We start from the raw sequence: 129,370 nt of genomic DNA on the forward strand, positions 1-129,370 counted from the left end.
GACATATGGATAAATGATAACTGTGTACGTCTATCTGGCCAGGTTGTTAAAATCAGTCGGACACACTGTCTATTTACTTTCTGGGCAGGGAGGGTGTATAACTATTTTAGTGTAAAGATATATCTATGAACATGCTTGACTAGCCACGCCAGTGTGTTATTTTCTTGTCTGACCTCTCCACATTAAGCAAACACTATTGCTTAATGCAAGGTAGTCTTACAGTATTATCGACTACACACGTACAATACACTAGGCCTACATGTGGTCATGTGTATGTCTAGCTGACCAGGTTGTTCAAATCAGTTGGACACAGTCTATTTACTTTATGGTCAGAGAGGGTGTGGATTAAGTTTTTTTTTTCTAGAGTTGGTTACCCTAATGCTTTTAGATCTATATAGGCCTAGCTGTTGATTTAGACTTAATAATAAGTCTTAAAATAAGTCAATAATAAGTCTTAAGACTATAAAAGGGTGTACTTGATGTTCCTGCAGTTAAAAAAATATTGTTTGCCGCAAATGAATTGATTAAAACCACTAAATATTGACCTAACTCACTAATCAGATTCCCACTAGAAACAGAAATTAAACACATCCACGTGGCTCACAAAAAAAATTCGGAACAACCTCATTCATAATACTGCATAGAAGCTTTTGGCAAAAAATGTTTAACATTTTATAATACTGCTACTTTCAAGTGCAAATATTTACTCCCATAACTTCTACCAGGATCTTACTTTACCCTCTTCAAATGCAGACTGTCTAAATAGTTGTTAACTGCATCATTTTTTTTTAAAAATCAAAGTTATAGATATCACATGACCAGAAAACAGGGAGTGCGTTTCAACCCTGACCACATGTTGAAAAGTTTTACAAATTTTAATTTAACTTTTTAGTTAGTAACTAAAAAAATTAATTAAACTACGATCTTAACTCTTTTTTCTAGTTAAACAATGGCCTTAACTAATTTTTTTTAGTTTAACTAAAAGTTTAACTTTTTAGTTAACTTTTGCCCATCACTAGTTGAGGGGTCCCAAACAGAGGGTGCATATTCTATGTATTGCGTGGCATTGAGACAAGACCAAAACCACTGATTCTTAGTAGGCCTATTACTTAACTCTGCACACTTCTTGTAATGTCAAGACCAAAACCACTGATTCTTAGTAGGCCTATTACTTAACCAACTCTGCACACTTCTTGTAATGTCAAGACCAAAACCACTGATTTTTAGTCGGCCTATTACTTAACCAACTCTGCACACTTCTTGTAATGTCAAGACCAAAACCACTGATTCTTAGTAGGCCTATTACTTAACCAACTCAGCACACTTTTTGTAACGTCAAGAGTCAAAATCCCAGAAAAATACTCTCTTTTACCATTTAGTTGGGAGGTGCAGTGGACGAGTTGTAAAGCGCTTGTCTTATGAACCGAAGGGTCCCAGATTCAAATCCTGGGATTTCTATTTCAGGATCTTGAGGGCGCCTCTGAGTCTACCCAGCTCTAATGGGTATTCAACATTAGTTGGGGAAAAGTAAAGGCGGTTGGTGTTGTGCTGACCACATGACATTCTCGTTAACTGTAGGCCACAGAAACAGACGACCTTATAGATCACAAGGTCTGAAAGAATACTCTTTACTATTTAGTTGGGTACTTCATCAATATAGACCATGAAACAATAGCAGAAAAAGATGCTAATGTAGTTAATTTTTTGCCAACTAATATAGAGAAGAGTTCCATTGGATCCGCTACTACATTGTTCAACAGGTCTAGGGCATCATTTTGGGACAATGTAAGTGGTCTGCACTATTTGTTATTGTTTACAAATCTCCTCCAACTCTAAGATCTTATAATGAGAAATCAAATGTATCACAGCTAAGATATTTCCTATATTACTCATGTCACCTTAATTTTAAACATCATGATTGTGGCTAAATAAACAATTTTGGTATCATACTTATACATGGATTTATTGTTTGTTGGCCAGAAATTTAGCACAATAACAAACAGAAAGCTAAGAACAAATATACATTTAAAACATTTAAATTCTTTTGTTTTCGATATTTTAAAGTTCCTGCCTGGGTCCCTATTTTTAGTCATGGGCCCAGGTTGGACTTGGTACCATGGTCTCTACATTATTGATGCTACTGGAAAATAATGGACCCTTGATAGCAGTTTTTTGTCACACATCCCACCGAGTTCAGATGTTGAATCAACAACACAGTGACACAATTTGACTCAAGTTTGCTCAGTTTTATTACATATTACATCATTCTGGTTACACTGTAAGATGTGATTTCATATAAAAGATACAATGAGATCAAATAATTTGTTTTTAAATTATAAAACTGAGGTGACTTAATATGATTGTTTCAACTGCAGAGAAAAGGAAGGGTATATTACAAAACACTAGGCTACATCCTTTTGAAATAGTCACTGGGTTTTATTCAGACCTTTACAACATGAACATATATATGAAAAAAAAAATTAACTTTTTTACATGACAAAATACTGCCAACAAGCAAGAAGTTAACATCGAAAAAAAAAAATTATGATTGAAAAAAAAAGGCATCTTCATTGTCACAATCTATAAAATAATGCAATAGTTTTTAAAGACAAACAGATCATTTCAATTATAAAATAATTTGATAAGAAACTTTAAGTAAAAAGCTTTAAAAGTGTTTATTTTACTTTCTTTTAAATACCGGTAGATAACAAAAATGTTAGTAAATTTTTAATTGATGTACAACTGTTGATAAAATAAACTGTGCCCTTTAAGATAAAAAGTAAAAACTATACAAGTAAAAAAAAAGATAAAATTAACTGTACACAATTATATAAAATAAAAGAAAACAAAATAGCTGCTAAACAACCAACACATTTTTCAACAATCCTTGCATCTTTTATCAGCAACACTGAATGTGCCAAGATATACAAGTTTGTTGTAAGAAAATATGGAAACTTTTCAGGGAGCAGAGAGATAAGTACATACCATTGACATTCATCATCAATTTGTAGAAGTCAAATTAATTCACATGATCTTGATATTGGGTTTGAAAACTCCCATGGTCTTGATATTGGGGCCCTAGATTTATATCACCATAAACAGCTGGATTTGTTTCACTCTCATTCTCTCAGACACATTTTGAATGCGCACAAGTTTAGCATTGGAACTTCCAGCTCCAAACACCCTGTAGATTTCGTACTGATCTTTCTGCACTAAAGCAAACTCCATTTGTTTGGAGGAAATGTGAAACACTTCTTTGTCCCAACTGAGTGTAGTCTTGACCTAAATGTAAGAGAAACATTTATTTCATTCATAACAAAAATTAACATTGAGGATTATGATACTAAAGATGGTGATAAGATTTTCACCTTCATCTATGATAAGATAAAATAATAAAGTTGTTTTTTTAAGCACAATTTTCCTTCTTTACATTAGTAATGAGTTCTCTCCCCCTTTTATTCACCAGTAACTTTTAAACCTTCTTTCAGGGAACAAAACCAGAAAAAAAAAGAGGCAAACAGAGGAAGCAATGAGAAGACAACATTAAAAATGGACAGTCCTGTCAGTGAAAGAGATTCTAATCAAGGCAAAAAACAGAGACAAATGGAAAAAGACAAATCATTTATGTGGTGCCCCAATGGGTCAACAGACTAAGGGATAAGGTAAAGGTAACCTAAAGATTATTAAAAAAAAAAGATTTATAAACAATTATACTAGTTTCAGAGTCAAACAAACCTCGACAAAAATGCTTGAGGTTTTGTCAGCATCAGATGTCTTCAATACAATCTCAAAATCAAATGGTAGCCCCTTTTCACCATCAGCATTAGCCCAGATCACAGACTCTATACTGGCATTCTCTTCTTTTTGTCTCCGCAGGTAGTCAAAGACAAGGTGTTCTCCCCAAAGGCCAATGCTTTTGTCTTGATCCTGTGGATCCAGTTGAAACTGAGGCAAGCTTAATGTGTTTCCATGGGCAAGCTCTGTGTAGACAAGGTCTTCATTGCTGACATTCCAGTTTGGTATAGCTGCAATGGAAGTTCAGAGAGAAGTTCATTTAATGAGATTCTTGTTCACTTTTAAGTTTCAAGAAAAGCTAATGATTGCCTTTCTTATACCAAGTAGCCTTAAAGACGTGTGGTGTACTCTGTAAATCTAATGATTGCCTATCTTATACCAAGTAGCCTTAAAGACGCGTGGTGCACTCTGTAAATCTAAAGATTGCCTTTATAATACAAAGTAATACTTAAAGATGTGTGGTGTAATCTGTAAATCTAATGATTATGTAATGTCAGTACCAAATAATACATACAATGGTATACAACTTAATAATTAAAACCTTACAAACAAACTTAGAATGGAAATATTGAGTTTATTATCCAATGTTACCCCATCAGAAAAAGCAAAATTTGAAATAAAAGCTTATTTAAGCACCCAGCTTCACGGGTGAAAGGGGAAAAAAATCTGGATGATTAACAATTCAAGATTCAACTATTCAAGATTAAATTTTAATCAATTAAAACATATTTAGGACAAATTTAACATATTTAAAGCATCACTGATAGCATCATCAATCCAACAGAAATGGACATTTCAAATTGACGATTAGAACATCGTAATGTAGTGAGAGTTAAGCGTCATTTAAATTTTAAAAGCTAGTTTACCCATATGGTAATGAATAAAAAAAAAGAAATGAAATCTAGATGGTTTACAAGAAAAGTATAACAATAAAATGTTCTTACTAAAATGCAACATTCCTTTGTCTCTGCCAGATTTTCTTCCCTCTAGACTGGTACTAGATGAGGAGGGAGTTGCCTCTCTGCTAGTGTTTTGGAAAGGGATGAAATCACCAGATGCAACCATGTCTTGATCCTCCTATGAAAATGTGCATTTTTATTTTTTTATAAAAAGAATTTGTCAAATATTTACCTAATTTTGTAAACAGTCTGGGATTTCTACCCTAAAATGTCTCCAGCTTCAGATTACTAGTATTCTAGCTAGCTCAACACCATTCCTAATACTCATTAAGGAACTTTTTTTTTTTCTGTACTACAAGCACATACCAGCTGTACTGGATCCCCAGATTAAATAAATAACATTGGAATATAGAATTTGGGTCATTGAGTAGTCACATAACTTTCTCTGAAACATTAGACTAGAAATGCTGGAATTCTGCATACCAAAAGTATCATTTAAACATTATGTTCCTGTCTCATTATAGGTGGCTTGAGGTGAAGTTTTTTTTTAGGAATTCCACTAATTTCGATCATTATAGTACTTTATTTAGAAAAAAAGGGGAGTGCTATTTATATTATAAAAGTTGAGAATGCCAGATATTATGCTAGACTTGAGAGGATAGTAATTGAGGTGGTCAAGTCAATTGTGATCATCTCAGTTTTAAATTCAGACAAATTTTAATTGGAACGTCTAACAAATAGCATTGAGACTTCTCAAATTTCCTTCCCCCTGGGAATGCAATGTGGATCTTTTGAGAGAACCAAGTATGTGAAAACTGATGATAACATGAGAAATGTTTATACAAAACATCATAAACATGAGAAATGTTTATACAAAACATCATAAACATGAGAAATGTTTATACAAAACATCATAAACATTTTTTACTTCCACTATCTCAACTAGAATGTCATTGTTTTTTTGTGATTCAAACAAAAAAACACTAACCATGACTCACCTGTTTTGCTGTTTCATTTGGAGTAGGCTCTTCTTGTGAGTTCATTCTTTTGAAAGCTACACCATCATCCTCTTTGGAACCTTCCGTCAGCTTTCTCTTACCTACACGGATAAAGTAAGGACAATTACTTTGTGATACAGAGTGGACAGCAGCTTCTGTTATAAGCATCAAAACAAAAGGTGGGCAAACTATGGCAAGGTTTCTACAACTGCACTGACATGGCAAGGAGTGTCATAAAAAGTTCCCTTTTTTTTTCCATTTAGTTGGGCAACTATATTTTAAGATTGAATCTGTCAGTAGTATGCCCACCTTCAACTGAAGACAATATGCATTCTAATATATTAAGCACAAATTCTGTACATTGTTTTCTTACAAGCAACTATTTACTTACGAACAAAATCTATCCAATATTGTTATTAAAACTTGTTATATTTAATGTTCAGTTAAAATTGGAAGTATAAAAACATTGCATCAGTTCAGAGCGTAAATTATCAGATTAACATTGAGATACAGGCTAAATTATAAATTTAAACAAAAATGCTAACATTTAAGTACGGGCAACAAAAAAAAGGCAAAGTATAAATTCATTTTGTCATAAGCTGAAATACACATTGCACTTGAAGGTTTCCAATGATTTATTGAGGAAAAAAAAGCAACAAAAAAATGTATATAAAGATTTGTAGCAGCCAAATAATGTTTAATATTTTATAAATAAATATAGATAGATAGATATAAATATATATTTTTTGACATTTATATTCTTGTATGCAATCTAATTAGAACAAAACAAAATGTAAGCATCACATCTAAACAAGGCAGAGATGATTTCATCAAGTCAATTGTGGTTATATTATTAAGTGTCTGATTATCATGTTGAATAGAGTTTGATTGTTTCAACTAATTTTCAACCTAAAAGGTTTGCTTGAAAGTGTGTTAAATAAAAATATTGGTAATTGCTGCTGAGGTGAAGTTGAAAATGTTTAATAAATAAGAGAAAATATGCAAATACTACAAAGTCACTTACTACATCGATAGCTGGGGTTAAATTTTTAACTTTCTTTAAAAAAAAATTAATTTTCAACAGTCATAAAATTTTAATTTGAAACATTTCAGTTCATTTGTTTATGTTCTTAGAACTATTTTTTTGTTATATTAAGGTTAATTCTATAAAGATATTTGGTAGATTAATATATGAAAAATAAACATATATTGTAGAGAAAATAAAAACACAGAAATCTTAACAGTTAAAATGGAGGGAAGAAACCTGTGCGTAAAGTATTAAAGCAGTGAACATCCAAAGACAATGGTATTGTATAGATTTGTAAAAGTTAAAACTAAGACCTGTTTTCTTTATAGCTCACATAACAGATGACATTGACTAAGTTGGAATTCACTTGTCTTTGTATGCTGAGTAAAATGAGAAAATAAGCAACAAGCTGGAACACCTACGTTTTTCACCTGATATGCCAGTTTCCTTCTGCCTATCATTACCAGAAGGTGAAATGTCACCTGACTGAGACTGCTGTTGGGTCACATCACCACCAGAGAGCTCAGAGTCTTTCTTGGACCCTGGAAGAGAATCCTGGTGTTGGCCTTGAGATTGACCTTTGCCCTTGTGCTGCCCCTGAGAGTGACCAGTGCCCTTGTGCACAGAACTGCCATCCCCTTGGTGACCCTGTCTGGGCTGGTCATTCTGGTGCGCATGATCTGATTTAAAGGCTCTGTTGCTTTCACTATCTGACGAGACCTGCCTGTTAAATGTACGTCCTGACTCGCCTTCAGGTCTATGAATGGAATGTTTTTGAGTTGTTCTGACTTCATCAGGAACATCTTCGTCCATCTTAGTTTGTTCTTCACCTACTGAAGATTCATCTTCAGGTGTATTATCAAATTTAATACTGCTTGGTAGTTTATAAATATTTGTGTTTCCAGAGGCTGCTTGAGGAGGTGGCCATATTCCTGGAGCTTTGTTTGGATCTGAAGCAAAAAAATCTGAAATTCTCATTTATACTTGGGTGAATTATTTGAAATTAAAAGCAAAACAAAAATGTGTTATTTCTTTTTTGTGAACAAATCATATACTTCATTAACATAAAAAAACAATGCAGAATTTCTAAGCAAATGAACATTTGAAGTTTCTATTTCTTAAAAGGTAATCACAAAAGATATTAACTCTTTTTTACCAATTTGAAAATAGTGGAATGATGTAAAAGTAACCATTAAAATAGTTTATTGTATAAAACACATTCCTAGGTTACCTTTTTTGATTCGACTCATACTTTCTTTGTCAACAGCACTTCTTGGTGGCCAGGACTTCAAACCCTGATTCTCATTTTCATCTCTTTGTAGTTCACTACCTTCTGAAGAGAACTGTGCTTGACGCTCTGTATGCAGACATTTGTACAAAATGTTTCATTCCGAATTGTCAACTGACTTTTAAACAGAATTTGGTATTAACTAAATCTAATGAGAATAAGCATAATTTAATCAACTTCAAATGAATTTTGATTTCATACCATAAACCATAAATGTAGGTTCTGGTTCAGGTGCCAATGGAATTACAGGAAGTGGAATTTCCCAAACCTCTTCCTCAGAAGGCAAAGTACATTTCCCTGTCCCCTGACGTTCTAAAAGCTCCTCAAAAGTTTCCTCAACCTTTTTTTCTAAGATTGAAATCACTTGAGGCAAAAAATTTCTGAAAGTATTAAAAATGATCTTTAAATAACGAAATGTTAATAAAGAATTAATGCTTAAACTTGAATCTTTTCTTTTTTACAAAAGAGTTCCCCCTTGTATTATTTATTCATTTTAAACTAATTTTCTGTAATTATTTATATATTTATTTGTTAATATATTGACATTTCTCCATGTTTGTTGATATAAAAATTATTTTCCATAGTAATTGTAATTAGACCATGAACCCAAAAAACCTTTAAGTTTCATTAAATTGTAGCTTCAACATTATAAAAATAAAAGCCAACAGTATAAGCTTTCATTGCTGAAACTTTTTTCCCCAACAGACTAAGAAGAAGGTGAGTGCTATATGGGTAAACAGTCAACAGTAGTGATTTTAGACTATTGTTTTAAATGGGCACATGAATGTTTTTGCTTGTTTCTTATACCTCATCAAAAATGCTACGTCAGTCTTTTGCATTAATTTTTTCTTAAAAGAATAGTTTAGTCACTTTTTAAACAAGATGTACCCAAAAGTGAGGCAACTTGGTGGTTGGTTGATATGTGTCTAGAGTTTGTACTTGTTTATTAACACAAGTATTTGTGGTCATATTGCCTTGCACTGTTCTTGTAAATAACTGTTAGAAATGGGCTTTAAAAAAGGTTCTATTATTTCCTTATCTACATGAACTAGTTTAATATTGTTTAAGAAACCAATGTCTGTACTAGTTATGCAAGTGCTAATCGAATATTTTTTTTACCATATCATTTCAATTTTTTAAAATTCATACACACATTAATTTCAGATTTTATGCTATAATTCATGTAAGTAATTGCATTATTTTATGTGTGAGTCCGTATGCTTGTTGTTCTGAGAGGTATGAACCTAAAGACATAATAAAGTATAGCAATATTTGTGATATTCCATATAATCAAATTCAAGTAATTGCAATCAAGTAATAATATAATAATAAGAACCTAACAGATTGTATGTAGCATACCTTAATTCTCTGAAACAATCTTCATCGCCATCAGAGAAATATTTGGCCAATTCCTTGTTGATCTCCACATGGCTGTCAATGTACTTCTCGTGGAAATAGAAGCATTTCTCAGTTACAACACATTTCTCCTCTCGAATAACAAAAATGTCTGGCTTGCCAATCAGCTCATATTTAACCTCAAGTTGATTGACCTGACAGCAAAAGTGTGAACAAAATGTATGAAATAATACAATTAGATTTGATTAAGGTGTGATAAATGATGTCATAGATACAGCAGAACAATGGTTGTTATAGTTGATAATTTGTTATGAAGTGACTTCCGGTTTGAACTTCACTTAACTACATCAAATAGACTAACTATATTTTGTTTAAAAAGAGGCAACTGATAAGTATATTAAATAGGATGACAACCAAATCAAAGCTTAGTCTGCTGACCTGAATGAAGTTAAGATCTTTCAGTGTTGAAGCTTTCTTGGCTTTAAACTGCTTGTATACCTCCCGAAACCTGAAGTACATGAATCTCTGCACCAGGCCCACAATGTTATGAAGGTAGGTCTGACCTTTGTTGCATGGCTTGAAACCACATGTGACCTCTTCAGTTTTGATGCATTTACTTAAAGGTTTTATCTCCTCATATAAACTGATAAAAAACTCTACCCCTTTTGGATCAATGAAACCTACAAATGTAAATGTAAGAATTTAATGCTTCTTTTAATGCAGTAAGGAATATATTTTTCTTTGAAACCAAAATGTTAAGTCGATAAAATAACTGCAATTCAAGTCATAAACAGAGATAAATATTATTTAGGATCGATAATTTGCACGCAGGGACCTTCTAACAAATTTATACAAAATATTTATGTTTTTACACTACAAGTATAAATTATCATTTGATTCAGACTGCCTGACTGACAAATAATTAAATTTATTTGTACCTGCTGATGCAGAACTATGTGATCGCAACAGAGTTGTCTTTCCTTTAGCATCCAGGTGCAGAAGATGTACTCCTGGATGATTGCCAAACATTTCTTCAAATTCTTTAGAGTCTGCTATCATAGGAGAATCTGAGAGACTGACCCACTGACCTGACTTTGTTGGAAACACTGCAGCTTTAGACAAGAGCTCTTTGACCTTGGGCAAATTAATTTCTGCTTTCATAGCCTCAATGGTTTTCACTTCTAAAATAGAAATGTTAGAACTAGTTGTATAAAATTAGGTTTATTCTTTATTATGCATGGCATTGTATTAGTTAAGTTGCTGTGTGCATTAGAAATCTAACAAGTAAAATATAAACAAGCAAAATAGAAAAAAATACTTTAAAAAAACAACAAAGCTTTTATTAAGTGTATCAACTAGTTTGGATCAGTCATGTAATCAAAGTTATAATAGATCTAGACTAACAATAATAAATTTGCAATTAGAAATATTTTTAAAAATTGTAGTTGTTTAGCACAATTTCATGCTTTTAGCTTTCTCATTACAATATGATCCTATCACTTGTCAGGACCAGTTGGAAAAGGGAGAGAAAGAATGGGGTATCTGGGTAAAAGTTTTTTAAGTATATATTTTTTTAAAAGTGAGCGACTTAAATTTGAACTTGTGGGCTAAAGTCTTCTGAGGCTTCTCAAGCCAACATGGTAACCCCTCTGCTAGCGAAGAGTGTATGAACATGGAAGATTAATTAGTTATCTATTGTTTCTATTTCATGTTTGTGTTTACTAAGCCTCAGATGACGACCTATAAAGGGGACTAATTCAGCTTATACCATCACTTCAGTAAAGTAAAATTTCTTTCCCTTGTTCGAGATACCATACAAAATAATTAATTATCAATACTTAATTGGTTAATATTTTTTATTGATTTCTTTGTTGTCAAGTAAAAGAAATAATTGTGTAAAATTTCAGCTTGACCCGAGATGGATATGGGAGAAATAACATGTACAAACTTTTTACCAAACAGAGCGAGTCTGTGAAGCTTTGTAAAAATTCTTTTAAAAACAAAATCAACGTTTTTATTGAAGGAAATTGTATCAATTATTTTGAATTTATCATGTAATTTATTTTTAATAGATATAGTCTGACAATAATAAGATAGGATAAGATAATTTTTATTGATCCAATCAAATGGAAATTTAGATTGACTACAATAAATTTGTACAATTGAAAATATTTATGTTAATTGTTATTGTATAGCGTAACTTTCTTGCTTATAGCATGCTTAGCGCTTTATAATCCAATTAATCAGAAAAGAAAAGCTAGAGTCTGAATTCCAACTCACACCTCCATGAGCTATTCATGTACTTATAAAAATTGGTTTTCATAGTCTTTTGTTAGTTTAAAATTTTAGCAAATGACCTAATTCTCTACACAAGGCTTATCTCCTTTAAGCTTAGTACATTTAAACATAGCAATTAATTACAACTAATTGGTTAATTTTTTTAATGATTCAAATGTTTTCATCGATAATGAATGAATAATTGAGAAATGTATCAGCTTAATCCAAGAATGGAAAGTGGAAGAAATAATGTGTAAAAAATTCCCCCCAGGCAGATGGAGTAAGTTTGTATGAGACCTGGGTGCTATTGAAGGCATTTAAGGCTCTGTGAATGCTTACATCAAAGGTGCCTTAGTAACCACATTTGAGACCCAAAGAAAAGCCCTTATTAAAGACAGGTGCAGAAGACAAAAATAAAACTTAAATAGACCACCGGGGGACAACAGCTTCATCTGCACAAGATACATAAAAATATGCAGGTCGCAACTGGGTTTGTGTAGTTATGTGAGATACCACACTCATCCTTAAACTTTGGAATCAAACAAATTGCCATTATTATTATAAACTTCAGCACAAAATAGTAATCTAAATTTGCAATAAGAAATTCAAAAGATAAAACACTTTACTATCACATACTGATGTTTATACATATTGTTGTTTTTTTTAAACATACATTTCACCAGCCTATTAATCTTCCAAAGTTAGAAAAATATCATGGGACATGGAGCCATAGTGGTAGATCATTTAGCTATTGATCCAAGGTTCCTGATTGAGTCCTGGATTTTAATTAAAGAATTTTTCTAGTGCTAAATAATACAAGTACCTGACATTTGAGTGGGAAAATGCTGGCCACATAAAAACCTCATAACAGTTTGTCCACAATAGGCAGTATTTATACAATAGCCCTTTTGGTATTTAAGTTAACTTTTATTTTTACTGTGATATAACAGTTATGTCTATTGTAATTTAGAGAACCAATTTCATTTTCTTTTAGCTACATTTAATACTCAGAGTAAAACAGTTACATGGAAGTCACATTTACTAATCAAAAAGGAAAAAAAAAAAAGAAACTGACCTCCTACTTTGGTAGAAATTTTACTCAAGTCTTGTCCAATTTTGGAGATTAAAAACAAAGAATCAAATAAGACTCCATCTTCTGAGAGACCACAGACTGATGCAATGTGCTTCAAAAGTTGAGCATAATGTAATGTGTTTGGACCTTTTTCTACTCTCACAAAGCTATAAAAAAAATCCTCCAGGTGACGATAAAACTCTTGCAACTTAAAAAAAACAACAATATGAGCCAATTAAAGTTTGAAAATAAAAAGTTTTTAGCAATACATACATAAAATAGGTATAAGCTTTTTTTCTTCTGTAATACAAATACTTTTTAACATTCTGTTGTAATTAAAATTTAAGTGGAAATAAATGTTTCAATGTAGGACAAGTGACATTTGATGTGTGTGACAAGTGACATTTGATGTGTGTGACAAGTGACATTTGGACACTGCACTACAGATACTGTTTTAGTACTTGGGACTTGATAATTTAGAGAAACATGCACCATAAACATATTTGTAAAATATTAGAGTGTTCAATTAACTTCACAACTCTTTTCACTCAAATGTAGGTGAGAAAAAACAAATAAGAGTATTACTCTTAGAAGTTCAAATAGAAGATAAGATAATGTTTATTAATCCAAACAAATGGAAATTCAGAGACTACAATTGACCACCTCAGCGTAACTACTGTAACAATAACAATATAGATGCAAATACAAACAACATTCACACACGAAAAACATACACACTCACAACCAGCGCTTTATGAATTAGATTTCTATGTACTTCTCGGTGAAGACAGACGTCCTTGTAATACTCTGACTGAAAGTGGGATGAAGGAATTTTTAAATCTTTCTGTTTTAGTCCTAATTGAAAGGAAACGACCACTTCATCCAGATCTGATGTAACAGCGATTTAATGGGTGCAGATGGTTTTTAAGGCAAGTTCTACAAGAGATGGTAGCTGTGTTTGAATAATATACAATGCTTTCTTAATTAGTCTATTTCTTTGTGCCAGTGAAGTATTACCATACTAGCAGGTGATGCCTAAGTTAATTAAACTACAGATGGTTGTTGTATAGAAAAGTTTAATTATTTTGTCAATTTTAAATTTTCTTAGCTTTCTAAGAATCGTTGATGAATTTTAGTGTAAAGGTTTGACCGTGTTTACTCCATTTCAGTTTGTTGTTGATAGTTGTACCAATGTATTTACATTCTTGCACTTGATCTATGGTTTGGTTGTTTATCTGCAAGATGACTTTTATTTCCTAAAATCTATTATCATTTCTTTAGTTTTCTGACGATATAAAATTAGAAACTTGTGATTACACCATTGTTAAAAAGTGTTAATAGTAGATTGATACAGATTTTTGTCACCTGAAATAAGGCCAATGATTGCTGTGTCATCAGCAAATTTTATGATGGGAGTATCAGCTGATTGGCTCCGAATGTCATTGGTGTAGATGGTATACAATACTGGTGAAAGAACACACCCCTGTGGTGATCTAGTGCTAATCTCATGCCTGACACATACCCATTCGCTTCTACATATTGTAGGCATTAAAACAGAAGGTTTAGAACCCAAGCTTACATGTGTTTGCTAATGTTCAAGTCAGACAGTTTTTGTATCATGAGATGTGGTTGGATGGTGTTGAAGGCAAATGAGAAGTCAACTAATAATACTCTGGCATAATGCTTCTGCGTATCAAGATGATGGTATAGACAATCCATCATGAATAGTATTGCATCTTCTGTACTTCTTGACAGTTTGTAAGCAAACTGGTGCGGGTCAAGATGTGTTTCGACTTCTTTCTCCAAGCACTTCATAGGAATTGATGTAAGTGCTATGGGTTGTAGGTCATTGTTAAAAGCAATGATCTTTTTGGGTGCTGGAATTATTTCTGATGTCTTCCAAATGGTAGGTACTTTGTGTGTTTGCAAGGACTTGTATATAGCACAGAAGATTCTAGCCAGTTGTTACGCACATATCTTTACAAGTTTTCCACTTCATTTGTCAGGTCCCATGGCTTTATCTGTGTTTACTTGTTTGAACATTTTAGTCACTTCTAGTTTATTAAACAGTTCTTGAGATTGGTCTAGATTGCTGTTGCTAAATGATGCCAATAAATCATGTTGTGGCAATCAAAACAACTATAAAAATCATTTAATTCATTGACAAATTTGTTATTATCAGCAACACACATTGGTTCGCACTTAGCTACATAGCCAGTAATTTGTTTCAACAAGCTTTAGAGTTATTTTCTTGAAAAAGCTTTCAAGTTTTTCCTTGAATCTCTCTTTTCCTTCAAATAATGTCTTTTAAAGGGCTTTTTTGGCTGATGTGAATTCAGAAGGACTGCTCTTGAACATTCTTTTCTTGTATAGAATCGCTTCCTTTATTACTTTCTGTTACATCTCTCAGTTTTTTGTAGCTTGGTGTAAACAAAAAGCCACAACTAACTCAAAAGAACTCGAAAAAAATATAAAAAATAAATGAAGACTGTACAATGGCATCATCAAAACTCTTACAATTACTGAACTGAATTTTACAATTCAAATCTATCTTTATATAGGTTAAACAAAAGATTCTAAAGACTCATAGAAACAAGAAGTTCACTTAGTCATATCTTGCTCTGTATGCACACTATGTATTTATAACAGGATGTTTCCTTGCCATGTTTGATGTCCTTTAGTAAACTGAGTACAATCACACCACTCCTACCCACACCATAAGTTCATTTATTATAACCACACATTTGAAATACATTGTTTTCATTTAAAGAACTTACTATTTTAAACTTGCTAAGTGGAGAACTATATGTTTCCAATGACTTCATGTACTTCATGAAGAGTTCTGTTGGGTCAGACCACCAGACTTCCTCTCGACGCATCATCCAGCCAGCTTTGTTACTAGCACCTTGAACATTTTGGTTGGGTATTGGAACAAATATCACAGGCTTGTCATGAAATAAATCCTGACATTCTTTGGGCCTCATCTCTTCACTCAAATATGTATACAACTGTAAATGATTTAGGTAATTATTCAAGGAAAATAATGAAGAAATTGGAAAGAGTTTTATTTTAAAAATCATACACTAAATAGTTTGTTTTTTTAATGTGTTACAGCTGAGAATTTTTTTCTTCACTATTTGGTAATAAAATCAATTATAAATCAACACAATTGTGAAGTTATTTTTTTTTATGTTTAATTTGATATTTTTATAAATTCATGCATCTATTATGTTGGATTGGAATGGCCTACTTTATACATTTTTCCCCATATACACAATTTTGGCTAGTGAATTCTGGCATCCCTTCTATTGAATTGGAATGACATGCTTAATAAATCCACGCACAATAACACATACATACAATCACTGACTACTCTTCAGGTTTTCAGTTTTATATCGAAATAATTGATAGGTGCTTGTTACTTTTTGGATGAAAAATTGTTTTATTCTGCTCATTGTAATGCTCTCACATATAAAATTTCTCTTTGCATCCTGTGCATATCTTAATGCTTATCAACTTATAATTTTAGCCTGTGAATTCTAGTATCTCATAAAAAGAATAGTTCAACGTACATTTCATTTTGCTTTTATAACTTTACACAAAAACACAAACATTTATGTTGCTATTTCATATTTAGGGTTGGAGTAAAAAGGTAATAGATTGATTTTACAAAGAATCTAAAATGTCGAGGTATGCAGCAGTGCTTTAAAAAGAAAGGAAGAAATTTTGAGGCAAAGTAAGGATTTATATAAATATTTTGAAGAAATTATATTACAGCAATTTTGAGGAAATACTGATACATAAACACAATGGTTTAATAGAAAGATAGTGGCTTATCTTGAACTTTATTTGTGAATCTATCAAAACCATTTCTTAGAGCACTTGTGTACAAATTACATATGCTCAGAGATTTTGTGATAGATGAATCAATCAATGATTGATATTTTCCATGATAGAGACTGTCCAAATGTTTTTGCTGTTCACAAGTATATTTGGTGCCATTTGCAATTATGGTAACTGATATTGTATAAGCTATTCATTTTTAAACTTAGACTTTTAAAGAATTGTATAGACTTGGGTTTAAACTAATATTTTATCCTCAAAGAAAATGAAAGCAAGAAGAATAAGGAATTTACTAACTTCTGACATATGCCATATGGCAGTACAAAACACTGCTGGTTTGTCAGGTGAATCTTCTGGCCTTTCACCCCATTTTATTAGAGCTTGTTTGAGTGTTTCTGGAGAAATATTGACTTTAATCTGTGAATATACAAAAATAATTAAATCCAATCAAATTTCTTTTTTATAAAGCAAAATTATTCCATTATTATTATCTTATTAACAAAAATATTTGAGGAAAGCTGGGGTATTTATGGCTCAGTGGTATGAACCTGCTGCACCAAACTATGCAGTCTCCTTTACATGACTGTAAAAGAGAAAGAGCATGGCGAAAAACAAATTAAAGCTTTTATTGTAAAGTTGTTCATAAGATACAAGTATTTTAATCCAACTGAGAGACAGAAAAGATAAGTGAAACTTATCAAGCCCACAGACATGAACTTCTTTAATTGTATATTTTATACAGAAATCAATTATGTTTTCAATTGTATGTAATTCATTCAATCATTAAATTTACTTACTTTGAGAAAGACAATGAAAGAACTATTCTTCTGAGGTGCCACATTGAGATACTTGACTGTATGATGGAGCAGACGCTGAATGGCTTGATCTTGTAAGTAAAGTTCTGCAGGAAGGTCAAGGCTCTCTTTGACTTTTAAATCCACTGTGTGATTGTCTTCATTGTACTGTAGGGAAGAACTGACTGATGGAATCCAGGACAGGGTTTGCAGATGAACAGCAAATGAGCTCTGTAAAAAAAATGTCACAATTAGTTAAATTATCCTTAGAGGGAAAAATAAATAAAATGTTATTAACAGGATGGTAAAGAAATATTTTACTATCCTCAAGCTATACAATCTGAGTTTAAAATTCAACATCACTAGGGGAAAAAAAAACTTGAAATAAAAGCAAGAACAACCACCATTAAGATTTATTAAAGACTTTTTTTTACATTGAAACAGCCATAGATTTACTTAATTTTGTTTTCATTAAAGGGAAACTCCGATGGTTTTGACAATTTTTGATATAATATGTGTTTTGATTTACAGATAATGAATATATTCTTCTTTTTTTTTTATTTGCAATAATAACTTAGTAATTGATGTTTTTCCGACGTAATTTTCCTGCGCATCCAAAACAGTCAGACTTTCACCGGGTTTCTATGTGACGTCACAAAGGTGTTTTAATCTATTGACTTATTGTATAACAGGAGACCATACAGCAAAGTTTACATTCTCGTAAAAGAAATATATCTTTGTCTATGCAGTTAGATCTAGGATCTTGTAAGCAAAGAAAAAATGCGTATTAAAAGTAGATTTACATGCTTGACTAATCACGGCAGTGTGTATTTTCTTGCCAGACCACTCAACACACAACAAACACTATCGCTTGGTTGTCTTGTCATGACCGACTACACGTAGTTTCGACTAGCCTTACACTGACCAGCTTGTTCGAATCATTCAGACACACGATCTATTTACTTCTAGGGATAGGGAGTAGCTTAGATGAAAATGTTACTTTTTTTTCTCAAGTTGGTTATCCTAATGCTTTTGGATCTATCTATACATGTTTATATATATAACTGTATCATAGCCCTGGACTAGGCCGTCACTAAGCCTAACAGCCTAACAGCTACTGTAAGAATGAAGCGATACGATTGGTTAAATCAAGTTTCTCTTTCAGTATTGTTTAGGGAAGTGACGCATGAAATAACTTAAAACAAAATCTCGCAGAACCACGTTTTTTGGGGGGCGTGAAGAATTTTCTGTCTAATTTATTAAATATAAAATTTTCTGGGCATTTAAATAAAAAATGATATAATGTTTACTATTACAACTTTTTACGCAGAATTTAAATAAGTCAATAACTAAAATTTGAAAAACTATCGGAGTTTCCCTTTAAGACTGACTGTACCATCTCTTTGAGATTTTTATTTTACTATTTAATTTTTTCTATAAAGAATATTGTTGGGGTAAAATTTTATTTGATTTTTTACTTTTTATTTCACATAAATATAATCTTTGACATGTTTCTTTGGTGGCTTAGAAAGTTTTTGCCCACAGATTTATACTTACATTTCTGATGTTAAGGTTTGTTTTAATAAAAGGTCACATAATTATTGAAACCTAAATTTCAGATCTAAATTAAAAATATTTTGTTGTACCCTAAAATTGTTGCATCCATGTAAATACATTTAGCATTTTTTAAAATGTAAAAACAGTGTACACAATGAGTGTCATAAAAATTATATTCAAGTAATTGGGAAAGCCTGAACTTAATATTAAAATTACCACACAAAGAGCTTTACAATATAGTTATCTCACCGGAATAATATCTTTAAGAACTTGTCCTGAGCCTGATTTAAGCTGCGTGTCCAAACAAAGTTTGTACTTTAAATTCCAGTGGATATCTATGTACTCATAAAGTTTGGCCATCTGTGGAATCAATTCATCAGGTTTTACATTGGCTGTTACAAGCTTGTGGAACTCTTCACACTGGAGATCTGTAATGCTGTAGCCATCAGCAGAATCTGGCCATATTTCTTTCATTGCAGACCAGGCAGTTTCATGCTAATATAGTGAAACAACAAATTTTTAATGATTTTTTAAATGTTAAAAAAGTTGCATTTGAAATCAAATTAAAAATTGCATTGTAATAGCTATAGTCAAACTGCAAACACAACTTACTATATTACTCTTGTCAAATGACTTTTCAACTTTACTGACTTTCAAAAAGTCAGTTACTCCCAATTCACTAAGAAACTTGTGCCATGACTGTCTGTCTGGTTGAGTTGGATTACTTGGAAGATAACTAGTGTCCACCAATATCCAATCCAGCACTTAATAAAAATAGTATAGATTACAATTCAACTGGTCATGGATTATATAGTGCCAACATATAGAAAATAAAACTGGACATTAATTTATATCAAACGTTTTGTATATACAAGTTAAATACACTTAAGAGATCAAGTGATCTTTAATGTAGATTAAAACTTGACCTTATGTCCAAAAGTTAAAACGTTTTGTATATACAAGTTAAATACACTTAAGAGATCAAGCGATCTTTAATGTAGATTAAAACTTGACCTTGTGTACAAAAGTTAATGACTACTTTCACTTTTCCCAACAAATATGAAGTATTAGATATATAAATACAAACAGCTAGTCATTTCTTAAACTTAAATTCTGACAAAAGTAGCCTTGTAATTTGACCAAAAATAAAATAGAGCATAACATTAATATAGTTTAATAAGTTAAGTTTGATTTAAAGGACTACATTGGGGCATAACCAATTTGGTTTTAATAAACAACTTGGCTGAATATGAGCTTATTCTATCTCAGAAGACAATAAATGTGTGATGTACAGTATTGAAATGACTTTTGTAAAACAAGAAACAAGTATTGCTTGTGAACTTTATTCCTTTGTATGATACATTTACAAGACAGTGTCTTTCAGACCTTTTTAAACATTACCCAAGGAAAGATAATACATTCTAAAAAGTAAAAAAAAATTAGTCTTTTTTAAAGATTTTATCCAGTTTGCTCTGACATATTCTTTTGAAAGGAATGCACACAAAAAAAACTGTTACAAAATTGCAGCAAAGGGACCTTCATTTCCCTCTACATGAGGCATTGCTACATTTCTTGGCAACTTGCTTTGCACCAGATTATTGGTGGGCAGCATCTTCATTTTAGTCTTCCAATGCTGTCATGTTTCACTACAAGTGAGCAAGAAATGCAGCTTTGTAATCTTCATGTTCATTATAGCATGCGAAGATCATTATTGATGGATACAAATTGTTCTTTATTTTCTACTAATTCAAATTCATTATTAGCATAAGAAGAGAACATTTTTTTTCTTATTATTAGCTCTCATGTCCTTTAATCAGTTAATATGAAATTTTGCAGTTTGCAGGTGTTGAGTTTTTCCTGCAAATTAGAATCAAGTGGAAGAGCAGGTGTTTTTCTTGAAATAAAATGAACTACTAACCTGGAAAAGTTTTTATTAAGTCAATGCTATTTCCGTACAGTGTAGGAAAGTGGACATCATCAGCTGGTGACTTGATCCCATGGTTGGTGACCAGCTTGACCACAGACAGCTCACTTCTGTCTACAACAGATGAGTTTTTCTCTAGTTCAGTCTTAATGTAGACTAAATAGCTGACTAGAACATCTTTCCTTTTGTCCTTTATAATGAAACAAACAGAACTGAGTAAAAATACATTTTTTTAATAAATATAAATAAACATTTTATAAATAAATAGCATTCATCACATGTATTTTATAGTAAATAAGTAACAACCACACAAATATTATAACAAATATTGTGACATATCTCAAAGAAAACCTTCCTTAGCTTCTGAGATCACTTTATAAATCGTGCTAGGAGATTTATTCACCATCACCAACAGGATGTAGATCCTCAGACATCTTGGCAAGTGAAGAACTTGCTTTTAGTAATCCTTTTTTTATTAAGCAACATTTACTTACTTTGAAAAATTTTAATTCAAAAAAATTCAAAGTGGAAAACTTTTAGTTGAAAGGCTCCAATGTTTTCAGCTACTAAACAATCAGTATAAGAAATACAACTTTTACAAATTGAACTGACCTTCCAGGCATCAGATTTAAAGACTGGCAGAATGTGGCTGTGAATCAAGTCATGAGCAGTCAGCTGCTTGATTCCCAGTTTCAACAACAGCTTGACCACCTGTGAGTTGACCTCATTATCCCCAGTGCTGATCAGGTCACCATGTACAAGGTTCAAATCTTTCTTTAAGTTCAGTAAAGGATCTGGTCCAAATGTAAGCACACATAATACAATGAGAGATTGGGATCAATAGTAAGACCTAATGTTGCAGTATTCTTGCTGCCCAATCTTTAACTCTAACCTTAACATGCTCTTGTTATGGCAAGAGTATGAATTAGTTATTTGTTTCATAGAAAAAGAATGTTTTGACTTAGAGACAATGATGCGACTAGTAAAAACAAGACGGGGATTTCAGGAAGAGTGACAAAATGCAAACAGAATATTTCTGAAAGACTGTTTTTATGGACATAGAGATTTAGCTTGACGACATTCTATGGTTTCCTTTGTTATTATTAAACTTCTTGTTCAAGATTCACTATCAGTGTCTATCAACTTGTATTGTTGGCTTTTTGCCTGTCTTATTTGATTTCGTTATTTGAGTCCCACCTCTGTCTGGTTTTATCTGCATAAGACTCAGAGTGGGATTGCCTAACAACCTTCACTTTTGATATTTTAAAGAATTCCTTAGCTCATACTTATTACAAAACTTAGCATATTAGAACAACCACTATTTTCTATTGAACAAATAAAAGCAATACATAAGATGTTCAAAATACAGCTCTTTGGCCAGATCCAGTACATAACCAGCCCTTCCAAACGTCTGCCCAATGTATAAGGAAGCTATAAAGGATCAGATTCTACAATTTTGTTTGCCCTGATGTGGCCCTATGACATGTTGGAAATGTATCTGGTCCCAGACTGAAAAAGGTTGGTTGCCACTGACATATATATTATATAACTCAAAAGATTTAGTAAGAAAAAAAATGTTATCTTCCTCACATTAGATTGAGAACTTATAATACAGGCTCCATCAAGAAGCAGGACCTCAAGTGTTAAATAGTCTATTTTCCCCATTTCCAAGCAAGTTATAGCAAGAATATTTAAACATTTTTTGTGCATGAAACGAATTAGTAACTACCTAGTATATGTCCACCAGACCCTAAATATTCTAAAAACATTGACTTTCTATGTAAGAAACACTGACCACCTTTGTTGTTTTCTGTTTTTTTACTCTTGACTGATTGTTGTGGTTGTGTCCCTTGTGTATCTAACAGCATAAAGACTGTCATATCTGACAATGACACTAAGCTGCCATTGGAGAGCGGAATAATTCTGAAATAAAAAAATGCACATTGAAACAATATGCATCATTGATTAAACAAACAGTTTTATTTCTACAACAAAAGAATGCAAGCCCGTGTATTCTATCTGAACAGTCTGCCAAAGACGGCAAGATGCCCTCCTTTTGTTGTCTGTGCTTCTATTGAAAGATCGAAGAGAGTCTTTGACAAACATTTGTCCTGCTGAGTTATTATCTCTGAGATTTTAAAAGTAGACTATTTTTTGACATCAGGAAAAATAAAAAGATGGATTGAAAAATAATTATTTCATTGACCTCATTTTCTGGAGTTCTTGTAATGTCTCTGTGTTTTCTTGGAAGTCATCCAAACTGCGATACACACAGGCCAACCATTTGGCAATTTCAGTCACATGATCTTCAAGGATAAAAGACAATGTTATATAAATGAAATTAATTAAAATGACAAAACAGACATAACAGAGTAGTAAAGATAAAATAATAATTTTTTTAAATGTCCCATTCCTAGAACTAGAGAATTACGATTCAAGTGCAGATAGCTTATAGTTTAAGCATAATAAATCTTGAAATTTGAAATACCCTTGTGAACAGAAAAAAAAAAAAAAAAAAAGGAGTTTGATCCCAGATAGTCACTTTCCAGTCACTTCCTGTTTAGTTCAAAGTAGATTGAGATTAAAAAAGAAGCTTGGTTCCAACCATATTTCTAAAACATAGCCACAAATGTGTTGGCTTATACATTGTAAAACTTACCTGCACCATCCCAATACTGTGCTAGAGAACTACCAATGTGTAGAAGATGTTCAGTGGTCACAGACTCTATACCCAGAGCTTTGGTCAGTGGTTCATTTAACTTAAGGAAAGCTGCAATATCTGGGTGAAGGTAGTTCAGGTCTAAGTATTGATGCAAGACTTGTGGACTGACAATGTCAAGTACCAGAGTGTCATGACATATCACAGTCTTTGATGGCATCTTCCACTCAACAGCTGAAATAAATCAGAAATATTGATTGTTTTTAAATTGTTCAATGTTTTCAAAATTAGAAAAAAAAAAAACATTTCTCAGACACTCAACTTTTGACACTAAAAAAAGGAGAAATGTGACATAATAAGTTTTTTTAAATTTTCACTTAATGTTTTTATTTCCTTTTTAGAATAATGACTTATTTTATTACTTTTTTTGTCAGCTGTTAAAACTGGCATGCATTCTTTAGCTCTCAGTTGATCTAAAATCTGTGATGCTACTGGTTTAAAAAAAGCCATGACCTCTCCTTCAAGTGGAATGAACTGCAAATACTGAATTAGAGCTTCCACTGGTGTCAGATCCTCTCTGGTCTAATGGTAAAAATAAAAATGTAACATTTGTAAGGCAATGTATGTATATCAGAGAACAAAAAAAAATTATTTCTTTTTAATATCAATATTCAGCACAATGCCCAAATGATTCATTATTTTTTACGTTTGCAGTTAAGGTTTGATAAGCTAATTTCCATCTTAATGTCTATTTTCTAAACAATTTTTTTTGTTTTTTTTTCTTACTAGTTTAGTATAAAATAAATTTTTCTAATATTAAAACTGAAAGGCTTTCTTTTTTTGTGTGTGTGAAAAGTGAACCGCAATGAAATAAAAAAAAAATTGAGGCACAGACATAAAAAGCTGAAACCAATAGCTGCCTGTCAAATATGATTGGAGTCTTTCTGATGCTGGTTTTACTTTTGTTTAAGATATAGATTACAAAACCTTAGCATTTATATTAGAAAATGTACGTTACATTTAACAAAAAAAAAATTCAAACGCATACAAAAAAAAAAAAAGAAACTAAAAAAACTAAAACTAAACTAAAAAATTAACAACCTTAAAAGCCTGAAGAGCCTCAATGAACAGAACATGGATTTCATTTCTCAGCCATTGGTTCCAGAAACTGTCTCTGTCCACATCTTCTCTGCTAGATGGTACATCAAAGTCTCCTAGAAAACAGATGACTACATGAAAGATCTATAGGACTTAAGGATGTTAAATGTTTTGTACACTACAGCAGGAAGTAAGGAAGTATGTTGCGATTCTAAAGTATATTGCATTCAACACTAAAATTTAACTAAAATGTAATTCAAATATGCAAATAATGTATCAAAAATATAATTTGCTTTCACTAAAAAATGTTAAAACCATTAATGTCTTTGCTGCTGATGTTTCTCTACTTATTTATTGAGTTTTATTTATAATATGCCTTTCCAAAACATAAATTCCTTAAACACAATTTGCACCCATCAAACCACAGTTACATCAGATCTTGACAAAATGTTTTGCTCCTCTCCATTAAGGCTAGAACAGATTTATATTTCCACTTTCAGAGTGTTTCAAGGTCTTATTTCATCTCCCAAGAAATACATACAGGGCCAGATTTGGGAGGGTAGACTGAGCAACTACCCTGGGGACTAAAGAAATGGGCCCCTACAATAAAGATTTTTTAAATATCCATATTTTGACAGGTCAAAATCTTTTACTCTTTTTTTTTTTTTTTTTTGAAAAAAAAATTTTTATAGACAGAACTTTAAATGTTATGGTTGACAACACTGTCACGGTTAAGAAGTATCTGCTTGCAGCATGCTCATAATATATCAATGCAGCTACAGATGTATGGCAGTGCATCAAACCAGAGCCTTACCCTCCATAAACTCAAAAATATCCTTTTTTTTTTTTAATAATATTTGCATATTAAAAAAAACAACATGAAAACAAGATTAAATTTACAAGTACTTTCTTTCTTTCTTCCAAAATATGGCAAAAGTGAAAAGGCCTCCACAAAAAATGATGCCTAGGGCCTCCACTAACTTAAATCTGGCCCTGAGTATATAGAACAATTCATCAAGCCCTGGTTGTCTGTGTATGATTTTAATTTTATTTTTGAGAATGTTGTTTGTATTTACATTCATATACTTATTCTCCTAGTAGTAATGCTGACGTTGACAAATGAAGTCAAACTGAATTTCCATTTATTTGGAACAATAAAAATATATTTTCTTAAAAAAAAAATAAAGTACACAGTTAAGACCTCGCAATCTCTGGGGCAGATGATGTAAAGGCCATCAGTTCGTGTGGCCCTTGGTTAATGAGGCTGTCATGTGGCCAGCACCACAACCGACCGCCTTTACTTTACCCCAACCAATGACAGGTACCCATTAGAGTTGATTGGACTTATTTAATATTAATTATAATGTTAATTGAATATTAGTTTTCAAAACAAGTCAGTTTTTATAAAACAATGGAATTTACCTTGAACAATAAATCGGAATCCGTAGGACCTCAGAGGTAAGAAAGCAAACACTGGAAGCTTTTCTAGTTTCATCTGGAATGACAATAATTGAAAGGATTGTTACATCTTTAACTACCAAATGTTGATTAACACAGACATATAATAATAATAAAAAGCAGAATAAAAGATGCTGTTATTTTAAATGGTGTTCATGAATATTCATATTAAATCATACATTTTATTACAAAAATTAGATTTTTTTTTCTAAAAGCAACAAAGGCCAATAAAAATTATCATAAAAAAACTTTTTTTCTTCTAAAATATCTTTAGTAGTTTTTTTTTAAATTATGGTTTGAAATAAACGAGCCTACTGAACATGCAGAGATTATGCCAGCAGACCTGAGTATTCATAAGTTTTTTACTCTTCAAAGGAAAAGCCAAGGCTATTTCTGTAGACTCCACTTCAACACCAGACTTGGCCTGAGACAAATAGAATAAATATGAATTGTAAAATACATTAGCAATGTACTTACTACATAGAACCATGTATATTTATCTAACTAAATAAAGTTTAATGGTAGGGACTAAACAATTATTATATAATTGATAAACATTGAAATGCATACAGTAATAAATTGGGATGGCTTAAGATGGCATTGGAGTTTCTTCAATAAAAAAAAGACATTTAAATGTAAACCCAAGGAAAAGACAACCTGTAAGGAGATGTTTGTAGCATCAAGAATCTTGCGCAGTACCAGCCACTTGTCTGTACCATGGCTGTGTGTTATCTGAATCTCTCCATTTTCAAAATCTTGTCTAGACATGAATATCCTGGAGCCTTCAACCTACCACCAATGAAAACAAAAAAAGTATTATGCTTAAAGATGATTTATGATTCAAGTATCCCAATTCAAATGAAATATCTTTGTCCTGTTTATAGATTCACCCTCCAGTGGTGTAGCTACCAATGTGCGGGTGGTGCGGGCTGCACAGGGCACCAAGTGGAGAGGGGCACCAAAATTCCCCCAGTATGTATTAATTTCCTATTTCCCAGAGCGTTTCAGTAAAAACGACTAATTTTATGGACACGAGCAAACATAAACTACTGTATTTTAAACATGACCTAACGATTTATAAACTAGTCAAGTCATTTTGTTTCATCTCCTTGACTATTTCTTCCATACAATGTAAGCTATAGAACAGTTTGAATCTAATTTACTAGATTTATTTCGGACACACGGTACATGTTGTTATTACACTGATCAATGCTCTGTAATATAAAGAAGAATATAGGCCAACCTTTTTTTTACTTCATTATCCACTGGTTTAATCTAGATATAGAGTTTACAAATAAATTACTAAACTCTAGTTCTAAACAACTGCCTTAGTTTATTCATTTCCTTATGATTCTTTATAGTTTAATTTTGGAAATAATTCTATTGTAATGTCAATATTTTTAAATAAGCTAACCTTTGTTTTCTAGGATTTTTTTTAACTAACTAGTTAATTGTAATACTGTAACGTAAACAAAATGATGAACAGTGCTCATGACTGACTAGTCTGGCTGACGCCTCAAAACCATTTTAAGCTCAGACGGAGAAATCTCTGATTGAAACGGCTGACGGCATGGATCAAAGAGTCTAGAGGGTGAAAATCTGTTACATATCAAAAATCAGCAAAAGGAAAGGCTAGAAAGCTTTCAAAGGCTTGGTTTTTCCGGCAAATGTCAAACGGCGAGGAAGTTCTTAGAAAGTGGATGTGTTATTCGCCAAAAAAAGAATCCTTATTTTGCTTCCCCTGCATACTCTTCTGAACAAGAAGATCAAGTACCAAATCTTCATTTAAATCCAAAGATGGATTCAATGATTGGTGGAGGTTATCCCCGAAAAAGAAAGACATGAGACCAGCAGATCTCACATTCAGTCATCGCTTGCTTGGAGGAAACTTGAAGTTCACCTGAGAGTAGGGAACAGTATTGACAACACGGCCCAAGATCTATTATACAAGAGACGAAAACCTGGAGAGACTACCTGAAGAGAATCTTGGACATCATTTGTTTTCTCTAAAGCAAAATCTGGTACTACGGGGGCATCGCAAGCGAGCTGAAGAAGTGTTGGAAGGGCAAAATCAAGGCAATTTCATGGAGTTAGTAAAATTACTATCAAAGTACGGTTCACTCTTGAGGGAGCATGTGCTTCGAACTAAGCTTTGTTCCAGACCGAATACATACATATCTCCACAAATACTAAATGAATTTATTACAATATTGGGGGATCACGTTAAAAAACAAATCATACAGCAAGTAAATCAAGCCAAATATTTCTCTATTATTTTTGACAGCACACCTGACATCACAAAATTGGATCAAACTTTCCAAATTTTACGGTACGTTGTCATGGATAATGACGGGGTGCTGGTTCGTGAGTCTTTTATTAACTTCATCGACACAAAGGACAAGTATGCTGCTGGAATCGCCAAGATGATTATAGAGAAACTGCATTGGGATGGCTTCAACATAATGGACTGCAGGGGTCAAGGCTGTGATAATGCTGCGGTCATAAAAGGTTAAAACTACGGTGTCCAATAACGTACTCTAGAAGTCAATCCCAAAGCACTATTCATTGCCTGCTCAAACATTCTCTTAATTTAGCAGGAATTCGAGCTGCTGAAGCTGAAGTCAATTCGGTAACATATTTTGGTACACTGGACCGTTTACACGCCTTTTTCTCAACTTCAACACACCACTGGGATATCCTCTTCAAAATAAACGGAACTAGCCTTAAACGTTTAGTTGAGACCCGCTGGAGCGCCAGAGGAGAAGCCGTCTAGATGGTTAGGGATACATTTTCTATAATTATAGAAACTCTGGAGATATTAAATAGCAGAGAGAAAAATTCATCGACTATATCTGAAGCAGGTGGATTATTAGTTGCTATTCAGTCTTTTAGTTTTCTCACCTATCTTGGATTTTGGGCTCCTGTATTAACTGAAATTAATGATGCGCAAGTCTACCTTCAAAAACAAGGATTGTCTATTCGAGACTGCTCACTCAAACTAAAAACATTAGACACATTTTTAAGTAGTAATCGAGAGGACATCGCTAAAGCCAGCATTACCTTTGCCGAAAGCGTGTGCTCAGATCTGAGAATCAGTACAGAACCTCAAAAACGTGTAAGCCATAAGTAAAAGATGCCTGGTGAGAAAAGTGACTACTCTGTACTTACACACAAAGAAGAGCTACGAAGGGAAATTTATTCTACCTTGGACAGGATTGTTCAAGAAATAATCACCCGATTCGATCAACTTCATGTTGTAGCAGATAGATATGAATTTTTGTCGCCTTCCCAGCTATTAGATCCTCAGGTCGAAATCAATCTCGATAGTACTCCTAGCGACATTGATAAAAAGACGAATTTCTGCTGGAGCGAAAGAGGCTTCAACGGTTTGTCACAGTTTCATCAGAAGCCTCCGAACTTCCAAAACAAGGACCTGTGAGCTCTTGAATTTTATAAAAAAAATAGCTAGATGATTCAGTCCCAAATATCGTCATCATGATTCGCATATTTTTTATTATTGCGATAAGCGTCGCTACATGCGAGAGAAGTTTTTCCAAACTTAAACTGATCAAGAATTACTTGCAATCAACGATGACAAATTTACGTCTCACTAATTTGGCCATTTTGTTCATTGAACAAGAGCTGGTGGAAAAAATTGATTTCGATAAAATAATTGATACTTTTGCGGGCAAGAAAGCGTGTAAAATTCACTTGTAGTATGTTTATGTAAAGTGATTTTTTGAATTAACAATATTTGATTAATGAATACATATTATTTTGAAAAAAAACGTAAGGTTTTGTAATGTTATTATTTAGTTAGCTTTTTTTTTTTTTTGGGGGGGGGGGGGGGGGGGGGCATCAAGATGAGGTACCGCACCAGGCATCATATACTCTAGCTACGCCACTGTCACCCTCTATTATAAAATTTCATTTTTCAGAGAGAATTCATTTCAAATTTTACAGCCTGGATCAAAAGTATACATTGTGTAAATTAATTATAAAACATGTTCCTATCAGCAATGTGGAAACAATTCATTTATAACACAAGCAACTTTTTGTTTGGTTCATTTAACAACATATGTAAATGTAAATATTTATATACTTATCAGACTCAACTTGATGGTTTGTAATGGCTGTAATGTTTGAATCCTACTTCTCTTTATTCAGAGTTTTGAACTACTACAAATTTTTTCTGAAGAAACTTTACAAAAAAAGATCAAAAAGCATTTACCTTATTCTCTATGGTGATTTCTTTCAGCCTGTGTAGAAACAACAAAAGTGATGGCTGAATGTCATTGAAACGTGCAGCGTGAGTGTGAACTTGTTGTCTGATGTCTTCTGTCCAGGGTAAAATAATCTGAGTTTGCCAGCTGGAGTAACAAACAAGTAAGTAGAAAGTGACAAATTAATCAGTAAAAATAACAAGTTCTGATAGTAATTACATTACTTTATATTGCAATATGTCTAAACAAGTACTTACTTTTCATCCAATTCAAAGTTTTCTTTCCAATGTGGTAAGATGTATCCCATAGGCCCACTGTTTACATCAAAATAAATATGGAAACCATTGGAATGCACTTCAGGACAACCAGTCATACGAAAAACTGATTTGAAGCCAATCCCCTTTTGACCTGAAATTGAAATTAATTACTTTAAGAACCATAAAAAAAATTCATGTAAATTTTAATTAAACTTAAAATCTTGTATAGACAGAAGTTGTTAAATAAGAAGGAGTACTAGCATTAAAATAAAAACAAATGTTTTTATAATAGCATTAGATTCAACAAAAATGTTTGCTTAACATACTAACCAATGTATCCCAAATTGTGTTTAGATTTTGTACTTTTGCCCACATCACAGATAGCTCGTATATTTTTCTCTTCAAAACCAAGTTCATTGTTGAGTACCTTAACACCTGGATCAGTAATTCGGTAATGTGTAAAGTTCATGTAAAGATATTTACAGAATTTGCATATTCTAGCTTTATTAAATCTCTTACGTAAGAATCAGTATTTTATAAAACTTAACGTAATTAAAAACAAGCATTTATTTGAAGGAAACTTTAAAAATTCAGAAATTAGTGCATATAGTTTCATAATACAGCACATTGAATTTATCAATGCAGAGAAAATATAGTCACTGATACATCTATTTTCAAACTTATATACTGTATAATTAAATTACGACTTCTGTTTGAAAACATACTTAAAAATAACTAAAAAAATTTGTTGCATTAAAAAAAATCGAAATATTAATTTTATCCTTAATATTGCACTAATGTGACTCAATGAAAAGACAAAATTTCCTTCCCTTAGTAATTAAATTATTCCATTAAAGTCAGTATGTCAAATTTTGAAATGTTTAAACTACCGGTATAATTGTTATTTTTATTGTACAGCATTTATATATTTCAAATTTCATTTTATGTATAGACTATTGTGGAACTATTATGCAGATGGAGCAATAGTTAAAAAATTTTCTGGACATCTAAGCTTTCAATTATTATCATAAAAGGATTTTAATACATATTTACTGTTTTTTCAAAAGAATTTATTCTTTAAAGTTACTAGAAAAAGAGTCAAGAACATTTGTTTCAACTAAGTTTTCAATTATTTCTACATTGCTAAAGTACTAGAACAATAGTACTAATACTTTTTTTTCTCTCACTTTAAAAAAAAAAAGCAAATGTAACAGAACTTTTCAGGAATTATTTGTAAGTGAAAATATAAATAAAAGCCAACCTGTGTGATCAATGACAAATTTTATAGAAGGAAACACATCATCATTGTAACTGTTATCATCAGCATTCTGTATGAGCTCCAGAACAAAATGTGTTTCTTTACTGTACAAGTCTTTGGACAACCTCTGAAGACTTCTCCCTTGACGTTCTTGTTGTTTCTAAACAAATTTAAAAGAACACATCAGTGTATGAAACTAAATAAAACAGATTTCAAACATGTGTATAGGAAAGTAACCAGATTCATTCTACTTCTTTAGGACCTGAGAACAAATCTACAAAGCTCTATTAAGGTGAAAAACAAACTTATTTAGATGCAATGACATGAATCTTTAATAACTGAACCGTAACATTGTCTCTAGCTCAGCAAGTTTTATAATACTATGATGTGTGGCTTTGGAATGAGTGCTAGGAATCAAATCAGATTTAGGGCTAGTATAATTGAGAGTTGTATTGTTGAATTTATCAGCTGGCCACTCAATTACAGGAAACTCTGGTAACAATTTTGTAGCACTTTAAGTTCCTCTCAGTAGAGAGATTCTATGTAGAACTTTTAACCTGAACTAAGCTTAATTTCAGTGTGGCATAATCTAAATTTGTCTACCAGAGAGTGTTGGAATTGAATAGCTAGCACCAACATAAGCATCTGCCTGAAACACTAGACTTCAGTGCGAGTACTTTCTCAGCACAAACCCTGTGAGAGTCATACTTTTCCTTGTGTATTGTTTCGCGAGCCTTATATTCTTTCATTACTGCTGCAGCACACTAAACTTTTAACTTCTACATAGAACAAATGTTCACTTTAACTTCCAATAAACTTTCTTCCTCTTCTATAACTTAATGGTTCCATTTACTCATCTTATTTCCTTAGAAAACTTTACCTTTCAAACTGTTCATAACCATTCCCAGCAAAGACTTATTTTAATAGTGGATGTTAACATTTTCAGGTATTGTGTCATACTGTTGTACATTAAGTTTACTGAGTATATTCAAGCAAATTTTAAATAATATTACAACTATACCTGCATAAGCTTCTGTCCAGTTTCATCAAGTTTAATACCAACCCCAAACTCTTCTCTGCGAATATCATCAACAACCAAGCGGCATCTATCTTCATGAGTTAATTCTCTTTCCTGTATGGGCTCCTCTGCTTGTTCAAGCTTATTCAATGGTTCCTCTTTAGTCTCCTTGCATTCTTGCATTTCAACATCTGAATTGCTCTCTTCACTTGTAACTAGTATTGAGAAAATAATTTAAAATTTCATAAAATAATTGAAACTTATCAAAAAGTACTAATATATACAAGTAATTGCTAATAAATGTTAGCAAAGTGAAACAATATTGAACCTGTGTCAGATTATCATATTTCCAAAGTTTTAAACTTTTGCATTTTTAAAAAATCAAGACTAAGTAAATGAAATTAAAATTTACCATTAGTAATTTCATCCGTGTTACTATTTATTAGTTGATCTTTTATGTCCACCTCTGAGTCATCATTAGAAACTTCAGCTGCTACTGCTACAACCCCTTGTTCTGACTGGACACTTGACTCCTCTGAGTTGTCATGTTCTTGAACCTGATTGGCGGCTTCTTGTTCAGCTTCCTCCAACATCTCATCAATATCAGAGCTTGACTCCTCCTCCTCTGACTCCTCCTCCTCAGACGAATCCTGAAAATAAAGATAAACAATTGAATTTGAACACTACCAATCAAAGCCAGAAAGTAATAGAGTTTTCTCTGTGTGTGTCAAAAACATTTTACATTATAAAGGAGCATTCTGTTCCAGCTAAAGGTTTTTCAACAGTAGAAAACAGTATTTCAATAATACTTTTAAGTTGAAAGTAAATAATGACTATCTTTTAATAAGCACTGACGTCATCATCATCTACAGCAATGGGTGATCCCAGCAGTTCATCCTGAACAGTTTCTTCGATGCAGTGTGCTGGAAAGACAAATCTTCTCTGTATGGTGGATGCCCACTCCTGTATACCCAGTAGACAACCAAGCCGTTCAAGGTGTTGTTCCTGGCGTGTGAGTAGACACACCTGTATGATCTGTTGTTTGGATTTAGCAGAGCCAACCACTTGACTTAATGGTTCCAGCAGCACCTGGAAATAGAGTTAATACAGGCATGAAGTAAGACTACATGAGAAAGATTTAAGCTCTGGTCTATGACGGTACAAGGCAATGACTGTATGAGAGCATTCATTCAGCAAGGGTGTTATGGTGCATATGTGTATATTTGTATTGGAAAAACTGATTCTGATATAACCATGAGTGAGACCGTCTCAGATGATATTAGAAATAGGGGGAACAGCTAATGAAGCTCAAATGAATTTAGGGTTTGAGTTCGAGTATGGAGACAGAGATAGAATGACGTTTATTTAGTATTCAAATGAGTTGTTTGAATTATTAAACATTATTATACTTTTTTTTAACATAATATCTATAGTATAGTTTGTCTATTGTGGTTTAATGATGACCACTTTTGTCATCCAGGGGGCTGAGGGCTTTGTAGTGCGGTTTTGTACCTCCTTGTATGGCTGGTGAGACCGGAATGTTCGGCTGCACACTGGGTAGGTTATTCCAGCTGGAGCTAGTGTATTTTGGGGGGATGACAGTGACTTACACTTGAAAATTTTGATTAAAGTGAGGAGGATTCGCGCAAACACCTAAACATCACGTAATATCTACATCTAAATCAAAAGCTTTGTATCTGCTAAAAGTTTGTATTAATAAAATAAAATGCCTACAATGATTTAGTTGGATTAGCTATCTGGAGCTGCAAACCAACAACAACCTGTAACCAATATAGGGGATGACTGGTTGCAAATGGCAATCTTTTTCATTGACATAGTTCAAGGAAATCATAACACAGATGTTTCCAAATATAGTGAACAGCTCATTTCTTCTACTGGAATTGACAAACAGTAAGCGATTGCATAACAAGAGCACTACACAACAGCTAGATACTTTGAAGAGTTTATTTAAAAAAAAAGCATGTGTAGAGAGATGCAGATGATAAAAAGTTATATTGACCAGCAATAGTCAGATGTGGCAAAAGTTTGGAAAGATTTTAATTTTGCCATCTTCTTTAAACTTTAAAATCAAATATATTATTTTTAATCTTTATTATAAAACCTGTTTTCAAATTCTAGAGAGTAGTAGTGATATTGCAGCTTTTCTGATCACAAGATTTCAAATTTATGAAATTTTCCAGCATCTTATCTTGCTTGAAGGCAACTAAAAATATATTTGAGGGTACGTTTTGTTTCAAAGTACTCTCTTGAAAACAAGGATTTTGTCTGCTCTTGGTCCAAATCAATTATAGCCTTTATGGAGTGATACAAGTTCAGATTATACATCAGCCTTTTAACCTACTGAGCGATTTGTTTTATAACAACTGAACATTACTACAGAAACTAGCTAAAGAAATATTAGGATTTTATTCTAAGTTTTAGTAAGGAAACATGATATATAGCTCATGGCATTTTCTTCACCTGATTAGCAATGGCCACACAAATTCTGATGGGAAGTTTCAACAACATGGATGTAATGAACTGAACAGCTCGGTCTACAGTACCAGACACAGGTGGTCCACCTAGGAAACAGTGAACATTGCATGCAATTTAAGATTTGTATTTATAAATTCTTTTAAGTTTAAAGGTGAAATATACATGCAAACAAAAAAAAAAAAAAAGTATTTTAGTTACCAAGAAACCAAGTCTGTTACTCAAGTGTGTGTATAAAATAAATCACATTTACAAGAAATATTACTTCTAGTTTAACACCAAAACAAAACAAGCAAACTTCATTAACTTTTGTTTTTTTTAATTAGTTCTTTGATCAAAATATTTCAGTGAACTTCAATGTGTCAGTGACATTTAAATCATTCAAACAATGAAATTCTAAGGTAATTTTTCACACAAACTCCTGTTACTTTAAGTGGAGTGAACCAATGTTAAATGCAATCACTAGTTTCTGTCAGTACCTACCTGGAGTGATTGCAGCAGTACTGAGAGCATGCAGTGAGATCAACTTGGTTTTCAGGTGGTTGGTGACCAGTGCAAGAGGGGTATTCTCAATGCCTTTGTTTGCCACTATCAGAGAAACCAACTGACCAGCTGCTTCCAGGGGATCGTCTTTCTCTAATGCTTGAACAAAGCGTTCAACTGATGCACAAGCATTCACCTTGAGGAATTTTCCAGGCTCCACTTCCAAAGCTTTGAAGTCAGAAAGGGCAATCTTAGTACCACCTAGATGAAAAAGAGAAATGTGATTTACCACTCAGCCACTTATGGTTACACCCCCTAAGATCTGTACCTCTAAATGTTTCTCACAGTTTGGTGTTTTCTACTTAACTTGTGTCATGCCACTGTATTTTCAAGATATTTCTGCACATCTTTTGATCAAAATATGTACTTATTTGGTTGTTGCTTCAGTTTTTCTCCATGTTTCAGACTCATACAGTAGGACCATCTTTAGCATTACAGTTTTACATTACATTTTTTTTTTATATTCCAGGCATGAAATCAATACTTTTTAAATCCCTTACCTTCCAAGTCTATTCTTTTTAAGCCACCATGTTTCTTGATAAACTCTTTGAGTCTGCCATGCTGAGGCTGAAATACCATGGACCAATTACTCCATGTCTCTAAGTCTTCCAGTAGTGGACAAATAGTCAGACAAGCCATTGCAGCCTCTTTCGAAATAGAGCCACACAGACCTACTTGACCTTTACTCTGTGTTGTAGGGCTAGAAAAAAAAAAAGTATTGATATCATTCTAAAAACATTTCAATTTGTCTATCATGATGTGTTATCATTTCTACCTAAACATAATTTTTAAGCCATGCAGCAGTATTCTTAAAATGTAACAGAAAAAGTATGTAGAACTGGTAAGAAAAAATAACTAATTAACTTCTCTGACGTGTGGCTGAGAGGCCAAAACTGCTTGGCTACAGCTTGGCCACCTAACAAGGAGGCTTAAGTTCAAATCCCAACTCCAGCAGAATAGTAATTAACAAAATGCCTCAAGGCAGCATGGAAACCTTCTCCCAGATACCCCTTCCCTAATGGTCCACTAAAGAGATTGGACCTTAGCACACTGAGCATGCTGTAAGCATAAAAGATGCTCTATATAAAAAGCAAATATTTTTCTTATCATTAATACCAATGTGATGGCAGTAATCCAGCAAACAATCTAGATACTTTTAAGAAAAAAAAAATCACTTCCACACTTCTTTGTTTTTTTAACTTTTTGTTAAGCAATATGAACCAATGACACAAGTAATTGAATGGTTGATTAAATATTTAAAATAACATGCACACACACATTACTTTGGCCTAAAGTATATTTTTACAAAATTAAAGAGACAAAATTAGGCAACGGACTGCTTCAAAAGTTGTCATGCCTATATTTAAATATATATTAGCTAACATATGAACAAATCGAGACGTACATAGAAGTCTAATTCATAAAGCGCAGGTTGTGTTTCATGTGTGAATGTTGTTTGTATTTTCATCTATATTGTTATTGTACAGTAGTTACGCAGAGGTTGTCAATTGTAGTCAAACTGTATTTTCATTTGATTGGATCAATTAAAATTATCTTATCTTATCTTATATGTGCATGTTATAAAATATATTTCAAATCTTTTTTTAAACTCCATCTAGTTTCTTAACCTTCTTCAAATGAGCATTTGAATATTTTTTACAAGTTTTGTTAAAATGTTTAAATGTTTTCATATCAGTTAAAAGGCTACCTTTTGTTTTCTAGCAATATGTACTAGCTCTAAAATTCTATTTTTAAAAGATCTATTAAATAAATCAAGTGAAAAAGAAAATTGTAGTAATAGTTGAATAACAAATTGAAAGACTAGTAAAATACTTACCAAACTTTCCCACAGAGTGCTGCCTCAAAGTATGTGTTGTATTCTGAGGAGACATGCTTGCCAGGTTTGTCAGCTGTACTGCAGAGTCTGCTGATGTTACCATGACCTAGATGTCTGATATCACTCACATGATACTGCTCACACACAGAGCTTTCAGCAGATGAATTCTAAATAAACAGATTTTTACAATTATGTTGAATTACAAACACAATACTTATATTTTAAAGGGAACAGTCATACACATTATCATGTCATTAAAATCTACAAAAACCAAAATGGAGTATAAAATCCTTTTAAAGATTTTAAAGATCTATAAAGCAAACATTCTTTAACCAAGAATGTACCAAAAATTATTTTCTATAAATTCTGATGGATAAGATTTGAAACCAGGGCATTAAAGTTGCAGTAAAAATCCCTGTGCCACAAAAGAATCTTTTTTAAAATTTGGTACAGTATGATTGAAGTTATTCATTATCTTTAAAGTTTTAAAATGTATTTTCTAATTAAATATTTAAAAAATAATAATTTTGGAAGAATGATGTTGCTTTAAACAAACCATGGCTTAATTTTATAATTTCTTTTAGTAAAGTAGTCTTGTATGCACGAATATGATTGAAATGGCTTGATCAGTCTAAAAAATATTGGATCAGCTAGCTAAATAGCACTTGAAAAATCAAGCACATTTTTAATTTGTTATTTTTAATGCATAAAAAAAATAATAAAAAAAAAAACATTTTACAAATGTTAAGCTGAATAATGGCAGATGTGTTATTTTCTACTTGACAGGCCATTACAGTAGCCCTGTCATTTTTTTTTTTTTGGTTAAACTTAATAGCTAAATACACACATTTTTTTAGTTGATATTTTTAGGAGGCATCTAAACAAACCTTAAAACTAATGCTGGTGCTCATTCAACAAGTCAAATGAAATGCTGTTCTATGTGCTGTTACATACTCATTAAAAATGAAAAGTTGAAGCAAAAAAATTGTAGAGTTTTAGAATATATAATAAACTGCCCACTAATATAAAAAAAGAAAGTAATATTAAGAAAATTAACTCTGAACACAACATACTTTTAACTATCTTTTTTTCCCCCTTGAATTTCACAGCTTGTCATTTGCCAATCATGTACTTTTTTTTGCTGATTATGGAAAATATGTCTGCACACTTATTTATTTATTAAAATGTAAATAAAATAAAAATGTTGATACATGTTAAAATTAGTTGACCAATAACAAATATGAGAAAAGTAGAACAAACCTGCACTACACCAGCCAATTTGGCCTGACACACAAATTCAGACAACTCCAAAAGACTGGGTTTAAACACAGAGTCTTGTTCAGTACTTGAACCTAGAAGAGCTCCACCACACTCTTCTAAAACCTTCAACATAGCACATACAAAAACATAAATAAGGACATAATAGTATTGTAGTACATTAATTATTATTAGTAGCTAAATGGACTTGGAGAATCCAAAAGCTCCATTAAAGCCCACTTAAAATTAAACCAGATTTCATAAAGTTTACCCAAATAACAAACTGTACGCTTAGGAACTTTATAAAAATTGCTTTTACATAGCATAACTTTTATGCGAAATTAAAAATATATCATTTCTACTGATCAAGTTCTTGAAGTTATTTTTCATAAACTGTTCTAGGTATAAATAAGTAAACTGTTTATTTTTGTTCAAGCTCTGTAATGTTAACCTATTGTTAAGGCTTCCGCGCGGTGTTGATTCTTGGAAATATATCTAGTGTAGATCTACGTCTGACTAGAAGTAATGCGTAACTCAAACTACTTCAGTAACATCGGCGAAAGGCCGAAACAATCAAATTTGTAGTCGACGCTGATGTTGTTCTACAAATATATTTAATAATCAAGAAGGGAATCGTCCGATGTCAGCTATGTCCGTAAATCCGTATCTATTCTACTGCTCTACAAGAAGCGTCTTCTTTTTAGCGTCACTTACAGCGTTCTTGTTTTTTTAACCAACTTTACGTCATCGTCGCTAAGTAAAACTTTACCCTATTCCCGAAACAAATAACTAATTCCTTATCATGTCATAACACTATATAGGCAGCAGGGACTGTAGTCTAAGTAAGTATATCATTAATAAACATCAAATGTCAGATACAAAGGTATGCAAAACACATTTTTTTGTCATTTTATAAAATTCTTTAATGTCAAATACCTTTTTTATTTTCTGGTCAGAATGTATAAATTCCAGAAAAGTTCCATAGCCCATGTCTCGGAAAGACTCAAATTCATAATCTTCATTAGATACTTTGGTTTCAATCCTTTCAAGGTGAGACAACTTCAATGTCCCTTGTTCAAGGCATTTGTTAATATACTGAAGAACTTTTTCTGTCAGACTCACTGAGAAGTAAATTGAATGTACTTAAATTGAACTTGTAAAGTAAAATAGTAAAGTACACATTTCATGCCTAGCATTTTATGGAGCATATGATGTGAAGGTCATCTCTTTCTTGGCCACATTTGGCAAGAGTGTCTTGTGGACAGAACAACAATCAACTACCTTTACTTTTCCCCAACTAATGTCAGGTACCTAATAGTGTTATGTAAACTAAAAAAAAAATCCCAGAATTCAAATCTGAGACCCCTTGGATGGAAGCCAAGCATTTTCCCACTCAGCCACCATGCCCCTAAAGTAAAATAAATGAACACTAATTTTTTGTGTGAAAATAAATAGCTTAAAAATTATTTTTTTTTAATATCCTTTCTGTCAAGCCGTATGAATTATTGATTAAAATAAGCTCTCTATACAATTTTATTCCAATGAAGGAATTAGTCCTTTTCACAATGATTTTTTCTCGAAATGTTCCTTTAGAGTAACCACATATAAATCAATACATATGTATTGAAATCTAGATTGATAAGAATAGAATAATGATATCTTATAAAAACTTGTTCAATTTCATTACAATGATTATAAATACCAAAATTGTGTGTTCAGAAATTCTCCAAATGATTTCTAAATTATTTAATAAAGGTTACTAAACTAAGTTAACTATTTAAAGATGCAACAAAAAAAAGAAAGGATAGGAATTCAGAAAAAGAGAGCAAAAGATAAATAATGACAAATCTAAAAGTAGATTGATTTCAAAAGATGTTTAATTTTTATCGTTTCTTTGGTTAACTTTTTATTTTTTAAAAAAGCCTATGTTTAACAAAATGAAATGAAAAACAATTCTGTCACTAATAGTACTCAACAGCTTCAAAGAATGCAATAAAGATGCTGACCTTTAGTAGGAGGCACTTTTTTTGGTGTCTGCTGTTGCTGTGACTGTAAAGTCTCTTCCTTTAACTGCTGTTGCTTAGCCTCAGCTTCCAGGAACTCTGTGGCACATTCTTCCAGCTCAAGGTCAGACATGCAGACAGAAAGGTGAAACAGCTGCCTTGGGAGTTGGACCTCCAAGATACTCTGTAGGAATCAGTAACATTGATTACAAATTAGCATAATTTAAAATATTCATAAATATAATCTATAGAGAGAATCTTTTGTCACTGTCAGTTTATCGTACAAATATTCAGAGGTCCCTGACGCACTGCTAAGGTTGTCTCTGACATGGGTTCAATAACTGTTTTCATGACTGAAAATGCATTTTAAAATGCATTTACAGTGTAAAATGTATACATGCATACAATAAAAATGATGTTAAAAACAAAAGTGTTTACCATTGTGAAATCAATAGAGCTTTTAGATCTTAACAAGATGAAATAAGGGACAACTAGCACAAAAACAGAGGCAGCTTTTCCCTACCAATTTACATTCTTACTAAATCACTTATTGATATGAAGCAATTTTTTTTTTTAAATGTGGAATATGACCAATAAAAATCTCATCAAAATGTGTAGAAAAAATACATTTTAATGCTTGAAAAGTTTTTCACAATTACTTTCAGAAAATCAAATGAAACGTCCTCTTATTATAGTGCAATTAGCATCGTTGGCACACTTATTGGTGGGGACTTTTACATACAGACATTTGAACTAAATCAACGTCTCAATGTGGCCCTACAGCTTGTTGTCATTCAAAGCAGAAGAAAGTCAATGTATCATCATGAACAATTGAACTATGTGCAACACAAAAAGTATTTGCATAAAATCTAAGTGCTAACACATACTTTAATTAATAAATTCTAAATGCTAACACATACTTTAATTAATAAATTCTAAATGCTAACACATACTTTAATTAATAAAATCTAAATGCTAACACATACTTTAATTAATGAAATCTAAGTGCTAACACATACTTTAACAAACTGGTTGTAATGTTTCAGAAGTTTCTCCACCTTCTTAAACAAAGAGGGGTTAGAGTTGAAGACATGGGCCAGCAATTCAAACTTGGTGAATATTTCTCTGATAGCTTTTTCTGGAGTCAGGTTCATGTAATGGCGTCGCAGCTCAATGCTTTTGTCAGAACTCTACAATGTAAAATAATACCATCAGTAACATTGATTGATAGTCAACTCAAAACATAAACTTTTTGTATCCAAGTATGTATGTCAGTGAGGCGCGGGGGGTGAGCAGTAAAGCGCTTGGCTTCCGATTCGAGGAACGGGTTTGAATCCTGGTAAAGACTGGGTTTTTTAATTTTGGCATTTTCAAGAGCCTCTGTGACCACCCAGCTCTTATGTAAGCGGTTGGTCGATGTGCATGTCATATGACATCTTCGTTAACCATAGGCCACAGAAACAGATGACCTTTACATCATGTGCCCTATAGACAATAAGGTCTGAAAGGGAAAATTTACTTTACTATGTATGTCAGCCTTTAAAATGAAATGTTACAGTCCAATCAATAATAGTTGAGACAATTCATTGTCACTTACTGTAGTATGATGTACTAATACGAAATGTAATTTAAAGGATTTCTAATGTTCATTTATATCTGTCAACATGTTATGGATGATATACATGTTCATGTTTTTCTAATGTTCTTGGAAAACCTTGGTTTTGAGATCCACTTTAAATATTTTATTATATAAAATTTTTTTGCTAGTGAGCTTTATTTCAAAAGTAATTAGATAAAAAATGAGACATTAAAAACATAATTGGGGGGGGGGGGGGGGGCTTACAATGCAAGTATTTATCTTTACACATAAAAACATTATTTAATATGTAATCATTTGTAATGAGGTGCTGAAGTCAGAATTAAAAACTTCTGACAACTATTTTAGAATAGATGATGTAAACATGTGTGTGTCTTTATTATTAAAAAAAAAAAAAAACTGTTAAGATTTAGAATATGTTAAGCATTAATTAAATAAATTGACTTGATCTACAAAACAACACAAACCTGCAAGATACTGGCTCTGAAGCTTTCAAAGGCTTTTTGTATATCAGCTTGTAGAACTTCTTTCAGAGAATCTATTACTGACTTACGAGTAGATGCAGCATCTCTTTTAGATTTCTTTAACATCTAAAAAGTATATTACAAAATATTTCAGTAAAGTTTCTTCTATCAGAATATAAACAAATAAAAATAAGGACTATACTAAATGATCACTATACTAACTTGAATAGCCAAAGGCAAGCTTCGCAATCTGATGCCTAGAGAGTAACCATTGCTAACATGATATGCCTCCACCAGATATGTCATAAATTCTTCTATATTTGTCTGCTGTGTCCATTTATTGGTCCTATGACAGTAGACAAAATAAATATATAACATAATGCAAAAGTAAATTATAGTAAAAATGGCCATCAAAACAAAGTTAATTAATTTCAAACTTTCTAATGAGAATTCCTTAAAAGAAGTGACCATACCAGAAGGCTGAATTTAGAACAAAAGGAAAGCAGGATCTTTTTTTTTTTTAGATTTAATTAAAAATAAAAATTTTAAATTTTTGCAAATCAAAGTTGATGCTTATCTATTACTGGATTTTATTTTTTTAAATGGTAATATACATTTATGTAAATACACATTACATTACATATTTGATGTAAATACACAAAATAAAAATGTTTGTCTTACTTATCAAGGAAATTGTTGAGTTGTTCCATAAGATCAGGGGAAGTAATTTCAGGGATATATTCATCCATGGGAAATTTGAACAAGTCATATCTGCAAACATAATGAGCACATTTCTAGCAATTTAAATTCTGTACAAAGCATGGGTAAAGATTGTATTTCAACATTAATCTAATAACACTAACAGACCATTAGGTCTCTTTTTCACTATATTCCAAAATGACAGTTATGCCAGTGTACCTGTTTTTGGTACTTGTCTATTTCATGCAAAACAAAAATGAGAATCTAAAAATAACTGGCATTGCGCACTGAAACCACATGGTTCTACCATGTGTTTACAATGCATTGGTCTGGTTTAACGATTTAACAATCCAATTGAAAGATACTGTGAGAGATTGATTTTCATTAGATCTAGAACTTGAAAGAAAGCAAGGAAAGAAGAGCATAGCCATTTAGAGCTCAGGACACAGGGGACAGTTTGTTTCAGGGGCTTAGGGCTAGTTGGGTTAGTAATTCTAAAATATTTTTTTTGGGAGGGGGGCTTTTTATCTTTCATACGCAAATATCAGAAATTTCTCCCTTTTTGAAGAGAAACAGTTTTAAGAGCCATTACTAATCTTAACCTAAGGTTAACCAAGTTATTTATATTAGGATGTGATGATGAGATAAAGTATCTTTGAACCTTTGATTACCCACAAAAAAAAGATCATGTTTGAAAATTTAATTCTTGAGCACTTCAAATTTATAAAATTCATATAAAAAAGTAATGGGTAAACAACACTTTTATCCAAATGAAAAAGCTTCTACAATGGTCTCAGTTGGCGAATGTGCAACATTTGGTCTTATGAGACAATTACTTAAAGAAAGTGTGGACACCTTTTTAAAAGGAAATAAATTCAAGAGGTATAACCTTGAACAAAGTAACATGTAACCAACAATAAATCCCAAGCCTTGTTTTACCAGGGGCCTTGCAATCAATTCATATTAGTTAATTTAATTAGACAAAAGCATTCAGCTAAAAAAAAAGAAAATGTAACTAACAGAAAAGTTAAAAAGTCCATTATACAGTGATGGTTTTCAACCTTTTGAGACTAAGAGCCATGATAGAAATTTGTTCTTTTGGTGCAAATGTTTTAAAAATATAGTGAACCCTCATTTATGACCCCCAATTATTTTTCCCACCTGTTTCTTTGGTGACCGGTCACTTCATCCCCTGGTCATTTCATCCCCTGGTCATTTCATCCCCTGGTCACTTCATCCCCCGGTCACTTCATCCCCCAGTCATTTCATCCCCTGGTCACTTCATCCCCCGGTCACTTCATCCCCTGATATTTTCATCATCTGATAATTTTATCAAACAAATTGTAATTTTAAAAAGCATTAAATGAGCAATATTTAATGTATTCCTTTTTTATTTAAATGACAGAGAGAGAGAAAGAGATAGAGAGAATCACACCCTAAATATACATGCAAGATTATTTCCAATAAGCACTCAAACAATTAATTTTAAGGCTATAGGAACCTCATCATGACGGGTATGTTCACATAACTAGAGGCCCCCACCAGTTTCGATATCTAAAGTGAATATCAATAAACAAAATACATACTTACATATACATGTAGAAATGAAATATCGATAGAAATAAAGTCCTATAACACAATTTGTAGCTTTAATGTTTATAAGGAAGACCGCCTTTATTAGAAAAAAATAAAACCTTATTACAAGGCTAAAAATGACTCGCCCATTTTCAAGAAAGAGCGATTGAAAAATCAAATAAAGTGAAACATGGTCGTACTTTCACCACAGCTTGGCCTTTGATGATAAGTTATCAGCGGCACGGTCATAATTATTCTAATCGCACTTCTATCTATCAAAAGATTCCCACTACTTGCACTACACCTTGGCCTTTGATGATAAGTTATCAGCGGCACGGTCATAATTATTCTAATCGCACTTCTATCTATCAAAAGATTCCCACTACTTGCACTACACCTTGGCCTTTGATGATAAGTTATCAGCGGCACAGTCATAATTATTCTAATCACACTTCTATCTATCAAAAGATTCCCACTACTTGTACTACACCTTGGCCTTTAATCATTACGCTATAGATAAGTACACATCCAGATTTACCATATAATTTTAGATTTCTCATTAAGAATACAAAGTGGAAGAGGAAACACTATAAACGCATTAGTAATGTCATAAAATGTAAAAAAGAAAGCATTCTACATAATCATATTTATATATAAAATATTTAATTGGGGATGAAATGACCGGGGGATGAAGTGACCGGGGGATGAAGTGACCAGGGGATGAAGTGACCAGGGGATGAAATGACCGGGGATGAAGTGACCGGGGATGAAGTAACCGGGAACCTGTTTCTTTTATGTTTTTAAAAATTGCCTAAGAATAAAGCCCTGATAGTTAAAGTCACGAGGGATATATTTTCTTTGTGGACCACCAAGAGGATGGCTGCAGCTCCTTTCAAAGTCAACAGACTACAGGATGAGAACCACCAATTGAGGGACATAGATCTTACACCACAGGCATCTTTTGTAAAGGTCCCAGCTTCAGGTTTTCAAATGTTTCTCTGTTGGGGTGAAACTCTCTGCAACACTCTTGCAACTCAAACAATGTACACAGTGATCTGCTCCGAACAAAATTTTGTACATAAACATTGACCTTTCCTAGTAGGAGTGAATGTTCTTTGGCAGTTGGCATGAAGGAAATATTTTTGTACTGTAGGTTCAAGTCACTAAAATATCGAACCTGGTTGATAAAAAAAATTGAGAAAAAAAAATTCATTACGAAAAATGCTAGAGATATTTTAAACAAGATAAACAAAAAATTAATTGACTTAGATGCGGAGTTAATATCTCATTATTTCAACAAAAAAAACACTGTCATTGACTATTTTAAATATTTTTTTACAGTTAACAACATAATGAAAATTATATTAAATTGATAGTCGACCACTAGATAAACATGGGCCTCAGCTCTTGAAGAAAAGCATGATATACGAAAAAATGTCTGGCTCCTCTACCACCAATGCGATAGCCACATTGATCTGCAAGATATGTGGACGGGAGTGTCTCTCCAAAATAAGACTCCAAATGAAAAAGTGTTTGAGATGAACCATAATTGTTCCACGATTGAAGGAGGCCAATGAATGGGACTAAAAGTAACTGTCACAAATGATGACCTAGACCACACAAGCAAAGCTACAAATATAAAATGTAAGTGAAATTGGTGCTAGAATCCAAAGAAAGTTCTGAAACTAAAAAAAGCTGTGTTGAATATTTTGGAATTTTCTAGCACATGGTTAGATAAATAGATATAAAGTTAAGTTCCCCTTTCAGACCTTGTGGTCTATAAGGCTGATGATGTAAGGTCATCTGTATCTGTGGCCTATGGTTAACGAAGGTGTCATGTGGCCAGCACAACAACCAAACGCCTTTACTAATGTCAGGTACCCATTAGAGCTGGGTGGACTCAAAGATCCCGACATTTAAAATCCCAGTATTTACCGCTCAGCCACCGCACCTCCAGATAAATAGATATATGGCGTAGAAAAATTCATTACAGATTTCTAATGAAAAATGATAATTTCTTTCTATTACAGATTTAATAGGGGATAAAGTTTCAGCTTTAAGAAATTTAAACAAATGTATATTGGATACATGTGTGCTACTTGCCAATAAAAAAGAGGTATACTAGAGCTTGAGAATTTAGAGTTCCTTAACAGATTATACATTTTTTTATATTTTTTTTTTTATTAATACCAGTATTACCCTAATTAAAAACAAAATGTATATATATGAGCAACAAAAAAAATTATGCTTATGTGTTATGTTTAGTAATGTAAAAAAAAAGTGTAGTTCATATGCCTGCCAGATAAGATCTCTCTATTGTAAAGGGAAGTGGACCTCAATTGTAAATCTTGGGACAATGTGAAGTTTTTAGGACGAGTTCAATTCTAAATCAGGACTAAAATTCCAGATGTAGCCATAGAGAACAGCAGAAATAAGCTTTGCTTGAAAAATAGAAAATTATCAGTTTTGTCTACCTGGTATTTCTTTAACACTAGCTCTTCAACCCTCTCTATAGAAACATGCTCCTTGGCCTCATTTAGAACATCAATGCAGTCTTTAATCTGTTGGTCAACATCCTGAACTGTCAGTCGAGTGCCTTTTCGTAGAGTCAGAGGTCTGACAATAATTTCCTGCAGGCAGGTCCAAAAAAAAAAGATTTTAAAAAGATTGAAGCTCAATTAAAATTAACCCATCAGCTTAAAATTAAATAACCAACTTAATAAAGGCAAGACATTGAGGTCATTGGTCATACTATAGAGGTACCTCCGAACCTGCTGATGCTAGGTAAGTGTTGAAAAGATAAAAACTTCCAGCATGCCCTGCAAGCCTACAAACATTAATTAGTAGTAAAGAAAAAGTAACAGGATGAAAGCATGTTTTCTATATCAAAGGTAAGACGAAAATAATAAAAACAATGACAAACCTTTACTCCTGTTATCTTTGTTCCTGGGGGTGGCCCTGTCTTCACATAAAGTGTTGGCCATTCTGACCGAAACAGATTGGTGGCCTTTTCATAACCTACACCAGGAGTCACATCTCCCAGTGTGACCGACTTTCTGTCCTCCGATGATGAGTTCCCTTGTACAGCTACTTGTGGTACCATAACATACTGAGGAGCTATCAGAGCAGGGGAAGCATAGGCAAATGGTGTAGACGGCAGCTGAAGGAAACAATTTATGAAACAAGTTTAAATAATATATTCCTTTCCACTACCAATAAAAATGTTTAAGTGTATTCATACATTATTTTACTAAAAAACATATTAATTCATTCCATCTGTCTGAGTAGATTCTTTAACACTTTTTACTCCCACTTCCCATAAAAGAATCAAGTTGAAATTTTGCACAATTATTCATTGTCAATGAAAACACATGAATCAATTAAAAAAATTAATCAATTAGTTAATTAGTGGTAATTAATTCATTTTGTTTTGTATAGAAAAAAAAGGATGATATGGCGGTGATTGAATGGTGCTCTTCTTTCACTCAGTATAAGCTTTTTTTAATAAAAAAATTTGTATATTTTGCTTTTTTGGTATATATTAACTATAAGTATAAAAATGCCTGATAAATTTATTCTTTTAAAAATAAAACTGCAGAAATAGTTAAGTGAAAAATCCTTTTTTCAGTGATTCACTGTAACAAACTTATGATAAATATATGATCAAACACATCTTAGAACTAAACGCTACTAAAAAAATATTATTGATAAACTGTTTGTTGTTGATTTTTTCTTAAAAGAGGTATTGCAAGAGCTTATTTACATTAAATTTTAACATTTAAAGCAATTTATTTACCTGTCCCATTGCTCCAAGTAAGTTGAACCCAGGTTGACCCAATGTTAAACCTGTTATATTAAAAAAAAATTAAAGAATAGGTGATAATTGTTTTAGTTAAACTATACTTAATACATACAAAGACTCACAGCTCATTTTTGCAATCATGATAATATAACTAATGTCAGTGTTACCATATAAGCACTTAAATTTTGTATAGTATTTATTTAGTCCTCTTAGGGTGTCACTCATAATGACCAACAAACTTTGGGAAAACTATTGGCTTATAATAGTTTTCATAATAGGGTGTAAGACCCACAAATGAGATGTATAATACTACACCAATGACAAGCTTCTTGTATGAAAAGTTATTATTGTGCTGCTAGTATAAAGCCAATGTTATATTTTAGATCTATCACCTGATGGCATCAAGCTGGGGGGTGTCTGAAAAGTCATAGGTGTTGCAGAACCATTGCTTTGTTGTCCCTGAGGTGGTAATGAATATCTTTGATGAGCTGCTTGCCCCTGACTGGAGCTCATTCCTAAAGGAATAGTTCAATAAATTCATTCTCTTAAACCAAGACTAAAGAAACAGGATATAAAAATATCAGGAACATGTGTTTCTAATTTGATAGATAATTTTCTAAGAAATAAATATGAAAGTGGAAGTAATTTTGATTTTTAAAAAACCATTACATATTATTTTTAAGGTTTCTGACATGGCTAATTTTCACTCTTTGTTGTCATTTTGTTTTGCTGCTAACATATAAAGAGCAACTGAAAAGTGATGATAAAATATAAATTTAATCTATATTGAAATGGCTTTGTATTTTGCATTTTTTTTAAATATTGTGTTTTTTGTTTGTTTGTTTTTTCTTTTAAGGAAGACATATTAAACCAGCAAAAAAATTTTTAAACATATGTTGATCACTTTATTTTAAGAGTACCTCTGTCTAGAACTAAATAAAAATTACTTACCGGACAATGGGATGAACCCTGAAAGATTTGAGGTAGATCCTTTTTCAAATGTCATGGTTTTAATATGAGACTGACTATCATCATCCGAGTCAGAAGAATATATCACATGTGTTGCTGAAAAAATGGTCAATTTGAAATGAAGTCCATAAGCCAATGATCTATATGTAATTTGTAAAAGTTGAAAAGTATGATAACTAAGGCTAAATAGTTGGCATTATCTAGCACTGTCAAGGTTTATGATAAATATCAATTATATCTCAACTTGGTTCAATTGTCTTATTAAAATCATTTACTAGAATGTTGGAATCAAACTTGTACAAATATATTTATTTATTTACAGCTGACTAATTTGAGATAACAAGAAGGGAAACACTGTGATAAAAAAAAAAGGCTAATGCTAATAAAAAATAGTTTCATGAATTTATTGTCACTTTTAGAAATAAACAATATGAAATGTGTTATAATATGAAAATATTTCAGATTTGGTAAAAATCAAATCACAACAAAGCTAGCATAACAACAAAATAACATTCAGCATTTGTTTATCTCCTTGAAAATATACATGTATAATAAACATGTATGTTTTCTCTTATTCTTTTTGCTTTCAAAAACAAATAGCCATAGATAACTTTAATAAAACCCTTCTCTAAATGTTGTTGTTTTATAACAATAGAATCATAATAGTAAGCTCTGAAAAGTTTGACTTAACATTTAACAATTTAAAAAAAAAATTTTTTAGGAGTTGTAAAAAGTTGTGTTCACAACATTAAAAAAAACTGTTTTTGTGACCCAGTTAAAGATTGAGCAAAAGTTCACCCATTTTTATGACCAAAGATTTACAAGACCTGATAGCACTATGCCCATGTTTTAGGAATGTCAAACTGGATATTGTGTACCAATTTGAACTGAGTGTAATAAAGAACTATTTTAAACTTAATCTCAAACTGGATGTCATATACCCATTTAAACTAAGTGTAATCAAGAACTCTAACAAACTAAGATCAATCAACACTGATTTGCGATGTCACAACCAGTGTGCAGTTTAGACCTATAGGACGTTGCAACATCACAGGTCTGATGTCACAACCTGTAACATGGCAACAAGCTATTGGTCTATACTGTTCACGGCTAAAGATGTCGCAGGTCATCAGGCCTTCTATAACTCATGGTTACGATCAAACAGGATATTTGTTCAACTGAGATTTATCAGGAATGAAAAATCTCAAACTAGAAATCATGTAACCCTTTAAGCTTAGTTTAATCCAGAACTCTCACATTCTCATTGCTTTTATTTTAACCCATTTCCACTGACACTGTTCAAGAACTTGCTCAAAATTCAAAATAAGATGTTTTAAAGCAAAACTAGTTTTCTACAGTGGACTTGTATGACCTCTTTGCCTACCACAGCCTATATGTCCACTGCATGGAGAGAGTTAAAAAGTTGACAAATCAGAGGATATAATAACACTAAGACAGATAGCTAATTAACACATAACACAGTTTGAAGAGAGTTAAAAGTGAAATAAATAAGAAGAATTAGAAAGACAGTGGCATGGCTTATTACCTGTTTTAACACTTTGACTACTGCTTGGCTTAGCTGTTGCACCTTGACCCCATCTTGGTAGACTAGAAGATGTTGGAACTGATGTTTTATTGTTTGTGCTTGAATTTAAAAATATCATATTTTTGTGTACACTAATAATATCACTATGAAACTGAAGCTGTGATCTGGCATCACTGTCAGAGCCATAGGCTGACTTGTAACTGCTAAAAAATTCATCAAGTTTACATATTCCATTTTGTGATTTCAGCACTGTTGTCATTCTTTCACGCAGTGCTGCATGCTTGCTTAATAGTGAGCTTGGCTTTATACTTGTAGACTTTTCTTTTGATGCTAATGCTGCATTAGATGCCTGAGAAAGAAGACCATTTGAGTCATCTGAATCATCAGAATCAGATATCACAAGAGGCTCAGAGCTGCTAGAAATGTCTGATCTTAGAGTGATAACATCTTCCTTAATGATAAGGACATCTTTAAACTTGTCTAGAAGCACTTGCATCTTTGTAACGCCATATGTTTTGTGTGAGACTGACTTTTTCATATACTTTGCAATAGCATTCCAAAAGTTGTGAGATGAGCATTGTTTGCCTTCACATGTATTCAAATAACCAATCACATTTTTCTTAAGTTCAGCTATTTTAGTGTCGTAATTCATTTTTTTTTTATTTCGATTTAAATTCAAGGCTTAGCCATAGGATTTCTAAAAGCTTTAATATCTGAGCTAGATCTATATCTTAAAAAAACTGTCTACTGTCCTGAAATGGGAAAAGAAATTATTAAACAAACAAAAAATGGTAAATACTCAATATAAGCAGATATAAGTTATAATGGAATCTCTTTTAAAGTACAATTTAGAATCTAAGTAACTATATATTTCTATAAGTTCTATATATTTTGTAAGGTCCCTTACATTAATGCAGCACTATTCTTAAAAGGTTCCATAGAATCACAAAATTATAGTTATACTATGGTATTACTGGTATTAGTATGGTGGGAAGAGTGGTCAAGAGGCCTAGTGCGCTTGAACTTGGCTTGGCTATCTAGAAGGGGGCTCAAGGTTCGACACCCAACTCGGGCAGAGTTGTGTTTACTGAGCGCCTAAAGGCAGCACGGAAAACCGACTCCTAGATACCCCCTCCCCCCCACTTGTCCACAAATGAGATAGGACCAAAAGCGCTCTGAGCATGCTATAAGCATGAAAGTAGCGCTATATAAAAGCTATAATAATACTATTAATAGTATTATTATACTTATTACTATGACTATAGAACAGTGTTTCACAAACTTTTTCTCTAACAGAACCTTTGCACATTCAGAGTATATTTAGCAGAACATTTTGCTTATTTTTTAGAAATTTATATTAATTAATTCATGTGGTGACCTACTAGATCTACTTATTGTTAATTATTCCGTAACTTGTGGAACACTAGGGTTCTGCGGAACACAGTTTTGAAAACATGATCACTGTTATGGACACTGACAGTATTAACTAGATCTATAGTCTAGACAGTATAGTACAGAATGATTTAAATCTATTTTAAAAAATACTAAAACAGATCTATATAGATCTAGAATCTATCTTAATTATCTAGATTTTATATTTATATAATATATTTTAATTATATCTACTACAAGTACTAGTGATAGATTTTATATTTTATATCTAGATTTTAAGTTGAATATGATCAAAACAAATTAATACTAATAGTAATAGGGTAACCTCATCTCTTTGTCTTTAGTTTCTAAATATACTACTAAGACTGTCGCAACTAAGACTAAGTCACTAAGTGAAGTAAGTGACAGACTTGAGACTAGTCAGTCTTGTCTAGTCACGACACCAGTCACCAGACTTAGAGTTAGAGACTAGTGTGACAAAATGATGATCTAAATAATGAGTAAATTGACTAAAATCTAAGACCTAAGCCTAAGAGTAAGACTAAGAGTACTAGACTAAGACTAAGTCAGACAAGTCTGAGAGTAAGACTAAGACTAAAACTTACTAAAGAGTAAAAGAGTAAGGCTAAGAGACTACTAAGAGTAACTGTCTCTAACAATACCGTACTAATTACTAAAGTAACAGTTGACTAACACTAACACTAATAACAGTAACATTATTATTTTAAATGTTAACATTACATTGTGACTGTCTACTAGTAAGTACTACTACTAGATTCTAGTCATAATTAATACCATTACCATGTCCATGCATGATCTATTCTTGTATCGACAGTATCTTCAATTTGAAAATGAAAGAAGCATAAAGCTTTCGATTGTCAGAAATTTTAGATTCAGTTCTAGTCTAGATCTATAAATACCAGTGATGTATGTATACAATCTACTTTCTCTTTCTTGGTATTGCTTTATCTCAACGATTGATTTTTAATTCTCACTCAATTTTGCGAGTCAAATAAAACATAGAAATAACAAGTTGTGTTTAATTAATATTAAAATGATGTCTTTTTAAAATATGTCTTGATTACATTACATCAATAACGAGCAAATAAAGGGAGAAAAAGGTGGCTAAATAGTAAAATACCCAACGCGAAAATTAAAATAGATCTACATAGATATATAGATTATATATAGATCTTTTAAAATTCTAAATGGATCTAGATCTAGATCTATATAGATATACATATAGGCCTATTTAGATCTGGATCTATATATATAGTAATTTAGTCTTTTCATTGGTGTAAACTAGTGTAAAGTGTCTATGAAGTGTTCATTTTTATTTATATCTAAAATACCCAGATCTCAGTAGAGAAAAAAAAACACCTATTTTCGATTTGTTATTCCTAGAACAGTGATGCCCAACCTAATTCGGTCTGTGGGTCATTTTAATTTCTTGACACTCGTGTCCCCGGGGACACCACCGAAAAGATACAAAAAGAAATGGAGTTAACTTGAAATCATTTTTATATAGAGTATAGATGAAGTTCTTTCATTTATTAATGATTATATTAATGGGATGTTAGCAGTTTATCCATAACAAAGTTCTGAATATCCGGCTTCATAAATATGATCTTGGATGAGCCACGCAAGTCGGAGCCTATTCGACCGATTTCTTAAATAGGCCCCGCGCCTGTCAGGGAGGGACCCTGCAATTTACATGTACATATATCAGTCATGGCTTTTGTCATAGGCTTTTATATAAGATGTATTAAAGTGTTAATTTAACATGTTCAGTGTAGCTTACAAATGTCGTAACTTTAATTAACACACTGGCGCCAATCGCGTTCGAGTTGCTTTCTTTGTATGATGTATTAATAGGCCTAAATGTTGATAAGATGATCTAAGTAATAGTAATATTGTTATAGTATCAAAAAATTACAAGAGGTGCTTCTCCAGAATCCAAAATATTGGGCCCCCAAATTAGTAAAGACAGCCCTGGAAGAGACATTTCATTCTTCAAAATATGAAAATCCATATATCTAAATCTTTCACTGAAAATATTCTTCAATAGCTTCAAAAGTTGAATCATTTTAGGGCAATAGGGAGGAAATACATATTGAGCTGCTTGTAATTTTGTAGAACGATATTGGTTGGCAAGTCAAAAGTTTACCCTTTCCGTCGTGCGGTTTTCGCGCTGGACTGTCGTTTGGATTTATCGATGGTCCCGGGTTCAAACCCTGCCCGCTCCCATCCCCCGTTGACCTGCGGGAGGTTTGGACTAGGAAGTAAACTATCTTCAACTCTGAAGGAACACCCGAAACATGTATAACAAACAAACAAAATTTTATTAGAAAGCGCTTTTGTCAGCATAGTTATGCGAAGAAAAATCAACTTGTAGTTTGGTGGTGAGTTCATTCAGATGTGACGTGACGTCGCATAAAATAGCCAAATCCGATGACCATGAGAGGTCGTTCAGTTGAGATACAAACTATGGTTTCTCTAGCTGTCTAAAAAATATACATTTCATGTCTCAAAAAAAAAAAAAAAGAAAACGTTTTAGTACTTCATCACATGATCCAGATTCAAAACCTTGATACAGAGATTTAGTTGGAGCAATGAATACGCAGACGCTCGGTTCCATTTGATTTGACAACTTTTCTAATAACTCTTGCTGCCAGTATACTATATGACATCCAACCATTCTTCTGGCGCCATCGGAAGTCACTCACAGAAATTTCTCCCAAGTAAGAGAAATATTCTCTAGGAGGGTTGAAACCTCTTTCAACAGGTCTTCGCGTGGAGATCCCACGTGACTACTAACTACTTACTACTCTATGATTTCAAAATGGCTGTTTGTACAGCAAAAAGAGGTAAATATCAAGGGTTGTCCGTTTAATATTATGTTTTCTTTCAAAAACAATCACACTTTCTTTATAAATCAAATATGTTGGCTTATTATCATGTTCAACAAAAAAGTAAAGATCCGTCTACTTTTTCTGATAGATGTTAAATGCCATGAAACCAGTCCATAAAAGAAAGAGTACGACCCATTACGTAAGGAAAGATACACTGCGAGAGGGAGGATTTTCTACACTTTGTGCCAATGTTTGAGCATCACTGTCTTAGAAAATAAGATAAGGCCTACTATATGTCCGTCCGTTTCGTTTAGATCTCAGAAACTCGAAAAGATATGGAAAATCCGAAATATTATATTTTAGATATTACTAAGTTCTGATGCAACGGCTACTTTTTGTTTTCTAAAAGCAAACCGTTTAATTTTAATAATTTTAATAATTGACTATGCAAGCAGTTTTTGTCTTAAAAATATTTTTTTTTTACAACTACTCACTATTAGTATACAAAAAAAAAACCATTCATTTTGAATACAAGTCTAACTGCTCCAACTATCGAGGCATTACACTTCTGTAAGTAGCTTTTGGACGCCTTCAGGCGAGAGTTTGGTGGAATAAATTGCTCCGCCTGCCTACAAAAATCAGTGTCTACCAGGCGGTGGTTCTCTCAACCCTTCTAAATGGATCTGAGACATGGACACCATAGAGAAAGCAACTAAGACTACTTGAGCGCTTTCTTCAAAGATGCTTGCGCTCCATCATTGACATACGGTGGCAAGACCGCACTACAAACAACGATGTCCTTGCGAACGCCGGAATAGACAGTATAGAGGGACTTCTTATGGTCCGACAGTTACGCTGGATAGGGCACGTATTCTGTATGGGAGACGAACGTATGCCAAAGGCAGTCTTTTTTTTTGTGAGATAAAAGGTGGTCGACGTAACAGAGGCGCCCCGGAAACACTTCAAAGACCAGCTTAGGCGTAAACTTGCCATAGCTGACATAGAAGAGATCACCTGGTTGCATGTGGCCTCATAACGAGACAGCTGGAGGTCACTCACACTTCCACAATACACATTTGAGACCAAAAGAAAATCCGCTTCCGAGGACAGACGCAGACGGCGAAAAGAAAATCTAAATCGACCACCTGCGGACAATGGTTATGCTTGCCCTGGGAGTGGCAAAACATGTAGGTCACAGCTGGGGCTGCGCAGCCACGGAAAATACTGCATTCCTCACTAATCTTCGGACTCGAAGACAAGCCTATTATCATGTATACAAACGGTTTTTATTTGTTCAGATCTTTGCAAGACAATTAGCCTATAGTTCTGTAACAAACCGAAGTTTCCTATGTGCGTATTGAGCATTGAACTAAATTAATCACTTATAAAACTTATATGTGAAAGTCTTTTGCAAATATTTTTTTTTAAGACATTTAATATATTTTTTTTCCGGATGCGACCCCAAAACAACTTCATCTACTTTGAATACGACTAATAAAGACTTACACAACTCGTGCCTTGAAAGTCACTCACACCCCAATGTCGTCCCATGCTCGACCTTACATTATGTTACTTAATTTAAACTGCCTTTTTTTTTTAAAGATGGATAGTGAGCTGTTCGCGTCAGGAGAATGCGTGTAACATATTGGTATTATATGTACATTTGCACACTAGCGCGTCAGTGCAACACCGCTTGTGTTTACGTAATGTGAGCTTGCGCTCCCAGAGCTATATTTTTATCTATATATATTTATGCTTGTTTATATTTGTAATTGCAGGCTATAATTCCTGCTGTTACGTCTAGATCTACTACTGCCATTAGTCTGCCATCGCCTCCTTGTACCCTTTTTTGTTATATTTTAGGCTTAGGTCTAGGGTAGTAATTGTAGTGATTTAGTTAGATAGTTGGTTTGGTTAGTTTGTTAGTGTTTGTAGTGGTGTAGATTTAGAGGGTTTTAGTTAGTTGCTGAGTTCAGTTGTAGTGTTAGTGTATATGTTATATTTTATTATTGATTTATTTGTGTATGTAAATAAAGTTTCTTTTTATTTTATTTATCCTAAAGTAAAAGTTTCGTTATTGCTTTCTTTTAGTCCTCCCACTCGCGCCTGCCTGACCTGCTCACAGTAATAAATGGAGTTCCTAATACCCTCTTAAACACCAGTTTTTTATTTGTGTAATACAAATATTCTACAATGCGTTTCTGAGTTTAATAATGCAAGAAAACGCTTTGCGTTTAAAGCGTTCCCCCATGGAGACCCCCTAGCTATTGAAAAGGAGGAGCACCAATGTAGGACCTATTTTTTTGTGTGTCCGCAGGTTAAGAAACATTGCTCTAAATAGTATGTGTATGTAGGCCTTTATGTATGTGTGTGCGTGTGTGTGTTTATAAATAGGCTTAGGGTTTGGAAAAAAAAAATCGTTCCCCCACTCAAAAGTTCTGGATCCGATAGTGATTCAAGAGCATGTTAATTAGAAAAAAAATAAAAATTTGAATTGAAAATAGCATACAAAATAATGAGCCTACATAATTCATTACAAAAAAAAAAAGTTACAAGTATAGTTTGTGCGGAAACACAAACTCACAATCGGCTCACGAAGTGGTCCACTCAGGCAGGTACAAGAGAGCTTTCAATATTTTCACCAAGAATTATGAATTACAAACTATCAACAACCACAATCCTATCTCCGTCAATACAAAAAGAAGACACGTTTTACGTATCGGACGTTTTGGCGATATTAGTATAATGTTAGGCTGACTGACGACATAATAACACATAAAACGGAGAGACGAGCGTATATATATGTTACGGTCGTAGCAGCATGGTGTGAATGAAAAATGGTGCGGATTTGGATATTGAATGGAAGGGAGACTAGAAAGGGGAAGCTGGGAAAAAATAGAAACATTAAGCCAGTGAAATTATTATGTTAACGTAATTTGGGATATTAATTAAAGTATTTTCTAAATTGGAACCTGAGAGTATCTGTGTATTTTTTTATCTATTTTTCAAGAGTCTTGTGTCGTAACAATATATATATATATATATATATATATATAATTATTTCATGGTTATAATCAGATGTATTCAATGAACTATATTATGATTGAGAAGAAATGGTTCGAAGTGAACCTGGCTTATCTGAAGTTATTGAATGATTATAGAATTGATTGTTTTCTAAAGGGCCAATGTCTCATTAAAGGCCACAGGGAAGAAACTTTTCCCTTTGGTTCAATCTCAATTCTCTTATTGTTGTGTATTACAGTGTTTATTAAATGATGTTATTAAATGATGTTTAAATGGTATTATTTATAAGTGGTAGAATTTTTGCTATTAAAACCATATTTAAAAGAGGCTAAACTCATAAAAGTATAGTATTAGTATTTTTGCATCTTTTATAATACTTTTCTTTAAGATCAAGCATTTAAAATTATAAAATAAAAAAATTACTTGTCTGTTTTCTTTATTTATTTTTTCTAAAATCACAATCAATAGTATGGTGCTATTATTATGCAAATAAAAAAACATTTTTACATTTATAATTTAAAATGTACAGTATATATATAAAAAGTAAATTTCATTAAATGAATGCCACTTTTATTCTTTTATCAAAACTAGTAAATTTCATTTATCCGAACAGCCTGATAAGATATATAATTTTTTATCACAATCAATATCTTAATCCGAATTAGATGAATTATATTTACATATCACAAAAAACAAACAACTTTATGACATTATAAGAATACAAATTATATCACAGTACATGTAAATGTCTTTGCATTTTAAAATGAAGGAAACTATAATATGATTGTATCACAAATTTAGAAAAAATTATCACACTTTGTTCTAAATAAATATTATTGTATATAAACAACAGTATCACTTTGACACAAAAAAAAAAAAGAAATAGTATCACTTTGACAGGTTACAAACAGTAAATCAATAAAAGGATGTATAAGGAATTGTTGACAGACTCAATATATAATCCATAGTGTTTGTTGACATACTCTATAATAAAACTCTCATTAATAACATGCATTAATCAATTACCTTTTCTTTTCTTCTGATTCTTTTATAATTTCTGAGTAAAAAAAAAAATTTTCTATGCTTCCCTTGCAATCCCAGCATGTGCCCTATTTATATTAAGTGTAAACAGACCCCTTTGATCGTTCAAGTGACATTTTGGAAGAGGGTTGGATGATTGTGTTATAAAGATCAGGCTATAGGAAAAGGATTGAGTCAGCAAGTAGTAACAGACGTTCAGTTGTAGATCATATTAGGAGCTTTTTTCCTTAGCATTATGGCTAACAAACATAGAACAAAAAAATGTATGGAGCACCAAAATGAAGACATTTAGAGATTTAGACTTCATCCTCATTCAGAACCTCTCTAATCTCAGCATCTTTAGGTTCAGTTTTGTCAATGCATATACCTGAGAGAAAACACACATTTTTTAAAAAGTGAATTAGCATATAAAGAAATTTAAAGCAAGCTCTTATGTTTTAGTTTATAAAAATGCAACATTTTAAATTTCATTTGAAAGACATAATTAATATATAAATACTAGTAACAGTTTCAACATTAATTTTAAATTATTTTTATCTGATTTTATGCTTATATGTCAAGAGCATTTTAAAAATATAAAAAAAACATACCCAGAAATGTAGGAAACCTGGGGGAGCCACCTTTGCTAAGCTCTTGAAACTTGTATGTAATAATGGTTCCAATCTTTGGGGGATGGTCCCTGTCTTTGTTGGTTAATCTACAAAAATGATTTGAACAAATTTAAATTGGAAAATTTTGACTACTTTCAAAAGCATAAGCAGATAAATAAAATCTTTTTTTTTAAAGTAACAATGTGAGTCTAATAAAAAAAAAGGCTAACCATCCAACCTACCCTGATCCTACTGAGAATTCTTTTCCACAAGCCATCTTACACCTCAGAGCTCCACATCTGTGTTGGTTTGATCCCTTGCCTGCTTCGTGCCCTATTACAATAGCCTGGACAGATAGACATTGGAAAGTAGAATATTTATGATGTGAGTAAAACACAATAGCTATAGCTATTTACAACTTTAATTGTTAAAAATGTATTTTGTTTTGTCATGCAACAGTACAAAACTAATAGCAACAAACTGACAAACCTCAGCATCATAAAACTTCTTAATCTTAAGCAAAGTTTTGGATCTACAAGCTTCATAAACTGATTTGGGCTGTCGAATCATGAGGCCCTCTCCCCCAAGGTTCAAAATTCTTGTCATCTTCTCTTCTAAATGTTCTTTACTTTTACATTTTGTTTGCTCAACAAACACTGCATGTTCTGGCCTGTACAAAGAAACAAAAATTGTTATCAGGATGCAATGTGTTGAAATTTACATTGAAAACTCTAACTTTAATTTATTTTTAAAAAGAAAAGAGGGTAAGTGAAGTAACAAAATATTTTTAATATTCTCAAACTTTTAAAATTTTCTATTTTCTCTCCTTTTTTTTCAGCCTCCACTGTCCTGGCTTCTTGATTTATCTGTTATCCATTGTTACTAAGCAAGTCTGGCAGGACCACAAAATTTGAAGATACAAATTCATACTATGGACGAGACTGATCTCTTGGTTACATTCTTCTAACAAGGAATTTTATCTTTCAATGTGTGCCTTTTTCCAAAATTGAGTGTTGTTATGTAAACAACTAAGGCCATCACATCCCAATTTGTCATGTTGTTATTACAGAGAGCAGGAGTGAACTTGGTGTTAAAATGGGCCATCGCATTACCAATAACAATCAAGCTCGTATTAAACTCTAAATTCTGTTAAAGATCATTTATATAATAATATATAACACATCATGATGCTTTACGAACTCCCTTAATAAGAGCTTATGCTAGAATAAATACCCTTACATTATGTTATCACACGCACCATTTACATCATTGCTTTCTCTTGGACCTGAAGGGTTAATCAGTCATTGCATAAAAATGCATTTAAAATGGAAACCTAAGCCAGGAAAATGTGATTTTACACAACAGTACTTACTGAACATCTTCAAAATATTCTTTTATCAGATGCATTCTTTTTTCAAATACTTCTTTGCCCATGTGAGGAGAATCAAAGACCTTGAAATATTTATACAAAACTATTTATTTAACATCAAATTATAAATTAGCCTATATATTATATTTGTTATCTTATAAACAGAGAAAACTGGCTATTTGACCAGTGTCAAAAAAAGATAAATAAGAAGTTTGAGTAACAACTAATATGTAAATATGTATATTTTCTGTCACTTATTCTATAAATTATGTATGTGACATTAACTTCTTTAGTTAACAAGCATTTTTTCGTAGATCTAAATCTAATATATAAGTGACTGCATTGTTAACAATTAACACTCCTGAAAAAAAAAAGTTATGTAAGGAGGGATAACTTTTAATGATTTTTTTAAACAGTAACTTCCCGTATTTTAAAGTTTTGAGGTAAACAGCCAATAAGTTTTAATTAAAATCTTGTTCTAATCATTAACAGAGAGAGATCTAATTCAATTCATCTTGATATAAGATGTTACATACATGATATTTAATATCTTTCCATTTCGGACTTTCTGCTGTCTTGACTATGCTAACAGTAGACTGAAACTCTCCCCGCCCACCGAAGAGTTCACCATCTAAATGCATGTCTTTTGGAAGATCCTACAAAGAAACAATTTATATTAAAGCATGTCATTAGTTATATATATAGATCTCTATACATACGAATAACCATATCAAATGAGATTGTGTAAATTGAAAAGAGTATGATTTATTGCAGTGATTCTCACACATTTTCCCTCAACTCATTTGTTATAAATTAAAAATTATTTTGTGACACTCCAGCTCCTTTCTCGGACTTTTTTTTTTTAATTATTTTAAACACTCAAAAGCATTTGCAGCTTTAAAAAAAATATTCTAGTTCAAATTTTAGAAATTATCAATTTTTCGTAATAAAGTCAGAGACCATAGACATAAATAAATATAGACTGGAAAAAGGAAATAACTTCATGTAACTTGAAAACATGTATATCTATTGTATTCGGATTTCCGAATTCTGAAAAATTGAAAAATTGCATGATCTTCAGTCTTAGAGATTAAACAAAACTCCTAGACATAAATAAAGTACACAGAAATGCAAGTCACAAATTTTCGTTTCATAAAACTCTATTATCGGCCAGTCTATATTTATTTATGTCTATGTCAGAGACCTATAGCCTTTATCAAATAACACCTAGGCGGCCAGGGTGAAAGAGCGCCGAACCAACAAAAAGCTGAGAGAACAAGCAGGCCTATCTATTACTGACCAAACTCACCCATGCCACGGCTTTTTAAAGCGAGTCCGTAGGAAATGAGAAATGTGCTTATCTTCTATCACGAAGGAGGATATATATATATATATATATATATATATATATATATATATATATATATATATATATATATATATATATATATATATAGCCTTCATCAACATCAGGTAAAAAATATCAACATTAAAACAGTGTTCCGACATATTCTTTTTTAATCTCATTATTTCCCCATCTGACCTTCCATCAGCTCGATACAAAAGAAGTAAGCTACAATCACAGTAACATAGCCTATAATTTAAAATATATTTATTTAATTCTTTTTTCGAGTTCCCATTGTGATTGTTGCATTGTACAAATATAATCAAAATAGGCAAAGGCTAGAAATAAAATAAGAAAGAATATTTACTTTAGTAAACCAAGCAGGCGCATAAAATGCATTGCCCAGTCTTGAGTAAAAACACCTGCAGAGTTAAGAACATTTGAAATTAAATAGACTACAAATACCGCAAAGAAAAATGAATTACTTTGGTGAATGTGTGTGGCAAAATAAAAATGTGCATTGTGCACAATAAAATAGATCTACATTTGAAAAATACAACACAGTTAAAATTAAAGCTCAAAGATTTTAAAAAATGATGGCGTACTGCCGCGTACACTTCCATAGTTAATTAGTCGAAGCTCAAACTAAAGTTAAGTGCTGTGAACTCATATGAAGGGATTCACCTTGATTTAGAACTAGGCCTTTTAAGTGAACGAAATATCTCCAATTATGATCGTATGAAGCAAGCTAGCGCTACATTGTCTGACCTTGAAATGTCAATAAATTTCCACAAAATACTAAAAAAGTAGCAGCCTACGCTATAAATTAAATACGATTAGAGTATAAATTGAGACATTTTTACTGGTTGGATTAACCTAATTACTTGATTAAGAAAAGATATGCATATGAATTAGGATTTATTTTAGGAACGCCTAAAAATACAAATAATTATAAAAAAAAGAGTTTCGAAAAAGCAGATTTTTCAGGTACTGAAAAAAAAAAATACAAAATTCACCTTCCATTCCAGAAAGCTCTAACTCCATCCAACTTCTCACTAATCCACCAACCAACAGGATTATGAACTCTGTGTTTATCATACAAAATTGTATTGATTAGTAATCACATTATTAATATAAATAATTAATAAAGGCTATAAATATAATTAGTATCCTAAAATTCAAACATAAAAAAACCTACAATGCGTTTAACATATACCATGCTCTATTATGTCTACACAGTTTTGATAACTTTATTATTTTCAAAAGATATCTTACTTTTCATCATATTTGTGGGCTAACAAAAGGCTGACGTTTATATGAGATTGTATCCCCGATGGCCTAGGCACGTGGTTGGCCTTTTGGCGACATTTCTCAAATTCTTCGCCAAGATATTCTTTCAAGTGTTTGCAGGTTCTTTCATTTATAGGTTTCCGCTGACTAAGAAAACCTTTGCATCTGTTGTGTAGATAAATTTGTTAAAAATGTATGGCATATTTTTCAATATAATTTTTTTTTTAATCTCTGACCTAAAAGAAAAACCTTTTCCGCTTTGATTTATACAAATTACAGTATGAATTGTTTTAAGATATCATTTTTTAAAATTCTGCATTAAAAATATGTAGATAATATAATTATTTTGAGTTCTTAAAAAGTGTGTCTTAAAAACTAGGAATGCCTTTTAAGGGAGATGTGATACACACAAACACAAGGGAGGTTTGTATGTGTCATATGTCCTCAAACATGGTTCTATACGTTTCATGTTGTAATATAGTAATTTCTTGTGGAAGTTGCGGATAAACTCAATATCTTGCTTTAAAACAAACTTTTTATGTTACATCATCATCATATGTATATTTTTGTTGTAAAAACAAAAGTGCATGCTTTTTGAAAGAAAAACAGAATTTACATTTTAAATACATTTTGTTACATTTTTCAACTTTATTTAGTATGCTTGTTTAATTTGATTACGTTCGAGATAACGCAGAAGACAACTCAACATTGTGAATATCTTATCTTATCTTATCTTATATAATACAGAATATAATATCCTCCGAAGGCATTTATTCAAAAGATTCTCAAAAACAAATCTAAAAAAAAAATTACTTGGGATCGATGGAGAAACAATCTTATTATAACATAACAGCATTTTCTAAAAGTTAAGTGTCGGCTTATTGTTTTAAATTGTTATGGAGTGTGTGTAAAGAATTAAGAATAAGAGCATGGAATGGGTTGCCTGAGCTAGCCAGGAAAACCAGTGACTTGGCAGAATTTAAGTCATTGGTTAATATGCATGACTGAATGCATGACGCGTAGGATGGTTTGTAGCACAATATCATTTCAATATGGACGAAGTATTAGATTTTCACTCTATGACTTTGAAATCATTTTTAAAAGAAAATTAGATACACGCATAGAGATATTGTTAAAAATTTAGATAATTTTTTCCTTAGTTGGGTTCAGTGAAGTTAAATTTAGCATCTTTGGTATTTCTTTTTTTTTTTATGTGAAAATATCCAATACTAGATCTAGTTCTACCTTACTGTTGTGGAAAATTTGTAGATATATGTGAATAAGAGTTGAATTTATCTTGTTGCGAAGAAGGACTTAGATCTAGAACTTATATTTAAATGTGTGTGTCAAGTTAATACAGAGCAGGCCAGGCAGGCCTACTTTCAATTAGATGTCTTGAGCAATAGCCTATATCATAACATAAGACCCAACGACACACACCAGCTTCGCTTTTAATTTAGAATCTATCACAGATAAAAGACACTCTGTATCAGTTGTGCGCTTAAAAGAGTTCGCCTTCGTGAGACTAAAAGTAGCCGTTGCACCTTTTGAGCAGGATACAGAAGATGAAATCGGATTTTTAATAGATCGAAACAACAGAAGGATGAGCTGAAAAAAACAACAGTATCAGGTACTACTCACGTGCAGCTATAAATATCTCCATCTCGAGTCAGTTTATAGCCAGAATTAAACTCTACCGTTCCACCATCTTCAAGTGGATTTATAGGAGTCTTCCCATCTTCTTTAATATCTCCAGATTTATCTAAATATAAATTCAAGAAAAATAGCTCTCACTTAGATTATCAAAACATAATGATAACATCATTAGAAAACTCTCAATGGAAACACCATGGGGCTACAATGAATTGTATTTCCTTTTTAATGACTCTCGATCTTTGAAACATGTTTTAAATAATAAAAGCAGTATATTAATTTGCCTAATAACAAACAAAATAAATATCTCTGCCTCATAATAAGAAAATATCTATGCCTATGACAACCAACGCTTGGAGATTACTTAAAGCGATATTGCGATATCAACCGAAGGTGTGGTGCTGAACATACCTAAGAAGAGTCTTGCTAATCGTTTGAAGGAGGTAGTGCTGGAGATCCGTAACTACATTAGAAAATTCCTCGGTAGACAATGTTAAAGTTATTACAGTAAACTGCATTTTCCTATATCGATTATCGATACAGGTGTTGTCAGGAATCAGAAGTTACTTCAAAAAAGAAGATGAGAGCCTACAAATGTTTGCCATGGTGAGGGGCTTTAACTAAATAGTTACTGGAAGTTATGACACTATCAGACCGACTATTTCAAGCCTTAGGTCAAGGTCTACATACCTTCTTTATCGTTTGGGTGATAAAACTGCTTTTTGTGATCCTCGCTGTTTCGGTAACATTTCTCCCAGTACTCACACTTTTCTCTTCTTTCTTCGTATTTAATTGTCTTTGGGATAGTCTTGGGCGTGTTTGTGACAGTAGCAGAGTTTTCACCCTTGTCATTTTCTTTCTCTCTGGCTGAGCTGTTCTCTTTCTTCTTTGTGCAGTAGTTGACTGTAATTTTCTCTTCACTAGTGTCACTTGTTTTAGTTTTCTTCTTTGGAGAACCTCCTGCTAATGTCGAGATTTTGGCAGATGCAGTTGCGGTTGAGTTGGACACCTCATTGGAAGGTGTGGGAGCAGTTCGATTTGCTTCCTCCTCGAGCTTTCTTTTAGATGTCCTTCTGGTTAACCTTGGTGGGTCGTCTTCATTTACACTTATGTCATGGACCAGACGCTAAATTAAGCAGATAACAAGAAAAAAAAATAAAAATACTTTTAAAAAAAAAAGCTTAAACGAAGTGTAATTGTACCAATTTGTTTTTATCAGTCCTGTAATGGATTTGAAATAGATCTAGACCAGTGATGTTCAACCTTATTCGGCCGGCGGGCCATTTTAATTTCCAACACTCATATCACTGGCCCCGTCAAAACAAAAAGGTTTGAAAAAGGGAATAGACAATGAACCATTTTTATTAGAAACCCGTGAACCTAGTACTAAGAAGTTTATCCTAAATCAATTAGTAGATGATCACTGAATCTAGAATTCTTGATGTTCGTCTTTGAGACGATTACATTACATGGGTCTCAAAAGATTTATTACTTAAAAGGTTTGTCTTCACAAACAGGTGCTGTTAATTATTTTGATCGTCATTAACGCTTGTTTTCTGAGATATAGAAAAGTTTCTGCAAACAACACAGATTACAAATCAATTGTCTGCATCACTTAAAATCTGTCAAGCAGGAATGTCTAGCTTTGTAAGTCAATCAGTTCCAATTGCAGCTCTTTCTGGGCACTTGCCACATTGACCGCTGATGGATTTTCTAAACCACGAACATTGTTCAATCTGAACACGATCATCATCACATGGTCCAGACTGATCTCCTTGCCACATAGATTTTGTTGGTGATGAATACATCAATTAAGCAACAGAGGCTCAGATCCATTTGACTCGGCATTTTTTCTAATAACTCTTGCTGTTAACCATACTTCTGGCACCGTCAGTAGTCACTTTCACTTATTTCTCCCAAGGAAGAGAAAGATCCTCTGTGATGGTCGAAACTTCTTTGACAGGACTTCCCCAATGGAGGTTCCCTGCATGCTGCTCATAGCTACTTACTTTTCTGATTTAAAAACTGATGTTTGTACCGAGAATAATTACTAAGATTTTGAGCGGCTTCAGATAGCCTATGTCGGTAGACTCGTCAGAAGCAATAGAAAAAAAAATCAAAATCTGGTTTGTCTGTTAGTTTTGAATGGAGATTTTTACCCATATCTTTCACTTGCCTTTTAATTGTTATCAAAAGGCTGACAGCTTCAACAGCATTTTTCTTTACAGAAATCATTTCTCCCATCAGTGTTAGCAAGCACTTGTCTATGTAAGCTATTCGCCATCGGAAAATGGCTTTATGTCTCTATTTACAATGTGAACAGTTCTGTAGCTAAGTTTACAGCAGACTTATTTTATTGTTTATTTTTTGGTAACTATTCTCATCAATCCTCCACTCTATGTGTAATCTAACAATCGCGTCTCAAACCAAGCATACCGCCTTTTTTATTTATGCGTTTGGTTTCATAAGGCTGTTTAATGTTATGTTTTTTTTTTAAAGAGCCACTCTTTCTTTATAAAACAAATATGTTGGTTTATTATCAGTACCAATCCATTTACCCTAACGTAAGGAAAGATTTTTTAAATCTTTTTTTTTTTAGGGAAGGGATTTTCTACACTTCGTGCCAACGTGTCGGCTGGCCTGATGGAATCACGTCGCGGGCCGGGTATGGCCGTATTTTGGGCATCACTGATCTAGATCGACAACAATAAATCTGCGTTTAGAAATGTTTTTACCAAAATTGTTTTTCTTTTGCCCATTTTCATGCTTTTAGCTTTCTCAGTACGCTATGATCCTATCCCTTATCTGACCAGTTGGGAAAATGGGGTACCTGGGTGAATTTTAACCGTATTCGATTTTTAAAAGCATTTGTATCTAAATAAAAAAGGGGGGGGGGATAATCTGATATCGAACTCATGACTCAAGCCTCCACCAGCCGACATACTGACCACTCTTCTAGTGATGTGCCTATAGAAAATTGTATAGTTATCTAATGTTTGTTAGAAACTCGCTATGAAAAAGCGACGACATATACCACCACTTTAGTCAAGTACAAGTTATTTCCCTTGTTTGAGATACCAAACAAAATTATTAACTATCAATAGTTAATTAACTAATTGGTTAATTTTTTTATATTGATTCTTGTTTTTTTTTTTTCAGGTAAAAGAAATAATTCTACAAAATTTCAGCTTGATCTAATACTGCGTGTTGGAAAAATAACGTTTACAAACTTTTTAAAAATCTCCCCACACATAATGTAATTTGTGAAATTTATTTTTTAATAAGGAGAAAAACACTATGCATTTTATAGTGTGTTGGTAGGCCTATCTTAATGTTTTGAGAATAGGTAGGTCTAAATTCTTTCTCTCTCTCTCTCTCTCTCTCTCTGTCGCTCACCCTAACCCTAACTTCATTGGTTAAATATTTAAGTTATTTCGAAAAAGGAAAAAATAAGTTAGCTAAATATTTTATATCTCTAGACATCTGCTCCTCCCCCACCGGGCCGTAATTCTGAACTTAATGGAAATGTCTGAAAAGTTTCAATTGCACTTTGTGACTTATTTTAATGCGGGTTTTGCTTTAGTCTAGGATTGTTTTGATCTTTTATCTTTAAATAAAAAATTTAAAAAAAAAAAAATGTAAATAAAAATTGCAAAATTAGCAAATTTGCATAGTACAGTTTTATGGGCTAATTTTTTTAAATAATTAAAGTTTTTTAAAATCTATTCCTCTTTATAAAGCTAGTCATTGTCTATAATTTCTCATTCTATTTATTTCTTGTAATGCTTCTTTACTGTGCAATATATTGCGAAAAAGTTTTGCACTCTTCTATTCACAGTCCAGCTAAAGATTTCACAAGGGTATGAGGACTGAAACTACGACTAATTACGTTACATAATACGGTTGGTCAAATGTTTATCGCCTATTTATTTCTCAACTTCCTACTGAATTAAAAAAAAAACACAACATTCCACTGAAATTGTGTTAAAAATAAAAATTCCTAAGCCAAATTTTAGATATTATGAAAAATTATAGCGGTCAAACCAGAGTTTTCACTATGTTTAGAATTTAGATAGTTCTATTCAGAAACAGTTTAATGCTAAATGACGGACAATATAAATCCAAACTGAACATTTTTCGAAAGACCCACCGGCTTGTCGGTAGTTGACTGGTCTGGGTGAGAATAGTCTTCCCTGTGCTGCTTGTTTTTGCGGTAACACTTGGCGCCAAATTCACACACCTTCTTGACTATGACTGCTGTTGCCATTTCTGAAATGCATATTTTCTCTAATAAATGACTTCGAAAAAGAAAAGCTAACTGAAGTTTTCATAGTGCGAAACATCTGTTTGAGCTTGTGAATTTGAATATTATATCTATGCCAGAATTAATTATGACTTTATTAACAAATGAAACCCATGGCCTTTATTTTCTTGTAGCCTACCTTAAGTCCCCAACACTTTTTTTTATATGCCATCATTCTCCCAACTCTTAAAACGAAATTCGAACTTTTTAGAATATAAATAATAATAAAATAATAAATTCGTACGCCAGTTATGTTTAGAACTTTGAATAAATCTTTATAATATTTTGTAGATATACATATTTTTTTACTTATCTAAATTGTAATATAGACTATTTGTTGATATTTCGATATTTTCTTATGATTATATCTTTCGCAACTATCTCTATCTCGAATCTTTTTCAACCGTAGGCCTTAAAATTTTAATGGACAGTTGTGTAGCCTACTTGATAACGCGTTGAGAAACACTGCTCTAAATTTCTTATTTGTTTTTTTATGTATTATATATATATATATAATATTGGCCTACCCCTTAACGCTTTCAAGGTCTAGAAACGTGGGCAAGGTGTAAAATAGGCCTAATAGATCTAGATCTTGTTTAATATTGTTAGATAATGACACGTTTAAATGACACTATAAAGATTGATTACCTTGATACGCCCCGTATAGACCGATCAAGGTGTTAGAATGACGTAGCTGCACTGACACGCCCCTTTGTGAAATTTGAGCTATTATCTACTTATAGACCTACAAGTATTAATACATGTAATGTAATAGCTAAATATGTTTTTATTTATTCAAATCTTTTAAACAAATGTAGATATGTTATAAATCTAGAATCTAGACCCTGTTGAGGTTTACCGGTCTACACTCACTGAATTGACAAGAATGGACTCGGCTAAATATATAAAGCTAAATCTATGTAAATGTGTGTATTTATAGCGTCTTAGTTACCGTCTCCGCGAAGCTTTTTTGGTTTCCGCGAAGTATCTTCTATTTTTGGATATCTGGATCAGTGTGAATGTGGCCGTGGCAATGCGCGTGTTCCTAGGGATTGTCTTCATTCAAATTGTAAAATATAAATAAATTATAGCTTTTATATAGAGATATACTCGTACTTATAGCATGCTCAGAGCGCTATGGTCCAATCTCATTTGCAGACCAGTTGGGGGGGGGGGGGAGATATCTTGGAGAAGGTTGTCCGTGCTGCCTTTAGGCGCTCAGTAAACTCTGCTCGATCGGGTGTCGAACCTCAAGCCCCCTTCATATGTAGCCAAGCCACGTCACGTTCAAGCGTATTTAGCCTCTCGACTCGCTGTAGAAACTAGTTCTTTTTTTCTCCATAAGCAAAAGCGCTCTTTCGACTTCAGCATTATGGCCAGAAATGCAGAAGAAAAACAAGCAAAATATTTTTTAAAATCCTTAAAAGTATATCTACCAATAATGAACAAGTTATTTCCCTTATTCGATATCAAACAAGATAATAAATTATCAATAATTAATTCACTAATTGAGAATTTTTGTTTACTGAATCATGCTTTGTTTACTTTGTTAGGTACAATAAATAATTGTTTAAAGTATCAACTTGATCGAAGAATGCGTGAGGTAGAAATGGCGTTAACAATTATTTAAGGGGACCAAACCCAACAAATTTAGTTATATATGTACCTTTCTGTAAGTTTCTTTTCTTTGCATATTTTAAATTACAAAAGGGGCTTATGAAATGTTAAATCTAAAGCTACTGGTGATGTGAAACACGATTTTATAACAATTAGATCTAGATCATGATCTAGATCTATATGAATTCTAAATCTATAATTTAAGATACCAATTAAGCGTTGTCAAGGTGAATGTGATGGTCATTAAAATTGTGTCAAAAGTCTATGTGGGAGAACGTTACGATGCGCAGAGTGCAAAAAAAAAAGGGGGGGCGGGTATGAAATAAGCATGATATTTTAATATTGAATTTAAAGGTTGAAGAATAGTCAGTGATTGTATTATGAAGGACTTAACTTGTGGGTAATGCTGAGTCTGTATAATCTATATATATAATTCTCTTCGTGGCTCAAGAGTTTGGACAAGAAGTAAAGGAAAGATCACTCTTTTATTTCTGCAAGTCGGACTAGAGTTACCCCACGAAAAGAGGGGGGGGGAGAACAAGTAGTATTCATCCGTCATTAATAGTCAGTGATTGTATTATGAAGGATTCTTTTTTTTTTTTTTTTTTTTTTTGGGGGGGGGTGTAATAGAGAAGTGCTAATGGAATTCACGGGCCAAAAGTTTGTGTGTGTATTATGATTTATGAGACAGAGTTTTATATTCAATGGAACTGATACTAGAATTCACGTTATGTTTGGGTTCGGCCGTTGGGGGGGGGGGGGGGAGTGTGGCGTTAAAATGCCGGTCGTTTAATTGGAAGTGAAAAAAAAAGGAGTGCAATGTTCCGGCCAAAAAAAAACAACACAAAATATATGGCATGGGAAGAAATCAACGGGCGTAACTTGTGGGTAATGCTGAGTCTGTATAATCTATATATATAATTCTCTTCGTGGCTCAAGAGTTTGGACAAGAAGTAAAGGAAAGATCACTCTTTTATTTCTGCAAGTCGGACTAGAGTTACCCCACGAAAAGAGGGGGGGGGGAGAACAAGTAGTATTCATCCGTCATTAAATAGCAGGGCCAGACTTAACCGTTGTGACCAAGAAAGATGACACTTTTTTTTCTACCCCACGTAACTTTAGCGACGAATAAATTAAGAGGGGGAGAAAAAGTAATCTACTTTGTATTCACCCGTCACTTAATAGCAGGGCCGGACTTAACCATTGTGGGGCCCAATGTGAAACGGATTTTGCAGGGCCAAGTTTGGGTAGGGATACGGATAATAAGTGAAAATTAATAGTTTGAATTAGAAAATATATTCCTCTTTGCATTTTATTCATTCTTTACTACACATAGAATTACTACACGAGCCTTGCGTGTAGCGAAGTCATACAGAATAGGCCTATATCATAAGAAGTCTGTTTCCTACATAGATCACGCTCAATAGCAAGAATTACCAAATGTTTCAATCTACCTTTGAGAATTGTTGACCTCAAGTAATTCTTCATTAGTTTGAGGCGCGAGAAGCTTCTTTCACCAGATTCCACAATTACGGGTATTGCATAATGCCGTTTTTTTTTTATCGTGCGTAGTATTGGCGTTTTCCATATTGAATGACACCCCAAAAAGACAATTTTTGTCAATATATTTCTTGAGATTTCTATGAGTTTTCAAAAGATTTTAATAATTTCAGAAGATTTCCAGGACTTTTTAGTATATTTTGCAATTTCAGGAGATTTCCAGGAGATTCTGGTAAATCGACAGGAGGCCGCGGGAAATCTTTTTAGTTATAAAATAGTTTAATTTAATAATTTATTATACACATAGGATTAGCGCGGGTCTTATGACTGTGCGGGACCCACTGTGGTCGTATAGGTTGCAGTGACTCTGCAAAATAGCGGCGTATGCTACGCCGCCGGTCGACTAGTAGGTCTATATTCTAGAACTAGAATCTAGACTCTCTCCTAGATCAAGTCTACATTTCTAAAACTCGCAACGTTTCTAGAATTAGGCTAGACCCAAATTGTGATACCGGAAATTCACCAAAAAGTGTCGTTAACGTGAAAGAACGAGAAGTCCTCTAGGCTATCCTACCCTTATTTTACTCGGTAGTACCGATAGACTAAAGGGTAAGTTACAACATAATGTTTTCGAAGTTAATAATGAATCTACAAGACTCTAGATAAACTGTTCTCACCGATAATTCATTACTAGATCTATTATTTTAGTTGATTAACTTAGCATAAACAATATTCTGATAACAGATAGATTAATTATTTTTAAAGGTTGTGCACACCTTCGAAATCCTCGCCTACGTGACTTATTTAAATTATGATCGTTTGTATACAATTTATTATTAGAAAACAAATGATTGCTGAAGGTCAATTTTATTTTTCAATAGTTTTCAATAAATCAGACATTTACATTAGTGTGTCTACCAAATTCATTGGTTAATATGCATGACGCGTAGGACGTAATCATCTTCCTTTTTGGAGTAACGATGTTACTAACGTCTCGTCTGTATCATCAGTGTATAGTGTATTGTTTTAATTTTATAAGATAAGAATTCTAGATCTAGGACTAGACTCTAGAATACTAGATCCATATGAGGATACGATATTAATTTAAAGTACAATTTATAATCAATAATGTTTAGATCTAAGTAGTAACACACGCAGGTGACACACTGACAGTTAAAGTAAAAGTAAAGCCAGTATAGGCAAGGGCAAGGGTGAGTTACAACGAAGTTAGTTGATTAGTTTACTTACTGAGACTTAAGATTTTAAACTGAAAGCTACTGCCAAATACTGCTTTTAAAATTTAAACTTAGCAATATTTAATCTACTGATCTAGGCTTTATTGGACTTTCTAAAGATTATAATAATTTTTTATTTAGTTTTTATGATTAAACTTTATAGAGATCAAGATCTAGCTATGTACTACTATATATATATATATATATTAGAGCATGGAATGGGTTGCCTGAGCTAGCCAGGAAAACCAGTGACTTGGCAGAATTTAAGTCATTGGTTAATATGCATGACTAAATGCATGACGCGTAGGACGTAATCATCTTCTTTTTTGAAGTAACGTCTGTATTATATAAGATTATACTATATAGACATAGATCTATAATCTATCATCTAGTATATTTTTATATTCTTATTTTATCTAAATCTAGTGGTATAGTAATTTCTGTCTTCTGAACTCCCCCTATTTTCTGACATTAACGAACACCCCACAATCTTTGTTAAAATGAGCCTCTATTTTGATAGCTATGACGAAACTAGTCTATTATTTTTATTTATACTCCATTTCTTTATAGTTCAGACACATTTAGTTTTGTTTACTCTGAAAAACAAGGGTTTTACACGGGTTCAAAGAGCACTGGTAGGACGATATATAGAAGGAGGGTGTTCACTAATATTCGCATTAACGAACGCTATATCTACATTTTTTTACACTTTTTTATTACTAGGTCTAATCTATGTTGCCTCTCATCGCTAATGCTCTAAAAATGTAAAAAAAAAAAAAACGTAGAGGGAGGGACAATTATTGATATATGAGGCCATAGTCACTTAGCAGAATGAAGCAGGCTAAACAAGCGGGTCGCTCAGTGTTTTTTTTTAATTTGGGTCAACTAGACCTAAGGTATGCTACCATTACACAGGATATATATGTAAAACCTGTGTCTAATGGCCTTGTTGTGGCATCCGTTATAAACAGAGAAGAAAGCAATTGAGAGTGGGAAAAGTAACATTGACCTGTCTGACTTTGGTTAATGTAAAAAAAAAAAAGGAAAATTAAAGATAATAAATTTTTAAAATACAATAACTATGAGGTGTTCATTAGCACACCGAGAGTGTTCACTAAGTTACAAAACGGTGGATGGTTTTCGTTAATGTCAGCGCTGGACCTCATTGACCTGACCCTCTTTGACATCATATTTTATTGTAACTATGTGAAGCATAACAAAACAACATATCTATTTTTATAGACAAATGGATGACGAGTTATAGATTTTGCTTTTTTTTCCTAGGACTAAAGAACCTTTACAGATCTATAAAAATTCAAACATAAAAATTGCAGCGGCAGGGCTTAACATGTTCGTTAGTCGGAAATGACTATATATATATATAGATCGAGAGTAAAGGACGCTACTTAAACCCCTTCATGTTAAACTGTTATTGTTAAGGTGTTTATCACCTAACTGTCACTATTTTTTTTTTAATTCCTTTAATTCCGATGGTTATGGCAATTTTTATATATGGAACCTTAAGTGTATTGGTATAATGTCACTTTTGACTTTTGTTTACCTCTTAGGAAGCATAAATGTTTTTTAAGGTGATCAGCTATTATTCAAAGAGCTATACCACCATTTTAATCATTGTTTTTAAAGCCATTTTTGACATAATTATCACAATTTTCTTGAAAAATATTTGATTTGCTTTTTTACTGAAAATTTTTATATCCGCTAATTAAAAAAATAATTTGGAAAAAAATAAGATGAATTTTTTAGAACTTTTCTGTTTGTGGTAAGACCATATGAAATATCTTGATCTGTGGATTACACTTACATGTTCATCATGGTATTAGATTTTTTGCTCCTAAGATGAATCAACTGTTCGTAGAGATTTATGAAAAATTGTAAACAGTAATAGAGCAGTTTCATTACCATTATCCTTTTTTTTTTTATGTTACAACTAATTAACATGAATGTTTTTTATCTTCTTTTTTTTTCAGGATGAGTAATCATTTACTTCGAGCAGGCCTTCGTGCCACTATTTTACCTCACCGTTCCATTAGTTTATCTGCAGTATGTACCAAAAATGTTGTTTTGGAACAGAAACTGAAGGATGAAATTCATCCCAAGATAGGTGAGGTTTTTTTTTTTTTGTAATAGATCAGATACTGATTTCCTTATATCTTACAAGAAGTATTTTTTAACACATTGCTGTAAATACTTTTATTCAGAGCGCACACACAAAAATTATCTTTCAAAATTGTGTTTTTGTTATTATTATTTTAGGAAACCGTGAAATTGTTGGATTTGGTCTCAATGGGTTAGCCACATATGTTGACAGGTGTGAATTTCCCTGTCCAGCCATTAGATTCAAGGAGGATACACCAGAAGTTCTTAAACTCAGGGAAAAAGAAAAGGGTGATTGGAAGAACCTGACACTGGAAGAAAAGAAAGCTTGTAAGTTATAGCCCATCTTACTATATATATATATATATATATATATATATATAATAATATATATGTACATACATTAATGTCCAAATTAAAGGAGCTACATTGTATAAATATATATAATTAAGGCTATCTACCTAGTGTAGAGTTTTAGAAGAGTACACTGGACAGACAAGAAATTAATAACATAAAATATAAGGATATCATTAGCTGAATTGTAGAATTTTGACTCCAGGTTTCAAATGCAAGTAAAATGAATACGGGTGGAAATCAATGTCTATCATGTGATGAAAAATAAATATAAGTGAATATTAAATATTAATTGAGTTAACATAATTTTGCTGAAAATATTTGAATCTAATTATCACACAATAGTATTGTTGTATTAATATATTGTTAAGATTGACTGCATCTGTTTATTTACAGTATACAGAGCCAGCTTCTGTCAAACATTCAGTGAAATTAATGCCCCTACAGGAGAATGGAAGATGTTTCTTTCTGTTATTCTACTAAGTCTTGCAGCAACTGGATGGATTATGTTGTTTGTTAAAAAATTTGGTCAGTATTTATAATTTGACACATTTACCTCAAATGTTCTAAATGAAATGTATGTATTTGGTCTCAGGATATATACAGTCACCAAATAAGCTTAGTGCAGGCAGCTCTTCATGGCCATTTAAGACAGTTTCTTAAATCCCTTAGATTGTGCTAGATATTAGATCTGCATAATTGGCTCCAGGGATGTCTTGTGTAGTGGTTTAAAGGTACTCAGCTTTCCAGTGTAGTTAAAGTTATCTCATATTGTTCATTGTGTAATCCCAGTGGAGGCTGTGACCTGTAATACAGGATTAACCTCCCACACCACAGTATACAGTATAATTTCAAATTCCTACCCCATGGACCACTAGGTCTTTAAATGGGTTTCATTGTATGCAGTCTGGAATTTAAAAAAATAAAAAATTCTTGATTTCAAAAAAAATTTCTCCTATCATATAAAAAAAGCTCTCATATACTATGTTTTATTGTATATGTTTGAAATGTTCTTTCAGAAATTATTATTATATTCTAGTCCAAACTTTTTGTAGGGTGGCTGAGGTAGAAGTGGGTAGGGTTCAAGCCTGGGAACATTGTGATGACAGTTTGAGGTGGAAATCATATGACCAGGCATTATCTAGATTTAGACTAAGACTAAGACTGCTTTATTGATCCTTACGGAAATTTGTTGTGTAGTGGTTTAAAGGTACTTATGTTTTAACATGGTTTAAAGGTACTCATGTTTTAACATGGTTTAAAGGTTGTGATTTAGTAACCATATTAGATGAAACAGTGAATTAGTTATCTTTAAACAAGTATTATCTTTTATGGACTACTGTAAATTTCACATATTAAAAATTGGGATAAAAAAATTACAACTTATCCTGAAATTAAGACAATATTATATATTTAATCTTTCATCATAAAGTTTTGATTTCTTCAATAAAAATATTTACTAGGGCGTGTTTTAGTTGGAATTTATTTCTACTAATGCATTATGAACCTTGATGTTTATGTTATGCTCAAGTTATCTATTTTGATGTTTCATCCTACAGTATACCCACCACCACCCAAAAACTTAACAAGAGAGTGGCAAGAAAAAATGTTACAGAAAATGTTAGATGAAGAACAAGGCCGCATCATGGGCATCTCATCCAAATGGGATTATGAAAAGTTGGAATGGAAAAAATAAATTATTACCTATGACGGTATAATTAGACAATAATTTAGACAAAAGCCATTTTGTTTCATTTTTCCGGATAGGCATAAAAAAAATTTATGTATGGTCTTCAACTGTGGTTTATGCATTGACAAAGAAGTAATTGGGTGTTAATTTTCTATAGACAGTACACTTTTTTTTTATGCTTATCTTGCTGATGGTTATGTCTCACAATTGAAATAAATTTGTATTGAATTATTATCACTTTGTTGAATTTTTTTTGGGAGCTTATTGATTTTAATGTATGTTGTCTCCTGTGCTCATGGAAAATATCCTTGTTTTATACCGGTATCAATAAATAGGTGCCTGTGTTACAAATATCTTGTGGGATAAAAATTAACATTTTTTTTTAGCAGTACCTGTGATAATGTCTTAAAACTTAATTATAATGTCTACATTATATCTTGCAAGGTATATTATCATCATAGTTAGGAACATGCAAATACTTGCAGCCAGCAACATGTCAGTTAAGGAAAACATGCAGGGTATTAAGTAGTCTAGGTGAAATAGTTACCTCGTACTATTGTAAACATTGTGAACACCTTATGGGTGTATTAGAATCATTATATCAAAAAAGAAATCATGCACAGCACAATGGTTTTATTTCCTATTTTTTACCTAACATGTATTTAAGTATTACTAGTACATTATATCGAAACAAGTTTGTTAAAACTTCTAATTTTACATAACTAGTTGGCTATGTCAGTTTTTTTTGTTTAATTCAATTAAGTATTGCTGCACACCACAGCACAGAGAACTAGATAACTTGGGCTCCAAAAAACATGATTGTTTTAATAAATAAACAGCCAATACTGTACAATTGGCAACATGAAACACAGACTGTACAAATGCTTCACTGTAGATAACATCAACTGCTGCACCAAACTCTACTGGTTTCTGTATTGTATCATACTGGACTACACTGTACCAGACTGATTTCACTCTGTACTAGCCTGTCTTGTTAAGCTGAACTGTACCAGATGGATTAGTCTTGAAACTCTAAATTTTTTCTAGATGATCACATGACCATGTCACAGGCAATTTCAGTGTGGTGTTCAAACCAGTATTTTCCAGAAGAGTGGTCACTTATAGTATGTTGGCTTGTGCCATCAGTCTGACGGCCTAGTTCAGAGCTATGGTAAAGTTATATATATATACATGTATATATAGATCTAAAAGCATTAGGATAACCAACTCGAGAAAAAAGTAACATTTTCATCTAAGCCCATCCCTGTCCTAAAAAGTAAATAGATAGTGTGTCTGACTCTAACAAACTGGTCAGTGTAAGGTAGTCTAGACTATGTGTAGTCGGTCATGACAAGACAACCAAGTGATAGTGTTTGTTTGTGTTGAGTGGTCAGGGGAGAAAATACACACTGCTGTAGTTAAGTCATGCATATAAATCTACTTTCAACACACATTTTTTTCTTTGCCTACAAGATCTACATCTAACTTCATAAACGAAGCTATATTTCTTTTACGAGAATGTAAACTTTACTGTATGGTCTCCCGTTATACAATAAGTCAATAGATTAAATTAATAGGTTAGTGTGACGCCACATAGAAACCCGGTGAAAATCTGATATGCGCAGGAAAATTACACCAGAAAAACATCAATTACTAAGTTATTATTGAAAATTTAAAAAAAAAGAACAATACATTCATTATCTGTAAATCAAAACACATACAAAATTGTCAAAACCATGGGAGTTTCCCTTTAAGTTTCTGTAAAGATTATTTACACAATTATTCTGAAAGAGAAAACAATGAGCTAAAAAAAAAATACCTTAAAGATAATAAAATGATCTTAAAATGGCCGTCATGTGCTCAGAATGAGGAGTGAAGACATGGAACAGAAAAGGGAAGCAGAAAAAAATATAAAGGATTCCTGAGCCAAGCAGTACAAAGCAATGATCCTTTATTTTTTTTTAATTTTTCTATTTTCCAGTACAAAACACCTTTTTTATGACATGAAAGCCTACATGAATGATGACTACCAAAGGTCATAGAATTTGGAAATGGAGATATTGAAACAGCAGTAAACTGATTGTAACTCGTTAATGTCAGTTAAAATGCTTTTTATAATGTCATTAAATTGAGTCAGTATTGAAACAAGTGTTTGTGCCATCGGGTATGGCCCCCACCTTATTATCTGCTCTACCACCATAAAAAATGGAGAGAAAAAAACAACATATCAACTCACTGTGTTAGGTAATAACAATCTTGGATCAAGTTGAAATTTTCACTATTGTTTCTTGTAGTTGACAAAGCAAGAATCAATAAAAAAAAAAATTATTAACCAATTAGTTAAATAAACTATTGGTTATTAATTACTTTGTTTGGTATTGAACAAGAAAGAAATTGTACTTGACAGATGTGGTGTTAAAAGTTGAATTAAGGACGCTTTTGTTCAAGTTCTACTAATAAAAAAAAAAAAAATACATTTAAAACATTCACTCAGATACACCCTTCTCTCCACCCCACCTCCCAAGTGGTCCAGACAAGTGATAGGATCATAGTGCATTGAGAAAGCTGTGAAACATGAAATATTGCTCAACAAAAACAATTGGTAAAAATATTTCTAATCACACAGATTTATTATTGTTAGCATAGATCTATTACAAATTTAATTACATGAATGATCAAAACTATTTTATAAATTACACTTAATATGAGCTTTGTTGTTTTTTTAAAAGTAATTTTGTTTTTTCATGTTATGAATGAGCAATATTTAAAATAAGACAAAACCAAAAAATTAAATTTAAACAATTCTTCAATGCACAAATCACAAGTCTGAACAGATAGACAATCTATACATTATCATTTATCAATTATTAACTAAACAAATACAAGCATTCTATAGAAAATCTAGAATTCATTTGCAACTAATTCCTTATAAGGGGGAGAGGGGAAACTTTTATAAATAATTATTTTTTTTGGCACACCAGCACAATTTAGGCCATGTTGTTCCAGAAACGTTTATACATGGCATAATGAAAGTGTTAAATAATGTCAAAAGAGTTGAATTACTTGTTTTCATATAGATGTATCTAATGAGTGGCTTATTGGGTAGTAATAGTATGGTATATTTTTTTTACTTCATTCTGATGGAAATGAAAGCTTCAATAACTCATTAAGAATTTATTGTTATCTATTAGAAATAACTAATTCATTTGTCTTCGAGTTTTCATCTTGCAAAATAATAAGGTAGACCTGATGCTTAAAGTATATAATGATCTGTATTTTACTTTACGAAATATATGTTTAAAAAATTTCAGAGATCTAAAAAAAAATATAAAGTGTTTTTGTTTTAGTAATTAACATGGTGTTTTACTAAACATTTGATAAATTAATAAATTGACAATATAAAAAAAAAAAAGTTGATACTAACTGTGAACTAGTGGCACTAATACATTCATCTCTTTTCATTTTATATATATATATATATATCACAAGTTGGGCTGTCCTAAGTTTCTATATTTGACAACAGCCATAAACATTGAACTTAGTAAATACATTGTTCAAGAAACACCTCAAGAGATATTGAACACCATAAATCTATTGAATAACTCTCCTTATTTCCAAACACACGGAATGTTTGAATGCAATTAATGATGTCTTGTACCAGCATTAGCATAAAAAGACTAGTGTGTTCTAGCAATTTATTAGGAAAGTGTTTCCTGTTTCCAGAGTCCGGTTTTTATAATACAAGCCCTTCGTACTGTCCAACTGATTCACTACTCTCCAGTTTGTGGTGCAGATGTTCCAAAGTGTTCTTAAAATGTTTGTTGATTTGTTCTGTTTCCTCATTGGACTCTAAGTTGGGTAACAGTTCTCTGATTTTAGAGATGATCTGGTTTAAAACCTGAACTGATATCTGGAAGAAAAAAATTTATTAAATTTTCAAAAGTTGTTCGGGTATGTATGGAAATTAAAGTATTATCCACAAGAATAATAATGATTATTATTATAGGACCTTTAAAACAAAATGTTAACCCTACAAACATAATGTGATTCCACAATAAATCAAGATGAATTCAACTGGACCATTGCTCACTCCACCATATGAGAAAAAAAAAAAGCTTTTTGACTAAGACAATCTTTTGTAAAGCCCTAACTATTCTTTTTCTTCTTCTAGCCAGCTTTATTGCTGCTGAGCTGTGAGCTCTTTTGCAGACTGTGCCAAGGAAAAAAAGTGTGCTGTTTTAAAGCCCTAACTATATATAATTATATATTTATAACAGATGCAAACCTGTTCACATCCTTTTTCATAGAAGTAAATGTATTGGTTCAATACTTCTACAAAAAGTTGGACTTGCACTGAACTATCCATGCACTGATTGGCAATTTTCACACCTTTCTTTAAACAGTCAGACACTCTCTTAGCATCACGGAGCTAAACATTAGAACAAAACAATGCATTAGTTGTTGCTTTTTTATTTGCAAATAATAATAATGTGTGTAACATTTTTCAAAATAGTAAACAAGTATTAAATACCGGTAAGCAATGTTTTATTTTCCTTTTTTAGCACTGGGGTATTTGATAATATGCACAAGTATTTTAAATTTCTGAACTCAGTCAACTGTTGTCTAATTAACAAATAAATTATAACCAAGTGAATAAGAACATAATGAGACCAACATTATAACCATTTCCTTTGCAATGTTGAAAGTATGAATGACATGTTTTGTTTTTTTAAATGAGCAAAGAATGTAAGCTGCTAGTGTTAAAAAGAAGGGAGACTTATGTGCAGAAAGAAATTACAGTGTTGTGATCTATATTTATTTTTTACTGGCATCAAGGAATTTATAGTTTTTTTTTTTATTACTTCTTTCTCTATCTGCTATAAAATCTGTAAAGTAAAGTAAAGTTCCCCTTTCAGACCTTGTGATCTATAGGGCAGATGATGTAAAGGTCATCTGTTTCTGTGGCCTACAATTAACAAGGGTGTCATGTGGCCAGCACAATGACCAACCGCCTTTACTTTTCCCTAGCTAACGTCAGGTACCCATTTGAGCAGGGTGGACTCAGAGGCGCCCGAAGATCCCAAAATTAAAAATCCCTGTCTTCACCAGGATTTGAATCCTGGTCCCCGGTTCGGAAGTCAAGCGCTTAACTGCTCAGCCACCGCGCCTTCATAAAATAAAATCTGTAGCTAGGCAGAAAACCAGTTGGAATAAAAAAATATTTTGTAAGTAAACATTCTTCCACATCACCAAAAACAATGACCACTATTTAAATGGCATTTTAAATATTCCATAGGTAATACATGTCTCACTCTAATGACTCACACTGAAACAAAACTTACTTCTCCAGATTTAGCTGATTTTCCTGACCAAAAAAGGTGTGAACTGATTGACACACCACGGCACTGGTCAGGTTTTTTCAACAGTTTGGAAGCAGCCAGAGCGCACTGTGTAAACAAAGGTTCCTGGTTTTCTTCTCCGAAGCATGACATTTGTTCAAGGGTGCCGATAATTAAAGTAATTGCTGCTAACTGGGCCTTACTGTCACTGATTTCATCTTCATAAATTGAAAATGCCTTTATGTAAAAGAGGGAAATTATTATATGGCAAGACTGAATGGAACTAGTTAATACAAAATTAAACACTTAGTATTTAACTCATAATTCTTATAAACAACTAATAATGTTTTTATGCAACTAATTATACTTATAAACAACCAATTACACTTATAAACAATGGAGATACAAACTTGAGAAAGAAATTCATAGGCCACTGTTTCAGAATTTTCAAATCCAATCTGCCCAGCTACAAGAGCACCTTGCAGGAACAACCGAAGAGGAATCTCTGCCTGCTCTGCCTTAATCAGAGCTCCTATTGTCTGGTGGCAAAACTGGAAAATTTTCTGACATTTCTTCTCCCAGTTTTCATCCTGTTTAAAAAAAAAAAAAAAAAATTGAACTTAATTATTCTTATCATTTTTTTGTTGATGTTATCCAAATGTTCTAATTGCTTGTACTCTGTATCCAGTGGATACAAAATGTTTTCCACTTGTATTTTTATTTAAATGAAAATATTTAGTCTTTTATATTCATAGATATATCAGTTAACATTTGAAATGATAGGATCTTAGTTTAGATGAATAGCTATTTATCAAATGTAAAAATACATGACACTGTACATTTCTTATGCAAAAAATGCATTGGTTGCCCCATTCTTTAAACAAACTTGATTTAATAAAAATACTCAACAAGAAAAAAAACAACCTACTTCATCTTGTAATTGCTTGTATCTAAACGCCAATCTGTAAGCAGCAAATACTATTGGTGGGAGTGTAAACTTGATTCGTTTATCTCCACCTGCTCCAAAATGTTTTCTGGCTGTGTTGAGAATCTTTAAAAAAAAAAAAATTTTCATTTACTAGGTTGAGTTGCATATTAAATTTTATCAATATTACATTTCTTATAGTTTTCAGCAGTGAAATGATAAAACCTGTCTGGCCATAGAGTTTATTATAGTATTATTATTTTTATTGAAACTAATTGTGCAATATTTATAATTCCTCTAAAAAGAAACAAAAGTTCAATGAATAAATGCACTGAAACCTAAAAAAACAAATTCATGAACTTGAGCATTTAGTAACAGTTGAAAATATTAGTTACAGTAGTAGGAAACTGAATGAGCATTTCTTAGCATGTAATGTCAATGCCTTAAAAAAAAACAGAATTAAAGGTTGTTACCAAAAATTGTTGGTTCGAATCTGATGATTGCAGCAGATGAATAAATCTTCCCATAATGCCCTGCTCCTCCGCAAAATCTTCAGGGTCATCTGGTTCTTCAGGCTGATCATTTTGATCTTGTACTAAACAATTGACTATGTTGAGTATTGAGTCCACCTGAAAATTTTTACAATTATTATGTTACAGACAATAAGTTCAAAATAACGTTACATTACAATGCTACAGAACTCTTTGAATCTATCCCATTTCCATAAGACATAAAAAGCCTTGGAACTTAAACAAAAAAAGACAGTCAAGTTTTATTGTGGCCTAAGTGGAGGAGGTTTTCACTGCCTTTTTCTAGTCTTTAGTTGTTAAAACTATATTAATAAAAGGGACTTTTAAAAAAAGTTTAATGGCACTTACTAAGTTCTAGGAAAAAAAGAGGAAAAAACAGTAGAAAGTTTTTTTTTCTTATGTTAAAGTCTGGACCCATATCCCAAAATTGAATAAACCATCTATTCAACAACCATATCATGATGAAACGTAAAGGTCAGACTTGACATAAGCCTACCTAAACCCAGTCACCATAGGGTTATTTTACAATATTATAATAATAGTGCAAGATATAGTCTAAGAAAGTGATCACTGAATGCTCATTGCCCAATAGGTATCTTAATTTACATCCTAAATAGAAAGAAAGCTGAAGATGACATTCATCATTGGACTGACTTTTTGAGACAGCAGTTAAACCACTAGTGTGTCCTTTAAAAAAAAAATAAGGCTATTGTGACTATTATATAAAGAATCAGTGTAGTGAATAGTATAATGTCTAGCATTTAGCATTTTATGTTTGGTGAGTACAATTAAATCACTGTTTTTAAAATCCATGTTGACATGGCTAACTTAGACCCTCTAATTGCACAAAATTTTAAAGCCTCAAGATAAGTAATAAGAATCTAAGTTAAACACTAAAGGACATACATTTTCCTGGGCTGGGATTAGAGTTTCATTTTCCAAGGCATTATTGATGATATGACAGCTCATCAGTTGTCTACCTTTGTAGTCAAAATATTCAAAAAGTGGACCAAAATGTTGCAGTTGGAGTACTGTTAGTATGTTGTTGTAGGTGTCAACTGGGATCTTCATTAGACGCATTAGTTCTTTTGATACTGGACTACCATGCTCAACACTGATGGAAAAGCAGTTTCAAATAATTACAATAACAGTAAACATATTACTGACATCTAGTGCTAAATGTAACCTATGGATAAAGTTAGACAATTTCTAATTTTCAAATCCACATCTAATACAGTACAATTAGGAAATGTCCCTTTTGTCCCCCAGTGTGTAAGCTAGCCAGAAAAAGTGAAACAGAGTGATGCCATGATGAGTTTATAAGTTTATAAATAGATCACTTAAAAAAAAAATTACAGTTTAACTCTTGATATTTCAACAGTTATATTACCTAAGGTTAGCTGTACTTCAAAGAATTTAACCATAAATGTCAAGTAAATTCAATTTATGAAGTAATAAAATATTCTCTTAGACTTTTAAGGTTTAAAATAAACAATACATGGAAAAGACAAATTTACAGATCTAAAAAAATACAAAAGATAAAATTTCAGCTTGTATATACTGTACAAAATTCAATTTAAGCCTACCTACATTCTAAAAATCTAAAGGCTACAGTACAATTACATGAATTTAGGTCAGCGCCGAGTCAAATTACTGAGCATCTCAAATTATTAAGAGTCAGACTATCAAGAGTCAATTGCAATTTAAAAAAAAATTATATTGGATTTTCTAAAGAGTAGTCTTCCTTAGCTATGATAAAGATTGCAACTTTAAAAACCATAAGAAGAAGCTTCAATTTCTTTTAGTAATCAATCAATCTTTTAGTAAGCTTTACGTTATTTTTTACTTACGACTTATTGTACTGAAACAAATAATACAAATTTAACACAATTAATGAGGGACTTGGCCTGCTTTATAAGTCCCTTCCTGTCACAAATTCTCATATTCCTATTCTATATCATGTAATTTTAAAAATATTAATAAAAATTAAAAGAAGTGATTAAACTGCCAAGATGAAAACAATAGAATCATCCAAAACTTACTGGTCTAGATTAAGCCTGTTGAATATTTCTTCTGTAGTTTCTAGAACTTTGTCCACATAATCTACTTTGTCTGGGTAACACTTTAGTGCCAGATTGATTAGAGCCACTTGCAGAGAAACAATATCTTCAGGGGCCATATCTGGGCGATTCTTTAAGAAATCAATATAAACAGTTTTAATGCAAATTGCCTAATTCATATTAGACAAGTATTTCATAGGACAAAAATTTTATTTTACTGTAAAATTCCTGTTTAGATTGCATTAATCATAATCAATATGAATTTTAAGCACAAATATTAGAATGCACGAACTTGAATCACTTGTGAAATCTGCTGCGAAAAAATGTCAAATAGTTGAATTTCCGGTGGAATTCCAGGACCTTCTTCATTTTGAGCAAAAGAAGCCAACCTTTAAAAAATGGTTAATATAGATATATTACAACTATATTGTGCAGCACTAAATTTTTTCAAGTCTTCTCTCCCTTCTCCCATCAACTCCGCCTAAAAATATGAAAATTCATGTGTTCATTAAATATATTACCGGTCTATCAGAGCTATGATGATATTCTTTACATTAACATTAGGGTGTAGTTCTGCACAGGCTCTAAGAAATGAGTTGAGAGACTGCAAATGAAACTCGTCCGGGAACACCTGGAAATGAAACAATAGTGATTAACATCAACACAATTTACTACAGTTCAAAAGGATTAAAATAAAACATTGACATTCTTAACGAATCAAAAAGATCAAAAATATTTTCACTTAAATGATATATAAAAATATAGAGAGAGAGATATATATTTCAGATATTATATTACAACACAACAACACAGATTTTTTACAATCTACAACACAGGAAACAAAGACCAAATGTTCACCTGAATAATACACTCCATCAGATATTCCTGGGCGATGGCATCCTTACAATTAACAACTTGTTCTAGAACACCAGGCAACACACTCTGAAGATATTTATTAACACATTGCACAACAAACTTGGTTTGCATAAAATACTCTTGATTTAACTAATTAGTTTTGAGTCATTACATTTTATTCATAATAATGCCAAACGAAAAAAAAAATACAATACACTATTTCAAATGGGGGAAAAAAAACATATGAAAAAAATCAAAAACATATTAATTTAAGATCATTGTCATGGGTGCCACTTATTTTCAAGTAAATCACCAATTTATTAGTAAATATGGATAGTAGCAATTAATTTTGAGACAATACTACACATTTGCCTAAGTCTATATTAGAGTATATTCAAGTCAGACTTAATAACATTAGGAAAAAATTTCATGTTCTGATTTGTTCCAAAAAATCGGCATCTATTTATTAGAAGTTTGTGAAAGATTTTTAAAAAAAGGCCATGAAAGATTTTGTAAGAGCAAAGTCAGATTAACATTCCAAAAAGGGCAGTTCACATTTAATTTTTAAAGGTCAGTTCAGTATTCTATTTCTAAAGGTTAGTTCTGGATTATATTACAAAATTCATTTCAGAATTTAATTCCTAGCAGGACTTTAACCCATTAGCTCCTTCTGCAGTTGGAAACTTTTTCTCGATCTAGTCCTAAACCATTGTAGAACCTTTCTAAAATCCACTATTCAATATACTTGCTTTAAACTTTTTAAATAGAAGATTTCTTCTAGTCTCGTTGCAAGCGTTATTACAAATTATTTTGGAGATAACCAATTCTATTTTCAAAAAAATCAGGAAGATTTTTATTGTTTAAATAATTTTTCAAACTGACAGGCCCATAGCCCCAGTGTATAAGCCCCAACGTGGGAAAATTAGTATTTTTTAAGCTTTATATTCTAAAGGTATTAAAAGTATATATTTTTTTAAACTAGACATCATTCTATTTTTGAAAGTTGTTTGTTTATTTATATATATTAGATCTTAATTTTTGATTATTTTTTCAAAATAGTTATTATTAAGGATTTTTTAAATTCAAGGTTATCCCTCTTTGCTTAGGGCCTGGGAAGGTTTTTTCTAACCGGAAATAGGAGCTATTGGGTTAAATCTGAAGATAACCATTTCAATGTTGTAGATACCTGTTTAAATTTTTCCACATCGATACACTCCAGCTGGCTCAGTCGAACTAGATTTGTACCTACTAGGATCCTCAATTCCCTTCTCTCATTTTCTCTGCGCTCCCTATCACGGGAATGACCTTGATGCTGCATGCGTACCCAAAGCTTGTTCATCTCAGCAAAATTGAGATGGATGAAATCAACAGAGTCCATGACTGTGCCAGATTCTCCCCCGTTGCTCTCTGTGCTGTGTTGCAGTGAAAGTCAAGATTTTATTCTTTTCTTCATTTTTTTTTTTCAAAATGAATTAATAAAACATGATTTATTTCTAAATTTGTTTTGGAGACATGTCTTTTATTAAGAGGACAAAGAAAAAGTGATTTACCTTTGGTCCTCTACTGCATCTGGCAAAACATTTTTTGTACACTGGAGCAAATAGTTCCTCAGGAACAGACCACGCAGAGGATGTTGTACACCGCGACACATCTCCACCAAATCTTTTAGAATGTCTTTTCTAGACAGTTCATTGGATTTGATATAAACTGTTCCAACAGTGATTAACAAGTATCTGTAAACATAACAAAATAATTAAATAGTACTGTTAAAACATTGTGGAGAGACTCATTACTTGCAAGAAGAAATGGTTCTACAAATAGATTTTTTCTTTTATATGAGAAGCATATCCATTTTATTTGGTTATTGTTTGCTGACAGCAATAACATTAAAAACTGTTTAGAAATGATTAATTGAATAGAAAATACTCATTAAATAAGTGAAAATGTCTATTGGGCACTTATCATATTACCTTCGATGAAGTCCAGTAGGGAATCGGCGCCGTAGGCGCCATTATCCCGTTGATGGTTAGAAAGGCTTTTATCCAACCACCAGGCCTGGACATGGGGCTCTTCACCCCTGTCCTGTCTGAGGGCACCCAAGGGTAGGCAGCCATATCAGTTGACTGACTGGTAAAACCGGGCCGTGCCGTGTACACAGCGCACCGTAACCGGTCCTGGCCCACTCGCTATAAGTGGCCGGGAACAGCGCTAACTGCGGGGAGCTTGTCTCATGTTCCTATACTGTAACCGCCACTATTCCGTGCAAGGGCCGCCACTCCAGCCAACGGGTCACTGATGACGGCCCCTTTGTGGAACGGCGTGGCGGACTTTTTGGACTGGGTTGCAGGTTACTTGTTCCATCCCCACCCCGAGTGAGATAAAAAAAAAACAAAAGCTCACCCAGGGAGACCTGCTAGAAGGCCTGGTTCGCTACTCGTTCTTAGCCTGTCCAGATCCACCTCTGGATGTTTCCACCGGAGGGCCACGCTGAGGCGACGGGTAGCTGGAAATCCTCCGGTATCATATTACCAATCATTGTCTATTACCGGTACTGAAAGATTACATTACACTAGTATGAAAACAATAATGTAGAAAATGTAGATAATACTTACAATCGTGGAACAATATTTCCAGCATATTGAACCAGTTCATAAAGGTCAGCTACTTTACGTCCTTTCTGAAATTCATCTACTAGGTACATCTCCAAATGGCGCAGTTCATCAGAGATGGCCATATCTTTAAATGCATGAAGGCCATGAAATATTTTGTGAGAAAAAAATAATTTCTGATTAAATGTTAATATATTAAGTGAATTCAGATAATATGGAAAAAAACTAACTAATTTACGAAGAATAGTGTAACTCATTGTAAGTTTCTTACTCTAATGTACTTTATGTATTAAAGTATATTTTTTTTATTTTACATAACAACATTTAATATAAAATTTATTTTGACTTAAAAATTTGTTTTTCATTTAACAATAACTGCAACAAAAACAACAACTAAAGCCACTATTAAATAGTATATTATCTTACAGCATTCATAGTAGCTCTTTGGTGAAAGTAATGAAGTACGTAGTTCTCCAAGCATGGTAGAGGCATGTTTCAAACCATCCATTAGTCTTCCTTTGTCCTTAAAATATATGAAGAAATGGAATAAAAACTAACCCAAAAAAAAAAAAGATTATTCTTCAATCAGTTCTGTAAAAACTTCTGTTAAATGTTTCAATATAGTCCACTCATAATATTAGACAAAGCTAAATTAGTCATTTAGATGTTTAATTTTTAACTATGCTAAAATGACACACAGAACTTTACCAAGCATCTTTTCATTTGGAAGGCCTGTGTTTTAACCACATTAAGGGCCTCCTCTAGAAGCTTCTCTTGCTCCTCTTGTGGCGAAAGTTGAGGTGTAGATGGCTGAATGCAAAGTAGAAATGGAAAGAAAAGTAAACGAGAGATCCCAAGTTTTATCTTCTAATTTATTTGTACAAGTACAAATTTCTTTAGATACAAACTACAGTTTTGTCAAGATACAGCACCAACAGAATCCCAGCTGTTAAGTAATTGAGACACTTAAAAAAGTCTAGCAGATAAGTTACAAGCTCTATAATAAAAATATACTACCACTCGCCACTTAATACATTAATTATTTATATTGGGTGGCTTCCTAGTCATGTGGTATGAGCTCATTCAATGGTCCTGTGTTCAACCCTGTCCACCACCATACCCTAGCCTCCGGCAGGAGGTTTGGGCTAGGAAAAAACATCCAAAACATGTAAAACAAATAAGTAAAACAAACAAAAAAATTAATTAACCCCAGTTCTTTTATATTTATCTTACTAAAGTTTAGAATATTAAAAGTATTTTTATCTAGTATTAAAATTTTCATTAGAATTTCTAGATATAAATATATATATATATATGATTGAGTCATATGGAAGTATTATAGAGATAGTAAGCAGTGCTGCTATGGACTATCAACATAATAAAAATCAGTTCAAAGCTAACAACTTGTATCAAACTAATTAAATTTAATTTTAGTTCTAGTCTTTAAGCCTGACTCTTAGTGATCAATAATTAAATTGAACTTTACTAAGTTTGAATTAGAGGTGTCTTAGCTTTAGATCAAGTCTAGATTCTAGATTCTCTACTTAGACTAAGACTACTACCAAAAGTAGATCTAAAAGATTCTACTTGTATTACCAAGACTTAATAGATCTATAAATAATCACAATTTTTTACTCCAAACTTGTTTTATTAGTCACATTAGACAGTCACTGATTTAAATAAGACTGTCTTAGTCTATGCTTAGTAGAGACAACCTAGAGTCTTAGTGACTAGATCTAAAATCTAAAATGTAGATCTAGTCACAGTGTCATTATTATGATTTGCATTAGTGAATCCAAATATTAGCAGCACTATTTTAATAAAGCAAATGTTTTGTAATCTTATCTTATAGAATAGATTACAGGCGCTACTTCAAAAAGAAGATAAGTCATAAGTCCATTCTACGCGACTCAATCTAGTCATGCATGTTAATCAATGACTTAAGTTAAGTTGGTTTTCTTGTTTTTTCAGGCAGCCCATTTTTTTTATCATTCCATTCTCTAATTAATGGCACTTGGCCGACTAGAGAAGAAAGAGCACTGCCTCTTGTAGGAATTTGTATGGAATTAGAATAAGAAATATGCCTCTATTCTATATATTTATCACTTGTGTCAAATGTGTCTGAGTATTTTATTAGCCTAGGTTTTGTTTTTCTATTTGTTTTATGCCATTTAATATGATTTATACTTTTTATAGTTTATATATTATAATAATTATATTATTATAATTATAGTTCATGTAATTCATGTATTATGATGTAATGTATTATTCAAATTTAGAAATTATTTAGATCTAACAGTTGGTGAGTTGGTTTATTTTGAAAATCACTTTTTGATGAAAATCAAATTATAATTTAATAATTATTAGATCTAGTCTAAATTCAAACTTTCAAAGACAAAATTGCCAATTGACAATTGTTAGTTCAAAATTTTATTGTGTATTCTCCTGTCCTGACTAAGTCTAAGTTAAGTGATTTTACAATAAAGGTGTTTCTCTAGCTCTAATCGAATTTGAATATTCGAATAATGGTAAACAAATCTGAAAATTAATTTATAGGCCTAGACTAGATTAACAGATCTAATCGAGATTTGAAAATGCAATAGTTATAAAAACACAACAGAGGATACACCCACCATTTTGGAAATCTTCAATCTAGAAAATAGTGCAGAAGGAAATTAATTATTATGGTTGGTCCGTAATAAAAATTTTGCATAAGTTGACAAAAGGTATGGTCTACATTTTAGGAGTTAGATTCTAGTTGTAGATTTGAGATCAAATACTTTTTGAGCTATGAAATAAAAGTGTGTGATCATTTGTTTTTTATTATCCAGGCGATAAATAATTTTGTGCATTTTAGCAAATTACTAGATATGTAGATCTAGATCTAATATTTTTTTTAGTACTGAACTACTCCCAAATAGATCTAGAATAATATTAACTTTCGCTTTGGAAAGTTACAAAGCCTAAACAAAAAAACATTGAGAAAATGCCGTTCAAAGTAAAACACGTTGTTGCTGATACAGGAGCATTCATACGGAATGCTAATCTTCGAGTTAGTGTATTTTAATGTAACTTGTTAAAATGAAGCCACATAGTTTAGGATCTAGCAGAATAATGGTTTAGGCTCTATATCATAGAATTAGAATTTAATTTTAATAGAATGTCTTGTGGCATTTTTTATTTTACGTCTCGACGAGGAGGACTCAGGAGGAGGAGTCTTGAGTCAATTTTTTCCCTTTGGCCTTTCTAATCTATAATTCTAAGTCAACTATTACTAAGTATCACTACTTTCAAAGTTTCAGGTTAAGTAACCGTTTTTTGAGGCTTAAATTTAGGCCTTTTGCAACTTTGGCTTGGACAACTTCTCTTGTGTGTTACAGAAACAATCATTACAATACATGTGTGTAAACTTTAATTACTTTAAAGTTAAAGAGGCCAATTCTTGATACACAACAGGCTCTAGTCTAGAGTAGGCATCTGTAATCACAAGAAAGCAACATTTTTAGTATTTTACCCTACTTTCTAGATCTACTTCTGGTGTGTGTACCATCTGCTGCAATCCAAGACTCACAAAACCCTTACTTTAAGTTTAAGGCAGTGTTTCTCAAATGTTTGTTTTACTATTTAGTGGCATCCCTCTAGAATACTCTAGATGAGATTAATTCTGTTTGTGTCGCTTTAGCTAGCTAGGACTAAGGACCTTGGCCTTGGGGAGTGCTGTAGGCTCTCACAGTGAGGTCAGGAAAGGCTTTTATAACATTTAGTCTAAATTAGAATGTTTAGACAGTTTAGTAGTGAAAAAGACATAATTATGACACAATTTTGCCTACTATATTTTACATAATTATTTATAATACCAGTAACCTGTGGCGTAGCATAGGCCACTATTTAGTGATTGGTGAACACTTCCTGAAACACACAGTTGTCCAAATGGGGTGGGTTTGGGAAAACGCCTGCTCGCCATCATAAATGCCGGAGGTATTCATTTAGGCAGCGTATTGTCAAGTAGAGTGTATGACTGCTTCCGTCTCTGTAGTTATCCCAATGTTCGCAAACAAAGCTTACAGCCATCTTGCGAAGTTTGAGAGCAACAGTTTCATCACTGACATTTTTCCAGAAAAATGCGACTGATAGAAATAAACAGTTACCTGATGCAGGAATTTCGACTACATTGAAAGACCTGTTGACTCCATGAAATATATTTATATGTGAAGCGGTGGCCATGGTTAGGAAACGAAGGGCAATATGAAGGGGAAATATCAAAACAAAGCTACAGAAAAAACATGCAACTATTTTAATGACACCAGATTTTGATGTGTATAAAAAATACACACATAAATGTAGTTAAATATTGAATGTAAAGAGAAAGATTACTTGTTCCCCCCCCCCTCTCTTTTTTTTTCTGAGCCGTACTCTCTGTCACCGCAAAAGTTACACGGGGTAACTCTGGTCCGACTTGCAGAAATAAAAGAGTTATCTTTCCATGACTTTTTCTTGGTGTCCTGCATGGTTGGGCCACGAAGAGAGTTATATATAGATATAGATGTCTAGAATCCAAATTTACATATTAAATGGTCATTAATGCTGGTCCATCCATTTAAAGTCCTTTTTTTTTTTTTCAGGAAAAAATGATAATAAGTGTTTATCTTATCTAATATAATACAGACATTACTTCAAAAAAGAAGATGATTACGTCCTACGCGTCATGCATTTAGTCATGCATATTAACCAATGACTTAAATTCTGCCAAGTCACTGGTTTTCCTGGCTAGCTCAGGCAACCCATTCCATGCTCTAATAGCACTAGGGAAGAAGGAGTATTTGTACAAATTTGTCCTAGCATATGGGACGAGGAATGTGCCTTTATCTTTGTGTCTTTCAGAGTATTTTATTAAATTTTGTTTTTGTATTTGAAGATTATGGTTCAGTGTTTTATGTATGATTGCTACTTTACTTTTGAGCCTTCTGTCCTGAAGGCTTTGTAAATTTAGTGATTTTACTAAAGGTGTTACTCTAGTCAAATGTGAATATTCGTTTGTTATGAATCTCACTGCTCTATTTTGTGTCTGTTCCAGTTTCTTAATGTTTTCTTGAGTTGAGGGGTCCGAAACGGAGGATGCATATTCTTTTATTTACCTACATTCTGAGCTTCAGAAATTCATCCACCTGGCATCTAAAATCCACTTTTTTCTATTTTAATCATAATAAGAGTTCATGTGGGAAAAAAATGGTCATACTGCATTTGGATGTGGAAAATATGTCACAGCTAGAACTGCTCTTTTTACAACTTTCTTTTTGCTCTTTGAAAAAGAAATTTACAGACTCCGCCTCCCTCCTCCTTTTTGTCAGGATGTCACCCCCCCCCCTCCCAAGAGGACCTATGATGTGCACCCCACCTTTTGAGAAACACTGCTTTAAGGCTTTATGCTTGCTCTCAATGTGGATTTATCCAGTGCTTCTTTTTCTCCCAACTGTTGTTGTTGATTCCGAATAGCTTCATGTCCTACTTGCATACATTAATACACCTTAAAAGTGGAGAACTTTTGCTCTCCTTCCTTCTATTAGATCACCATACAAAATATCTTGTGGGAGTTGACCTTGCAGAATTCTGTGAACATGTCCAAGCTAGCCAAGGGCACTAAGGCTTCTTCTACTGATAACAGCATGAATGTCCTAGCAACTTGCTCTTTGCAGGACTTTCCAGACATGCCTACAGTCCCGTATTATGCGGAACCGTCCCGCAAAAGCATAAAAAAGTTCACATGTTCCGCCGTTCCGCATTCACGATTTTTTGTTCCACCAAGTCTGAATTCCGACACACACACACACACAAAATCGCCGATTGTTCATTATTTATTAATAATGCGAAATGAAAATACTGAATGCAAAATAAAATAGATATAGGTCTGTGTTTATTGTTTACATTTCATCTCCTCCCGAACCCGGTGTGTCCTAAATTTATGAAGATACGGTTGAGCTAGATCTAGACATATCTAGATTCTAGATCTAGAATGTAACTATAGTATAGCCTTATTTAGGCCTTAGCCTTACTCACAACTTACTGACACTGTGTCTAAGTTAATTAATTACATTTAGGTCTAGATCTAGGTCTTTAATAACGTATTTTTAAAAAATCCTTTTCTTGGATTACTTAGTCACTTAGAAGTAGAAGCCTAAGCCTAAGAAACCAGTTGAGTTAGTGTTAGAATAGTGACAATACTATAGATAGTATAGTCTATAGTCACTATACTAGATCTAGAATCTAGTGACAATACCGTAACCATAGATTGCCATAGATAGTTACAGTAGACCATACGTCAAGACAATGATGAATGAATAGTTGAATAATGAATTATCATCAATTATTGAATCAGAATAGTCTAGATTCTAGATCTAGTCTAGACTAGTAGAGCCATTGTCACTTGTGAGAAAAGAAAGGGATTTGAATGGAACATTTGGCTTATTAGAGTACTAGATCTAGAATACTATAGTAAAGTATAGTACTAGTATAGATCTACTTATTAGTATTATTACATAGTCTAAATTAATTATTAGTTTCTAGATCTAAAAGTAGGACTAGCAGACTAGCACTAGATCTAGATGATACTAAATCTAGATCTATATTGAAATAGACTTAGAAGATGATAGATTAGATTCTAGATTTCTATGTAGACTATCATTATTATGTAATAAATTTAGTTCTCAATAAGTCTATACTATTATAGATCTAGACTATAGACATTAATATTTAGATCTATAATATTATTATTATAATCTGTGTTCTTAGACTTAGAGGACTTATATTAAATGTAAGTCTAGACTAGTAAGTCACTAGTAGATCTAGAACTAGAGACAACATCTAGAGTGATTAGAGTAGAGCCATAGAAAAGGATAGATAATCAAGTAGATCTAAAATCTAGAATAATCTAGATCTAGTCAGTAGATTTAGATCTAGTAGTAACAAATAAAAATAGTAACATTTGAGTCTAGGTTATTAGAATACATTTTAGTTAGAATTCATCATTTAGGAGTTAGAACTATTGATTTCAAACAAAGGACATAATTATGAATTAAAGGTTTTCTTACTTTTAATTATAATATTTAAATCTAATTTATAAGAAGCAAACTAGTATTGTTATTAAAGTAATTATAATTGAAGTTTTATTTATATTGCGTACAGTATGGCTGACTAACATAAAAGCATTTATGTTCCACATTGGGGCCCAAAATTCCACATTTTCAACCTGAGTGTTCCACATTCTGGGTCTTGGGGGTAGGCATGTCTGACTTTTTCTTTATTTTATCTTGCCACCATATTTTAAGAATCTGCCTTAAGCATCTAATGTGGAAGATATTCACTGATTCAGCTTTTTCCTTCCAAGAGTAGGGGGACTATGTTTCACTACAATATTGCAAAATACTCTGGAACAGTGCTCATCACACAGGTTCGGCTCCACACTCTTTTTCTGTAGCTGTCATATGGTGCCCATTGCATTGGCTATCCTGTTGTTGATGTCTTTAATTATCTAAAAGATTTAACTAGACTCAAGTCTTTAATGATTTATAACATAATAATCAAAATCATTGATTAATCAGCCATTGATCATTATTATGCTAAAATAATCTAGATCTAAATGTCTAAAAATTGTAAATTTATTAAATACATTAAATATTCACTTACTCAGTTACAGACTTTGTTACTAGATATCTATATCTAGATTCTACACATATAATACATGTTTATCATTTCTTAACATTGACTTTTGTCATTAGTTTCTGATGTTTTGTTAAGATTGAATATTATAACACCTTGCTTAGCTCAAATCCATGCTGGACAGCAGAGGTGGCAGCGGCAGGGTTTGAATCTAAAACCATCGTGATGACATCCTGGAGCGCATATCACATCACCAGGCAGCCATTATAATTCTGGCCCTGGAATTGGGTGATAAATATGATTCTAAAATTCTATGCTTTCAGACAAGTCTGATGACCCAATTATAAAATATTGCCAGGAATATTTGAATTGGTGAAGAACCAACAGAAATACTCTTTAGCATACATTAAAATGTATTATTTATAATTTTGACCATCAATCACTAACCCTTCTTCAATTGATTGCCCCAGATACCAGGATGTCAGGGAGAAATGTTTTAGATCACACAACTTAAAAACACTATTCGATAATGTCAACCCTGGGAAGGTACTGGGCTTTGTCCGGGAGGTGGGGTTGTCTAACAAGATCTGATTTATAAATTGTGAACATATATAATATTTACATAAGATTTTTACCAAATTATTACATTTTTACTACCTTTACTATTTTAACTGTGAATAGATTTTGTTTTTAATGATTTAACTGTATAGAATTTAGCCCTTGTTATTTAAAGGGAGAGTGATCCTTAAAGGATTACGGGCACAACATGGCCTAAATTGTGCAGATGTGACTAAACTCAAAACTGCAATGCCATTTTTAAAAAAAGAATAGTTCAGTATTTATTATATATAAATTTAGATCCAGTCATCTTTATTTTAGACTTAAGGCTTAGGACTTAAAGTAGCTCACAAAAGCACTAAAATTTGACCTTTTGCATTTAACTTAGCATTTTTTGATAAATGGTTAGACATAAAATGAAAGTACATAATTGCTCCTGAACATACATATATACACTTAAAATTATTATATTGATGACATGCTTTTCACACCACATAATTCTCAGAAAGTTTTACTATCTACAGTCACATTAATAATGTCTAGTAGACATTTTGTCTCTTTTTTCTAAACATCATTATGTTTACATGAAATATAGTGACATTAGTGACAAGATTATCATTTAAATTTGAATGCAAACAATGTTGTTGTTTTTTAATTCAGGAAATAGCTGAAAATGTCTATACTGTTCCACAAGTAATTGAAGAAAGTATTGATAGGGCAACAAGAAGGCGGCTGAATCTGCTACCAATCAGCATTAACTTCAAAGAGCCATCAACTGAAGCCTTACAGTTTGGTAAATACAGTGCTTACCTGAAGTTATTGTTCTCATTATTGTTTTTTCCATCTCCACAAATTTAAAAGAAATACACAAAAAAATGTGAACAGTTTATCCTTGATAACGGCATTAATAACAACAAAGTATTTTAAATGTGTATATATATTTTTTAATAGATCTAAATCTTTTATTTTTAAAAAAATATATTTTTTATTTTGCAAATGCTTCAAATTTTAGTTACCTAGTCATTTTTTTTTTCAAGATAAAATTTAGGCATCTTCTGTAAATGATGCATCTTACTGCAATATGCACTATTGGATTAAAGGACCACTAGCTAGCAAATAAAAAGAAATAAATGGTCTAAGTAGACAAGCCAAATGTAAAAGCTTATGAAAAAATAAAAACAAAAGGGCATGTTGTCAAATGCAGGAAAGAATTTTTTTTCTGAAAATAAATCTGAATAAAAGAGATTGAGACAGCCAATATGCTGACATAAGGTTGACTAATTTTGTTTGCTATACTGTATCTGTAATTTATAATTAATATACCTATGCTATATTTTACTGAGTAGTATCATGTACTAATGTCGCGCTCACATTATTTAACATTGCCAAATATACTTATGCTATATTTTACTGATTAGTGTGTACTAATGTCATGCTCACATTATTTAACATTGCTATATTTCAGTCTCTGCATTTGCTAAAAAAACTGGTGATTATTTATCCTTGTCAGCAGTGGATTTAAAAGTTCTGGCCTTAGTTTATGATTTAGAAAAGCAGTTTAAAGGTACAGATCATATCAATAAAGATCCACCTACAAAGGTATTAATTTATTCATTTATTTATAAAGGAAAGGTTGATACTAAGTAAGATCTACTTTATTTAAAAAAAATGATTTAATAACCTACTATTTGATCTTTCTGTACAGTCACAGTATGTTGTTGGAGGAACTAGTGATTCTTCAGGTGTGAAGTTGGCTGTAAAGGTTAGTATAATATTATCTTAAATTCCTGACTAGAATTTTTTTTTTATTTTACATTTTGGTTGGAGGGATATCTGGTATAGTATAATTATGACAATAGTAATAGCAGTTTCAAAAGAATTGCTCCAAAATAATTTTTTCTTTTAATCAACAGGTGCCTAAATATAGTAATACACTGAACAAACACAGTGTTGAAAACAATTTGCTTAAAGTTTTCAAAATTTGTTTAAAGTTTTCTAACTCAATTAACTCAAATGAAATAAATAATCCAAAGAGGAACAAAAATCACATCAAACATATATCACTTGTATAAATCGCTTAAGTATTTATTTAAGTAGTTTGACAAGAATTATTAATATTACACTAAGTACAGTGAACAATAAATAATGACCAATAACTCCTTACCAATGATTACTGGATCAAATTACTAACGACCAATGACCCCAATATCGCGCATCATTTTTTCTATAGTCTCTCAAAAAGACTTTTCTAGAAGATTACATTACATTTTTGTAACTGAACTACACATTTATTTACAAAATATGACTTCATGGTCTTTATTGACATTTCATATCTGACCAACCTCTATCCAGCTTGATCTGGCCTGACATATTTCTAGTTTCGATGTGGGCCACTGTTAACAATGACTGACCACCTTTACTTTTCCCCAACTAATGTCATTAGAGATGGGTGTACTCAGAGAATCCCATAATTAAAAATCCCAGTCTTCACCAGGGTTTGAACCCACGACCCCCTGGTTCAGAAGCCAAGCGCCTTAATGCTCAGCCGCTGTGCCTCTTTAGTCCAGTACAGCAAATAAAATTAGTCAAACTTATGTCAGCATAATGGCTGTCTCAATCTCTTTTATTACTGTACTGTTGGAATAAAAAATTGTTACTGGGTTGACATTTTACAAATTCCTTTTAATTTTAGCTGTGTGTCTATTTGACTTGTTTTTCAGCAATATGCTGAAGGAGAAGCTTTGCCATCAAATTTAATTGGAGAGAAAAACGCTGATGAAAGTGATGATGAAGAAATTTGTGATGAGGTTGAAGACACCGATGAGGATAAAGAAACACTGAATAAAGGGGAAGATGTTGAGAAAGAGAAATCTGACAGTAATAAAAACACAGAGGAACTTGAAGGGAAGAAGGAGGACTCTGAATCAGATAATTGTGATATAAAAGAACATTTTAATGAAGATAGTAATGCTGAAAATGAAAGTGAAGAAGGTGAGGATGAGGAAGATGATGATGAGGAGGAAGATGATGGATGGATTACTCCTGGAAACATAACAGAAGTGAAAAAGTCAATGGGTGTAGAGACCACATCAGAAGATGAAGTCTGTGTTGGCTGTTTAACAACAGATTTTGCAATGCAGGTGAATGATGTTTAAAATTCCTTTTAGATTCGTTTGATTCTACCAACATGAACATTTTGTTATTTCTGCTTATTCAAAGTTACGTAATTTATTAATTTAAAAAAATTATTCTCATGCATGTGTTTTTACGAATGAATTTGTTTAGTTTGTTCTCAACTTTATTGTATGTTTAATGCACAGATATGTTAATTGTTGTTTAATAACAAAGAAAACAACTAAGACAATGTAACCTCACTTAAAAGCAATCTTCTTTCTAGAATCTTACTGGGGTTGTGAAAAATTAAGTGAAACAGTTTTCTTCATACAAATTTGTGTCTAATTCAAGCATGCATTTTATGCCCAAAAAATATTTTTTCTATAACATTCCTTCAAAGAAATTTTGGGTGTATATGTGTGCACACACATTGTAAATAGCGAAATTCAGAATCTTCTGTTGTGAAAGAAGCTAATTGTGAATGAGAATTCAATTAGTAACAAAAAAAAAAGTTATTTACTGATTATAAGCCATTTTTAATTCATTTTTCTTCCTAGAAGGATGTCTAGAGACATTTTTAGTTTTTTTTTGATAGTTTGGTGTAAATGTGACACAGTCTTATCATAAAATTAATCAGTGGCTTGAATAACCACTATCTTGTTCTTATTCTTAATGTCGATGAAACACCTCTTGCCTTCTAACCTCTGTTGCAGGTGAACAATATGGGACTTTCCCTTCTCTTTTCACTTGATGTGTTTAAATTCACTCGTTTAGCAACTTTTTATATTTTTTTTGCTGGTTTTAAGAATTACTTGTACACTCATTAAGCAAAATTCACTGTGTTTGGTAGTGTATATTGCTAAGGTCTTAGTTTCATAGTTTCACTTTCTAATAGCATGTTTTTTTGTGTGTTGTTTTAATTAGATCTAACTGTTGTGTCATTACATTGCACTCATTGTGATAATCTCTTTTCTAGAATGTGCTTATTCAGATGGGTCTCAACATTCTCTCCGTGGATGGTATGCTGATAAAAAAAGCCAAAAGTTATGTTCTAAGGTGTTTTGGATGCTTGAGGTAGTCAATTTGTTTCTTTACAGTAAAATATATGTGGGTTGGATTCCATTATAAGAGTTACAATTTGTTTAGCTTAATTCATGTGATGAATTGAAAGATAAAACAGAAATGTTGGGAGAAATATTTTTCATTAGCTACATATTCTATTTTGTGCAGTGTTATCCAAAAAAATTGTTTTTTCCCAGTTTATAGAATAGTTGATTTTTTTTTAAAGTGATTTTCTGTCCCTGACTTAACAGTGTTAACAAAAAAAAAATTTACAACTCTTCAAAGTACTGATAAACTTTCAATAAAATAAATTTTAATACAATAGAATATAAAATTCTTACAGATGTTGCAATGACAGACACAATACCATGCTCAGTATACATTTACAGCTATTAATAATGTGTATTGAAGTTTCTCCCCCAAAAAGTTGTTAATTGGAATTGTCAAATTTTAGTAATTAGAAAAAAATGCAAAAGCAGTTTCAGAATTTTAAGAAATTTAACAAAATCGAGTTGGGATTTCAACGTGAACATTGTAATAGAATTTTATGCAGAAATAGACTTATTTAATTTTGGTCCATTGTTTTTCAGAATCACTAAAGACACATCCAGAGTGTTTTGTCCCCATTGCGGCAATAGAACTTTAAAGCGACTCTCGACAACTATTGAGCAGGATGGTTCTGTCAAATATTGGTTAGCTAAAAACTATACCATACGTACTAAGGGCATGAAGGTCAGTTTGATAACACAGTTATTAAAACCTTGCTCAAATAATTCAGCAGTTATACATTTTTTTCTTTCAATCAACATTTCTCGTTTGCCTAAAGTTGTATATTTTTTTTGTCATTTGATAAAAAGAATAGCATTTTTATGCTGTCTGTAAAGTGTTAAGTTTTGTATGGGTATTAAAAAAAAATATTATCACTTCTTTGTAAACCTCAACAGACTAAACAGCCACCTAGTCCTGTCTGTTAGTAAAATTGAATCTGAGGCTAAATATTTAATAGTTCTAACATAGAAAAAAACATATAAGCTAGTGCTGCTAAAGTATTATAAATGTTACTTTGCCTAAATGTTCATTATCCCACAATAATTTAATGATTATTTTTCCTTCAGTATTCGTTGCCTAAACCTCAAGGAGGCAAACATGCCATGAATCCAATTTTATGTGCAGACCAGCCAGTTCCTGATCAAAGGCCATCCAAGAAATCTCTTCAGAAAATCGATGTATTGTCCCAAGATATAATTGCGGACATGAGCCCCTTCACAATCAATGATGTCACAAGCCGGGCTGCACAGCTGGGAATAACTGGACGCCAGTGGTCTAAACGTAACCCTAATGATGGTTACAGGCGCTTAAATAAACGTAAAGGAAAATAAATAAATGTTTTGTGTTGACTCTTACTGTAAAAACAGTATTTTTATCTTGATATTCAATTCTTTGAAACAAAAATATATGAAAGTAATTGGCGGCACTGTCTGCAAAAGAGCTCACAGCTCAGCAGCAATAAAGCTGGCTAGAAGAAGAAGAAAGTAATTGGCAAATGTACTCAAATTACAATCACTAAAAATTGTTGTAGAAACACTCAAAATGTAAGAAGTGTTTTTGCTAAAGTACTCCTTCTTTGTTTTCTGAGTTCTTGATATTAAAAACAACACACACAAACTTACTTAAGCCCAATCTGATTTTCATGGTAAATCATTTTCTTTTAAAAGAGTTAAGTTTTGAGAAGAGTTTCAACTCTTCCATTGAAAGGCTGTGTACATCTGACAGAGAAAACTGGTCAAGGTTGTTAGGAGTTAACACTACTGTTTGCGAGTTAAATATACACCTTTCTCATTTTACTGTTTTGTACCGAGAGGAAACATGATAAATACCAGGTACAATAATATTAAATAGGCATAACATGTGACAATTTTTTTCAAGTTGAAACATTTTTGCATCACATTGAGACAACCAATATGAAATAATGATGCAGTACTAGGAACTTAGCAAAAACACCTACCACAGATATACACCTAACAACAGTTGACTTTTTTTTTTTATTCTTATAAATGTGAGTTCTCCATAGATATTTCTGTAGTGTGGTTTCCTGGTACAGGATTGAAGGTCTGGTAGTTTCTGTTAGCCATGCTGTAAGGGGAGGTTAACGTTTTCCACTTTCAACATGTCTTCTTTTCATTCTGATAATCTCGTGGCTGCAAATGTTTTCAGAATTTTCTTGCACCATCTTAACCCTATCTGCAATCCAAGACTTCTCCTTTATGCATACCTGCTAAGAGATTCTATCAATTACATGTATGTCAGTATAAGCTCCGATGCCTTCATTTAGTATTGCTCTTTGGAAGTCTGCCATGTGGTATCTGATGTCCAAGACATCAGACATGTCTATTACATGTAACAGTGATGATGTCCAGGAACCCTGCTCTTTGCTAGATACTGGCAGTTTTATCTTGTCCCATTTTTTTTAGGATAAGATAAGGTGACCAGACGTCATGCTTTGGACCTTCTGTCGCGCTTTTCATAAAATGTCCTGGCGGGATGGCCAATGTCCCGCTTTCATTCAAAAAAGTCGATAATGTCACGCTTTTTTTTTTGTTTCTTAATCCTTTGACTATTAACTTAAAATACCGTATTTAGGGCGTTTCCTTATGTATATGTCGTTTTAGAATATAGCGGAATTTCGGACTATGGAAAGACCAGTTGGTTACATCTGAAGCCTTCGGTGGAGAGAAATGTCGCATCGTAGCCAAAAGCTTACTTAAAAACCCGTGTGCTGAATTTTGGCTGCATTTTGTACGCATCGCGGCAATTCTCCATGCAGAAGTTCTGTTTACTGAGAGGCATAGGCCTAATGTTAGTTGAAATATCTTCTGTCATTGACGAATTGGTTCAGAAATGCATGAAAAGGAAGTCCGCATACGACTTACTATTTTGGATGACGTGGGTTAATTAGAAAAGTGATGTAGCAGCGACTATCTTTTAATTGAGTTTTACGTAAACTGTGCCGAGTATTTCAGAGAAAGAAGCGGCTTACTCGATAGGTTAACCCTTTCAAATGGATCGCACAGAAAGATGATCAATCTTGGAAAACCTTTTCAGAAAGCCTAGGCTAGCTGGAATTATTTAAATTATTGTATGTGTCACTATGTGTGTACATTATGAGTAAATGTGTGTGTGTGTGTGTACTTTTTGATGTATTGTACTAAAATTATTGAATGAAATATTGCCTGAAACAAAAATCTGAGCCTATTTCTTTTACGTCCCATGATCGACATGTGTCCCGCCTTCGCTCCCCAAATATCTGATTACCTTAGCAGAGATAGAAAATGAAGTTCTTTATACCGGTACTGCCAAACGTAGGTAGCCCATGGAAAAAAAAAAATCTATGATGAAACAAGAATGGTTTATAAAAAACAACATTATAACTTGAAAAAAAAAAGGCTCAATTCCATTGCCATTGGGAAATACATTCAATGGCTCTCTCAACTCTAATGTATTTTTATGACTTTTTAAATTTTATTTTACTGCTTGCTTACAAAAAGTTCTTCAGTACAAATAAAAGCTCTTTTAGACTTGTCTTAATTGAACCGATAGATAACGTTATAGGCCTACAATATAATAAAAAGACTATTTTAATAATTATCTAGATGGCTCAAGATTTGTAATCATCCCTTTCAATTCAGTGCCCTATACATTGGTCCATGTGTCAAGAACTTTCTGTAATTTATTTGTCTTAGATACACCCCCTTCACGTATCCTTTAGTCTGTTGGACCGTTGGGGCACCACACAAGTCTATCATCTTTCCATTCCTCTGTCTTTGGATATAACCTCTTTCAATGGCAGGCCCGTCCAATCTTTGTCTTCACATAGCGTTCTCTGTGTGCCGCTTCTTCTTTTTTCCTGGTACTGTCCCAAGAAGTCAGTTCTTTGCAAGCCCCAAAGAAATTGTAATAGATTATTTATTTCAAATGTTTTATATCTCTTAGAAACACTTTTGTTTTTAACAGTTACATAGTGGTTTCTGTTCTTCCATATGGTTGTGAACATTGGACACCAAACACTGAGGAGGAAAGACTGATTTAAGCTTTGAGAGTAGGCCCTACATGTTACAGAAAACTACCTCCCACTTTTTAACTTCAGCATTTATTTTCAACACACTTTATCACTAATATCATTACATTTCTAGCTTCAGCCACCAGTTCAGTACTTAGTACTGCCAACATACAATGCTCATTTTGATTTTTTTTCTTTTACAATACCTCTATTCAAGTCAGAAGTGGAACCTGGATCCAGAAGAAACCTGGACAGCTTATCTCAAAAACGATTTTCCTAGTAATTTAATAGTTTGTCTATATCGGTGAGAAAAGAATTACTACTTCTTTGGCCAAACGGGGAAAACTCTAGTCTGACCGTTGTAATTTTTCAAAGTAAAAAATAAAGAAATGTAAATTTGGCTGTAGACTATATCTAGGTCTATAGCCAACATGGCGTTGACAGCCGTAATTATGACATAACTAAGTAAATTTAAAGTTGTTTCAATTTTATTGAAGTTTATAAGCGTTGCTTATATTGTTACTTAAATCCAATATAAATTACTTCTAGATCTAGACTAGAGTTCTAAATCAAAACTTGAAGTTCTAGTGTTAGATCTAGATGTCCATACAAAGAAGATACCGTTAAATAATCGCACAAATATACCTGCCTCGCGGGCTGAATCAGAAAATACATTTTGTGTGTGTGTGTGTGCAGCTAACGGTGTCACAGGTTCGAAAACACACTCTTCTATGTAGTGATGCCGAATCCATTGAGTGCCATATGCTTGACAGCATCAAGTGCCACACCAACAGTAACAAATACTACTCTCCAATACATAAGAAATAAATATTACAGTGCTTCTTAGTGTGAAAGATTGCATGCTTCTTACCAACTGTACACACTCAGCAGGATCTTCAGGTTGCTGAAAACAAATTTGCTGGTTTCTTGGCCCTATCAATCTCAAAATGAAAGTCATGTTGCCCAATTTGAACTTAGCTCCACAAATAACTGCCAATAACTACCCCTTAAATGTGGTAGACCACTTTGACATATTGATGTATAGTATTTCACTCTCGGCCACAGAGCATCCAATGAAGCATCAAAGTCCAGAGAGAGAGAGAGACAACACGTTGGCTAAGGTAACCAGCACTTTTGATCTCCCAAAACTCAAATGCATAAAGCAGAGGTTCAGACAACCCTTTTAAATAGCTTTAGACCTGGTACTATAGGAAACATCAAGGCTCCTTGAATGATTCATTGGGCAAACACTGCAATTACAATAAGAATAATCATGAATGCTGCTGTAGTAAGCATGTAGTTACTACCTAATTTTCAACAGCTGAATGAGCTGACCGTGTGCAATGGCAATATTTTTTTTTTGGCAAGCTTGAAGCATAACAGAGGTACCTCCCAAATAAGATGTCTTTTCACTCTCACCAAAAACATCTATCACACAATGGCTTCTCAAATAGACATCTGGATAACTCTTGCAAAGATTGCTTGAGACATATTTGAGACCAAAAGAAAAACACTTGCAGGTAAGGACAGAGAACTTAGACACCCTGCTGACAATGGCTTTTCTGCATCAGGTATCACAAAATGTGCAGGTCACAACCGATGACTATTAAAAGGTATGTGTGTACATTAATTGTATGAAATATTGTTACTAACGAACACCAATGTATTCTGAAAAATGTTTATTACCTCAATATATACATACAATGAACAAAGTAATTATTTCATATTCACAAAACTCACACAGCAGTAAACATAAGAATATTGAAACAAGTCATCAAATTGTAACCATGATATTTACATGACAAGTTACTGACATGTCACCTGTATTACAGGCTCAATTTGTTAATGTTTTCAATCTTAACAATTAACATAAATCTTCTTCTTTGACCTCAACATTCACCCAACTCAATGATAAAATATGCAATTCAATTTTGTTTCTAAATTTTATACAGTGGCATTAATAATTTTTTTTTCTATATTCTTAAATGTTTTAAAATGCATTAAAAAACTCATTAGTTTAAGGACAATGCAATAAAAAGTGTTATTTACAAGCAAAATGATTCAGTTTGCAACCTGGATAGAACCATAACACTGTTAATAAAATAACTTTATAATACTCTGTGAAGATTGGAACTTGGCAATGAACAATGTGAATGTAGAACTAATAAATAGGCTTTATCTTTGATATGAATAAAAACAAATGAATTATAATGGTGCATCAAAAATATCTTTATTATACTAGTTTGTACTTAGCAACCCAGTGTTAATTGAATCCATTTAGCAAAGTTATTTCTCTGGCCCAGATCAAACAAGAGAATTAACTGGGGAATGGGTAGTGTGTGTGTGCTTTTTTTTTTTGGATGGTATAAAATTGAATAATGGGCATTAAAAAAAAAATTAAATAAGATCACAAAATATAACAAAATACAAAGTAAACAAGTTGAATGAATGAAATCACTGGAGCATGACATATTATGATACAGATCAGAGAGAACATGCACAATCAAGGACTGCATAATACAACAGCTTTGTACAGGCCAACAAATATGTTGGGGGGTCAACAATTGCTTATTTTCTGTTGGAACTTCCATTAGTGGCAGAGAGCCCAACAGCAGTGCCATTCTTGTCACAGAGACAGTTCAATCTCATGGACAAAACAAAATATCTATTTGAATGTCTTAGTTGCTTAGTTTACAATGCCAAGAGAATAAGATAGGAACAAATTGGAACAAACATTTCCACTGCCATCACTTAGAACACAACTGAAGGAGCATCTCAAGAACAATAAATAGGTACATTCTGAATGGCTTCCAAAACAGAGACTAGGAACACTATAGGACTTTATTCTCACAAGACAACATATATAAGTGTTGTTGACTTAATCCAATGTTGCAAAACTCCAGCTCTTAGCATGCACAATAAGGATGTGTATTAATATCACTTAACAAAATATAAGCATTATATGTTCAATGCGTGTCCTATTCAATAGTGTCTATAAGACTAGTGTTAATCCATATGAATATGAGAGTAGTCACATTTCTATTATGCATTCAGCACTCCCATTTGTCTTGACCTAGGTTAAAAATACAACACACCAACTAGATCTTCTCTACACTGACTAGCACTATCAAATAAAAATGAAATATGAAGATGTAAATACAGTAGTCCTATATTTTGAGGTGTCAACATATTTTCAATACCAATTACCAAAAATGAAAAAAAAAAAATCTTTTATGTTATAGTGAAAAGTAAAACTGAAAGAAAATATTAAATAATTTAGGCCCACACATAACCTGCTTCTATTATCAAAACAGGTTTTGATTATGTTGTCAGATTACTGTTCTGGAACTAAAACAAAGTTCTCCACAAACTAGACCCTAATCATCTTTAAAACTCAAGACCTCTCATTCAAGAGTATTAACTCCAGGCAAGAAATGAGGTGGAAAAAAATTTAAATAACATCTCAAGTTGATTACCGGGAAGAGCTTATCATGGGATATATATGGTTCAATAACTCACACTATGCATTCACAAAATGGACAACTATAACAGATATTCAAAGGTTGCTTGTGGTTTGTTATTTGATCTAATATGAAGCCACAGATCCCAGAATGCTATGGCTATTTCGGTATGAGCTATAGATATTTTTGAAGCATTATGTTAAAAACTGAGACCCTTTTATATATTTATATAGATTTTTTTTAATTTTTTTTTTTTTTGTTGCAATCGAAATAATTTTAAAAGCCTGCTTATCAAAGAAAAGTTTGCATTTCTTTAAATGTCATAAACACTTTTTTTTTTAAACAGTACACATATACAAATACAGGGAACATCACTGCAATGTCAATAAAACAAAGTCAACTAATTACAATTGGATTATATACAGAAATCAACAAAAGTATCATTGCAAACAAAATCACACATGAAATATCTTTCTTTTCTCAAAGTAATTTTTTTTTCATTTACTCATTTTTGTTTAAATCAATGGCTAAAATTAGGTGTGCTTTTAAATAAGCCCAGAGATTCTCTAGAAGCAATCCTTTGTTTCACTAGCGATGTTAGTTTACTACTTAGGAGAAATACTTAAATTAAGAAATATCTACTCTTTTCAAACAATTTGAATGTTCTTTTCTTTAAAAGGTCACAGGCAATATTAAAATATCTTGCATTTTGTTGTAAAATATTATTAATACAGTTTCTTAGCTAATCAGCATTGCAGTGTTGTATAACAACACCAAATGTTTAATCCTTTGCTACTTTCTAAAGGTCCTGGTACAAAAGTGTATTCTTGAGCACAGTCTATCACATGTTATATATAGAGATATATATTAACTGATAGGAAGGACACCATAAAAAAAAAAAAGGCCATGGTGAATACAAGCCTGGTCTAGTAGAAAGCCCTTGAAAAAAACAGCTAGCTAGCAATACTTCACTCCGAGTCTGACTTGGGTTTGTAATTCAAACGATATGTTTCTGTGGAAAAACAAACATAGAAACAGTATTTTAAAACTTTTGTCCTATATAGATCCTATTCCAAATAAATGGAAAGATGACATTTGTATAGCTATCCCTAGTAATGGTTCAAAAAAAAATTATTACTGAATAAAATGTATTAATATTGTGGCCAAATAATGATACAACTAGCTGACTTATTCACACTAATATTTAGTGCTAAAAAACATTTCAAAAATATGTTTTATAAAGCTGCAGAAATAGACCAAAATGCTTTTTGCATTTCAAGTGAATGGTGAGGAGTTGTACTATTCTTTTAATTACAGACATTACTTCAAAAGAGAGGATAATTACATCCTTCGCGTTTCATTTTTCAGGCAGATTAATTTTATAATATAAATGGATGTCTACCTGCAGGTTTAACCTAGAAATTACATCTTCATTTCTAAAGGAATCTCAATTGAAGTTACTTATTCCAGACATGCCAACTGTTATGTTTTTTTAAAAAAGAAACTCTTTCCAGAATTATTCAGTAATAATGGCTGCATAGTCATGTGGTATTAGCTTCATACTGTAGTCCAGAAGGCCCAGAGTTTCATTCCTGCCTACTGCCATCCCCTACCAGCCTGCAGGAGTTTTGAGATAGGGCACAACAATCTTGGAACCTCAGAAACTTGGATTTGGCACATCAGCACAATTTAGGCCATGTTGTGCCCATAATTCCTCAAGCAGAAACTTGGAAAAAAGCAGACAATCACACCAAACAAATAATTGTGTCTGGATTAGTCCCACATTGGTGCCATTCCCAGTTTATAAAATAAAAATTTAATCTATATGTAGCGACAAAGGTACCAGAAATAACATGAATAGTTTTGAATGTGTTGGCAAATAAGTCAAAACATACATTTTAAACACACAGGTCAAATCTTCATAAAAACTGTTATATGGAAAGACTGTTAAACCTACTTTGGTCTTAATAGATAAAGATGCATCTCAGCGCAATAGCTGCACATAAATTAAAAGTTGAAAATAAAAAGACAGCAATATATTTTCTTGGCATCTGCTGTGACCTTTACCTAGAAGCATCTACTCTTAAACACTAGCACCAAATCATATTTATCCAAACAGGGCTTCATTTGTCCTAAAAATAAGATCATGTCTATTCATCCTGCTAAAACTACTTTGGCATTTGCTCTTAAGTCATTTAACTAGAATGTTACAATTACGATAAAGAAAATGTAGAGACTTACTTGACATATTTTCCATAGTATTCTCTTCACATTTAGAAGGGTCATGTCCTGCTTGGCCACAGTTATAGCATATACTTTTACCAGCAATGACAGGTGCAGGCTCTGCTGGAACTGGATTAGGAATAACAACTTGAGGTGTAGAATTGCTATTAGCAGTTTGTGTAATGGTTGGACCATGATTTGGGAATATAGTGTTGCCATACATGAAGGGTATATGATTAGGTAATAAAGGATTACCATATCTTATTGGCCAGAGCATGTCATGTGGTATACCATTCGGCAAAGACTGCTGTGGAAATAAATATGGAGCCACCAATCCATTGTAAATAATCACACTTCTTCCTGCTGTTGGCGGCTCAGGCTGCTTAGGTGGAACAGGTCCGAGAGGAGGGCTTGGTGTCCCAGAGTCAGGTCCACTGGCATTATTCTGTGACTTTGTTAGATTGTGGTGGGGTGGGGTGTGACTGGGTGGGTTTAAAAGAGCCCCATCAGACCTATTTGACTCTACCATGTCTGTGTTTGTCAAGACTGAAGTTGTTTGCTCAGGGCTTGCATTTGGTGCCAATGGAGCTGGAACATGACTGAGCGGGGCCCCACTCAAAAGACCCTGAGGAGTGTTTATAGATGAAGGGTTCACCATTCGTGATCCAGGAAAATAATACAATTGATGATATCCTTCTGGCAATGATGGTGGAGGTGGCTGTGAACCCAATGGAAGAGTGTTATTTGAAGGATTTTGCAGTAAAATTTGATTTGAAGGATTGGCGGATGCGGGCATGAAATGTTGAATGTGAATTCCGTTGCTTTTGCCTGAGCCCTGAGAAGATTGCTGCATGTCATAAGTCACTGGCATTGGAATCAGATTCTTTTGACCAGTATGTGTTGGCTGTGGCGTTTTATAACTAGGACGATAATAGTTCCTTGCTAAAGTAGGGGGTGGTCCCTGTAGAGGCTGTGGAGGTGGGTCCGATGCATAACCATTGACTATAGAAAGAGGGACCAAAAAAGGATGTGCATCAGTCCTTGGCTCAACATTGATCAAAGCAGGATGCGTGTGCGGTACTGATACAGAGTTGGACATGGTAGACATCTTAGACTCTTCAACTGACTGAGTTGACTGGCTTATTTGGGGAAGTGACTGAGAATGTTGCGGTCGACCTCTTCCTTTCACTTTGTTAGTTACCATTAGGTTGGACACTGACAAATTAGAAACAAATGAACATGAGATAATTTAAAATTTAAAAGTAAATTTAATTATTTACAACAAAAGTTCAATAAATGTTACTAGGCATATAAAATATAAAAGTCTATTAAATGTTTTCAACTAGCGAAAAAAAAAAAAAAAGCAAAAAGATTTAAAATGACTAAGTCGAACACAATAGAATGAATTTGTTCTCTCACCTCTATCATCCTCTGATCCAGAGGCATCCACTGTGTGAGACCAGGCCTGCTTGGTTTTTATATCTGCAATAGCTGAAACTACTGCAGAAGGAGGAGACATCACTGGCAATAAACTGTTCTGAACAACATGATGGGGAGCTGCTTGATCAGCTGACGGCAAAGGACTGGAAGGCGGGCTAGAAATATCGTTATTTATTGGCGAGCTTGAACCAGCAGAAGGCTGTACAGGTGGTGGTGGCGGCGGCGGCTGAATAACTGTGCCAAATTGAGAAAATTCTGGAGGATGTGGAAACTGTGAATAGGTTTGGCTCATAAATGGATAAAAAGAAAGATATGTGGGAGTAGATTCTGCTGAGGGCACTCTACCAAGGGGGTCACTTATACCATTGGAATACAAGGTCAGTCTGAAATAAGAAAAAATGGATATAGATAGAAATAGACATGTATATTTCAATAACAAAATGTTTTCTAATCATTGCATACCTAGTCACTAATCAAATAAACAAATTTAACTAAAGTCTGACCAGTTCTTGATCTTATTTATATTTTAAATGTTACATTATATACAATTTTTTGTTACAATTTATTACACTATCAAAAAAGAATAATTTGGAATTTGTTCACAAAACCAGCCATCAAGAAACTGCTTGTAACCTTTTTTTTTTTTTTTTTTTTGAAACATATTACATGATGGTAAGGTTCAACCATTGTTATATATTGGGGGTGACTCTTGAACACAATGGGCAATTGGATTTCTGTGTTTTAATTTTTGTTATATATCTTAACCTTATAGACCAAAGTCCTTAAATCTAACTATCCCCTACGCAACAGTTCCTGAGGGCCATGCCTCCCTCCCTCTAGATTTGATAAAATTCCAAATTTATGTCATCAATGAAGCTCTTCCTTTCTTTTTCCATTGAAATAAAAACATTCTTCTAAATAAAATTTGACTCCTAAAGTGTCTAAAAAAACCCACAAAATATTGATAAAACTTGAGGCTTAACACAAAACTGCTCATATTTAATTGCAAATTTTAAGAAATTTTTCATGTCAAACACAGGCATGTAAACACATGGGCAGACAATGCAATGGCTAAACATGTGGTTTAATTATGATTGATTAGTTTTTTTTTAATTGTATTTTTTTTATATGTAATAAGCAAGTAATAAAAATCCAGACAGCTGTCAGGTAGAATTAATTTAAATACAGTCTACTGTATATTCAACGCTCTTGAAAGTGACAAGATACCATGGGAAAAACAGTTAAAACCAGATCATGAATATTTAAGGTGTGTTTGAATATCTTTATAAAAAGTAAATAACTTAGTTCCAAAAAGTCCTTATATCGCATCAAGAATTCAATATTACAGCCTTAAGACAAACCCATTGAGCACAAAGATCTTTAAAGACATAGTTTGATATATTCATAAAGATACAAAAGAATTTTATCATTCAGATGAGTGTCCTTTAATATGACAATATTCTACTGTGATTATAAGAAGCAAGTATAGTAAGCATAGGTCTCATAGGAGAGCTACACATTGAAGAATAGTGTTGAATCTAATTACACTAGATGACTGGACTGACATTGAAAGAGTGAATTCAGACCCATAACTTTCACCATTTTACTTTAAAGTTCCAATGAACTTATCTTAAGCCTTTTTTTTACCATCCAGATAAAAACACAGGCAACAAAAATATATCACTGCAAAGCAAGGGGTTTCTAATTTAACTGTGGAATCTTACAAATGTAAAACTTTTTCCTGCATGCCGATTAACTATAAACTCCAAAAACTACAATTAAAATGGTATCAGTGCCAACACAATATACTCAATGACATTCACTTTCAACACAGTCCAATAATTTTTCTAGCACTATAGTCTTCATTTTAACTTCATCATTAGGAGCGTGACAAGTGTATGCTTGCAAAAATGCATTTCCCTAGAAGTCAGAAATGTTCAAGATCTAAGTAATGATAAGGACAAGGAACAAACAAGCTGATACTGAATTGAGATTTTCTGAAGAACTCTTCAAATCTGTATCCACTTGATGGAAAGTAAAATGACTAACAGTTATAAAGTAAGTTCAATTTTATCAACAGAAACAATTATCTTACTTTAACTTTTCCAGTTTTTTCCTAAGCCTTTCATGAGCTTCAGCTGGTAAACCTGACTTGATAAAATCTTCTGGGCTCATAAACATAACCTAAAAAAGAAATTTAAAAAATCTATTAAAATATACCTTCAACTAAATTTGTTCTGATTTATAAAATATGTGTCTTCATAAAAGGTTACTTATTTCATTATATATTTTCATTATTTCAAAACTTAATAATAAAATACAAATTGGATAAAAGGTTTAAAGTTTAATACGGATATGGAAAAAAAAAAAAGGGCAAACACATCCGACTCTTTCCTTCAATGTTTACAGAATGCCATTGAGCATATCATACCTGCTTAACCGAAAACTCTTTCAGATTTTCAAAATACTTTTCCAAATTGAGCAAAACTAAAAGTTGATACAATGAAAGCTCAATGTGAGATGGTCCAAACGTCTGGGCTTGTCCCACGAGGTGAGTGCCCACAGAGGAGCCTTTCACATTCATCAAGTGTCTGTTTTGTGCACTGGGTAGGGGAGAAGTGGGTGAAGAGGTTCTTGAGTTGGCTGGGGAGGTGGTAGAGGAGGACATCTGCGAGGGCCCTGGTGAGCTCTGGACTGGGGAAGAACTGTTGCTGAGTCTGAAACATTAATAACACAGGTCACTCAAGTTTATAACTAAACAATCATTATTTTAAATAAAAAAAAAATATAATAGGCCTTGTCAGAATACATATTTTAAGAAAATTACTTAGAAATCAGTTACCTTAGAGAATTGTGTCTCATGAATTCTACTGATTGCACAGATCCTAAAAAAAAAAAATTCATTATATAAATAGGGTTAAAGATTAGGCTTTTATTTTTGTCCTATGCAAGTCTAGTTCTAAGAAATAATAAAAGTTCAAAACTCACTTGGTCTATCAGATAACACAGGTGGTCGATTAACTAAAGTTCCACTTCTAAAAGGTTCTGTAAACACATCACAGTCTGGAAATTGGGTTAATACTTTGGCCATTTTGCTGAAAACAAATATTTTCTTTTCAAATTTCCATTTCATCCATTGCAAAGTAAAAATTATACATAACTATTGGTTCAATTAGTATGTAGAGCTTATTATTCTAATTTATTAGATCTCTTTTTAAAGCACTATAATATTAGTTAATATTTTATATTAACTTAATATTAACCTATATTAGATATAAAATAGCTCATCATTCTAATGCCATACCTTAGATATTCATTGTAAGTCTCTCTATGTTTTTCTGCAGATTCATCTTTGCCTGTTAAAAAAAATACTTAATATTAAAGTAAATAATGTTGAGTTTTTAACATATAAATCTATTATAAATTAAGATGTATACCTCCCTTAAACATACACATTTGAAAGGGAGACTATCATCTTTTTAATGACATTTTTCAATATAACAATTATATCAATGATGCTTTAATGATGATATCAGATTATAAATGAGTGCATCATAATTAGCCCTATCAATTTTACTCCTGTTGTGACATCCCTAAATAAAAATCAAGAAATTCAGTTCTTCAGAATTCTTTACTAATTAGAACTGAAATTAATTCAAAATAGATGCTCTAACTCAAAATAAATGTTCCTAAGCATCTAAATATAAATAAACAATGTATGTAACAATGTCTATAGTATAATTTTAAAATAGTATCTCATTTCATGTAAGAGATTAGATTCTTATTAAGATCTTTAGATCTTTTAAGATTAAATGTACCTCTAGCTGGAAAAAATGGTATATGTTTTCTTCTCTTTTTCTCATCTGGCAGTTGACCTACAAACTGTAATAGATAAAAAAAAAGTTGATTTTTTATTTGTTACTAAAAGCTAAAAATAAAAAAAAAAATCTTAAAATTTACAAAATAAAGAAAGGTTTTATCTTTGCTATGAAGACCAGAAAGATATAACTACTTTAACATAATGTAACCATATCCCAACATACAGACACATTCTTGGAAATATACTACAATCACATAAATAGTAACATAAAAACAATTTGGGGTTAAAACCATACAACCAATTTCTGGATAATATCAAATAATCACTCTCTAACACCATAATTTGGGTAACATAAACAACAGGGTGATTAACACCTCCATCATTTTTCTGTGTGGAGTTAAATAACTTACGATTTTTATCATCCAACAGATAAGACTCGTCCGGACATTGCCAGAAAAAAAAACCTATTTTGAACCATTCCCTGCATCTCATAATTGATAATTACCCATCGCTGCAAAATGGCAGCATCAATAACTTAACAGGTGATGTTGCTGAATACATTTTAAAAAATAAACGTATGGGAAATATATCAATGTTAGCATATAAATAATTTGCTTCACACACCTACATAGGTAAATAGATAGCTAGTGTTTTTTTGTGGGTTTTTTTTAAGGGGGGGGGGGGGGGGAGAGAAGGGAAATAAAAACATCAATCATTTTTATTAAATTAACATTTTAAAAGAGAAAGAGTCTTATACCTTTAAATGTAAATCATGTAGTGCTTTTGGTTTCATAAAAACTTCCCTAATTTCTCCATTCGACCAGTTTGACTAGAAAGAAACAAAACAATACATTAGTTACTTTTTTCTTCTTCTCTATTCACCACATAGTAATCATTTCACTATTTTATTTTAGAAACAAATCAAAATGACCAATACAATGTAACAAAATATGATGTTGTTTTATATTATTATTTTGCCTTAGAACAAAGGACATGCAGTTAATCAAGGCATCAAAACATTTAATTTGTTTATTTTATAAGTTGAAAGTAATATTTAAAAAAAAAAAAGTTAACACATTTCCTGTGTGGTTTTTAAAAGCATTGTACATAAAACACTAATTTTATACTAAATAATTAAATTGTATTATGAAATAAATCTTGTAATACCAGTTAAGGGGATAAAGATATTTACATGTATCTGATATCCTTTTATACTTTTTTCATTTTTCTTGTTGTAAGGGAGATCTTTATAATCAATGATTTCAATAGAGACAACTGAGACTGTGGACAGAAAGAGAGATAAACATAATTACATCTGCCTAAGTAATAACAATACCAAAAACAAGCATAAAAACTAAATGTTGGCTTAAATTCTAAATTGAGATTAGTTTTTAAAAATGTTTACCCTTCTTCTGGGAATCAGCTCCGCTTGACTGACTATCACTATGAGAGACAGCATGACTGCTAGTTGGTTCAGACTGTGATGGCAATATCAAATCTGGCTCTTCCATACCCTGAAATGTAAAAAGTTTTAACTTTTATAGAAGTGATATTGAATCTTACCAGGATTCATATCAATACAATTATGTGAAATAAAGTGAAACAAAACAATATCATGAGACAGTATTTTGGTATATATTATAATATAAAAGTGATTAATGAGAACACTTGATAAAACATTTGATACAAGAAACAATGAAGTTCGTAACATAATAGGATAGCATGATTGAATGTAGTGACTGATGATAAGACTAGAAAGAACATTACCTACTGAGAGGCCTGTGGTAAACAAGTAGCAAAATAACATTTTATAAATGAAAAACAATGATTAATGACAAAAACAAAAACATGGTGATAATGTCAAAACTGGAACATTTCATAAATAAAACACATAAGCCCACTGATAATAGTATTAGAACATCTGATACATTGTTAGAAAGACATGTAATAATATATAATGTTTTAAATGGCAAGGGAAATGATATGATGCTAAACTATGTGACGCTCATTCCGCTTTAAATTCTATTATGAGACATTAATATTGCTAAATTCTGCTTATAAAATTATTACAGTAAATATAGATTGTCATGTTTACTTTGATGGTTCTGGGACCAGGGAGTGTCAGATTGCCCAAGTGTTGTCTTCAATAGATAAATCACAAAATGTTCTATTTTTCTCCCTACTTTTCATAATATTATAATTGGTAGGTCGTCTGATACCAAAGATCAAATAAATAGCATTAACTTGGGAGTTTTTTTTTTAATTTCCCATTTGTAGGAAGAGATGTTTTATGCTTATGATTGCCAATTTAGCTTGCCACCACACAGGACATAAAAACACTAAAAAATATGGCAGGTAAGCTAACATACAATAATTACAGAAATGTATCACCACTTAAAAAAGCTAGAGCAAAAAAAATAGAGGCAAGACATGTTTGCTATGCAACAGATGCATCATCATCGCTGTCTAAGCACAGGGTTGGATTACTGACTGTCTGATTATGAAGTGTCAGACTATCAAGACTATCAACTGCATTAGTGCAGACATTACATCTCTCGTAACTGCCATGCTGGTTCCATTTGTTTTGTATAATTACCATGAATGTTTGATGTTTACTAAATGTCAAGATTGTGAAATATCTAATAAGCTATCCTGCTCCAAACTTTTCCACCTTAACTTAAAAAGAGATTATATTATATATAATATATTATTAACCTTTAATCATATGTGTATTATATACAAGTAGGAGAATTAGTGAAAAATGATGAATGAATCAGTCAGTCAGTCAGCTAGGGCGTTTGCGTAATAAAGATGATAAGAAATAAACCTATCAAAATATATCATTAGAATACACTAAAAATTATAATGTATATATTATATATAAATAATTTTAAAAGATTTAATTTTTATTTTTAAACCTTTATAACAGCATTAGTGGTAAGGGATCCAAGAAATGACTCAATCTTTTTAAAATGTATTAGATAAAGGCTGGATAAAATTTGTTAAGCCAATTTATCATACACATTATCTAAATGTCTCAAGAAGCAATCAGTTCCGTTTTCAACATCTTGTGTGGCTAAAACAGCTGGTCCTTAAGACACTATGCAAGTCACAAGTTGTGCATTTAAAACTACCGAAGAGTGCAATGTTTTCACCTTTTACCTGTTTTTTTAACAATTTAATAGTGTTTTTGTAATGTGTGAGTATGTCTGACCCACAGTGGTTGCCTAAACGTTTATATATAAGACAAATTCTTTGAATTTGTTTACGTCTTGGGTCCATACATTAAAGCCTTTATTTCATTAGTCTACTTAGTAAACTTAAATAACATCTGATCCGAAGGCTACTTAAAGCAGATTTTTACATCTTAGAAAATTTTTAAAAAGGAAAAATGTTGGGGGCAGGATGAGATATCAAACTTAATATTTTAACACGTAAAGTTTTATCATCCAAATAGAATCTAATGGGCAGCTAGATGTAAAAATATTTAACTTAAATTTAGATTGAGTTGATTGAGTTTATCAATACAAATGAACTGGTTATAATATTTTATAAAAGAAACCAGAATGGCATTTTGATATGAGCAGTACAAGGCTTACAAGGATTTCAGTCTTGTGCCTCAACAGGTGCCTTGATGAAAATTGTGTTCAGTGGAAAAAGGCTAGCAAACAACAGGAGTAGAAACTTGTCAAGTTCCCATCAGATTACCATGGGAGCCTGAGAACCAAGGCATTAATACTATGGTATCAGAATCCAAAGGTGGGAAGAATGATTTATTTTACAGGTGTATTTTTTAGTGTATTATTTCGCTTTTTTTTTTTTTTTTTTTTTTACTTAAAATACTTAGTAGTAATAGTGTCAGCATATTAGTATTGTATAGTTTTGTATCAGAGAGCCTATAAAAAATCTATATCTATAATAATTCTTAAGACTAAGACTCGTATCCCGGGCAATACTTCTCAGGTCAGGTCCCTAAGGTCAGTAAGGACCGAGTCATTGCACTGGTAATGATGAAGTATCATGCAGCTACACAGGTCTAGAGTTCCAAGATTCTTAGATTCAACTCTTAAGACAATTATGAATTACGAAGATGACTTGGGGGTGTAGGTCATGACTTTCATACCCCTTTTACTCTTTAACTATATAGATCTCTAGAGACAAATCTAGAACTAGAATAGTAGATACTAGATATTAATAATATAAACATCTTAGATAATGTAGTTTTGTTTAAAAATAACTTAAAATTACAAATTAAAAAGGAATACAAACCCCATTGATATTGCTGTGTATATTCCTTTCTTTAACTAATCTTTCAACTTTTTCTAGAATTTCACCAAGTTTTAATTTCTGACTAATTTTAAATGCAGGATGGTGTACTGCCATTGTCAAAATTAAAAGAATCTCATCAGAAATTTGTTCATTTATGATGATGTTTGAAATTTGCTCATCAATTTGACATTGTTTTTCTAAAATGTCGAATATTATTTTGGCACAGGATGAGTTAGTAGAATTCAGAAGTGCTAAAGCCATTATAATTTTAGTCCTTAATCTATAATCTGATAAAACATTTGAAGCTAAGGTGGATAGTTCTGCCTGCTGATTAGCCTTTATTTCAGCATCACGAAGAGAGTGGTAATCTTTTTTTGCTAAGTCTTCAATTACAGTACCAATAAACCGCAATTCTGTAGGGAGGCACATATGTAAGAGGCCACACATATAATCTAGTCTTTTACAAGGACGAAGGTTTTTAAACCATTCACATAAATCCTCTTTTCTAACCATGATGTCTGTAACTGTGATTAACTTATCTTTGGAATAACCAAAACACTATCTACAACATAATTTCAGTTTTATCATGCTCTCTAAAAAGAATGAAAGATTCCGTGAAAACATAGAAATTCATCCGGGCATTTGACTTGTTAACCAATCCAGTGGACCATGTATTCCTTATATGATATTCGTAGTGTGCTAAAAATTCATTATTTGAAAGTTTTTCTACATTTAAAATTAAATAACTATTAGCATAATAATTATCTTAGCATTTATAATTATTTATTTTAAGTTCAACTATCTAAAATCTTCGTTCTAAATGAAAATGTGAACAATATTAAGTGATAAAATATGTAGGTCAGTGTATGTTCATTGTACTGTAAAGACGCGAATGGTTTAACATAGTTGTGTATATTTCAAAATCATTTGTTTGCAATAGTTAATTAATAAAGAAAGCTCCTAACTCGTATTAATCGTATACCTGTGTCTATTACAAGTTTACCGATTACGGAATAAGAAAAATGAAAAATTGAGCTCTGAGTAAATTTATTATTCTCCCTTCCTTTTTCCCACATAGATCGAGTGATCGGTGATCTAAATCCCATTTTATAAAATTTGATGTCCCCTACTCCGTATCTTCTTCTCTCTCTCTCTCTCTCTCTCTCTCCTTATTGGAATACATATAGTCATGTACTGTTTAATTAAAATAATAATACCACAGTAGCGAGCTTTTTTTTTTTCTAATGGCAGATAGCAAAGGTAATTTTACCAACTAATTAGAATCATATAGAAATAAAATATATTATTGTTACATCCGAAATCTGTGTCTGTAAAGGAATGAAAGTAACAGGTCATGGAACGGGGAAGGCAGTTTTGAGTGGTTAACTACTGGTAGTCTTTAGACTACACTGGTCCAGCGAATAAAAAGATTTGCCAAAAAGAAATGTCTTTTAATTTTTCTTCCTAAAATGTGTCATTTGACTGGAAAAAGATTTAAATGCGAATTTTCTTCAATGGTACAATTCTACACACTTGTTAGGCCTACATAAGATTTAATGGATAATAGGCCTCCCCGTACCTGCATTTTTTTTCACATTATCATAGTCTTGGATAATTTAACTTCAAGGTGTTATGGTCAGTTATGGAGTGTGTTTATGCGTGTTTGTATTGGTTGATATATTCTGATGTAACCACGAGTAAGTCTATTGGCAGATGAAATTTATAAAAGAGGATGAAAAATTAAGTTAAGATCGGAGAATGAGACAAAAGACGTAAGTGTGTTTATTGTAGCTTTAAAGTTAGCTTTAGGCTTACTTTGATTAAATTCTTTAGATTAAATTCTAGCTGCTTAACGACCGTTTAACCACAGAGGGCAGGCCTGCACATCTTTTTTTTTTTTAGGAGACAGACTTCGCGGGCACGTTGCCCTGCCTCATCGTGGCGCCCGCGTGGAAACGGCCATTAGAGGAAGTGGCTAGGCTAAATGGGTAGCAACACAGGACTCCCGTGGGAATGCCCACGGGTAGACGAGAGTCCACTCATTGCACGGGCGGTGTTGTAAAAAAAGTCCCCACAAACCTGTCACCAATCCATGCGCTGTTCCTCAAAGGGACCGTTACATAAATGGCGGGTCCCGCACAGTTAGCTTGGTACATTGAAGGAAAATGGAAGAAGATCCCGGTGTATTCTCGGCCTTCGGCCGTGTCTAGCCCACGCGTTGGGGGCCAAATGCATCGGTCAACAGCAATGCTTTACATAGGCATTGTCTAGGGTCTCTCCCAAACAGAACTGTGTGTTCACACAGGTTTTTTTTTTTTTTTACTGTTTGGCGTCCAAGCAAGTTTTTTTTTCAAACTTAGGGCTCGAAGAGCCTTCGGCTCAGCCCTTAGACATCAACAAGGTTCAAAAGGTTAGGAGACAGACTTAGACCTAAAGGATTAGATTAGAGCATCATTTCTCAAATAGGCTAACAAAAGGGATGGGGGGAGTTCACAAAATGTATTGCATTGTTGCTAGGCCCCAATAAATAGGTACATAATTGAACATTATTTTTTAAAAAACATATTATTTAAAAAGGCTTCGTTTTCTTCCTTTAAGCATGATCTTTTAGAAAATATACCTTTTTTACGAGCGGTATCTACAACAAGATTGATTCAATTCGTTTTTTTTTTAGAAGACATTTAGCATAACGCGATTCCACTCGACTTTCTCGTGTCGGAACAACGCTCTATTGAAGACTTTTGTGTTACAAAAACAGATCCCTATAAGAGTCTGTCGGGTGTTTCAGCTAGTATGATTAGCGGTGCACATTATTTTGCCTCATTCATCCCCTGACAAATGGTCTCTTACCAAGTTGTTTAACCATTTACGATGGAGCCACAACCAAGCGAAGGTAACAATTTAACCATTATAAATATAAGTATAGATATATGTTAAACATACACAGCAAAATGTTAAGTATATATTTATATTATAAATATGTTTAAAGGCCTATAAAAATGATTAGGGAGTCCAATCTTCGTTTTGAAAAGCCGACACATTGTATGGGTAGGTTGGGTCTGTTGCAGTGTTTTCTTTTTTAACAATCTTCGTTCATATTACATAGTTCAGTGACGATCATTCACTAACGTTAAATCTTAAACATAATTTTGTTAACAACTCATGTAACCTGCACAGTTAAAAATGACTGTTTACAGCAGTAGGCCTAGCTACTAGTAAGTAGTGCAAAGTAACTAGCATATAACAACAATAGTTTCTACAATGCTCCACACATTACAGTTACACGACTCTGACCGTGACCTCCGTCGAAGGCGCCGCTCTGACTGGCCAAAGTCGGAAAGACTGAAACGACCTTGCCATTGGCTATCATGGATCACTGGGTACAGCCAAGACCATTCGGTACAGCCCCACAGCACTGCCTCGACAACGGCTGACCAAGCTGGTTCCCCTAAGCGTGGAACTAAATAATAATAATGGGCGATGTCTTCCATCTCGAAGATTAAGAAAGAGTGCAATATTTCACATGACCACGCAAAGCCCAGCTGATATTTTGCCAAAACTAATGCAGACAAAGCCGTTGTCTGCAGGGAGTCTACTTAGGTTGTCTTTTCACCGTCTTCGTCTAGGGCCCTTCTTTGAGTCTCAAATGTGTATACTGCGACCTTCAAAAAAGCTCTCTAGCTGTCTCATTCAGAGGCCAGCTGCTTTTCTCTATGCCAATAAGAGCAAAATGAATCCTGATTTGATATTTATAGTGCTTTCGGTACCCCGTTTATCTTTAAACTCGCCAAAAAAATCACATTTTGCATGCGGTCAGCCCCTTGAGGAATAGTTGTCCAACCCAGCTCGGCTGTTGAATGTTAAATTAAGTAAGGTCTGTAAGCCTCAGCCAGACAGTTGTCTGTTTCTTTAGACAGTGACGCATCTTTTAGAACTAAAGAACATTTCATACCGTTCATTTTTTTCCCCACGTGTAGTTCAGCCGCAAGAATGGTCACCGCACAGCCACCAATACAATCCTGGTTTCTAACGTTTGAGAAAATCTTGACCAGAGCCGGTCTTAGGTCACTGCAACCTATGCGGCCGCAGTGGGCCCCGCACTTTCATAGGCCCCGCGTGAATTCTAGGTGTAAATTATTAAATTATACCATTTAAACTTACTATTGAAAAGGTTCCTGAAATTATTATAAAATTGCAAAATATACGAAAAAAATTCATCAAAATCTCCTGAAATTATTAAAATTTTCTGAAATCTTATGGAAATCTCCTTAAAAAAAGAAAAAAAAAGTCATTTCAGGGTGTCATTCAAATGGAAAACGCCAATCCTACTCACGATAAAAAAAAAAACGGCAGTGTCAGCTTTCATTTAATAAAAATGTAATAAGGCGAATTTTAACCAAAACAAGAAGTTCAAATACTTAATTTCACTTAATAGTCACTGGCATACAAATATAGATCTAAATCTATCTCGACCTCTTTAAAAAAAACAATATTTTGCTAGTGGATATTAAATCTTAAAGGCAGACCTGAATGTTTATCGGCCTTTTGTTGGAAAAAAAATAATAAAATACTCTGAAAGACACAAAGATAAAGGCACATTCCTCGTCCCATATGCTAGGACAAATTTGTACAAATACTCCTTCTTCCCTAGTGCTATTAGAGCATGGAATGGGTTGCCTGAGCTAGCCAGGAAAACCAGTGACTTGGCAGAATTTAAGTCATTGGTTAATATGCATGACTAAATGCATGACGCGTAGGACGTAATCATCTTCTTTTTGAAGTAACGTCTGTATTATATAAGAAGATAAGATAAGATAAAAATACTGTCTACTGTAGATGACTCTAAAGTTAATTTGACAGTGATTTTGTAGCCTACTTATTATAGTATGAATACAATTCAAAGACGAATTTAGTTTCTAATACAAAATCTTAATTTTCACTTATTATCCTTATCCCTACCCATACTGGGCCCCGCGCAATCCGTTGCATAGCGCCCCGCAATCTGTAGAACCGGCCCTGATCTTGATAACATGAACACTAAACTGTTTTCCTGGATACAGTTCACATTGTTTAGAAAATAAAAAATGTCCTTTGAATATTGAGTAGAGTCCACTGCTTAACAAAATAGCTCGATAAATTGTGCAAGGTCACTTTGTTGGCCTCCTTCAGTTGTTACGACTATAGTTCATCTGTAGAACACTTTTTCTGATCTGATCTTATCTTATGAACTACATCCGCTGCTTCAAAAACAAAAAAATGTTTACGTCTTTGGCAAATAAACTTAATTTTGTTCCCGAACTATGTAAATTAAAAAAAGGTTGTGAACCTAAGCCCAGTGCTTTTTTTGTAAAAAAAAAAATAAAATAAAAAAAATAGGTGCCTGAAGCTCACTACAGTGACCAAAATGGAGGTCTACAAGGCATGCGTTTGGAGCACGCTACTGTATTGCAGTGAGTCGTGGACTACCTATGCAAAGCAAGAGAGAAAACTAAATTATTTTCCCTTGCGCTGCCTCTGAAGGATTTTGAAAATCATATAATAAGAAAGAGTGTGCAACACTGATATCCTTGCGCAAATGGGTCTTCCCAGCATCTTCGCAATCCTCAGACAACGCCGCCTGTGCTAGTTTGCTCATGTTCGCCAGATGGAGTACAATAGCCATCGGGTCTGGCACAAGAAAGGTCTCAGCTTCTTAATATAATGAATGTCGATCTTCTTCTTAACAGCAGCATTGTAGGCTCTAAGTGTTCTCCATTAACATTTTTAAAAAGTTTTTGAACAAAGCCTTCAAAGTTTTGTGCTTTTCTCGATATTCTGCTTTACTTTTATAACATCTGATAAGCCAGGCTCACATTGAACCGTATTTTCTTTATCATCAGTTCATTAAATACATCTGATTATTAACTATGTAGTAGGCCCAAGGGCGGACTGGCTATATGGGCATTCGGGCAAATGCCCGGTGTGCCGGTACCCAAATGAGCCAGAAGGACCACAGAAAGGGCCGCATGGATGCCACTATGTATTAAATTGTTTACAGGTTTTATAATATTCTTTTACAAACGGGGTCCTCTTAAATCTCTCTACAGAGTAATTATAATTTAATTAAATAAATTATTCGAAATAATGTAATATAGCCTACATCCGTAGACAGTGCTACTAGTATGCTTTTAGGCAATTTAGGGCCTACACACTGAGCGATTAAAAAGCATCATAAGGGCTATGTGTTTTTTTTTAATAGAAATATAGAGCTCATTGTATGCATGTGAACAGTTATCGATGCTCAAAGTAACATAATGATTTTGAGGACCTATAATTGGATGTCCATCAAAAGATATGTAATTTACGGGCCTGATTGTATTGAAATACCTGGGCCGATTTTGACACCCAGTCCGCCCCTGAGGAGGCCTAATAGTTAATAGCCTAAATTAATAAAACTCGT

The 129,370-nt window shown here is 32.6% G+C and overlaps 6 protein-coding genes and 1 long non-coding RNA gene across 12 annotated transcripts; 3 read left to right on the forward strand and 4 right to left on the reverse strand.

Moving 5' to 3' along the window:
* Nucleotides 1–2,231: 2,231 nt before the first annotated feature.
* Nucleotides 2,232–53,918, reverse strand: LOC106068793 (uncharacterized). 3 transcript variants are annotated; one of them, XM_056036755.1, is made up of 52 exons: nucleotides 53,780–53,918; nucleotides 51,587–52,338; nucleotides 50,023–50,136; nucleotides 49,464–49,586; nucleotides 49,066–49,115; nucleotides 48,193–48,429; nucleotides 47,744–47,899; nucleotides 46,217–46,446; nucleotides 43,677–43,766; nucleotides 43,218–43,341; nucleotides 42,999–43,121; nucleotides 41,954–42,124; nucleotides 40,938–41,118; nucleotides 39,868–40,052; nucleotides 38,935–39,057; nucleotides 37,675–37,841; nucleotides 36,338–36,537; nucleotides 35,778–36,038; nucleotides 35,283–35,383; nucleotides 33,657–33,890; nucleotides 33,214–33,451; nucleotides 32,805–33,016; nucleotides 31,787–31,943; nucleotides 30,856–30,960; nucleotides 30,526–30,676; nucleotides 30,277–30,415; nucleotides 26,703–26,834; nucleotides 26,389–26,469; nucleotides 26,010–26,082; nucleotides 24,591–24,703; nucleotides 23,912–24,071; nucleotides 23,490–23,723; nucleotides 23,037–23,136; nucleotides 22,629–22,753; nucleotides 21,443–21,624; nucleotides 20,825–21,020; nucleotides 19,519–19,670; nucleotides 19,156–19,401; nucleotides 17,353–17,580; nucleotides 16,853–16,972; nucleotides 15,490–15,720; nucleotides 12,716–12,920; nucleotides 10,302–10,544; nucleotides 9,802–10,043; nucleotides 9,367–9,557; nucleotides 8,209–8,387; nucleotides 7,951–8,076; nucleotides 7,142–7,669; nucleotides 5,693–5,793; nucleotides 4,740–4,872; nucleotides 3,736–4,025; nucleotides 2,232–3,282 (listed from the first exon to the last, which is right to left on the reverse strand). In XM_056036755.1, exons 2-52 carry the CDS (start codon nucleotides 52,236–52,238, stop codon nucleotides 3,085–3,087), a joined length of 9,333 nt encoding a protein of 3,110 aa, XP_055892730.1. In that variant the 5' UTR covers nucleotides 52,239–52,338; nucleotides 53,780–53,918; the 3' UTR covers nucleotides 2,232–3,084. The 3 variants fall into 3 exon arrangements, with proteins under 3 accessions (XP_055892730.1, XP_055892731.1, XP_055892728.1); XM_056036756.1 differs by having other exon boundaries at nucleotides 7,151–7,669; nucleotides 22,626–22,753; XM_056036753.1 differs by having other exon boundaries at nucleotides 22,626–22,753.
* A 97-nt stretch (nucleotides 53,919–54,015) lies between these two features.
* Nucleotides 54,016–62,692, forward strand: LOC129927453 (uncharacterized). 2 transcript variants are annotated; one of them, XR_008779064.1, is made up of 2 exons: nucleotides 54,016–54,099; nucleotides 61,324–62,692. It is a non-coding gene; the product is annotated as an uncharacterized LOC129927453 (long non-coding RNA). The 2 variants fall into 2 exon arrangements; XR_008779063.1 differs by lacking the exon at nucleotides 54,016–54,099 and adding an exon at nucleotides 60,778–60,869.
* On the reverse strand, nucleotides 59,307–71,363 carry LOC106077233 (uncharacterized). Of its 3 annotated transcripts, none has more exons than XM_056036759.1 (13): nucleotides 71,319–71,363; nucleotides 70,293–70,411; nucleotides 66,833–67,268; nucleotides 66,131–66,251; nucleotides 64,475–64,654; nucleotides 64,216–64,284; nucleotides 63,567–63,621; nucleotides 62,391–62,510; nucleotides 61,858–61,937; nucleotides 60,975–61,155; nucleotides 60,728–60,831; nucleotides 60,486–60,592; nucleotides 59,307–60,262 (listed from the first exon to the last, which is right to left on the reverse strand). In XM_056036759.1, the coding sequence occupies exons 2-13, from the start codon at nucleotides 70,407–70,409 to the stop codon at nucleotides 60,192–60,194; spliced, it is 1,641 nt and encodes a 546-aa protein (XP_055892734.1). In that variant the 5' UTR covers nucleotides 70,410–70,411; nucleotides 71,319–71,363; the 3' UTR covers nucleotides 59,307–60,191. The 3 variants fall into 3 exon arrangements, with proteins under 3 accessions (XP_055892734.1, XP_055892732.1, XP_055892733.1); XM_056036757.1 differs by lacking the exon at nucleotides 71,319–71,363 and adding an exon at nucleotides 71,094–71,312; XM_056036758.1 differs by lacking the exon at nucleotides 71,319–71,363 and adding an exon at nucleotides 70,973–71,091.
* A 2,652-nt stretch (nucleotides 71,364–74,015) lies between these two features.
* On the forward strand, nucleotides 74,016–79,190 carry LOC106066096 (cytochrome c oxidase subunit 4 isoform 1, mitochondrial-like). The gene is made up of 5 exons (XM_056034574.1): nucleotides 74,016–74,171; nucleotides 76,786–76,919; nucleotides 77,072–77,242; nucleotides 77,663–77,794; nucleotides 78,826–79,190. Exons 2-5 carry the CDS (start codon nucleotides 76,787–76,789, stop codon nucleotides 78,960–78,962), a joined length of 573 nt encoding a protein of 190 aa, XP_055890549.1. The 5' UTR covers nucleotides 74,016–74,171; nucleotide 76,786; the 3' UTR covers nucleotides 78,963–79,190.
* A 384-nt stretch (nucleotides 79,191–79,574) lies between these two features.
* Nucleotides 79,575–93,954, reverse strand: LOC106066094 (vacuolar protein sorting-associated protein 35-like). Its single transcript, XM_013225059.2, has 17 exons — nucleotides 93,908–93,954; nucleotides 91,983–92,084; nucleotides 91,701–91,797; nucleotides 91,278–91,401; nucleotides 90,216–90,398; nucleotides 89,852–90,077; nucleotides 88,669–88,752; nucleotides 88,332–88,441; nucleotides 88,103–88,199; nucleotides 87,793–87,941; nucleotides 86,657–86,864; nucleotides 85,694–85,849; nucleotides 85,224–85,346; nucleotides 84,706–84,885; nucleotides 84,299–84,532; nucleotides 83,242–83,385; nucleotides 79,575–82,866 (listed from the first exon to the last, which is right to left on the reverse strand). Exons 1-17 carry the CDS (start codon nucleotides 93,908–93,910, stop codon nucleotides 82,690–82,692), a joined length of 2,397 nt encoding a protein of 798 aa, XP_013080513.1. The 5' UTR covers nucleotides 93,911–93,954; the 3' UTR covers nucleotides 79,575–82,689.
* A 228-nt stretch (nucleotides 93,955–94,182) lies between these two features.
* Nucleotides 94,183–105,045, forward strand: LOC106066097 (RNA-binding protein NOB1-like). The gene is made up of 8 exons (XM_056034573.1): nucleotides 94,183–94,326; nucleotides 100,146–100,278; nucleotides 100,951–101,084; nucleotides 101,191–101,247; nucleotides 102,206–102,625; nucleotides 103,576–103,673; nucleotides 104,252–104,393; nucleotides 104,777–105,045. The coding sequence occupies exons 1-8, from the start codon at nucleotides 94,261–94,263 to the stop codon at nucleotides 105,038–105,040; spliced, it is 1,314 nt and encodes a 437-aa protein (XP_055890548.1). The 5' UTR covers nucleotides 94,183–94,260; the 3' UTR covers nucleotides 105,041–105,045.
* A 4,337-nt stretch (nucleotides 105,046–109,382) lies between these two features.
* On the reverse strand, nucleotides 109,383–123,613 carry LOC106066095 (zinc finger CCHC domain-containing protein 2-like). The gene is made up of 13 exons (XM_056035738.1): nucleotides 122,932–123,613; nucleotides 120,068–120,176; nucleotides 119,855–119,943; nucleotides 119,420–119,491; nucleotides 118,661–118,724; nucleotides 118,147–118,198; nucleotides 117,831–117,937; nucleotides 117,685–117,727; nucleotides 117,274–117,559; nucleotides 116,938–117,026; nucleotides 114,822–115,225; nucleotides 113,421–114,617; nucleotides 109,383–112,191 (listed from the first exon to the last, which is right to left on the reverse strand). The coding sequence occupies exons 1-13, from the start codon at nucleotides 123,442–123,444 to the stop codon at nucleotides 112,148–112,150; spliced, it is 3,069 nt and encodes a 1,022-aa protein (XP_055891713.1). The 5' UTR covers nucleotides 123,445–123,613; the 3' UTR covers nucleotides 109,383–112,147.
* Nucleotides 123,614–129,370: the final 5,757 nt, after the last annotated feature.

This window comes from Biomphalaria glabrata, chromosome 7 (assembly GCF_947242115.1).
Source record: "Biomphalaria glabrata chromosome 7, xgBioGlab47.1, whole genome shotgun sequence".
NCBI classification, from domain to species: Eukaryota; Metazoa; Mollusca; class Gastropoda; family Planorbidae; genus Biomphalaria; species Biomphalaria glabrata.

What these genes read in the sequence shown, in the direction of transcription:
- LOC106068793 (XM_056036753.1), bottom strand. Translation starts at nt 52,238, where the DNA reads ATGAATTACGACACTAAAATAGCTGAACTTAAGAAAAATGTGATTGGT. An exon ending in AATTGGCTGGTGTAGTGCAG is followed by an intron (nt 37,842 to 38,934) that starts GTTTGTTCTACT and finishes CTGTTTATTTAG; the next exon opens with AATTCATCTGCTGAAAGCTC. An exon ending in ACAGTATTGGGATGGTGCAG is followed by an intron (nt 23,137 to 23,489) that starts GTAAGTTTTACA and finishes TTATCCTTGAAG; the next exon opens with ATCATGTGACTGAAATTGCC.
- LOC106077233 (XM_056036759.1), bottom strand. Translation starts at nt 70,409, where the DNA reads ATGGCAACAGCAGTCATAGTCAAGAAGGTGTGTGAATTTGGCGCCAAG. An exon ending in TCACCCAAACGATAAAGAAG is followed by an intron (nt 66,252 to 66,832) that starts GTATGTAGACCT and finishes ATTTATATTTAG; the next exon opens with ATAAATCTGGAGATATTAAA. An exon ending in GAATATTTTGAAGATGTTCA is followed by an intron (nt 61,156 to 61,857) that starts GTAAGTACTGTT and finishes TTCTTTGTACAG; the next exon opens with GCCAGAACATGCAGTGTTTG.
- LOC106066096 (XM_056034574.1), top strand. Translation starts at nt 76,787, where the DNA reads ATGAGTAATCATTTACTTCGAGCAGGCCTTCGTGCCACTATTTTACCT. An exon ending in TGAAATTCATCCCAAGATAG is followed by an intron (nt 76,920 to 77,071) that starts GTGAGGTTTTTT and finishes TTATTATTTTAG; the next exon opens with GAAACCGTGAAATTGTTGGA. An exon ending in ACTGGAAGAAAAGAAAGCTT is followed by an intron (nt 77,243 to 77,662) that starts GTAAGTTATAGC and finishes GTTTATTTACAG; the next exon opens with TATACAGAGCCAGCTTCTGT.
- LOC106066094 (XM_013225059.2), bottom strand. An exon ending in ATGTGGAAAAATTTAAACAG is followed by an intron (nt 88,753 to 89,851) that starts GTATCTACAACA and finishes AAATATCTTCAG; the next exon opens with AGTGTGTTGCCTGGTGTTCT. An exon ending in AGATTTCACAAGTGATTCAA is followed by an intron (nt 87,942 to 88,102) that starts GTTCGTGCATTC and finishes GATTTCTTAAAG; the next exon opens with AATCGCCCAGATATGGCCCC.
- LOC106066097 (XM_056034573.1), top strand. Translation starts at nt 94,261, where the DNA reads ATGCCGTTCAAAGTAAAACACGTTGTTGCTGATACAGGAGCATTCATA. An exon ending in TACGGAATGCTAATCTTCGA is followed by an intron (nt 94,327 to 100,145) that starts GTTAGTGTATTT and finishes TTTTTAATTCAG; the next exon opens with GAAATAGCTGAAAATGTCTA. An exon ending in ATAAAGATCCACCTACAAAG is followed by an intron (nt 101,085 to 101,190) that starts GTATTAATTTAT and finishes CTTTCTGTACAG; the next exon opens with TCACAGTATGTTGTTGGAGG.
- LOC106066095 (XM_056035738.1), bottom strand. Translation starts at nt 123,444, where the DNA reads ATGGTTAGAAAAGAGGATTTATGTGAATGGTTTAAAAACCTTCGTCCT. An exon ending in TAAAAGGATATCAGATACAT is followed by an intron (nt 119,492 to 119,854) that starts GTAAATATCTTT and finishes GTTTCTTTCTAG; the next exon opens with TCAAACTGGTCGAATGGAGA. An exon ending in ACTTACAATGAATATCTAAG is followed by an intron (nt 117,938 to 118,146) that starts GTATGGCATTAG and finishes ATTTGTTTTCAG; the next exon opens with CAAAATGGCCAAAGTATTAA.